A 144,179-nucleotide genomic window follows, 5' to 3' on the forward strand; every position below is an offset into this window, starting at 1 on the left:
CCTGCCCCTGCTTCCAGTGGGGGACGTGTTTCTAAAATGCTGTCATTGAGGGCGCCTGGGTGGCTCAGTTGGTTAAGCAACTGCCTTCAGCTCAGGTCATGGTCCTGGAGTCCTGGGATCGAGTCCCACATCGGGCTCCAGGCTCAGTGGGGAGCCTGCTTCTCCCTCTGACCCTCTCTCCTCTCATGCTGTTTCTCTCTCTCTCTCTCTCTCAAATAAATAAATAAATAAAATCTTTTAAAAATAAATAAATAAGTAAGTAAATAAAATGCTGTCAGTGCTCCTTTGAGGGACAGATACTTCGACCGTCAGAAGCCTTGCCTGATTCTTTGTAGCCCAGACTGCCAAAAGGTATCTGGCCCCTAGAAGGTATTTAATACACAGCTACAGAGCAGAGATGAAAGTTTGATTTGGTTTATAAAATGGAGAATAGGTAATGGCTTTTTCAGAGCATTATATTTGATTAGAATGAAATGATACTATGTAAAAACACTGATACAAAGATAAGGCAATATTCTTAATACAAACAGGACAAAGAAGTCTTGAAAATTTCCCTGAAGTTCAGTTTATTTGCCATGATCTAATTTCTTGGTGAGTGGGAGGTAATTTCCCTTGAAGACACAGAAAGCTCTGATTTACCTTTTTCTTCTTTGTCATCTTGGAAAGCATGGGGGATGGGGCTTTTTGCCTATCAGGATACTATTCTGGAGGATATGGGTTTATTTGGAATAAAAATACAGTAGAAAAAAATAGTTATTTGCTTCTCTTAACAGCTTTTCTGGCTCCAAAACCTCTCCGGTTTTAGATGGATTTGCTATGCAGGAGGAAATCTAAGGTAAGGCATTACGAGTCTCACAGTTCTTCCCTGATAGGTCACATCCTGCTAACCTAGTCATATTTGACAATAATTTTAATTATCCAAGAAATTTTATTATCCAAGTTTTATATATCTGCTTCCTATAGATGAGTATCATTTTAACCTATGATACACTGAGAACAGATAAGAATTGTATCTTGCATTTATGATTTAAGACACTATATTAAAATATTAAAATTAAGACTTGTGTTTATGTGACTATAAGGAAAATTAGATGGATATTTATAAAAACTGTTATTTTAGGAAAAGATTTAGAGTTAGAAGCCCTTTCCAACTCCTTTGTAAACTGGGGAACATATAATTACTTTAGGAAGAATTCAGTTTTTTCCCAATTGCTCTCCAGATGATGTCAAAGGCAAAACATCCAGAGATCTTGACTTTTACCACCTCAGATTTTAGATGGGTTGCTTTTCAGAATTTTCCTAATCAACATCATATGAAATCCTCTAGCTGATAAAAGGCCAAACATTTACATTCTTCTCAAGAGTTGAATGCATTTTTATGTATTAACACAGATGGTATTCCAGTATTTATCATACCGAACAGGAAGGAATTCATTTTCATCATCCATGTACCATACAAACGTGAAGTTAAAATAGAATTTTCATCGATGGTCAACACAGTAGATTCCATGTTATGATTAATTCCAAGGATACAAATTTCTACATCTTCAATGGAAAGCATACTCTTCAGTCATAACAACACTCTCAGAGAGCTCTCAGTTTGTCTTTCTCTTGCTCCTTTTGACTGCAAAGGGTAAAGGATTCCTGAACAAACTGCCTGCACATGGGGCACTGCTGGAAATACCGAACACAGCCGTCACACAAGCATGCGTGTCGACAGGGCAGGAGCACCCAGTTCACAGTTCCGTTCTGGCAAACCACACAGTCCTTGCTGTTCTCCTCCGGAGGCTCCGCTTCACTCTCGGACAGCCCGGCCTTTTCCAGCAGACTGCGCTCTCTGCTTTGTTCTTCTGGAGAGGAATTGTTGGAGGGAGTGGAATTATTATTTGCAGACATGAAAAGTTGCTGAAAATCAAAAAGAAAAAGTTAAGGATAATCAAAAATGACAATTACTCTTTTTTTTTTTTTAAGATTTTATTTATTTATTTGAGAGAGAGGGAGAGGGAGAGAGGGGGGGAGGGAAGCAGACTCTGTGCTGAGTGTGGAGACTGATGCGGGCCCGATCCCAAGACCCAAGATCATGACCTGAGCCGAAATCAAGAGTCAGACGCCCAAGTGACTAAGCCACCCAGGCGCCCCGACAATTACTCTTTAAATCTGGGAGTCATAAAAGCTGCTAAAAATTTGTGAGCGAACAAACCCAATAGCAAATAATAGCTACCTTCTGCGATAACTAACTGAAAAATATTATCTCTTTATAGATGGTCATTCTTTGAAACTCTGCAAATAAAAGGATCAGAAATAAGACAACAGGGTACTTACCTTAAGATCATGAAATTGACCTTGAGCCAGGAGTAAATATTGATACAATATTCTACAGGAAAGTTTATAAGTCTTATCAGGAATATGAATTACTGACACCATGGAAATCTAAAATAAAAATTGAATACCAGTCAGTAATTAACCTCCTTACATTATTTCACAGGTATGTGAAATAAAAGAAAAATAAAAGGTTGATAAATCAGAAAACTTACAATAATTGATTTAAATCATCGTCACTAAAGAGGAACCAGTTACGGAACATATTTTTGCCAGAGTTACTTTTAATTATATGCAAAGTTACAAATTTAATGTGATCACAACAAAAATACCAATGAGTTTTTTCATAGAGTTATATGAGTTGACTCTAAAATTCTCATGTGGAAAAATAACACGTAAGAATAGCTAGGAAAATACTGGAAAAAAGCTGTGGGGAGGATCAAGCCCAGTCAGATATTCAGACATAGTACAAAGTCTCTAAAATTAAAGTAGTACAGGCACATGAACAGACAGGTGGCTAGAACAGAACAAACAGTCCAGAAACAGACCCAACTGTCTATACAAATATGACAAAGGTGCCATCTGAAATCACTGGGCAGACTTTTTAATAAAAAGTATTGGGACAACTGGATAGCTATTTGGAAAAATATAAAATTAGATGCCTTCCTCAAACCATACATAAGAATAAACTCCAAAAGCATAAGAAACTTAATTATAAAAAATAAAACCATGCAAGCACTAGAAGAAAACATGTGAATTCCTTTTTATTCTCGGCATAGGGAAAGACTTTCTTTCTTTTTTTTTTTTTTTAAAGATTTTATTTATTTGAGAGAGAGAATGAGATAGAGAGAGAGCATGAGAGGGGGAGGGTCAGAGGGAGAAGCAGACTCCCTGCTGAGCAGGGAGCCCGATGCGGGACTCGATCCCGGGACTCCAGGATCATGACCTGAGCTGAAGGCAGTCACTTAACCAACTGAGCCACCCAGGCGCCCTGGGAAAGACTTTCTAACTATGACTCAAACCCGGAGGCAGATGCATTTGACTGTATAAAAATTTAAAGCTTGTATGACAAAAAGCCCCATTTGAAAGTCAAAAGACATGTGATGAACTGGAATAAAATATTCACAATATCCCTAATTTATGAAAAACTTTTCAATATTGAAAAAAAGTAACCAAAAATCCTATTAAAAAATGGGCAAAAGATATGAACAGACAATTCACACAAAATTATAAACATGGTCCTTAGCCATGTTAATAGATGTTCAATTTCACTCACAAGATAATAAATACAAATTAAAACTTCATTGAGATATCACTTCGCACTATTGGACTAATAGCTTTCAAACGTTTATCAGTATAGTCTATGGAGAAATGGTCACTTTCATATATTGCTGGTGGAAATGTATAAAAAAGAAAAAAGGGTACAACTCCAAGGCTATAACCCCAATGGAGGGGAATTTGATAATAGGTATCAAAATGACATACCTTTACCCTGCAACCATACAACCTCACCAATATGAAAATACATATGCATAGGTTATTCAGTGCAAAATTATTTGTTACTGCAGAATACTGGAAATTACCTGAATGTCCAGCCACAGGAGACTGACTAAATAACTATGGTACCTATACATCCTACATACCATCGAATGCTACACAGTCATTGAAAAACAATGTGAGGAAGAGCTCTATGAACTGATCTGGAGTGATTTCCAGAGATATTATGAAGTGAAAAAAACAGGAACATGTATAGTATATAAAGTATGATACCTTTTGAGTAAGAAAGAAGAGAAAATAAGAAATATATACATCTCTATCTTCTCATCATTACAATAAGACGTTGGAAGGATAAACCAGAAAACAATAAACTTGGTTATCTACAAGAATTGGGGTGTATAAGAATGGGGGGCACCTGGCCAGGGTGGAGCATGCAACTCTTGATCTCAGGGTTGTGAGTCTGACCCTCATGTTGGGTGTGGAGATTACTTAAAACTGTTAAAAAAAAAAAAAGGCGTTGTGGGAGGAGATGAGAGCAACATCTGAATATACTTCCTCTTTATGCGTTTTTCTGACTTTTAGGAGAACTAATCCAAGTAATTTATGAACACAAAATTTGACTATAAACTCTGGGGCAGAAAATAAGGAGAGGGCAGTTGGGCACCAAAATAATTAAATTCAGTAATGAATTATAAATCACTGGGGGGAAAATGGAATTCGTGAGGCCATATGGATAATAAACAAAGAAATAAATGGGAGGTCTATTGCTTATAGTAGAATACTGAAGACTGGCTGAAGGGCTGGAATTGGAAAATAATCATTTTGCAACCAACATGGTAAAAATAAAATCTGTTAAGAATTACCAATGGCTATTAAATCCAGGGGGGCAAATTTTCATAAAGACTGGGATTTTGCGTGGTCTTAAAAGTGTCCCCCCCACAGGGCGCCTGGCTGGCTCAGTCGGTTAAGCGTCTGCCTTCGGCTCAGGTCATGATCCCCGGGTCCTGGGATCGAGCCCCACATTGGGCTCCCTGCTCAGCCGGGGAGCCTGCCTCTCCCTCTCCTCCCAGTTCGTTTCTCTCTCTAGCTATCTCTGTCTCTCTCTCTCTCTCAAGTAAATAAATAAAAAAACATTAAAAAAAAAAAGTATCCCCCCCCGCCAACTGCTTATTATTTGCAAGGGAGGGGGAAAAACAGAACAGAGGAAAATGAGATACCACCTTGCTGAGAGATCAAACTTAACATCACCACTAAGGGGAAAGAACCTCATGTGCCTCCAAAGGTGAAAAGTCCTGAAAAGCACGTGTCATCACCTGTGCGGTAGACTGGCTGAAAATGCACAAGTCCAACCTGATCATGAAGAAACATCGGGCAAACAAAATGGGAAGGGTCCTATTTTACGAAAAGGGTGTATGTGACTGTATTCTTAAAAAATGCTAATATCGTAAAAGACAAACCCAGGCTGTGAAAATGTTCTAGATTAAAGGATGCTAAAGATACATGACAAACAGACTATCTGACTCTAGACTAGAACCTGTACTGGAGGGGGAAACATGCTGTAAAGGCTGCTAAATCCACTGACATATTGGAATATAGGTCATAGATTGGATAAAATATTTTATCGATGTTAGATTTATAAAGTTGATGACTATATTGTGTTTATATCAGAGAACATTCCTATTATTAGAAATATTATAAAAAATATATTTTTAATATAAAAATATATTTATATATAAATATATTTTAAAAATATAATAAAAAAGAAATACACACTATGGTATTTAGGGGTAAAGAATCATGCATACAACTTATTCTTTTTTTTTTTTTTTTAAAGATTTTATTTATTTATTCATGAGAGATAGAGAGAGAGAGAGGCAGAGGCAGAGGGAGAAGCAGGCTCCCCGCGGAGCAGGGAGCCTGATGCGGAACTCGATCCCAGGACCCAGGATCATGACCTGAGCTGAAGGCAGACGCTTAACCGACTGAGCCACCCAGGCGTCCCCATACAACTTATTCTTGATTCATTAAAAAAAATACATACGCAAACATATATGGGCATAAAATAGTGCCAATGGTGCAAATGTCAGCAAATAACAATAGGAGTCTGAGGAAAAGGTAGAGGGGTGTTCTTTTGGTTTTCTATTTTTGCAAGTTTCTAAAATTATGTCCAAATGAAAAGTTTAAAGAAAGAATCCTACTATGGTTGTAAACATATAATATTCTTTACAGCTTTATAAAGATTTAATAATTTGGCAATGGCTTCGGAACTTGTAATACTGAACCAAAATGACAGGACTGGTATAAGACAGTAATATTATCACCTCACGTGAAAATCCTGCCATTCGATTTAATATTAAAAGCTTTGGAAGCTACTATCATGCTAGTTTTAAATATACATGTAGCTGTACATATATATTTGATATGGAAAAGATCCTCAAAATATACTAAATGAAAACAGGTCAAAAATAGTACATATAATTTAATCCTGTTTTTGTTTAAAAATTACATATATAAAGGTCTGCAAAGATACAAATATTCACAGTGGTTACTTTGGAAGACAGAATATAGATGATTATGCTTTTTTCCTTTTGGCTTATCTAGATTTTCTAATTCTATTTCCTGCCACAAACATGTATTATTTAAGTAACAGAGAAAATATAATTGAGTAAAAATGAAAACAAACGTCGAAGTCAAAATACTGCAATTAACAATCTCTGCTTCTACCTAAAATGACAAACTGACTACACTATCAAAGTGTAATTTTTACTGTTACAACAGGAATGGTAGAGTTTAATTTTTTTTCTTTAGATTTAGACTCTGACCCCCAGATAAAATATTGAAAAACCAAATGCTTGGTTTGCTTTTAAAATTAAGAACAGGGAACATTAATACAAACTATGCTAACAAGTATGCTTTAGTTCCAATATTAGCCCCAATCTGAGTGATAAGAGATGGAGAAGCAAGATTAACAGGAAAAAAGAGAGGGAGCCTGCTGATGAGAAGAAAAGACCCAGAGCAGGAGACGTTAAAAGGAAAAGAGAAAATGCCTATTAAACCCCTGAGGGCTGGCCATCCCAGGTCCCCTGTGGGAATGCATCTCCCACAAGTACAGCTGGGCCCTATCATCTTTGTTCCAGTTGGATCTGGGAGCTGAGAGCAAATCTTTCCCTGTTTATAATGCCATTGACTTATACACTGGAAAGTGGTTAAAATGGTAAATTTTATGTTATATATATTTTAACACACACACACACACACACACACACCTCAGTTCAGACTGAGGAAGAAAGTTAGAAAACAAAGAAGACTCTGAGTTCCTTAAATAGATAGAGATCACCATCAGTGAGGGGGAAAGAAGCCAAAAGGGGAGGCTGGGAGGAAGGTGACAGATCTGAGCCTTTCTGTTTTGAATGAGAGGAAGGAAGGAAGGGAGCTTGGAAGACACGGGTGACACGGTGGTGACAGAAGGGTTACCTTGCTGGGGTAGGCAGGGTAAAGAACAGAGGCTGGAAATATGAAACACCAACCTAACAGTTCTTACTTATCTTCAACTGAACAGGGTGAGGGGGAAGAGGGGAGGAGGGGGAAGAAACCAGAAGATCTCTCATATGCGCTTCTCATGCACAAGTAACTGACTTGCTGTCAAGCTCTATGAGGCTCAGGAACATTGCTTGGTATGACTGGGTTGTTGTTTTTTTGTTTCGTTTTGTTTTTCACTTATCATGTTTATTGAGCACCTATAGTGTTCTAAGCACTGTGTTAGGTGCTGGAAGCATACTGTTTTTAGTATGACTTATTTGGAAAAAACAAATTGACTTCAGTTCAATGGAACTTCAATTTGGTAAGATTAAAACCTCAAACTGTGTATGAGCAGGGTCTAGATTTCTCAATAAGGGTCTGAACTTTCCAAATGCATGAAAATGTACACTTGTTTCGAGGAGATATTCCTTTAAAAAAATTTTTTTTAAGGTACTGGCACAGACTACAGAGGCTTACTGGTTCCATCTCTTCCTGAATGACTGGGAGTTTTCTTTAGACTCCCATTTCAGGCTTTATAAAAAGAGTATTTGCCCTAACACACAAGGTTGTTGGAAGGAATAAACAAGTTAATGTTAGCCAATGTACTGTATATATTACAAAGTATCATAAAAATGTTGCCATATCATTAATAATAAACATATCAATATCATGCACTTCAGAAAAGCAGTAAATTGGGCATAAGGGCATTCTTACCATGAAACAGTTTCACCGAAAGTTTATTTCATGTATATGCTTCTATCATACTCAGAGCTTTGTCAGGGCTCAGGTCCTCTTAGATCCCCAAGATGCTTTTATCTTACTAATAGGGACAAACTACCAGACTAAAGAAATAATGAGCACATAATGAGAAAAAGAGACCACTACAATTACTGAAAATACAGGGATCAAATACATAGAAGATGTAGGTGCAGCAGGGGCTATGATGGAAACAAGGTGACTTGCAAGCATGTAAAGAAAAGAGGGAATATGGTCCTAAAATGGAGCACTTCAGATGATTACAATGCTTATTCATTCAGTGTTAAAAATGCTAAGAATAAACAAGCTTCCCAAGACTCTTTCTATCTAGCAAATATGACAGAATATAGAATGATAAAATTAACTTAATTCAACTATAATATACCTTTTGTTTTCTAAATAATATCATATTCTTGTAACTCATATGGAAAAAAAGTCATCCTCTGAAGGAGCTGTTACATGTATGATCATCATACAGGTGTACTTCCCAGGTATTCCTTCTCCAAGAAAAATGTGTCTGGGCCAAATGTAGATCCTCAGAAATTAAAATAAAACTTCTCCTATTCACCAAATAATTATGACCCATCATCCAAATCACTTAAAGGAATGCTTCCAGAATTTTAAAGTTACTTACAATATCATAAATGTCTCGGTCATCCTCATCAGCTAGGGTCAACAGTGCTACCAATGGATAGCGAGATCTGGGCACTGTACCAAAGTCTTCAATTTTAGTATCTCTTGGTAACTGGCAATATATTTCTTCTTTGCTGTCCTTTTTAATACTTTTTGAATATGTAAAGGTAAATTGCCACTATAACCCAAAATACAGTAATACCAAAGGTGATCAATAATAATGGAGCAAGTACTTTATTTTATCCATAAAAAAGTCTAAAGTCTAAAATTTTCATTGGTTAAGGGGTATATCAGATAAAAGGATACAAATACTGTTCTTGATAGAGGTATTCACTGTACAGAGCATCTTCCAGGGCTTGGGGAGTGCTTATTCGGAAGCAATGAAAGTGCTTCTGCAGAGCTTCATATAATTTTTGAACACTGCACCCCCAGTAGCATGTCAGGAGGCTATCTTCAAGGCAGTCTGTTGTCAAAGTTATGCCAGCTGTAGAAAACAAAGGAGAAAAGAAGACAAAGAGAAGAAAATTACCTAATGTAATTTCTCATACAATTATACACAGTGAATAACAAAAGCTTCCTTTTGGAGGCTGGCCCGGCTGATGCCAGTTAAAGGAACTCATTAAAGGGCACGTGCCTGTAAATGAAGGAACTGGTCCCTAAACAAGTGATAGAAAACCCTCAACATCTACACAATTTCGAAGCACTATCAGTAAACTCTTATTATTTATACATTTACACTTGGAAATTATCAAGTTAGTTTTTTGTGTGTGATTTCGAGACTTCTCCCACATAGAGTTTAAAAACTGAAATATAGTTCACTATTGATAACCTACTGCTCTAATAGCTTATATAATCCTAACTACAAGAAATAGTAGAGCTGTCTCCAAAAGTGGATATACGCAACCTTGTAACTGTAAGAAACAGAGCAGGACTGTCTCTGAAAGTGGATACATATAACTAATGGGGTCCACAAGATGATCACTGGAGTAGAAAAAATATGAAAAAGAAATCAAGCCTTACTAATATTAATATACACATTGACAGCATTAATATATACTCCTGTCACACAGTTAATGTCCCACATAATGTGCAAAACATCCTAAGGAAAGAGCAGGGATTCCAAAACGTGAAGGGCTTAAAAGCAATGCCCTCATTCATTTATTTGCTTTCAGCATAATAAAACATATTATAATTTGAGTAAACCTGATTAAGTGGAAAAATAAATTGTAAGTGGACATACAAATTATATTGTTTTACCTATTTATTAAACACTCACTTTGGACATACTACTAGCATCCATACGATTTTTCCCCTTGCTCATAGCAGTTGTAGCAATATTAAGTTCAAGGGCAGCAATATCTAGGGTCTTAGACTGTTGGCAGTGGAAACTGTAGCCTCTGTGCTCAGTGGCAGTGGTGGACTTGCAAGACCAAAAGTACATGGTCTGGGTCATTGTTCCTGGCGAACAGCCTTGGTCTCTGATTCTGGGTCTCCAAACCTTTATTGGCAATTCTGTAAGTTACCCAGTATCCTTTGACTGGAGTCATTTCTGTTAACTTGCTAATAGGAATTCTGATGGATACATTATGTAGTTTTAAAAAGGTGATCAATGGGGTGGTTGGGTGGCTCAATCAGTTGGGTGTCTGACTCTTGATTTCAGCTCAGGTCATGCTCTCAGGGTTGTGGGATGGAGCCCTGAATCGGGCTCTGCACTCAGTGGGCAGTCTGCTTGAGATTCTCTCCCTCTCCCTCTGCCACTGCCCACCGCACTCACTCTCTCTGTAAAATAAATAAATAAATCTTTTAAAAAATATATAAATCATCCCTTTACAAAAATAAAATAAAAAGGTGATCAAGAGTATGTGTTGGAAGGATATACACAAACACAAGCAGATGCTCTACAGGATACCAAAAATTCAGTTTCTTACTTTTCTTCCCCGTAATTAGTAGTATGTGCATAGAGTTTCAGATTTGGAGTCTGCGTAATAGCAGCGACATAGGATAATTTCCAATCATAGTTAAGCAAAACTTTTAATCGGCAGGAACATTGCATAGGTAATTGGAACAGAATTTGATTTCAAAGTTTTATATGATTCCAATCATCAGGTATTATTCAAGAATGGGAAATTTAATAAGCTATTATTTTTCAGTTAGCTATTAAATAGCCAAAGAAAACCACTCCGTCAATACAAATTTAAATATATATTTATATACATTTAATATACAATTGTTATATTAATTTATACATTATATATTAAAACATGTATCAATGTCATGTTCATATATACTATTTATATTATGTTACATAACAATGTTTATATATTTAAAGTTAATATCTATATTAAAAATCATACATCCTTTTCTCTATGAACCATACAACATGAGGTAAGGAAAAAAGCTGACATAGATACGAAAGGGAGAAATATAAAAGAAAGTGGAAAAAGAAAAAAAGGAACCCAGAAAACGATTTCTTAATATTCTTGGCAGAAATGTGTAAATGTGAAAAGATGTTATGTATGGAGCTCTAGTTATATCAAAATGCTGGAATCCATCCAAATGTCCAACGATAGGGGATTAAATGAATAAAATATGGAATATTCCATAATGAAGTATTATGGAGCTCTTAAAAAAGAACTGAGGCATGGCAAAATACCTGCGCATACTACTTTGAAATGATCTTCAGAATATATACAAATGAAAAACGCAAGATGGAGGCAAGTATACAGCATACTCCTGTTTATCTCACAGGAGAGGATATCCATATCTATGTGCTTGTTTACACTAAAAAAGAACCATGGAAGGATAAGCCCTAAAACATGTAAAACTACCCAGTTTATTTGCTTTGTAAAACACATCAGAGTTCCAGAGATTCAGAGCTGCATGAAAGGTTTGTTTACAGACTGCATATACGTGACTGAAGTGGGGAGCATGTCAAAGACTACTGACAACTGGATACTAATCAGACTTCAACAGAGTATGTCTCTGAAATTAATATTATAAGTTAATGAGAAGGGAGAATACAATCAATAAATTCTACTCTCCACAATCTCTCCTACACTTGTCCATGCCACAGACTGAGAAGAGAATGTGTTGATTTACACTGATGACAGTACAAATCCCCCAGGCAAAACTGTTCTCCCTTTGGATCTTCCTACTTCTTCTGCAGACAGTTCTCATTCTTACATTTTCTCAGTCTTCTAAAATTCAGTGCAAACACAATGCCATCTCAGATTGAGAGCAATAGCAGACTTGGAACACAGCCTTAAACCAGAAAAGTCAGAATAGAAGCTAACTGAAGCAGCATGGGGGTGATTTCCCTCAACCTGCCCTTACGTGCTTTGCTGTAACAGCCAAATGCCCCCCATAAGAGACAGCCTTGAAAAAAATTGCAAAAAATAAGGATTACAGTCAATGAGTTGAGCCATTAAAAGAAGGAGACACAATGGGGCTGACAAGCCACAAACTTTTTTTTTTTTAAGATTTTATTTATTTATTTGAGAGAGAGAATGAGATAGAGAGAGAGAGCATGAGAGGGGGGAGGGTCAGAGGGAGAAGCAGACTCCCTGCTGAGCAGGGAGCCCGATGTGGGACTCGATCCCAGGACTCCAGGATCATGATCTGAGCCGAAGGCAGTCGCTTAACCAACTGAGCCACCCAGGCGCCCCAGCCACAAACTTTCTTGAGGAGAATCCCTGAGAAAGAAGAACTAATGTACAAGGTGATCATGCATGAGGATAATAAATCTAGAATATTGGAAGATGAAAATTTTACGTTGTAGAGAATAGAGGTTCACAAATTCCCCTGAAAATGCTATGTGTGTCATTTTGTCTAACCCTTTTACCTTTGTTAGGTCTCACCAGGATGAATAAGCCAAAATATAAGGAAGCTGTTACAAAGGGACTGGAGAATTTCTGAATCAGCTGAATTAAACTCAACTAGCACATCCTGAGTACCTCCTTTCAATTCATTAGAGCCTTTTACACTGGGGACATGGAAACATCATAAATCCAAATCTGGTATCACCACATAACAACAAAAGAAATCCCAACAAGCCACCCATAGTAAAGAGAACTAAATGACTAAGATTAAAACTGATTCTCTTGCTCATTTTCAAGTAAATCAGGTCTTTAGATATTTCCCTTCCCTCCCTACATGCCAGGCACCTTGGGTACAGTGGTGAAAAAAGACCTGGATTTTTAAACTATCTACACATCAAATGAGATAACCTTTCAAAATGTCACAATTAGTGCTTAGAATATTATTTAAATGTCCTGGTTAGACATCTTTAATGATATCCACTGTTCCACAGTTTAAACAAATGAATTTTATTCTGCCAAATATAATTCCTACCAAAATCCTTCTCCTTATTTACCCAAAGAAGATAATGAATGATAGGCACTGGTATTTATTTTATTTTTTTAAAGATTTTATTTATTTGAGAGAGAGAGAGAGAGAGAAAGTATGGGGGGGAGGGCAGAGGAAGAGGGAAAAGCAGACTCCCCACTGAGCAGGGAGCCCAACTTGGGGCTTGATTCCAGGACCCCGAGATCATGACCTGAGCCGAAGGTAGATGCCTAACCGACTGAGCTACCCAGACGCCCAGCACTTGTATTTTAAAAATTAAAATACTTCAATAAGCATGCTATAAATCCACACATTTAAAAAAATTTTTTGTGTACTTTGGTAATGCTGCATGAAAGTTGCTTGGCAGCTGAGAGGTCTTCTATTTACTGGATATATTTTCATTTGCTTAGAACATTTACAGGGATGCAAGGGGGGCAATTTTTGATACTATTTCTGCCTGAAAGGAAGACTGGTGGATTTCCTCACACTTTCTAGCTCACAAGTATCCTGTGTTTGCTCACAATTTTTCAGTTTTTCAGCATTTCCCGGCTTGTGGAACTATGTAGCAGGAAGGACACTTTTGTATTGGCGGCTTTTTGTATTGGCAGTCCTACTCAAGACCCCAATGTGACATGGCAGAAGGTCCAAGACCTGACCACAGAGGTCAGAGGTCACTAAACTACCATTGTTCTGTACATTTTAATTAGGCATGTTTTCTAAACAGGTTAATTTTCTCTGTCATATCTTGAAATTTGGTCTTCCCAAGTGAAAAATGTCAGAATGAACCCCTTATCTACCATTAGAGGGGAAAAAAAGCGGTCCTTAGTTCTCTTCAATTCATAGGGTGATAGTATAGCATTTACAGCTAAGGAAGAATAAGAAACTTTGTACTTCTTCATTATGAATTAGTATTTACTTAAGGTTGATAATCCCTATTGACTAAGTACACTGATTTTTTTTAAAAGATTTTATTTATTTACTTATTTACTTGTTTATTTATAGAGCGCACGTCAACAGGAGGAGGGGCAGAGGGGAAGAGAGAAAGAAAGAACCTCTAGCAGACTCCATGCTGAGCACAGAACCCAACTCAAGGGCTCGATCTCAAAACTCTGAGATGATGACCTGAGCCAAAATCAAGAGTCGAACATTTAACCAACTGAGCCACCCAGGTACCCCAGTACACTGATTTTTGACATGTGATTCTGGAAGTTAGAGACAGGAAGATGACTATACAAGAAGGGTCACAGAAGCCTAGGGAGCAGGGTATCAAGAAGGAAGGATTGGTCAACTCTGTTAAACTCTGCAGAGATAATGTTAACTCAGGCCTACAAAGTGTGCACTGGATTTTATGACTGCTGGGGGTCAGGGTTGGGGCAGAAGTGATGATCAGTGACCTGAGGGAAAACCATTTCAGTAGAGGGATATAGGCAAAAATCAGACTGCACTGATCTGAGGAGTGAAAGTAGAGCAGGCTAAGGGAAGAAGGCAAATGCAACCTGCTTTTGAGAAGCATGGCTGTGAAGGGAAGAGAAAGAGGGCAGTAGTTACAATAAGATAAAAAGTTGAGAACGTTTGGGATTGTTTTTAAGATCCCAGGAATCTGAGCACATGTAAAAGGTGATAGGGTCTCAGCCCAGAAATCTTTGTAAAGCCATGGAGCTGTACCTAGAACTGCCCACTCCAAAGTCCAGAAGTTCAAAACTGAAGTCATTACCTTTCTTCCAAAACCTGCTGCTCCTCCCGTATTCTTTATCCTGGTAAGAGGATCTGTCTGTGGAGAGCCCCTGCAAAGAACCTTCTCCCACTCTTCTCTCTTACCTGTGTTTTATCCACAACAAATCACTATTGTTTCTCTACTGCATTATTCTGTTTCTATATCAGTGCTTTGTTCATGCTTCTCCCTCTACCTAGAATATCTCCCAAGCCCATGAGATAAACACCTATTTATCTTTCAAGACTCTACTCAAAAATAAATAAATAAATAGGATAGACTCAGCACATTCTTCAATGAAGCTTTTCCTGAATATGCCTCCCCACCTCAGCAAACTTAAACCATTTCTTTCTTTCTCTCTTTCTTTCTTCCCGTCCTTCTTTCCTCCCTCCCTCTTTCTTTCACTCCAGTGGTTCCTAGATAGTCTTGCAGACAATTTATTTTTCCAAGTAAGTGCAGAAACAAACAACTATTATCTATTATTACCATCTGCCAAAATAACATCTTATACCAAAATAACTTATACCCAAAATACCATAATTTCAGATTAAAAACACTTGTTCTTGAGAAGGTTAGCAACCTTCCAGTAACTGTTTATGCTATACAATCCATACATTTCTCACTGCACTTAAGACCCATGAAAATGGCAGTGTCCTAACAAACTTCTTATTTTTTTATTTTATTTTTTTTTTTAAGATTTTTTATTTATTTGACAGAGAGAGCACAAGCAGAGGGAGAGAGAGGGAGAAGTAGGTTCCCTGCTGAGCAAGGAGCCCAATGTGGGACTCGATCCCAGGACCCTGGGATCATGACCTGGGCCGAAGGCAGCTGCTTAACCGACTGAGCCACCCAGGCGTCCCGCAAACTTCTCTTATTAACAGTTAAGATACTTTATTCTTCTCACACGAATGCCTCTGTTTGTTAGTTGATAAATTCCTGAGGAGCAAGTTTGGTGAATTATTAGTCTTTATATCTGTAGTACAAAGTACTACATAGTACAGCTCCCAGAATAAAATAGGTGCTCAATAAATACTTGTTAATTCTAATGAAGAGAAAGCATATAGAAAGAAAAATGCTAAGAAAAGGGCACAGAAAGAAAATGATCTTTGGAAAATAGCCACCAACTTGTAATTGAAGCTGAAGATGGATTAGTGATCTCTAAGCCAAAAGGATTCTTGACTTGTCTCATTTGCTTTTTGAAAACTCTTGTGTTGAACTGGGTTTCTTCTGAATTTCTCAAAATTACTGGAACATCCCAACCAAACCTGAAGAAAAATAAAAATAAAATAATACATAATTCTATCAAATACTGAAACTTTATGTGAAGTATGTTGTGCTTCATTAGTTATTCCTTTTAACATATGCACCACAACAAGAGATCAATTTATTCAGTTTACATTATATTACGGAATTAATCTAGAGTTGAGAGATTAGAGGCCCTATACAATTGCAATATATCGTTCAGCTGGCTGAATTGACATACTCCTGAAAATAAAGAGTTCTATTGTTAATATTATTGCTGATAACAAAGAAGTGCAGTCATTACAGAAATTGTACTTAATATAACAGAAAAATATGAGAATTATTCAATTTTTAAATTGATATAAAAAACAAATTCATATTTAATATGTAGACTATTTGATATTATTTATGGAACAGGAGAACTTTTTTAAAAATTAATTTTATTTTATTATGTTAGTCACCGTACATTACATCATTAGTTTTTGATGTAGTGTTCCATGATACACCCAGGGCTGGAACAGGATAACTTTTAAACACCAAATACAGAACTTCATTTTTTTTTTTTTTAATTTTTTTATTTATTTGAGAGAGAGAGAATGAGAGAGAGAGAGAGCATGAGGGGGGAGGGTCAGAGGGAGAAGCAGACTCCTCGCTGAGCAAGGAGCCCGATGCGGGACTCGATCCCGGGACTCCAGGATCATGACCTGAGCCGAAGGCAGTCGCTTAACCGACTGAGCCACCCAGGCGCCCCTACAGCACTTCATTTATATAACATATTTTCTACTTTTAAATTTCATGTAAAACTGTGAAAATGCACATTGAACAGATTAGAAGGAAAATGAAAGGGACCAAACTCAATTCCTTATCAAATTAGAAAGCAGCTAAGTTCACTCAATTAAGAAAAGTAACTTAAAATGAATACACATTAGTTAAATGAGGGGACTTTAGGTTAAGATGGCATTCATACTCTGATGCACTCTCTTCTCTCCAGACACTTAGTAGTGATGGATAAAAAATAAACAGAGAAATCAAAAAAGACCACACTGAAATGAACAAACAAACTGTGGTGTGTTGAAACAAAGGAATAGTAGTATTCAGCAATGAAAAGGAATAAATTATTGCTACAGCCACATGGATAAATCTCAAAAACAACATGCTGAGCAAAAGAAGTCTTACACAAAGGAGTACAACGCTATATGATTCTGTAATATAAAATTCGAAAGCAGGCAAAACTAATCCATAGTAGAAATAAAAAACAGGGCAATGGTTGCTTCTGTGGGGTGGAGGGGTATGGACTGACCAGGAAAGAGCATGAGAAAACTTTCTCTGGTGATGGTAATATTGTACATCTTGAGAAGAGGTTTGAGTATAGATGATGTGTTTGATAACACTGAAGACTTGTATATTTCATTGTGTGTAAATATTACTTCAAAATAAAAAAAAGGAACTATAAACAAAAACAAATGTTGACGGACACCTAGGTGGCTCAGTCGGTTAAGCATCCAACTCTTGGTTTCGGCTCAAGTTATGATCTCAGGGTCGTGAGATTGAGCTCCACATCAGGCTCTCTCTCCCTCTCCCTCTGCCCCGCCCCCCTTTTCCTCTCCCTCCCCTCCAAAAAATAAAACAAAACAAAAAAACCCAAATGTTGAGCTCCAGTTAATAATATGTAATGCTTTAGTGTCTATGGGAAGAGTAACAACTTACTTTGAAGTGATCAAGAAATAAGACGGACAAATACGTAATAAAGACTCTATAGCAAAATACTGATTGTAGAACCTAAGTGATGGGCATAATATGTTCATTGTATAATTTTTTCAAGTTTTCTGTATGTTTGAAAATTTTAATAATAAAACGTTGTAAAAAAAAAAAAGAGACATAGTGGGTTCAAAGACAAATCGTTATGGTTCTGAAAAGGGAAAGAAATATAAAGTAATGAGTAAGGCTGATGCCATGGTTTGATGGGTCCTGAGTCTGTCAGCAGGCAGTGGCAAGGAAGCCTTCCCATAGTAAAAGGACCTTATAGGTTGTCCACTCAAAACAAGAGCCAGAGCGAGTTTCATAATTTGAATCCAGGAACTGGGTTAGGCCAATATCAATATGGAACAGAACTGTCATTGTAAGACCTGGTCCTTGACTGGGGAGCATCTAGGAATTGGGTTGGAGACAATTGTAAAATGGTTAAACAGCAAGGGTGATGACAAAGGGTAGGGAAGAAAACTTTTACTAAAATTTAAGTTGCAAACCCAAATTTCAAAACACATGAATAAATCTAATACAAAGAGAAGGCCAATAAAAGTAACACATGGAATAAAGTTACACTCTAGATGAATTTAATTTTATGGAACAGTTAGATAAGGCTGTTCTGGTTCTGCTTAAGAAAGCCAAAAAGCAAGCCTCTAACAGATCAAACTGTTTCCAAGTAAGTTAACTGTATCCCAAAACAAAGCTCAAGAAAATATATATATGAATACAAAAATATCCAGCACCCTAAAGTAAAATTCACAGTGTTTAGCATCCAATAAAAAATTAACAGCCATGCAAAGAAGAAAATATGACTCATTATGAGGAGAGAAACTAATCAAAAGAAATGGACCCTAGAAATGACATGGATCCTAGAACTAGTAGACAAGAACATCGAAATAATTGTTATAACTACTCCATATTTTCAAAAAGGTAAGTAAAGATTGAGCATACTATATGGAGACATGGAAGATATTTAAAAAGACCCAAATCCATTTCTGAAGATGAAAAAATACATTTGAGATGAAAAATACACTGGATGAGATTAATAGCTGACTTAACATTACAGAACAAAAGATTAGTATATTTGAAGACTTATCAACAGAAAGGATCCAATATGAAACACAGAAAGGGAAAAAAAGGCTGGACAAAAATACCTCAAAACATCAGTGAGCTGAAGGACAACTTCATGCAGTTTGCAGAGAAGGGGCAGAGACGTACAAGAAAACTACAGATGCCTATCACTCAGGAACATAGATGCAAAACTTAACAAAATTAACAGATGAAATCCAACAATATATTAAAAGGCTAATACATCATGACCTAGTGATGGCTTAGCATAACATTAAAAATTTAATGTAATTCACCATATTAACAGACTGAAAAAGAAAAACCGTATGATCATCTCAATACATGCAGAAAAACTACTTGCGAAAATCCAATGTCTAGTCCTGATAAAAACTGTCAGCCAACTAGGAATGTAAAGGAACTTAACCTGGTAAAGGACAGCAATAAATATGTAGAGCCAACATCATACTTTAGGAAAAACTGCTTTCCTCCTAAAATCAGGAACAAGACACTTAATAGCTACGTGTCCTCAAGCAATTGCTCAACCTCTGTGTAACAGGTTTCCGGGTGGGAACAGGGCTTGGCACTACATAGGTGCTAGCAATGATAATGCTGATCATGGAGTAGACATAGGGGGTGGCAGAAGAGCTAGAGAGAAAGAACAAATCCAGTAATTTCTCCGTTTTGAGCCTCAGAATCAGTTACCCCGCAGCTTCTGTATCCACTGCCCAACATTGCCCCAGTGCCTTTTAGCGGTTAGGTCAGGAATGTGAAATGGTGGGACACATGATACAATCTTCCCACGAGAGCCATAAGATAACACCTTCTTCTTCTTTCCTTCATCCCGTGGAGTGAAAAAAACAAAGCGAGAAAACACCATTCTGTGCTATACATACTCATTCTATTTCCTGGCCCCTTCATCATTTTAATTCTCCCTACCATCCCCTACCCCTTTTTCTTTCTTTACCCCCACCGCCTGGCTCCTTACACCCACATTACCAGCAGTAAACACTGGAATCAGAGCTCATTGTGTTCAGTTCTACTGTAGGTTCAAGCATTATATTTCAGATACTTTATCATGTTGTACCTAAAAATTTCAATTAAAGAATCTTTAAAGGTGTAGGAGCCAGAAACCCAAAAAGCAGGGCTTTGAAGAAATATCTGGAAGCAGCCTGTTGTGAGCACGGAATTCCTTTACAATATGCTTTATTTATTGTGTGTCAACTATACTTCAATAAATAAATTTTCAAGAAATATTTTTTCTTTATTTATTCCATGATATATCTGGTTTTAATATAAAAAGTATTATTTCTCCAAATCCTTATATAAAATCAGTGTTGTAGGAAGATATGCCATATCTGTTCTGTGGTTTTGAATACACCTCAGAATGGAACAAATAATTTGAGATATAAAGTTTTGCTTCTTTTTAAACATGCTTATCCAAGGCTGCTTGGCCCAGCATCATATCAAGAGCTGCCAAAACACACCTATTATTAAAAGAAACTCATCTCCCTAGATTTTTTTATTTCTCTGCCTCATGCTTACTCTTGGGTCTGCATTTTCAAATAGCCTCACGTCCTTGATTTGAGTCAAATACATCTTTTAAAATTGGTATTATGGATCATTCTAAACCCTTGGCCTTTTTATGCTATATAACCTTTTTACCATGAAGGATAACATACAGAAAAGTACACAAAACATAGTTCAATGAATTAGAAAGTAATTGGTATTCGGGTTAAGAACCCAAACAATATTCTCAGAAAGTCTCTTGTGTCGCCTTCCCTGTCCACTATCTTGACTTCAATTACTGTAATTTAGTGTACTTGTTTCTGAATTGTTATATAAGTGGAAGGATGCTGTGTATACTTTTATTTCCTGTTTTACAGCTTTATGCTTGCAGATTCATCCATGCAGCTATACTTAGCACATTTTTGTGGCTGTATAGCATTTTATTGTACAATAAATGTGCTGTAACTTGCTTACACGTTCTACTCTTAACGGACATTTAACTTGTCCTCACATTTTGGCCATAATGAATAATGCCTATACAAACATTTTCATATAAAGCACTTGGTGCACATGCATATACCTCTGCATTTTTGTTAGGTCCACACATGCTGAGCATGGTATTTCTCGGCCATAAGGTCTGTGCTTCTTCAACTTCAGTGGGTAATGCTAACAAATGTTCTACGGGGTAGTATCAATTTATACTCCCATGTTCCCCTTGCGCCAAATCCTTGCCAAAACCTTATTAGCCACCTGGTAGGTATGTGGTGCACTGCGTTATGGTTTTAATTTCTATTTCTCAGATGACTGATTATTCTTATTTATAGAAATTCTTTACATGTCCTGAATATGAGCCCTTTGTTGGATATATCTTCACCCGTCCTACGTCTTGCCTTTCACATTCATAATGGTATCTTTTCATGAACAGAGTTCTTAATTTTAACACAGGTATTAACCTTTTCCTTTAAGGTTAATGCTCTTGCTCTTTGGCTTTTCATTACTGGCTTATCTGAATTATGTCCTGACAGTGCCACGTTTCTGAATTATGATCTCGGGCATTTTTGCATTCCTGTCCTCTTAAAGGACTTAGCCAGGCATGACTAGAGCAGCCAATGCTGAATCAAGGCTCTGCGTCCATATCTGACTTCACCAGCCCTGTTACCCCGATATCCTTATGCTTTGGGAGAAACAAGGGTTGGGGGAGGGAAGGTATAATTCACTGTGTAATAGAGTGATGTTGCAGTCTGAACACACCTCTTGTCTGAAGCATTATGTTTAATGTAGTCTGAGATCACGTAAGCCGGTTTTGGGGCAGCTGACACACAGATGACTCACGTTGAACTTTCAGCCTAGTATAATCCTAAACCTTTTCACATACCTGACCCAGCATGAACTTGCTCATTTTTGCACAAAAATCCACAACTGCCACAGTTTTAACCTGTTTGATGTGGACCAATATTTCTATCTTTAACATATTACTCAAAAGCCTATATGCAGAGATAACCTGGAATAAGGTTAAAAATTGGAGACTGGTCAAACAGTAATCCGTAATTGGTGCTGACAAATGGTTCTGTAAAATCCTGGTAAACAGACCCAGTGACGTGCCTCTGGCCACCATCCTAACATCTGGTCTTTTCCACATTTTTAATCAAAAACTAGAATAAAGACATTGATGCCCTGTGTATGAGACCATGGCTGATATGACATTACAAGGAATAATAAAATAAAACAGTAAAAGAGAAAACTGACAAATTTTCTTTTCAATCAAATTTCATCTTTATCTTTATCATCTAATCAAAGTCATGTCGGCAACTGTTAGTAATAGAATACCAACTAAATAAATGTTTCTAAACATTCATTACTTTCTTTTATATAAACTTAGTTCCCCTTTTTTCCATAAAGAGAATTTTCTATTCTCTTTCCTTTCCTGATACAATTTTATACTTATTCCTCCTGGATTTTTCTGTAATTCTGGTTTTTCCCATTTCTAAATTGTTTATTATACTTGTTCATAATGTTTAAACTTCTAGCACAGCAATAATCTGTGGACCTCCAATTCTGACCGCATTTTTCTTATTGCCTATATAATGTCTTACTCTGCACACACTTCCGAAGCTTCTAATCAGAGGCTGAATTGGTAGACTGGACCTCCTTTCCTTGTGTCTGGAGTCTCATGGAGCTCCTCATAAATAAAGGCTACTTTGAAGCTAAAATTTCAGGCTCAGCAGTACAAGTTTTATTACCCCTTCAGCCTTGAGTTCTCAAGCCAATCAGAAAGCAGACAGGCAGTTGTTAATTTGGGGGGGCCTTCTCTCCAGGGTGATCTCCCAAAGGTGGTCTCACCCAGCTAGCTGGATACTGACACTGGATCAGGATATAAAAACCATTCATGGGGAAACCCTTGGTAGGGGAGGATAGTCTCTGAGGGAACTGCTGTGCTAATGCTATGACTTTGGGAAAATGACTCAGTCTCTAAAATTCTGTGCCTTTACTTGTAAAATGAGGGCTAAAATAAGTGACCTTAAGGCCCTATGAAGGTCTGAGATGTCATTTCTAACAGTTTTATGTTTTCTTCTAGATTCTTCTAAAAAATTCTTGCCAATGCAAGTGTCAAGTATTGTGTGCTCTAAGCAAATACAAACTAAAGTCATCTTTTCCTAAGGAGGAATCTGTACCTCATCACCAGCGTCATCACAAACACAACCTACTGCCTTCAACAAGTGAGATGAGGGGGCACCTGGGTGGCTCAGTCAGTTAAACGGCTGCCTTCGGCTCAGGTCATGATCTCAGGGTCCTGGGATCGAGCCCCACGTCGGGCTCCCTGCTCAGCGGAGAGTTGCTTCTCCCTCTACCTCTGCCTGCCTCTCTGCCTACTTGTGCTCTCTCTCTCTATCTCTGTCAAATAAATAAATAAAATCTTTAAAAAAAAAAAAAAACAAGTGAGATGAGAAATAGTCAAGGTCAGTGTATCAGGCAGGGTCGGCAGTAGACAGAAGCCACATCTGTTATTTAAACATAAAGAATTTAATACTAATATAAAGAACTGTTAATCAAGTACCAAAGACTGAAAATGCAAGAAGGGGACACTGAGGTATCCTAGCAGGAAGCAGTTACTCACTCCTAGGGTGGGGAAACAAAGAGAAGAGTGGGGATTATTACAATTTAGAAGCTTGGATAAGGGATCCCCCAGAGCTGGCATGCAGACTTTTGTGGTAGGAGAGCTGGCCAGCTGGTGCTGATATCTCTGAAGGAGTGCGATAAGGCTCGTTCTAGGTCTGAGGAAAAGTTGTCAGCTAAAATAAACTGCTGCTACTCAGGCCAACTGCCAGGGCAAAGGCCAGTGCTGCAGGAATGCAGACCAGGAAAAGGAAGCAAACTGTTAAGAGGAAGTCCCTTCTTCCTCCTCCAGCCTTCCAGTCTCTTTCTAGCATCCTCTACTGGCAGATTCTAATAGGGAGCAAAGGACAAGAGAAAAATGGTTTGCAAAGTCCCATCCCCAGTATTACCAAGCAGAGCACAGAAGAGCATGTTTGCTTCTGAGACACAACAGCCTTTGAGAAAGATCTGGAGGATGACTGATAGTATGTCCTTGTGGCAGCACTGAAGGATACAGGGTCCTTCGTCTAGGGGACCTCACCTCCCCTTTAATCAGACGCTCCAAGTCTATGGATTGGCTTATATCTGTAAACTGTGTGAAAGGTAGTAACTCTCCATTGTGATGACTCAAGTCAGGTTTCTGGCTCCAGACATGGAGTTTTTCCTTCTATGTAGTTCATGTAGCATTTAGTAGGCTGCCCATCTATTTTATTCCTAGAGACACTATAATGCATTAGCCACTGCCAAAAATCCTTGTAAGCCAAAACATTCTCTGCTTTATCCTCCACTGCCCATTACGGAGCATATGTCCACCTCAACTCCTGTGGGGTGCCACTGGACCTCAAGTCAGGAGCTCCCACCATCATAAACAGCCTACAGAGAACAGAGATTTTCAAGGATACAAGTCTCCTCCCAGCAATTTATTTCTCAGTGCCTTCATGAAAAGTGTATCTTCTGCACAGTCTTAAAGGACGCAGTGGGCGGGGGGGGGGGGGGGTGTGTGCAGCTTGCACATAATAAATCCAGTCCAATATTCCTATCTTTCTAAGCCTTCAGATTCCTTCCTCATTATGCCAGGAAAGTTCTAGCACCTCAACCTTATTACATATAGGCCACCACTGAGTCCAAGTTTCAGTCAACCAAATCTGAGTTAATACCTTAGATTCAAAATTTCTTGAGAACACACCCAGATCAATAAATTTTATCTGGGGCACCTGGGTGGCTCAGTTGGTTAAGCATCAGACTCTTGATCTCAGCTCTGGTCTTGATCTCAAGGTCATGAGTTCAAGCCCTGCCTTGGGCTCCACACTGAAGGTGGAGCCTACTAAAAAATAAATAAAGAAAAGAAAGAAAAGAAATAAATACATTTTATCTGATTTAGTGTTACATTCTATCCTTCCTGGCCTGACCTATTTACAACCCATTCTCACAGATACTGCTCCTTCCCAATGATACAAATTAGTAAAATTTTGCAAATCTTTTAGAGGCTAGGCTCTTTCCAACCAGGTTGGATTTTGTCCCTGTCCTTTGGAGCATGAAGAGATCTGGGCCTCATAACAAAAGGTTATAGAGATAGGTCTTGAGTATAAACATCCTCTGCAAAGCAATTACTCTAGGAAAGGTTATTACAGGACCCTCAAGCCAAGGAGGGACAGTTTTTTGGACATGGAAAGCTAAGCAGGCTGCTTCCATGAACAAAGGAGAGTCAGAATGACTGGGGTTTCAAGACTCTCAGTTTTATCCAAGTCAACTTGGATGTTCGCATTCCAAGTCTCAGGGCTCTGGTTCTTTCCACTCGGTGCCCTAAATGAGACATTGACAAGGTTGTGTAATTCTATTACCAGTGCAATTAAAACTGTGTTCAATGTTTAGTTCTGTGGCTACATGAAAGAAAGTGCTTTAGAACCCAGACCCTCTCTAATTCTCTAAGAGTTGACCTGGGTGTTTTAAGATCGTAGCTTATCATTTTATTTTCGTAAGGGCTCCAGTGATCTCAGAAGGAACCATCCCACCCATCCCTCAGTCCTTACAGTCAAAAAGTCCTTTAGCCACTAGGTCCCCCAAACACTTCAGAAATTATTTTATCACAATCAATCAAAGGTAGTAATGTGATGAATCGTGATGCCAATACATGCCATGGATTACTAGAACCTTATATCCTGTTGGCAAGGAGCTGAAGATGTGACCAAGGTAATCCCTGAAGCCCATCTTTGAGAGTTTCTCCCCCGAGATCCCAATTATAGTAACAATTTCTTTATTAATACCTTTTATAAGTCCAATCAGGAGACAAAAAACACACCAGTTATTTTAACAGAGGGCATTTAATATGAGTAATTGTTAACCACATGCTAAAGAACTGAAAAAGCTAAAAGGGGACGGTGAGTATCGAAGTAGTACCAGTAGGAAGCAGCTATCACTCCAAAACAGGAATAAAGAGAATTACTACAGCTGAGAAATTTGGAGGAAGGACTGCCATGGAGCTGGGACTCAGATCTGAGGAAAGGGTATTGATATCTTTGAAGGGGTGTGATAGGCTGGTTCTAAGAGAGTGGAAAACTACAAACTGGAGAAACTGGGGCCAACTGTTCATGCCAGAGTGAGGCACTATCACTGTGGTCAGACAGACAAGAAAAAGAAGCACACAGGAAGCAGCAAGCCCTTTTGTCCTCTACCCTTCCACTCTCCCTCCCCTGCTGGCAAAGCCTGCTAGGCAGCCAGCTAGCAAAGAAGAAATGTGGTTTAGAGGTTCTGCCCCAGATTCACAAAACAGAATCTAAAGGGGTGCTATGAAGCTGAGGGACAATAGCTTAATAACCTGTAGTCAAGAGGAAGCAGGGAGCAGCTGCAGAGTCAGGGTACCTGATTATCTGAAACTGTTAAAGGACATGTGGCATTTTGGTCTCCTTTCTGCACAGTGCCTGGCAAATAGCAACAGCTTAATAAATGTGAGCTATTAGAGCTCACGAAACCACCAAGGAGTTAAATAGAAATACCATACTTCAGTGGCATGATTCTTTGCTATTGCTATTGGGATTCCAATATTCAGATGTTCTTGTTCTTTCTCCACCCCCACACAGTGCAAGCAGACAAGGAGAACAGTAGAAAGAAGCAGTAGGGGAAAAAATTAGAGCAGTGCTGAGGTAATGGCGAAGACACGAAACCAATAGGGATTATATTTTGGGAGGTTAAAAAAAAAAAAGACAGGTGAAAAGCATAGTGGATTCATGGGTTTACCTCCTGTCTGGGTACTATTAGAAAGTTGCTTTTATGAGATCTAGATGGTTTTCTTTGTTTCTACTCAATGTATCTGTTGCCTTGGCTTAGGTTAGCAAATAAACACTAGTAAAAAGTTTATCTATATGGACAAAGTTAACCCAGCTAAAGGGAATGGTTAGATTAGGTTCAAGATAACTGGTTAGGCCCAAATCAGAATGAAAGTGATTGGCACTTACATGGTCTTGGGTCCTCAGCAATGCTTAGCCCAGACTTCCAAAAATTCTACAGGTATCTGGCCTTCCACCCCTCCAAAGTCATACCCAAATGGAGGGGTTATGTGATCATTAAGTTTTCAAAACAAGTCTTAAACTTGGCAGAGCCAGAATTTGAATCTAGGTCTGTCTGACTCCAAAGTGTCTCTTAACCACTACAAACATGAGGTTCCTGACTACCCTTACCCACAGATGTCACCATCATTGTCCATCTGATCCTCACTCATTTTCCTCTTCCCAATATTATAGATAGATATCTAAGGTATCTAATTAGCTGTCCTACAGAAAATTAAAATTTAAGGATATAATGCAATGATCAACGAGTTACCTATTTTCCTGAATGGAGGAAAATTACATTTCTTTAAGAGAATAACCTTAACATTATAGTCATTAAGAAATCTTGTGTTCGGGCACCTGGGTGGCTCAGTTGGTTAAGCGACTGCCTTCTGCTCAGGTCATGATCCTGGAGTCCCGGGATCGAGTCCCGCATCGGGCTCCCTGCTCGGCGGGGAGTCTGCTTCTCCCTCTGACCCTCCCCCACTCTCATGCTCTCTCTCTCATTCTCTCTCTCTCAAATAAATAAATATCTTTTTAAAAAATTTAAAAAAAAAAGAAATCTTGTGTTAAGACTGCTTTACTCACTTAGGCAACCAAGTTGCAAATTCCAATTACAAACTTTCTTGAAATGAACAATAAACAACAATAAAATCTGAGGTGTCAATAACAAATTGCGTAAGACTGGTCTTAATCTTCTCCCACCCACAAACAAGGAATTTTGTGCTCTACAGCAGGCAGGGTGAGGGGCAGTATGGACATACTAAGACTGGGCTTAGTTTTTAAAGATGGCATATAGTTTGAGAAATTAACAAGGGCTTGTTTCCTTTCTGTAAAGTAATCCTATATATGTGATCAAAGCTTATTTTAAGATTTGTTTTACACAGGCTGGTCTATTCACTAACACGCTTCCTCTGTCCCTCTGCTCATGTTGTATCCCTGAAATGCCTTCTATTCTCTATCATACACACTTAACTTCATTTGTTTCTCAAAACACCGATTCTTCAAAATCCAGCTCATGTCTCTCTCCGCAATGGATGAATTAGTAAGATGGTTTCAACTAGCCGTATTTATAAGGCTTCTCTAAACATGATACAATGGCTTCTCCTCAAGAGAGAAATTTTAGAATCTCTGAACTAGAAAAATTGCTCAGGGATTATCTAACAGTCTATTCTCCTTGTCTCCAATGGGTAAACTGCCCCTACCCGTTAATGTAACTTATCTCAAAGGTCTTTTCCAGCTCTAAACTTATGGCTTCATAGTTCTATCGACTAAATATTACTTCAAAAGGCGTGGAGTATATCTAGAAACCATTAAATTCCCAAACGGTAACGGAGTTCAGTTAGAAGTTACGCTACAGATCTGAGGTCAAGTGCTCGGTTCTGGTCAGAACAACAATCAACTGTGTTTACTGTCCACGTCTGTGCACTGTACCGCCGGTGACTGATTCACTCCGGGCACACAGTAGGCCCCAATCCGGGACAGAAGCCTGCTGGTCAAGCACTCGATCCCAACACCGAGACGAGGCCCTCACTGACCGCCTTATCTCTTAGAAACAAAGCTGGGTAAAATACCTCAATCCGGCACCACCCCCCGATACCCGCTGCGACGGGGACGGCACAGTGATGCAGAGCAGTGATGCAGGTGCACAACGCACCTTGTTTTGCTCCGGGAGCCAGTCGGAGTTCGCGGCACCAGCTCCCCCACAGCCCCAGGAGCGCCAGCTTAGCATCTCCCCCGGCTCCGACGCCCCCCCTCCTCCGCTGCTCTCCGCGACCCCACTGCCCCAGCGGTCCGCCCCTTGTTTCTAACCATGGGGCACTTACCATCCCAATACCAGGCCGGTGGTCACGATGAAGCAGGTAAAGACCACCGCGATGTAGAAAAGCGGCGAATACTCATACAGCGTTACCAGAAATACCGCAGCCATCAGGATGTCCTAAACTGAGCCGAGCTTCAGCCGCCCAGCGCAGCCCACCCGGCCGGTGTCAAAGCCACTACGGTGCCTCAGAGCTGACAAACTTCGTAGCTACGCACTCGCCCGGGGTTCTAAGGCTAGACGTCAGGGCAACCTCGCCGGCCGCGGGAGCCAGAGTGCCAATCACGACGACGCCTGCAGGGCTCGCCCCGCCCCTACCGCTCCAGTCCCCAGCTATTGGCTTCGCAGAGGGGCGGTGCCCAGACTGGACTCACGGGATTGGTACCCGGAGAGCGTCTGTGTGTCCTAGCGGTCAAGGCTTTTCTGCGGCAAATTCTAAATACGCATAGCGGCCAAATCTGTCCAAGGATCAGGTAAGGTTTTCTGATGACACAGAGAGGAGGCACAGTCCGAAATCCACGTCACAGAGTCTAAATCCCGCATCTTGGATCCGCGGCAAATTTGAGAGGAGGAGAAGAGCCGTCATCTTGGGTTCTACAAAGTGAAGTAACCTCACACCTGCTGTTGTTTTATCTAGAAAAGTTACAGTTAGACACTACGGAAGACCAAAAGGAGTCTGACAAGCAGTTTATACGAAACTTGTCGGCCTTTTCAAGTTGGATATAATGATAAAGGAAAATTAGCATTGCGTATCAAGATTCTCATAGAAGTAAATCAACTGTCCTCCCACATTCCTTTCTTTTTCTCCTCCCCCTACCTCCTTCAAATTAGAATTAGATATTTGAACTTTTTTGTATTAATTTTTACTTTAATAAGAATTTTTAATATATATGTGTGTGTATATATATATGTATATGTATATATATATATACACATATATATATACATATATAAGCCTTTAAGAAAGGAGCGAAATGCTCATCCCCCTCTCCTCATCCCCATTCAGCCAGCCCCATAAAGGTAGCCTCCCTGGAAGTCCCTCACACCTCCACTGACAGCTCATCGGTTTGGGTTTAGCCCTTGGCCACACGCAGTTACCACAGAGACAGGTAATTTAGTCTTTTATTCTGAGCAGCAAATCACTAGTAAAATTAATGTTGGAGAAAGATGAGCTAAATTTGTTCTATGGCTTCACATATCTCTTGGCCAATGACCATGTGTTGTGTACTCTCTGGAGTAGTGCTGTGTAAGCAGCTTGGTTCAACAACATAATTTTTGATAACTACCTATATGATTTGTGAAAGTATATAGTTTATTGTTGGACAGTTTTTAAAATTATAAACAACACCGCAATGAACATTCTTAAAGCTAAATCATTTCCTTAGGTGAATTCCTAGAGGCGGGACTTTTAGTTCAAAAAGTATGCACATTGTAAGCCTTTAGGGAAACAATGCTTCTCCAGAAATATTATACCGATTTATGCTCCCACCCTTTCATCCGCAGTTTTGTGATCATTTGATATTGTCACTTAAAAAGCTTGGCCAATGGGAAAGGCAGTTTTATTGCAATAAGCAATAAAGAGTTTTCATAATGAAAACAGGGAATTCCAAGTTAAAGTGGCATATTATACATATGCCTATAATTTTGCTCTCTCCCCAAACTCCACTAAAACTACAGTAAAGGGATGTAAAAAATAAATCAAAAACAAGAAGAGGAAATAACATAACAGAAGCACATATTGGAAGATGGAAAGCAGCTGAACAAGGATAATTCACTAACCAGCCCATGAAAGTCAAATCCCAAACCAGCAGTGGAGCAAACTGACTCAACTTGATTTACACTGAAGCATTCTCAAAAAGAACATGAACTATCACAAATTTAACTCAAGCCTTTATTTCCCATTTGGATATCTGATACAACAATTCCAACATGTCACTTTACTTCCAACATTGATTCTTTCTAACACATAATACACGATACACAGTGCAGGCAAAAATTATTTTTTCACATGTATCCTTTATTTTTAAACATGTTCCATTTCATTCCACCACCCCAAATCCTTGATTGCCATGCTATGTATCCTTGAGGATGAAGTCTTAAGTTCCTTGTTTGACATAGCCATCTCTACATGATCTGACTCCCACTTACTTACTCAGTTACAAAATATTTGTTTTGTGTCAGATATGTGCCAGACACTGTAGAAGGCATTAGGGATACAATAATAAGCCAAAAATGACATATCTCTGTTCTCATGGAATTTATCATCTAATGGAAAAGATAAACATTAATCAAAGAATCTTCAATAAAATATAAAGGCAAAATTATAGTAAGTGCTATTAAAAAGAGGTACATGGAGCTAGAGGGCATATAATGGGAGACTAGTGAAACATAAGGAAGATCAGGAAAATCTTCCCTGAAAAACAGATGATTGAGCTGAGAGCTGATGGAGAGAGATTTACCAGGCAAAGGGACAGGAGGGGAGAAAGCATTTAGGACAGAAGCTCTAGCATGTGCAAAGGCCCTGAGGTGGGAGAAATCATAGCACACCTGAGAAAATGAAAAGCCAATATGACTAAAGCATGGAGAGTGAGAAAGAGCATGCTAGGGGATGAAAAGGAGAGATAGGTAGGGCCCAGACCATACATGAGTCTTGCTATTTTAACTACTCAACTGTACCCTTAGAGCAATGAGAAGCCACTGATATGATTGAAGAAGGGGCATTTTATGGACTGAATTGTGTCCCCCCAAAATTAATATGCTGAAATTCTAGTTTCCAATGTGATTGTATTTGGAGATGTAGCCTTTAAAGAAGTAATTAAGGTTAAGTGAAGTCATAATGGTAGGATGCTAATTCAATAGGAGTAGTGCCCTTATAACAAAAGAGAGACACCAGAGATCACTTTCTCTATGCAGGTGTATACAGAGAAAAGTCTGTGGGAACAGTGAGAAGGCAACCGTCTGCAAATCAAGGAGAGAGTTCTTTCCAGAAAGCCTGCTGGCACCTTGATCTTGGACTTCTCACCTCAAGGACTGTGAGAAAATTAATTTCCTTTGTTTTAACCACTTGGTCTGTGGTACTCTATTATGATAGCCAGGCAGACTAATACAGGGAGTGACATTCTGTTTGCATTTTCAATCACTTAGGCTATTGTGTAGAAAACTTATTGGAAGGAGGCTGGGATGGATATAAATGAATATGGGGATATCAATTGACAGATTCTTTAAGAAGTCCAGGTAAGAAGTATTGGTAACTCTGATTAGGATAGTGACGAGGACTTGCAATGAAGTGGATTATTAGTCAGAAATTATTGCATTTGTAAGTGACAAAACTCGAAACAAAACAGTAAATCACTTGAGATAGAGATGTATTTCCCTTTCAGGCAAAAGTCTGGAGGTAGGTCAATGCAGGACTGATACGGTGCACAGTGCAAGGGAACCAGGCTTCTATTTTGCTCCACGATGTGTAGCCCCCATTCCTAAGGTCGCCTCATGGTTCAAGATGCTTGTTGCAGCTCCAGCCATCATTTCCACATTCTTGCTAGCAGGAAAGAGGACAGAGAGAGAGAATGAGATGATACTTCAGTTTAAGGAAACTCTAAGGAGGCACCACTCATTCCATTGGCCACAACTCAGCCTCATGTCCACCTTTAACTGGAAGGAAGGTTGGAAAATACAGTCTTTGTTCAGGGCAGCCACCTCTGCTGTTGAATACTATCGCTCCTGTTCAAGGTGGTACAGAACCAAATGCAAATCCTCTCTCTCATTATTATTTTTTTTTTTTAAGGGAGAGAGAGGGAGGGAGGAGGGTAGAAGGGACAGAGGGAGAGGGAGAGAGAGAATCTTAAGCGGGCTCCACACCCCAGCGAGGAGCTGGACAATGATGTGTGGCTCTATCTAACCCAACCCTGAGATCAGGACCAGAGGCTAAATCAAGAGTCTGCTGCTTAACTGACTGGGCCCCCAGGCGCCCCTCCTTGCCTTCTTTGTTAAAGAGAAAGTGGACTACCAATTTCAGTCTTTTCAGCTTCTCCAATATCATACCTATTTAGATGCTTTACTCCAACCCCTTCCAGCACCCACCCCCTTCCCATTCTGAGACTGCAGTCTGAAGGGGAAGCCAGAACCTCAGTACAGTATGGCCTGCTGCACTTAGTCAAGCCCCACCTAATTGCCACGCACCAGCACACTGGAAGGGAAAGACTTCCCCTCCTTCCCACTCGGCAGATACAGGCCTTCTGTCCTGGCCCCGGTTTCCTCTCCCACATGGCATAGGCTAAATGCCATTTTTAATTTTGCCCCGGTCTGGATTTTGAAATGTTGGTAGAGCTTTAAAATTTTATAAAACCTTTCTCGGTAGTGTCTGGCTTTTTCTAGATTTACTGTGTTTCTGGGGATTCAAAAATCCTATTTTGGTAGCCAAAAGCTGCTTGCTTTCTTCTGCATTCCTAACATCACAGTTCTATTTATCCTTTGAGGCTTATTCATGCTTCTGACTGACCAAGGAGAAGGTCTCATAAGAGAAATGCAAGCAAATATTAACGTGTTTTTAAAAATTATTATCTGCATCGCACAATTTTCTTGGCGCTGTTAACCCTTTCATTTTATATGGTCTTTCTATAGCCTACATTATTTCTTGGAAGGGCAAATTTGTCTATTGTGAAGACACCAGTAGAAACATAATAAGCATCATAACTCTGAGTTTCAAACTTTGAGACAACTATTGCCCAACAGAACTGAATGAGTGTGCAATTGGGTATAATCCCATAGATGACAGGAATTGTGAAAAATCTTGTATGTAGTACCTTGGCAGAACCTGACTCCTAGTAGCCCACTGAACTTCCAAGTCCCTCTAGTAAAAACCTCTCATGGTCTTAGCTGTTGGGCTTCTGTCATCTATATATACTATGTGACAGGAGGCTACCTGAAGCTCACTCCAACTGAGCTAACACTGATGACTTATGTGGTACATGGTCTGTGGCCCAAAGCTTAGGACATTCATCTAGGACAGTGGTTCTCGACTGGGGTTGCTTTCCCACCTCTGTGCCCTGGCAACATTTGACAATGTCTGGACACATTTTGGTTCCCAATGGGGGAGGAGCTACTGGCCTCTAGAGCAATCCCCCCCCCCACACACACACACCCGAAGCCCTGCATGACATTTGGTATTCTGCTAAACACCCTACAATGCACAGCACAGTGCACCCACAACAAAGAATTATTTAAATCCAAATGTCAGTATTGCTAAGTTGAGAAACTCTGATACAGAAAATTCTTTTGGTTCTGGACACTTCTCACCAAATCACTGTTTCCATATTGGCCCAGGCCATGTCTTCCATGGATCCCCAAAATAGCCTCCTAAATGGTTTTCTTGCTTCTCTATCTCCCAAAGTCTATTCTTTTTTAATTTGTTTTACTTTTTTAATATTTAATTTTTCATTTACATACAGTAAAAATCATTACGTCTCATGTACAGTTCTATGAGTTCTAACAAATGTACCGAGGTCATAGAACATTAGCAACATCAAGTTTCAGAATCGCAGCTCAATTTTCAAAGTCTTTATTATGTTCTTTGGGTCTGTCCCTCACAGGAGCCACTCTGGGGTTAATCTGAGTCTTGGCAATGGTTTATATTGTAGGTAAGTTCTTGTAGTCTTTGCTGTGCTTCTGTGGGTGTGTTCTACACACATGGACCTGGGGGATGTGCCCCAGTTCAGTTTCAAACTCTGCTCTTCAGGACTTCCCTTCTACCCCTGGACTCCCTTTCCCTGTTCTTCTGGTCTGAAAGATGGGACCCTCCATTCTACGCTGTTGTGCAGTTCTATGTGACTGCGCCTGTCCTTCAGATGAAATGGCAAGAGAAAAGGAAGAAAAAAAAAGTAACTGGCATACCACCTTCATTCTATGCACAACAGCGCCCCTTTCCAAATTCCTCACAGAAAGATGGATTTTCTCTCAGGTTTTAGGTGCCTATGCTCCTGCCCTGCTGAGACAGAGCTAATGATTTTGGTGGTTGGTGTTGCCCTCGGGGCAGGACGAGGAGAGAAAAAAGGGGAAGGGGGGGCAATTCCTTCCACATTCTCCTGTTCCACACTCTTCCCTGATCCAGACTGCTCTCCTGTCATGCAATAGAGGAGGAAAAAAGAACAAGAAAATTCACTGACACCCTACTGGTCATTCTTCAGGTTCTACCTTCTTGTGGTAGAAGGCCTAAAATTAAGGTCTCATATTATGTGCTGCCATGACATTTGGTGACATTGGGCATGACCTAAATCCAAGCTCTCCTCCCTACTCTGCTCACATAGATAAAGTCCTCTACCCAGACAACCCTCATCATGGGGACCAGGCACAGGGCCTGCTTCTCCTTCAGTGGCAGGCTTCAGGTCCCCGCCAACCTGGGCACCACACCCTCTTTAAGCCTGCCTCACACAGCCTCTAGTTGTTCACTGTGTTCGCAAGGGCAGCTGCCTGACCCTGCATGGCATTTGGTGTCCCCCTTCCCTGGACTCTGAGTATATATGACTACAAAACTGCCATCAGTCTCATATGTCTAGTGTTCAGTGTTATGTGTTTGGCTATCCCCATAACCCCAGGGCAGGAATCCCTCCTTCACAAACAGGATGAAGAGGAGACCATCAAAACTTTTCCATGGTACTGGCACAAAAAACAGACACATATATCAATGGAACAGAATAGAGAGCCCAGAAATGGACCCTCCACTCTATGGTCAACTAATCTTTGACAAAGCAGGAAAGAATGTCCAATGCAAAAAGACAGTCTCTTCAACAAATGGTGTTGGGAAAATTGGACAGCCACATGCAGAAGAATGAAACTGGACCATTTCCTTATACCACACACAAAAATAGACTCAAAATGGTTGAAAGACCCAAATGTGAGACAAGAGTCCATCAAAATCCTAAAGGAGAACACAGGCAGCAACCTCTTCGACCTCAGCCGCAGCAACTTCTTCCTAGAAACATTGCCAAAGGCAAGGGAAGCAAGGGCAAAAATGAACTCTTGGGACCTCATCAAGATAAAAAGCTTTTGCACAGCAAAAGAAACAGTCAAAAAACCAAAAGACAACCGACAGAATGGGAGAAGATATTTGCAAATGACATATCAGATAAAGGGCTAGTATCCAAAATCTATAAAGAACTTCTTAAACTCAACACCCAAAGAACAAATGATCCAATCAAGAAATGGGCAGGAGACATGAACAGACATTTTTCCGAAAAAGACACCCAAATGGCCAACAGACACATGAAAAAGTGCTCAACATCGCTTGGCATCAGGGAAATCCAAATCAAAACTTCAATGAGATACCACCTCACACCAGTCAGAATGGCTAAAATTAACAAGTCAGGAAACGACAGATGTTGGCGGAGAAAGGGGAACCCTCCTACACTGTTGGTGGGAATGCATGCTGGTGCAGCCACTCTGGAAAACAGTATGGAGGTTCTTCAAAAAGTTGAAAATAGAGCTACCCTACGACCCAGCAATTGCACTACTGGGTATTTACTCCAAATATACAAATGTAGGAATCCAAAGGGGTACGTGCACCCCGATGTTTATAGCAGCAATGTCCACAATAGCCAAACTGTGGAAAGAGCCAAGGTGTCCATCGACAGATGAATGGATAAAGAAGATGTGGTATATATACACAATGGAATATTATGCAGCCATCAAAAGGAATGAAATCTTGCCATTTGCAACGATGTGGATGGAACTGGAGAATGTTATGCTGAGTGAAATAAGTCAATCAGAGAAAGACATGTATCATATGACCTCACTGATATGAGGATTCTTAATCTCAGGAAACAAACTGAGGGTTGCTGGAGTGGTGGGGGGTGGGAGGGATGGGGCGGCTGGGTGATAGACATTGGGGAGGGTATGTGCTATGGTGAGCGCGATGAATTGTGCAAGACTGATGAATCACAGACCTGTACCTCTGAAACAAATAATACATTATATGTTTTAAAAAAAAGATAGTAGTAAGGGAAAAATGAAGGGGGGCAATCGCAGGGGAAGATGAACCATGAGAGACGATGGACTCTGAGAAACAAACTGAGGGTTCTAGAGGGGAGGGGGGTGGGAGGATGGGTTAGCCTGGTGATGGGTATTAAAGAGGGCACGTTCTGCATGGAGCACTGGGTGTTACATGCAAATAATGAATCATGGAACACTACATCGAAAACTACTGATGTAATGTATGGTGACTAACATAACATAATAATGATTAAAAAAACCCTTTCCTTCTTCAATTCACTGGCTATTTTGTTATTATTTACTCTTTAGAGTCCTTAGGTAGTTGTGTTTATATTCTGCCCAGAGCTTTTAGTTGTAATCAGTGAGAAAGAGAGACTGCAGCTTGATTACTCCATCTTGGCTGGCTCTGGAAGTCCCTCTATGCCTACAGTCTGACACAATAGCAGAAGGATCTTCTTAAAAGGACACTGAAGTCAGAATGATTCTGCTAAAATGTGTGACAGACCACATCATTCCCCTGCTCCATCTCTCCAATAACACTATATCTTGACTCTGTAAAAGCCAGAGTCCTTATGATCATTTACAAGGCTGTAAGATCCAGCCCTCCAATCCCTCTATGACTTCATCTACAAATCACCCCAGCTCATCCACTCCAGTCATTTGATTGCTTTTTTGTCCCCTGTAATAGCATGTATGCTTCTGCCTCTGGGCCTTTGCAGTGTTGTTTCCTCTGTGTGGAATGTTCCTCCAGATATCCACGTGGCTAATCTCCACAGCTTCAAATCTTTGTTCAGATATGACCTTGCTAATGAGGACTAGGACTACTACCCTATTTAAAATCACAAATCCCTCATCCCCTGCACTCCCAATCTCTTTTCCTATCCTCCACCCCCACACTAATCACCTTCTAACATTAACAATTGTTTACTTATTATTCTTATTGTCTATTACTTCCTCCTCCTCATTAGAATGTTAGTTCCAGGATGGTAGGGATTTTAAGTCTGTTTTGGAGCTTGGTGCCTATTCTATAATGGGCCCTCAGTAAATATTTATTGATGGAGTGAAGTGGTGGGAATATATAAATAATACAAATATACTTTAGCAAGTGTGCTGTTACAGAGAAAAAAGGACTTAGAAAAAATTCAGGCCAGAAAAGATTATTCTAGTTCTGATCTTCCGTCAATTTTTACTTAGAATTCTCCTTTACCATTGACCCTGATCTTGTTTTCATGTCAAATGCTTCCCTGGGGAAGATAAGCTCATGGACCACTAACATCACTTTATCTTCCATCATTTGTTACATGGTACTATGTGTCAAACTTACCAGTCCCCTTCTCATGATAAAAAGTATTATGGGGGCAGATCACTATGAGAATGTAGTTGAGCTGTGGAATTTCTTATAGCTAATACTTTTATTTTTCTAATTTATGAGCAAATATAAGTATTGTATCAAATTAGTTTATGTATTTTGAACCCTGACTTAATGTTATTTATTAACATGCTAACAATTCTTTAAATTTAAACATTAATACAAACTTTAAAAATTCTAATAATTCTAATGAGGAAGGATGGCAGTGGGAGCATGTTCTGGAATTTTCTTTTTCTGTGGTTCTTTCACTCACTCAGCAAATATTAACTGAGCACCCATTATGGACCAGGCGCCATGCTAACACTGCCCTGTGAACACCATGATACCCTGCCCCAGGAAGTGTCTTTATTGAAGGCAACTGTATGAATTCTAGAGTTCAAACTTTACTTCTTCCAAACTACTTTCCTCACTACATTCAAAAATTAGCTTGCTCCAGTAAGTCTGCATCTCCTACAGAAACTTCTTTAAGTGTCATGAGGCAGTGGTTCATAACACCTATATAGACAGCAATCATCATTCAATCATACTTCAATAAATAAACGCCATTGAGAAAAGGAATGTATTCATCAAGTCCTGGAAAGTGGTGGGGATCCGGGGTGGGGGTGGTCAGAGAGGGTGGGAGGAAAGGCAGGCGTGCCTAAGTTTGAGGGACCTTTCAGGGACCTGGGGGCTTTGGTTTCAGTTTCCGAATGGGTTGAACTCCACGCTCAAAAATAAAGTGGACAGTTAAATTTGGAAGGTAGGCTGTGCTCAACGCACATATTTGCCATTGAAATGACTGACTTAATCATGCCACCATGAAATTGCTCTCAGAGTTTGAGTAAAGTTAAAAAGGAGCAAGAACGGGCTTGAATGTTAAGAGTGCATCTCGGCAGGGTGGCCCCACTCTCAGACAGACAGACAGACAGAACCTCCTTTCCTAAAAAGAGCAGGAGCAAGCGGGCGCTCGCGTTTCGCCTAATTTTGAGCCGCGCCTCCTGCCGTCCGCCGTCACGTGCCGGCCCGCCCCGGCCGCGTTGATGGGGGGGGGGGGCACTCTGCCTGGCGCCGGGGCAGGAAGGGAGGCGGCCGCAGTGCCATTCTTAAAGGGGCCCGGAGGGAAGGCGAGGAGCCGCTGACGGCCGGAAGGAAAATGGTGAGTTGCCGCCGGGAGGGCGGGGGCCGGAGGGCTGGGCCAGCCAGCCGGGCTCTCCCGTTTGCCGGAGCCGAGTTCGGCGGGCAGCGCCCGAGGTGGGTCGGCGGCCGCTTCCGCGCCGGCTGCTGGCGCGTGTCCACAGCCAGAGACTTAGCCTCCCGCCGCTGCCACCCCGCGTAAGGGCAGCATCCTCCAGCCGGGCCTGGGGTCGACCCGCCCAGTGGCTCCTGGGACTGGGGTGCGGCCAGTGCGGCTGGATCATCCTCCCCTAGTCTCTCTGGATGGAGGCTTCCAGCTCCTGAACTGCAGGGCCGGAGGGGCCGGGGGTCCGGCCCAGCGAAGGGCTGCCCCAAACGCCGGTTTCTTTGCCAGGACCCGGGCCAGGCCTGAGGGGCCGACAGGCGCTGAGCACCTTCCCTGGCGGCCTTTGCAGGGAGGGCTCGAAATTTCAGATTCCATTCTCATGGCCTCGCCTTAGCTTCTGTTGTCTCCTTCCCCGGCCTGCCTCTAGGGATTTTTCCGTATTCTTGCTTTCTTCCAGTTAGGGCAGTTGGAAATCTTTTGACCTAAGGTTTTGGTCCTTAGCCTTAAAGTGACCGTCAAAAGCTTTAGTTTGTTCTGGGGCTTTGGCTTCCGTTCTCGAATGGGTTGAACCCCTCGCTCAAAAATAAAGTGGAGAATTAAATAAATTGCCCAACAAGAATTTTCTGAATCTTTTCCATCGGGTGTTTAAATATGCTCATTTCTTTAATTAGAAACAAAACACAATCCCCCACTGTCCTATCTCTGACCTCCCACTCATTTCTCAACCCACCTCCCTCGAATAGATCTTGTCGTGGTCAACAAATCCAAGGGACTGTCTTTGCTTCTCATCTTTCCTGACTTTTCATCTGCATTCCAGGCAGTTGACTACTCTCTCCTTTTTGAAGCATTTTCTTCCGGCATGCTTTCCCCTTGGCTTCTGTTTTTTCTCCTGCTTTTCCTGTTGGTCCATTTGTGTCTCATGCAGACTGTGTGCCTTACCTGGATATCACATGTAGGAGTTCTAGGCTACAGTCTAATGCTTTGTTTTCCATTCTGTATTCTTTCTCCATCCTTTCTTACACTCATAGCTTCAGTTACCTCCTACCTGTAAGCAGATGACTTGTGAATTTTTATCACACTTGCTTCTGAGATCCAGTCCAGACCTATATATCCCACTGCCTAGTTCTTATCACAGGTGCAAACAAGTATGTTTTCTTACCTGATCCTTTTGATGTAGGTCTGTTCCCTGTAGACTATATTAGAAGCTCCCCGAGGGCAGGCCCATATTTATTTATTTATTTTATATGATTGTATCCCTAGCACTTAGCACAGTGCTTACACTCACTAAATGTTCCTTAGGTGGATAAACCAATAGGTGAACACTTGTTCAACACTCCACTTTACTGTGTGTTAATATTTACCCATACAGAGTTGTTTGCAGGGTGTTACACTCATTCCTAAATGCTTCTACTAATTAAGCAATTGGAATTGACTGAGCCTGGGTCCCTTTTCTTGTAGGAAGGAATTTTTGGCCTTATTACTGTATTGGAGGGATGAAAATACCCCCCAAAAGAGCTGTATAAATTAAATCACAGCATGTTTTTCACTTGGTTCCTGGTCCTTAGAATGTCAGGATTGCACAAGCAGCTCTGAGTATCAGAGCTGGAAGATAAGACTTTTGTGATAAATTGGTCTTTGCCTAAAGAGGAATCTAAAATATTTATTAGTTTCACTAATGGGTTCTACCTTTGGTTGAAGAGAGAATGAAAATTCTAGTTTTTTGACTCTCTATCTTTCTTGAAGATAGAAAAAATAGACTAGGATTGAATACTACCTTCAGGAAGCTCCATATGACTTAGCATCTCTTTCTCTAAGGAGAATAGGACGCATGTACTTGACTCCTACAGGAGCCTTATTCATTGGATAATACTTATTGGTGGGATGTCCTTTCTAATTGTAAATAGCATATCGTATGGTATATCATACCTTACATATTACCAGTGTTCTGAATTTAAAGGACAATTTAAAATGGACAGCTATTTCCTGCTTTAACTTATGCTCTCATTTACCCAACATGGGGTCAAAAACCAGGCTTTTATTAAATTTGTGTTTTAACTTAAAATTGAAAACGTTAATCTTTTTGGGTTATAATGAGACATGTGTATTTAGCATTGGTCTCAGAACTGTTCTAATTCTCTTGAAGGAGGGGGGATCTTATGTATGAAAAGATCAAGGAATGTGGACCTTGTTTGGTACCTGACTCAATCGAACCAACTGTTGGGGGAAAAAACAAAACAAAACATTGAGGGGAATTTGAATTCTGTTTGATTATTTGAGATTGGAATTATTGTTAGTTTTTTAAGGTGAAATAATGTTATTGTCCTTATATTCTTAATGGCACATACTGTCATTTTAATGATACATACTAAAATATTTACAGTTGAAATGACTTCAGGTCTTTGCTGTGTGACAGTCCATCGGGCAGTATTGAGAGTGTTGATGCAGTAAGATTGGCTGTATGTTGATAATGTTTGAAGCTGAATTATAGGTGCATAGGATTCCACTATACTATTCTTTCCTTTTGTATGTGTTTGAAGTTTTACACATTAAAAAAAAGGAAGAAAAAAAAAAAGCTTTCCATGCTTGTGTTTGCAATCAATAATACATTTGCATTACTAAGAGAAGAGTCCTTTGGTCATTTCCTTGCCACATTTCTGGAGAAGAATCTCTTACATTTTTTCATAATTTGTAAAAGGTTCTTTTGGTTTTTATATTTGTTTCATCTGGTTTTGCTTCCGTAGTTCTTTTTTTTTTTTTTTAAGTAATCTCTACACCCAATGTGGGGCTTGAACTCATGACCCCAAGATCAAGAGTTGCATGCTCTACATACTGAGCCAGGCAGGCATCTTGCTTTCATAATTCTTAATAACTTCTTTTTTTAAATTCCCATAGTCATTTTATTAAGATATAAAATGTTATTGGTCTTTACTCTTGTGGTTTATTTTTCATACTTTATATGTATTTTTTCATAGTTGTGAGATGCAAAAATGAACCAGGGTCTTACTAATTCTAAGTATAATAAAGATTACTTTCCCGCATAGTGCAAAAATATTATACTTCCTAACAGCAGACAGTGATCCTGTAATTTCCTATATTCTTCTCTTCCTCTCCGGTTCTGATGAAATTGCACATTATTGTATCTAGTTCTTTAAGACATTTATTAGCCAAAGAGAAAGTTAAAGTGTAGCCTAGATATAAGATGAACAATTAATGTAGATACAAAGGTTGGTAGATTTAAAAGCTCTTTAAGTATTCATGTGTTTCATGTTAACTCACATAACTGTGACATTTGTAGATGTCAGTGTATGTTTTTAAAGGTATTAAGTTTTATAAGTTAAACACATACATGGCATTGAAGTCATGAATTTTTTTCTTTTCTAGAGTGAGTCTTTGGTGGTTTGTGATGTCGCTGAAGATTTAGTGGAAAAGCTGAGAAAGTTTCGTTTTCGCAAAGAAACGAACAATGCTGCCATTATAAGTAAGCTAAACGTGATTGCCTCAGTTACATGGTCTTCGTTGAATTTTATCTTATAGCCACATTGAATAAACTGAGCCATTAGGAAATAATTTGCCTCCTTCTGTTTTAATCTTTCCCCTTGCTTTTATTTATTTATTTATTTTTAAAGATTTTATTTATTTGTCAGAGAGAGAGAGAGAGCATGTGCCAGGGCACAAGCGGGGGGAGCGGCAGGCAGAGGGAGACGGAGAAGCAGGCTCCCCGCTGAGCAAGGCTGGGGGTGGGGGCACCTCCATCCCAGGACCCTGGGATCCTGACCTGAGCCAAAGGCAGACGCTTAACTGACTGAGCCACCCAGGCGTCTCTTCCCCCTTGTTTTTAGATCATTTTAAAAAATAAGTAACAGCTGTTATCCTAGAACAGAGGTGGAGTGTCCTACCTCTCTCCTCAGCTGCCTTTACAGGTCTGAAGAAGATGATCTTCTTAGTTACCTGGTCATTGTAGTGACCCATCCAGCTCCATCCTTTAACTTCTCAGGAGACTAAAAATTGCCTGGTCATTCAATCTCAGCCAGAGACTTTTGCCTGCACCTAAAATGGTAGTGTTCAGCATTGTCTTCACAGTGATTTGGGGCCTTATTTCAATTCTAAAACTAGAACCCCAGTTTCGTGGAGAGTACTTTTAAGTGTCATTGACTTCTGACAATAGAAAGAGTACTTTTAAGTGTCATTGACTTCTGACAATAGAAAGAATGATTTGCATATTGCCTCTCCCACTGTGAACTGTATCTGATGTTATGTAGATTTCTTTTATATTCTTAAGTAATATTTAATATGTGGGTGGTGATTTAGAAAGATGAAGGAAGGGCAAGGGGGTAACAGTATAGATCTCTATAGACTGCTTAACAGAGAGGCATCTGGCAGATGTGAATTAATGAGATAGTTACAACTTGTAATCAGTTTTGGTTCTATTACAAATAAATACTACAACATAGGCATACAGTTCTTAAAAGTGAAAGTTCATGTCCGTGCCTTTTGCTGAGAAAGGTAAAGCTCTGAGATCTTACCATATCTTACAGAATTTACTATGAAATTAGTGTAAAACCAAAAATGGCCACCTTTCCTGAGTAATGGAAAAGAATAAAGGCATAGATTAAACATATTTCAGTTTGGCTTTGGATTATGTTACATATGTTTGAGTATAGATATCACTGCTATTTGGTAATCCACTATCTCATAATAATCCTACTGCATTATGAAATCTTGACTCTGGAGAAGCTGGAATTGGTGGTTGTTCTGTCTTAACCCCTGGTCTGCTTTTCCTCTTGCAGCTCTAACCATGTTACATAGACCAATCTCATTTACAGTCACCCTTTCAGACCTTATGTAGGAAGTTGCATTTGAGTTACAAAATTCTTCAGACACAGAAAATGTAAGGAGTTGACATAAAATTCTAAATAAGCAAATTAGGTGATGGGAATTATGGGTAAAAGCCTTTAAAGGCTGACTGAAAAGCACAGCTAGCTAATAGACCATAACTAAACTGCAAATGAGTTTCTCAATGTTTTAATTTTAGATGCCAGAAAAAGGGCTGAAACTCTGTGGGTTGGGTAAATCAAGGTCACATTGGAATCACAGTTTACAAAAAAAAATCACAGTTTACTTATACTATATTTTTATTTTAGTGAAAATTGATAAGGACAAACGCCTGGTGGTACTGGATGAAGAGCTTGAGGTTTGTTTGATCATCTAAGTACATTTTTATAGTTAAGCAATTATTATTGCCTAACAGATGCTATGTTAGTTACATGTACTTTTAAAATAAGTCTAAATAGATGCTCATTATGCATGAAAAGCATGTGCTAATTATTATGTAGCACATTGTCTTGCCGATTGAATCACCTTCTTTAAAACATTACTGAAATCCAGTGTAATAAGTGGTAGAAGTTAAGGCTACATGTCCAGTATAACTTCTAAATTGCTTGGCCAGTAATTAAAAACTAAAATGCTATAACCTAAGGATTTAGTTTGTCAAATTAAGTAACAAATTTAGACTGAAAAGAAATTCACTTTTTTCCCCCTAAGTGAGACATTGATGTTTCCTTTGGGGGGTGGCTTTTTATCTTATTCAGTATTCCCTGACAACTGGAACATGAGCATGACTATTTAGTTAATAAATGGAACTAAACTGAGTGGGCTGGAGTGGGCTTTCAGTGGATTAAGGGTTTAGTAATCTCAGGTTATATGCAATTTAGTAACATAAGATTTTTATGTTGTGGTATGTGGTTATAAATTTATATCTACTAGTAGAATGGGTGCTTGGTATATCTCTTAAGGATTTATGGGTCAGAAAATGCTTAAAAGTTGTTTCTCTTTATGGTTCCAGGGCATTTCACCGGATGAACTTAAAGATGAACTGCCTGAACGACAACCTCGATATCCTTTTCTTAGTGCTTTAAAAAGATTTGTTTTCTTTTGTGGTCAGAATTTTATTTATGAAGTTGGTTTGTTCAATTTTTAAAAGCCATGTATTTTACAAAAATTTCTCCTACACCATGATCACAATCAAAATATGTATGCACATATTGGACTAAGAAAAATGGGAAGTTGACACACTAGTGGGATGAATTACTTCCTTTTTGAAAAACTCCTTTTATTATTATGTGTTTACAGTAAAAATTTAGAAAGAGAAAAAAAAGCCATACTACATACTTTTAATACATTTATTTTTGAGAGATTATATGTTTTTATACCTTATCTTTGGAGCTCGTGTATACTTTTATGGAAAGATAATGATAATAAAGGTATGGCTCAAATGGAGAGAACAGAAATTTACCACTCACTAGCTCCCCAGGTGTGTATTTTCTTTCAGAACTTTGTTGGTAAGTACTTGTGTCAAATAAAACAGTAATTTTAGTTTCTTTAACTTGAGAAAAACCTTCATTGTATATAGTTATAAATACCAACATGATGATGGAAGAGTTTCATATCCTCTGTGCTTTATTTTCTCCAGTCCTGTTGGTGAGTGAATTTCTTTAAATAGTGCATATTTGGTTCTGATCTAATTAAACCATTTTTATAGGAGACAAATTTTATGCTTGTTTGAAAGATGTAAAGTGTTGAATAACCTAAATAGAGGTATGTGTGCATGTGCACACGAATTCATCCCTAGAAAGAAGTTGCTATAAAGCCTTCCCTCTTAGAACTTGCTTGTTTTCTTAGGATAAATGTCTAGAAGTGTAATTGTTTGGTCAAATCTTACATACATTTTAAGGAATTTAAAATGTAGTGACATTTTAAAACACCAACATACATTTTCTTTTTAGGTTTCGTGTATAAGTGCATGAACTTCGTGTATAATCATGATATATATTTGCGTTTATCTTTAAAATAGTACTTAATGATGATATTCCTGTAACCTTAAGAATAGTCCCAGAGTAGCTTACATTGGATATTGAAATGGCTTATTGTTATTTAAGATATATCCGTTATCACCAGAACTCCCAGTACCACTACCATTTAAGCCCACAGTAAACTCTGAACTCTTCTCTAAACTTTACTATTTGTATCATTTACTTAGCACTTAAAATAACTGCAGTACCTTTTTAACTTAGTATGTAAGCAGCCTGTAACTTTTTTTTAGGGCAGATCTCCCCACACTGATTCATCACCATCCCCAAACCTATATATGTTAGGCGTCCATAAAATCGATCTTGATATTTAATGTCAAAATTAAGATTGTGCTGAAAAGTTCTTAAGTATTTACAAAGTCCTAAAAGATGTGCAGGGATCTAGCCACATTTATTTTTGTCAAGCCCCGGGACTTGTTTGTCAGTTAGCCATGGCTCCGTGCAGGCAGTGAAGTGCACCTACACAGTTAGACTGAAGCTTTCTGTAAACCTGATAGCATAAGAAAATCCTACATGTGTCATTTTAGAAGTAAAAAATGAAAACCCATCATTTTTTCAAAATCTAAGTCTCATTTCTATACTGATCTCTTTTCCAGGGTGTAAGCCTGAACAACAGATGATGTATGCTGGGAGTAAGAATAAGCTAGTCCAAACAGCTGAACTAACCAAGGTGATATTTGTGTTTTACTTGCTTGTTGAGACAATATTTTTCCCTCACTATTAGACCATTAGCTAAAGTAATCTGAAGAGTTAAGTATTTTTTACACAGGTGAAAATTAATTAGAACAGAGCAGTAAATTTAGGGAGTTTTACTGTTTGGAAATAGAATGATAGAAGTCTTTAATCAAAGTGTGTTTTTGAATGGAAATTATAAGTTGATTAGAAGAAATCGCATTTAAAATATAGGCAGCTTTAGAAAAGCCACTGCCACCATTCAATCTATTGAGAGTTTTTCATCTTCCATAATGTAGTTTCTAGTAGATAAAAGTAAGCATTGAAGCTTCTCAGAGCTCTTTACCATAGGCTAAATGAACCAGATTCTGTGCAGGAATTCCATATTATGCAGTTAACTGTATATTGTTCCCAAGTCTGAAATTGTTAAGAATACTTATTAGCTTTATTAAGCTAGACCATTCTGTTTATATGAGACACTTTCCTTAAGATTTAACATGCCCCCATTGTTTTATGGCATTGTTGAAGTTTAACGGTAAGATGGGTACTTGTTTTCAAACTTTATTTAACTTCACGTATTAGTTTGAGTTGAAAAAAGTATATACTTCTAAGGTTTTGAAATAGAATATTACATCACTAAAACAGTATTAAATAACATTTCCTTTCAGGTTTTATTTTAAGGACAGTGTCAGTGTTTTACCCTTAGGTGTTTAACCAGCAGCCCAGGAGATGTCTTTAAGTGCCCTCTGCCTTTTCCCGTTAGCTCATGTGATTGTCATTGACACCACCAATTTATAGACGCTACTTTCTCTCATTTGTACCATAGGAACATAAGGGGGTCGGGTGATTAGGAGGGAGCTCTGTTAACAGCCTCATTTCCATTCTGATCCCACAGCCCACCATCAAGTGCTGGAATTAAGGCATTACAATTTATAAGTTACTGTTACAAATAATCACATCGAATCCTCATCACAATCTTGTGAGGTTGATGATGATATTCCTATTCTGTAGATGGGAGAACTGAGGTTCAGAAGATAAAAGACTTGCACAGGGTTGCATAATAGTAAATGACAGAGCTAGGATTCAAACCCACATTGGCCTCAATCCCATACTTTCTGCTCTATTATGTTGTTTCTGTATAGAAAGACTTCCTGGGCCTGCGTGTGTACAGATTCTTGCAGAGATCCGTGGCTGAGGACCTGTAGTCCATCCTTTTCAAAACAATCCACAGCTTGTATTTCCTCCAACTATGGAAGACCAGCATATGTTCTTCCACTTCCTAACTAACTAGACTGACTTTAGTTGTGTGTACTTGGGGTATCTCTTCTAGTGGGTAAGATGTACAGAACTGTTCTTTTAGAATATTCATAGATTTGATTCGTAGATTTGTAGATTCTTTTAGAATATTCGTAGCTTTTAAGAGAGTTTTGGTTTTATGCCATCTTGATTGCTAAACTTTGGTAACTCAGTACTTAGCACTTAAAAAAAGTAAAGGTATATCTAATTTACAAAGATAAGTTATGACCAACATGAATGAAAGGAAGGAGAACTTGGTATGTAATACTCACATATACAATGTGTTTGATTTTTTTTTTTTTGAGAGTGTCAAAGTATGACCTAACGTTTTTTTCTAAAGGTATTTGAAATAAGAAATACCGAAGACCTAACTGAAGAATGGTTACGTGAGAAACTTGGATTTTTCCACTAATGTGAACTTCTGTGTTTCTGAAGTTTTTATGTATTAACCTGACCATACTGGAACCAGACATAAATACTTACGCCTAAAAATGCACTGTTACTTACAGTTTGTTTCCTGCAGTAAAGAAATATTCTTCATTTGTTCAAAGTTTGAACAAAGGGGAAATCATCTTCATAGTAATGAAAATTTGTAAAGTGTTTCCTTATATTTGTAATTGTTAGGTGGACTACTTCTCTCCAGGGACTTTTTGCACTCTTGTGACTAATTTCTATAACTTACGGTTCAGAATTTGTTACTATTTACAGACACCATTGGAAAGTGGGTATTAGATTGTGATAGACAACAGTTGCCTCCTTTTGACAAATACTGGATATTAGCAGTTTATATATGAAAATAGCATATTATCACTTGTCAAATCTTTAAAATTTCTTTGGGGTAAAAGACTTGAATGACCCAATTTAGAGCCATGAAAAATAATTTACTGTAGTGTAAAGCTGCATTACAAGTACACTTGTCATCAATTCCATACCTTCTTTGGTTTCCTATATCTTTTTAATCAAGTACAGAAACTTTGTTCATCAGTCATTCATTCTTACAGTCTGGGAATTAGATTTTATAGTAGTTATGACTGTTACGTTTTCTTACAGGAAATAGCATCTTAGTCTTGGAAATTGATAGGTTGGAACTAATCAAGGGCTTCATTCCTGGTTGTGTCATAGCTAGATAGTTTTGGATCTAGGTTAATAACACTTTATTAATAATAACACCTCTTAATGTTGTCCTGTGAACACAAGTTATTTTAAATGTGTTAATACTGTGCCTTTGATTTGTTAGCTTTAAAGTTAGTTTAAGACTTTTACACTGCCAGTATTCCAGATTTGGTGAAATTAATACTTTTGTAAAGGGTCCAAGTAAAACTATTTTCTAATGTGTATATCTGAAATTTGTAATAAAATCAACTTCATATTTTTAAAAATTCCAACTATCTACTTGTATTGGTGAATATATGGCAGTTGAGAGTTATAATTTGGGGTGTATTTATGATTACCTTTGTGCCATAAGAAAAATTACTTATCTTAAAACCTTGGCCAGAGTTAATAACATTAACACAGTAATAGAAATTGCATCTTATATCCTAAACGTCAGAAGATATTCCCAACTGGACATCCATCTTGTTGGCATCCTTGGCAGAAAGCAAGGATTCTAATATATAGTGTACTTTAAGAACAACATATAAGTGACTGTTTCACATTAATTTGACAAAAGGTCTTGAGACTGTAAAGACTAACCAAATTTGGTGAGTGAATTCTTATATTAAGATTATCTTAGTCATTTCAAAACTAGAAAGGCATTATTTTATGTTGACGTGTTTTTCATTTATATATTCTTTGCATTTTTTTTGAGGTTTCTGTGCCAACACTAATAAAGAGGTAAAGATAGTTGGAATTTTCACAATATTGAGTCTTCTGTGGCCAACACTGTTTGGCTTCACTAATCTAAAAAACAGGAAGCAATAGGAAGTTAGTTGGAGATGAGGAAGTGCTAGAGTGGACATTTGTTTTGGTTAATGAATGGGAAGGACTCTTTATTCCAATTTCCAGAGAGAGAGAGAACTTCAAACCCAGGAAGTTTACAAATTCTTTAAACAGCTATTTTGATATTGGAGAATAATGCTTATAATTCTGTGGAAATGCAGATATAACCCAAGTGAATGGAGAGTGTTTTTAATGTTTTTAAATGAAGGAAATCAGATTTCATTTCACCATGTTTGCAGCAATAAGAGAAACTAGTGCTGCAAGAATGTGTTTTTTAATGAGGTTCCTTATTTTGTCTTGCATGTTTTAGTTGTTTTGTTTTTAAATTTGAAAGTCCTCCATATTGTCAGATGATACTGACTTCCATAAACAGAACTTAGTTCCCCTGTTCTCTAACAGGGACAAAGAGCTGTGATAAATCATGCTTATTTGACTCCTTATCAATAACATGTATTTTGTAAGACAATAGATTATGATTGGGGAATCAGTAGAACATGTTTTGACTCCCTCTGTCCTATAGGGAGACTTACAAATCCTATGCTCTAGAGTGTTCTCAGACTTTTATATAAATTTCCCTTCCATGTAATCAAATTTTGCATTGCTCTTTTCAAGATATGTTCAGTTTGCTCTCTTTTTCTGCCTTCTCTCAAATAGTAACTCCAGATTGGATAATTCCAGTTTATACATTCCATAGCTTTCTGGTGCAGCCATTCCCGTTCATATCTTAATCTCTCCCTTTTGGCATCAGCTTTTTTCCTGGGAACCCCCTTCATGGTCTTCTAAGTCAGCATTAGTTTTGAAATTGTTGGCCTTGCATGAGTTCTGCATAGCATCTAATGTTGTCACAATAGAGCCAACTAGTAATCCTAGCATGTTTTTAGTACAGTTTTTGTGGCAACATAAATGACATATGAAGAAAAACTGTTCTCAGGTTACTATGCTGAAATTCCAAAATGTCAGAGTTTTGAATAGTCTTGCTTTGTTCTGGTATTGAAGCAATCATGTTAGGAGAAGGGTTGTTAGACCGTTTTTGTTTAATTGACTTCTAAAATAAGTGTTCAAATTGTCTATTTCTAAAAAGTTTACCAAATACCTAGTGCAGTTAAACATACTCTTGTTTAAGAGGGTGTTGCAAAATTTTTTATTACCGTTACTAAATAACCTTGGTAGCAAAATGTCTGTCTGCACTTTTCTCTCCCCTTTTATCTCCTATTTTCAGGAGTCAAATGTAGCCATAAACTGTACCCTGGTCTGACACTTTAACTAAAAATTTCCAGTTAGAGGAATTTATTGCCAAATTAAATTTGGCTGTCTTTATTCCCCACCTATATAGGTAGTTAGGAAGGTATACTTAAAAAAATGTTTGGACTACTTTAAAACCTGAGCAATGTCATTAATCCATAACGTGGACTAGTGATGGATAGATATTTTCATAAGAGTTTAAATGCTGATATTTGGTGGAAGTAGAGAGTAACTTGTATTCTATCAATTCAAATATTCTTAGTACGGTTGCTTTCCCTATTTGTTCAATAGACTGATAATACTGGAATCTGTAGAATTTGAGCCTTTACAACTTATGTGAAGAAGTGTCTCAAACATTTCTGGACAAATCTTATTTTGTATTTCTGGAAGAATGTAAATCTTCTTAGGCCACTTAACACCAATGGCCCCAAGTTGAATATTCTTGCGAAATTTGTTTCTTGTTATGCCATTTGACATTTCAAATCAGTGACCATGTTCCTGTAATATTCAGACAACTGTTAGGGTTGTGATAGAAACTGTGTTTTCTTGCTTTTTGGAATATAGTTCATACACATATATTACTTGAATATTGTTTGAGATCACTAACTTGCCAGGGCAGTTCCCACTGATCTAGATGGTCCAATATAATCTCATTCAGGAGGCTTGAAACATTAATGGTTTAGTCTTGTGAATTTTAACAGTTCCCTGTCATCATTTAACAAACTCAACAACTGCACAACTTCTTAAGCTGTGATTTCAGTCTCTGCTAGTTCATATTGCATGTTTATTTTGGACAGTCTTCTGTTAAGCATGGTGCTTGTACTGGTTTAAATAAAATGTTAACATGAAAGGACTTCTCGCTTCTCATTTTTTTCTCACCTCCTCTCCCTTTTGGAGTTACTCTCACCTGCCTGGCTCAGTTGTGGCCTTTGCGTGAGCCACAGTGATTCAGCAATTTACTTTCTCTGGAAGAACTGAGAGGCAAAATAAACAGGAACCACTTGGCAAAGATAGGATTGGGTGAGGGAGAATGTAACAAGATTATAAACATTTCTCAAACTTGTTCTGAGGCTAGAATGATTTGTTTGTAGTGGCAGAGGGCATTATCTCAAATGATGAACCCTTGCTCTTAAAGGGAAAACTGTAAGTTAAAGGGGCTGTGTACTTCCCAAGAAATCAAATTGAAGGATCTTTTATTGAATATAGTATGTCACTTTTAAACATCCACTGAAGATCCATCTTGCCTTTGTTTTAGACTATTCTGAATGGTTTGTGTTTCATATCGAATGAATACAAATCACCACTACTTACCTAATTTTTAGAGTCTAATGTACACTTCTTGTGATTGAATAGGTGATAGAAGTCACGATTTGTTCATGGTTTGTGAAAGGAGTAGTTTATTGTCTTCCTGTCTTCAAGAATCTCACAAGGAGAATTGGCCAGAGCTTGGAAACATGTCTTATTTCTCAAATTTGTCCATTTACATATTCGAAACAGCCAGCTCCTAAATTTTTTCACCTTCATTTTTATTTGGGGGGGGGGGGGGTGTCCTTTTACTTTCCAGCAGCAAAAAGCATTTCTAACCACTTAATGTCCCAGGGTGGGCCCACTCTCATTTGTATGAGGGCACACCCTGAGTGGATATTGGACCCTTTACAGTAATATTTTTGGCTATGTTGGAGACCCAAGTAGATTAAAGATCTTACTGCTGAGCGTCACACCGGCTCTTGTTCTTTACTTGAGATCTGTCCCCAGGTAACTGGAAAGCACCCTGCTGAGGTATCCCCCTTCTCCAATTACAGGAAAGAAAAAGCAGAATGCCGAGGTTGCATCCAAAAGCCATGCTGTAGTCCCCAGAGAAAATGTGTGTACGTGTGTGTGAGAGTGTGCGTGAGTGTGACGCTCCTTTTCACTACCACCTACAGGATTAAACACAGATTCTCTTCCTAGAATGTAAGGCCCTCAACATTTTGGCCCACTGCTCACCTGTGGTGGACAGCCAAGCCCAAATGGGCTGCAGCCCTTCATTAGATAGAAATGCCCCAGGCACTGCTCCTTGCCGAAGCCCTTTCGATAGCCATGATTTGTCCCACATGGATGTACTTGCCTGTCAGCCTCTCCCCAGCCTCAATACACACAGGACCTCTCACTTCCAGCACCCCGTGGTTGAACTCAAGAGCCTCACCTCTAAGACGCTTGCCTGACTGGTACCAGACAATGAGCTGAGCCCATCTCTCCCGGTGCCAGGTACCAAGAGGTACTTTACAATTCAATTCCTGACATTGGAAAGAGGAGCCCGTTCTCTTGAAGTGGCAACTGAGCTTGGAAGAATGCCTTTAGATGGAGAAGAGGGAGAGACAATGTCGGTTGGGGCCGCGTAGAAGGAAGCAGGCTTGCAGAGCAGCTGAAGCACGCTGAGGAGCCACACTCCCGCCTTTTAGGTTCCCAGGGCCTCCTCTGACCCAGGGCCACTCCTCAGAGTTCCCTTTTTCTGAGGCCTGGTGGGTTGCTTCGCTCTTTCTGGGTTCCTCTCATGGCTACCCTTACCAGAAATTAAGTTAATGTGGACATGTCTGTTTTACTTGCATGCCAGAGAAGCTAGTTCTAGTAGGACCTCTGGTTTCACCTGCCACCATCCCCTACATTCCTACATTTACACCCCAGCCTAACCGAACACCCTTCTTTCATGCAAGCATGCTCTGGGCCTCATCCCTACCAACAGAAACACCTCCCCAGGCTGCTGTGGCCTGTCAAAATCAACAATCTTCAATAATTACCTCAAAAGCCATTTCTACCATGAAGTCGATTGTTTGTTGAACTAAATATAGTTACTAATTTAGGAAAAAACCCACAACACTTCTCTTAAACCAGTATCATTAGAGAAAAATCAGAAAATACAGACAAGCAAAAGGAAGAAAATGTCTATTCCCCAAGAAATCCATCGTGACATTTTTGGTTATCTGTTTCCCTGTCTCTGGAGGAATTCTCCGGCCCCATAGCTTTTTTAGGCACCCTAAAGAATGATAGAATTACACTCATTTTTTCAGGTAATAAAAATTCCAACCTAGTCGAATGTCAAAACTTCAATATCTTACTTCCTTTAAGGCTCCCTCCCTCATCTCTCTTTCCTCCCACTCCACTTACATCAAATCCACGTCAGGCTGGGAACCCACCATGGGGGTGGGGATGGGGTGTGGTCTGTCCCTCATTATCGCCCTCCTGCCTTGCTCCCCCATTCACTAGTTGTCTCTAGGCCCTCTGAGATTGGTGGAGGAGGGCAATGACTCATTAACCTGGTACAAATGTAATCTGGAGTGGGTGCCCTCTGGGCTGTGGCTAATGTCAAGTATCAATTCTTTTTCCTCATGGTATGCTTCTGTGAGTTCCTTGCCAATTTCCACTGGGGATTTTGGCTGGAAGTCCCTTGACATGGGTCATGTCTTCTGTGGCTAGTGGCTTTACAAATGCCCCTCCCAGCTCTTGGCTTCTGGTAGTGAGCTCTGTCCCTGGCACCTCGCTTCTGCAGATTGCATCTTGAGCTGTATCCCCTGTTCGGCTCGCTTCCTCAGGGTTCATATTGGCCCCCAGGAAGCATGCATCTTTGCCTTGCTGCCATCAGGGAGGGTACAGTTTGCTTCCTCCGCCATCAGGGGCAGCTCTCAGATCTAGCCCCTGCATACTTCTCTGACCCCATTTTGGCCCATTCTCCTAGCGCACTACACCTGAGCCATGCTGGGCTTATTTTTGTTCTTTAAACATGCCAAGCTCGAACGTTCTCACTAGCTGTAGCTTCTTCCTGGGAAGATTGCCCACTCTCCCTTTTCCATACCCACCTCCCAATAGTCGTTTGGCTGTCTCCTTTATTCTGAACTGAGCTTAAATGTTGCCACTCACAGAGGTTTTCCCTGATCATTCATCCTAAGGGTAGCGGCACCTTCACCATCATAACCCATCTGTTCCAATTCTCTGCCTAGCACTGACCACCATCTGATAGTTTTCTAATTTATGTAACTGGTCTGAAGGACTCTCAAAAGTAATCATGTAAAAACAATTTTGGGGTTGTTTTTCAAAACTTGCTACCTCTGTTCCCCATCAAACCTCTCTTTTTTTATTTTTTATTTTTTATTTTTATTTGATAGAGAGAGAAATAGCGAGAGCAGGAACACAAGCAGGGGGAATGGGAGAGGGAGAAGCAGGCTTCTTGCCGAGCAGGGAGCCCGATGCGGGACTCGATCCCAGGACCCTGGGATCATGACCTGAGCCGAAGGCAGACGCTTAACGACTGAGCCACCTAGGCGCCCCAAACCTCTCTTTTTTTCCTCTGGCTAAAAGGCTTGCTTGGTGATCTATCTCCATTAGAGTTCAGTCGCTTAGGTGTTACAAATGCCTTTTTCTGTCACTAAGATTCAGTTCTGTTCATTTTATTATTTTATTTTATTTTATTATTTTTTAAAAAGATTTTATTTATTTATTTGACAGAGAGAGAGACACAGTGAGAGAGGGAACACAAGCAGGGGGAGTGGGAGAGGGAGAAGCAGGCTTCCTGCAGAGGAGGGAGCCCGATGTGGGGCTCGGTCACAGGACTCTGGGACCATGACCTGAGCCGAAGGCAGACGCTTAACGACTGAGCCACTCAGGCGCCCAGTTCCGTTCATTTAAAAAATTCAGTCTCGTATTTGATTCAAACCTCTTCTCTCCTTCAGCACACCCTACACTTATGGTTCTGGGAGGAGCATGAGGGAGCATTTGTCCTCAAGTTCTGCTTTCTTGCAACTGGTGCTTCCCCCCCTGGTGTTGGGGATGCGAGGGCGGAGACAGAAAAGACATTAGCTTAGGACTCTAAGCTGCTGGATCGATTTCCTTTTTTGCGCGTGCACAACTTGCTGGTAAGTAGGTTGCTGTGCTTTTGGATGTCATTGCTTGTCTATTGAACACTTACTGGCCATGAGTTCCCAGAGTAGGGCAAGCCTTCAAATGCTGATTTTTCCCTACAAGTCGTCTTCTGCTTTGTAGGGTTTCTTCATGATTACCCTTTCTATAACTTTTGTTTTACTTGAATTAATAATGATCTTTTGTCCCCATTTTCTTAGTTTTCAATGTAATTATTTTTTCCCTAAATACCTTCAATGGATTGCTTAAATGCCTAGCAATTCTTCCAAATGCTTCAACAAATAAGAAAATCTGCCCGTTCCAAAAGATTTCAAATAAGAAAGGAGAGTTGAAATTACATATATTTAAGTCATTTGCAGTTAAATAATAATTCCCAGTGAAAGTAAAAAAGAAAACCTATAAGGTTTTCTTTTTTTTTCCCCCTTCTTGGAGACCTCCTTCCCCACCTTCCGTCCTCCCTCTAAAATCTGTACTGGATGCTCTTTAGTCATGAGTGTGTCATCCAGAAGCTTTCCTCGCTTGCTTCTTAGTTGGAGCCCCTTGGTTGGATCCCATGTATTCCCTATTTTGTTACCCCATTTTGCTGAAGCCCATGGTACACGGGAGGAGAGCTTTCTTATTTCTGAAAATATTTTTGCTCCATCCTCACAATTGATCAGTGGTTTGGCGGCTGTACTGGATGTTTTCTGTTTGCCTCTCCAGAATCATTCTCCACCCTTCTCCACCCTGGCTCTGCCCCCCAGGAGGCTGAGCTTGAGGAACGACATCAACTGGCTCCCTTGCCTTCCGGTTTCTGCTTGAGATCAGCCAATCTCTGGGGAGGATGGAGAGGGAAGACAGGTACTTATTCCCTCAATCAGTCCTTTAGGGTCTCGGCAGGTTATGGCCCTCCATTGAAAGTCATTCATCCACTCGATGGGGCACCTGGGTGGCTTAGTTGGTTAAGCAACTGCCTTCGGCTTGGGTCATGATCCCGGAGTCCTGGGATCGAGCCCCACATCGGGCTCCCGGCTCATCGGGGAGCCTGCTTCTCCCTCTGACCCTCTCCCCTCTCATGCTGTTTCTCTCTCTCTCTCAAATAAATAAATAAAATCTTTAAAATAAAAAGAAAGTCATTCATCTACTCGAGACAGTCTTTCTGAATCCTGGTAACCCCCACCTCCCCTCCTTCCTTAGGCTTAGTGATGGAAACAGCAGAGTTTTGAGGACGGAGGTATCTCTTCCTAGCCTGTAATAATAGCCCTTTATCAAAGGGCTCAAATTATCTTAATTTAGAGTTCCATCTCTTTCCTGGGTTTAAATTCTAGGATGGAAATGATTTTCCAACAGAATTTTAAGGGCATTGCTCCTCCATCTTCTAGCTGCAGTATGCTGTTAAGAAGTCTGATGCTAGTCTGACTGCAATTTTGTCTTAAGTTTTTCCTTTGGGATCTTCTCCTTATTTTTGATATTGTGAAATGTCTCTGTGATGTGATTTTGTGTGGATCTGGTTTCATTCATTGTGCTAGATATTTGATGGACTATTTGAATCTGGAAATTCATATTTTTCAGTTCAAGGAAAAATGTTTTCCTATTATTTGGTAACCTTCATATTTTTCCTCTCTCTTTCTAGAACTCTTACTGGTTTGGATGGTGGACTACTTGCTCTGATTCTCTAATTTTCTTATCTTTTCTATTGTTCATCTCTCTTTTTTTTTTGTTCTTTTTCTGGGAGAGTTACCTCAACTTTCTCTTCCACCCCACTTGGTGATTTTAAAATTTCAGTTACATATTTAAAAGCCATACAAGGTTTTTTAGAAGATTTTATTTATTTATTTGAGAGAGAGCAAGCATAAGCAGGGGGCAGAAGGGCAGAGGGAGAGGGAGAAGCAGGCTCCTGGCTGAGCAGGGAGCCCGATGCGGGCTCGATCCCAGGACCTTGGGATCATGACCTGAGCCGAAGGCAGATGCTTAACTGTTGAGCCACACAGGTGCCCCTAAAAGCCATAAAAGTTTTACTAGTAAGATTGAACAGTAAAGCGAGGAAGACAAAATTTCTTCATAGTCTACAAAATATTTTATAAACACTTTAGATCTCAACAAAGGACTTTTATCTGGGAATAGGCAGCTAACAGCATTTCTACAAATAAATATTTTCTGAATACACTTAAAAAGAAACTACAGGGGCGGCTGGGTGGCTCAAGTGGTTAAGCCTCGGACTCTTGATTTTGGCTCAGGTCATGATCTCAGGGTTGTGAGATCAAGCCCTGCAGAGGGCTTTGCCCTGGGAGTGGAGCCTGCTTGAGATTCTCTTTCTCCCTCTTCCGCTGCCCCTCCCCCACTCTCTCAAAAAAAGTAAAAAAAAAAATTAAAAAATAATAGAAAATTTAAAAAGTGAGACAACTGTGCATGGTTTAAAAAAAAAAAAGTGCTACAGCTGACCCAACAACATAGGTATGAAATGTGTGGGTCCATTTATACGTGGATTTTTTTTGATACAGTATAGTACTATAAATGTATTTTCTCTTCCTTATGATTTTCTTAATATTTTCTTTTTATCTAGTTTATTGTAAGAATATGGTATATGATACATATATATCATATATGTTAATTAACTGTTTATGTTACTGGTAAGACTTCTGGTTAACAGTAGGCTATTATTTAAGTTTTTGGGGGAGCCAAAAGTTATTCGTGGATTTTCTGCTGTGCAGGGGGTCTAACCTCCACGTTGTTCAAGGGTCAACTCTATATTTGTGTATCAAATCATCATGTTGTACACCTTAATCTTACATGTTTTATATCAATAATATGTCAATAAAACGGGAAAAAAACATTTTAATATATATTAGTTTCATTTCAATCTATTTCCACATATAGAAGACAATTGTATATGGTATGTATCCAATTTCATGAGTAACATAATATGTACATTCTTTATTTAAAAAAAACTATTCATAAATGTAGCTTCATAATATTTTTCTGAGTGCTTATATCATGGTTTACTCAATAATTCTCTTGTTGTTGGGTATTTTGGTTGTTTCCAAAATTACTGCTAAAGATATTTTTGTGCAAAAGAATTTTTCCATGCTTTGGATTATTTTTAAGAGGGTTATTATACTGAACTGGACTGCCAGCAGGTACGGACAAGGGAACCATGCCAACAATGAATACTTTTATTTATTTAAAATACTGCCTAATTTGATTTAAAAGTGGTTATCTTTATTTTTTTTTTTAAAGATTTTATTTATTTATTTGAGAGGGAGAATGAGAGAGAGAGAGCACATGAGAGGGGGGAGGGTCAGAGGGAGAAGCAGGCTCCCTGCCGAGCAGGGAACCCGATGCGGGACTCCATCCAGGGACTCCAGGATCATGACCTGAGCCGAAGGCAGTCGCTTAACCAACTGAGCCACCCAGGCGCCCCGGTTATCTTTATTTTTAAATTTGCTTTTCCTTGATTACTAGAGAGACCTTAATATTTTCTCATATATTTTTTATTTTTTATTTTTTTTTATTTTTAAAGATTTTATTTATTTATTTGACAGAGAGAGTCACAGCGAGAGAGGGAACACAAGCAGGGGGAGTGGCAGAGGGAGAAGCAGGCTTCCTGCAGAGGAGGGAGCCCGATGTGGGGCTCGATCCCAGGACCCTGGGATCATGACCTGAGCCGAATGCAGACACTTAATGACTGAGCCACCCAGGCGCCCCTTTTCTCATGTATTTTGTTAATCACATACAACTGTATATTTTGTGATCCTATCTTTTGTCCATTTATCAGCTGGTTTTTTGGAATTGATTTTAGTGAGTTTTCAATATACTTATTAATCCTTTGTCTTTTTTTTTTTTGCTGGGAATATTTGTTTCCTCATTTATTTATTGTCTTAAAATTTGTATTTATTTATTTGTAATGTTGAATCGTTGATTGGGTGGGGTTGTGTGTGTGTGTGTGTGTGTGTGTGTGATGTAACTCACTGCTTTTTAGTTTAAAAAGTTTCATTTAAAAAGATACCCATGGGGGCGCCTGGGTGGCTCAGTCGTTAAGCGTCTGCCTTCGGCTCAGGTCATGATCCCAGTGTTCTGGGATCGAGCCCCGTATCGAGCCCCGCATCGGGCTCCCTGCTTGGCGGGAAGCTTGCTTCTCCTTCTCCCACTCCCCCTGCTTGTGTTCCCTCTCTCGCTCTCTCTCTCTCTGTCAAATAAATAAATAAAATCTTAAAAAAAAAGACACCCATGCCCAGAGATTTGACAACCCTATGTGTTCTTTTATCATTTTATGGTTAACCTTGGATTGACCTAATTGTATAATATAAAGAGAGAATTTAAATTATTAAACATACTTCAACAAAGCTTTTAACATATCTAAAATATTTTTTCCCAATAATTTGGGATGTTTCCTTTAGAAAGTGTTCAATTCTTATATAGAATTTGGTCTTTTTCTGAAATAATTGTTCTACTACATTGTTAATGCTTGTTGATTTTTGTGCCTCAATCATATTTAGAATTATTGCAGGTTTATAAGATGTTTTCAAATCTCAATAAGGCTAATTTCTTTTCATCGTTCTTTATTTTCACATATTTACTTGGCATTTTCATGTATTTATTGTTTAAGGTGAACTTTAAAATAATTTAGTTCCAAATCACATTGGGATGTTGATTACAATCATGCTAATATAAATTAATTTGGGGGAAAATGACATTTTTAAAACTTCTATCAAGGAAAATCTTTTAGTTACATCTCCTATATTTCTCAGTAAGGTGGTTCAATTTTTTCCATATTGGTACCACACATTTCTTGTTGAAATTTCTGTGGATTCATTTTCATCCGTCTCTAGTCGTGGGATTGGCTCGTGATAGAGATGATAGATGATGAGAGTACTCAGGATAATGAAGAACCTGGCCCAGGGAAGGCCGAACAGCTGAGCCTCACTGAACTTGGACTATGGCCTGGGAACTAGAAGCACCTTGCTTCAGCGACACAGACTGAATTTTCTGGTTTTCATCTCAGATGCAGAAGTTTGTTGATCCTCCACACCAAGGGTAATAAAGCACCTCCCTGCCTCATTCCACTGCTCCTGTGGTTGAACCACCTGGCCATGTACTCTGCTAATGTCATCTCAATTTCACTGCTTTGACTTGCTCAAAACCATGGCCCATGTTAGCCCCTCCTGCCTCATAAGCACTCTCACATTATCAATGCAGATTCAGTTCCCTTTACCTCCCTGAGGGCCTGGGGGGCTATCGTAGCTCGTGGCTACCCCAGCGTCCTGCACCGTCCCCGTCAGCTTCCCGCAACCCTGCCCACACGGGGCCAACAGGCCAGGACGCTGTACCTGCCTCAGGCCTGGCCCGGCTACGATGTAGCCCAGCTTCCGAAGGTGAGAATCCATGTAATGTTGGAGGTGAGAGGTGGAACCTCATGACTGTTCTACTAGGCTGCGGCCCTCTCTGAGAAAGAGAAATGGAGTGCATCCAAAAGAACTGGAGGGAAATAGGTTCTTTAAAAATTAGGAACTTTTTACTTCAAAAAATTATAAAATGTTTCTAATACAAAAATGTGTAAAGGTTTTTAAAGTGTACAATTTTTTTTATTTTTATTTTTTTTAAAGATTTTATTTATTTATTTGACAGAGAGAGACACAGCAAGAGAGGGAACACAAGCAGGGGGAGTGGGAGAGGGAGAAGCAGGCTTCCCACTGAGCAGGGAGCCCGATGTGGGACTCGATCCCAGGACCCTGGGATCATGACCTGAGCCGAAGGCAGACGCTTAACGACTGAGCCACCCAGGCGCCCTAAAGTGTACAATTTTAAGATTAACCACAAAAGAGTATAAAATTCAAAGATTAACAAATGAAAAAAACATACCCGCACACTCATTACCTGGCCTAATTCCCACACGTAGAAGAAGCCTTGAGACTGGTGCGCGGTGCTTGCTGAATAGCACCTCCATAACATGAGGATTTGCTATGTAATGTCTGCAAAAGTTGGCTCTTTTTTTCATGTTTTCTGAGCCGTGGCATGCTAGACTCCCAGTGTCAGGTTCTGTATTATCTTACAGAGGATTGATGAGGTGGCTTAGGAAGACATGAAGAGTAGATGCGGTAGCAAGCAAGCAGTGCCCATCTGGACTGTTGATACTGCGGTTTGAATACTTTCCCGTTCTTGTTTAGGAAAAGAAGCAGTGCCTGTGGTGGGGGCGGGGGGAGCGGTTCCTTGACTTTTGCTTAGGCACGGTTTTGATCTACTCCTAACTTGTGTTATTTATGGTTTTGCCTCACTCTGAGATTCCACGTACTCCTGGGTTCTGCTTACTGCCTTCTCTTTAGTGGCTCCCCACTTGAGGCCTTGCCCACTGTTGCCGAGGGTCTGTATGTATCTCCTGTTCAGAGACAAAGAATCTGGGGCGCCTGGGTGGCTCAGTTGGTTAAGCGACTGCCTTCGGCTCAGGTCATGATCCTGGAGTCCCGGGATCGAGTCCCGCATCGGGCTCCCTGCTCGGCGGGGAGTCTGCTTCTCCCTCTGACCCTCCCCCCTCTCATGCTCTCTGTCTCTCATTCTCTCTCTCGCAAATAAATAAATAAAATCTTAAAAAAAAAAAAAAAGAATCTGTGGGGTCTGCTTGAGGATGTTGTCCTGCTGAGCTACAGCGTTGCCCTGGGGGCTGTCTCCTCCGTAGCTAGCTCCTCTCCTTTCCAGTCTGTTCTGCCGACAAACTTCCATAAACCCATGCAACTTGAGCACAGCTCTGTTTCTTGTCACCCCAGTGAGACTGAATAACCCACTCACGGATCAAATGGGCAGAATCTCCAATAAAGGAAATTTGAGAAGAGTATGTTCCATAGAGAGAATGAAGTACAGAGGACGTTCAGATTACAACTTCAAGTAATCCAACGTGCAAAGCTCTCAAAGAGAAGGTTAAACACCCACGCTGGTGCTTAAAAGGTGGCTAAATAATGTCTTGAAATAATTGTTGGTGTTTTTCTTTTGTATTCCCTTCTTCCTCCACACTGTGAAAGTGGCGAGGCCCTTTAGGCTTCCTTGCTTGAGGATTTTTGCTGGCAGGACGGGGAGAAGAAACCATTTGAGGTCAACAGTTCTCCTTGCCTTTTGTGAAAGTCCTAACTGCACTGAAGAGACTCTGCTGTGTGTCCCAGAGAGGGAGGGTGGTGAGTGAGGGCTGTGGGGTTGGGGAGAAAAAGAGGAGTTAGTGCTTAGTCTCCCAAATTGGAAAGGGATCAGAGGTCTCTGGGTCTTGCAGGCAGTGGCCCCCGGTGCCCTGCTCTGTGGGCCCTGGGGAGGTGGTGACATGGTAGAGAGGATGACCCCAGGGTGCCTGGAGGGACCAGAGCTTCTAGCCTTGGCAACACTTCTAAGAGCTGTCCGTTCTGCTGCCGTGAGGACATACAATTCCAGAACTCTAGGGTGACACTGGATAATACCTGATACATAATCTTTCACGAATTCAGTGGAAGGGGAATTAGAGTCAGAATTAAGTGACTTAAAAACAGTAAAGGGGGCGGCTGGGTGGCTCAGTCAGTTAAGCATCTGCCTTCGGCTCAGGTCATGATCCTGGAGTCCTGGGATCGAGCCCCGAAGCAGGCTCCCTGTTCAGTGGGGGAGTCTGCTTCTCCTTCTCCACCCCCCCCCCACTGCTTGTGCTCTCTCTCTCAAATAAATAACATCTTAAAAATAAATAAAAAACAATAAAGAACAACAACAAAAGAACATAGCACCTTCTCTATGACCCAGCAATTTCACTCCTAAATATTTACCTAAAAGAAATGAAAATATGTGTTCACAAACAAGCCTTGTACAAGAATGTATGCAGCAGATTTATCCATAATAACCCCAAACTGGAAATAACCTAGATGTCCATCAATAGGAGGATGAAACACAGGTTATGATATATTCATGTGATGGAATGTTACAGAGCAATAAAAAGGAGTTAACTTCTAATACAACAACAACAACACGGGCAAATCTCAGAGACATGCTGAAAGAATCCAGATATGAGAATGCATACTGTATGATTTCAATGCTATGGTACTCTGGAAAAGACACATTTAATCTGTAATGACAGACTCAGTGATGGCTTTGGGCTGGGGATTAGGAAGGGGGACAGTGCAACTTTTTGGGGGTACTGTAAATGTTGAACACACTGATTACGGGTGGTTACCTGAGTGTATAATTTTGTCTAAGATCATAGTGCACTTAAAATGAGTACATTTTATTTTTTGTAAATCATACTTTAATAAAGTTGTTTTTAAAAATGAATGAATTATTGATGTATGCAGCAATGTGGAAGAATCTCAAAGAGAAAAGCGCCAAAACATGCTGAACCAAACAAGCAAACACAAAGAATGCATATGCTTCTATTTAGTGAAACTCAAGAACAGGTGAAACTAATCTATGGTATTGGAAAGCAGAATGGGTTGTTGCCTATGGCAGTGAGTCATGAGGGAATTACGTGGGGTGGTGGCAATGTTCTCTGTCTTGCATGGGGGTGGTTATTACATGGACTTACGTGTGTATCGAAGTCCTCATACTCTTAAAATCTGTGTTTTTCACCATCTTTAAATTTTACCTTTATGTGATTTTATGAAAAAAAAAAAAGACACATAAGAACAATAACAATAAAGACATTTTGCATACATGAAATTGTCGAGTGAGTCGTTTCTGTACATTGATTCTTCTTGTAAATGGTTCTGTAACAGGTATTTCCAGGGCAAAGGGCAAGGTGGATGACACAGCCACCCGATACGGAGAAGCCACATCCTAATGGACAGTCCAATGCCCTCTACAGCATGCAGCTGTAACCCGATGTGTTAGAACTGTGTATAGTGAGGGGCGCCTGGGTGGCTCAGACGGTTAAGCGTCTGCCTTCGGCTCAGGTCATGATCCCAGGGTCCTGGGATCCAGCCCCACATCGGGCTTCCTGCTCCGCGGGGAGCCTGCTTCTCTCTCTCCCTCTGCCTGCCGCTCCCCCTGCTTGTGCTCTCTCTCTCACTATCTCTCTCTGTGTGTCAAATGAATAAATAAAATCTTAAAAAAAAAAGAAATGTGTATAGTGAACAAAAAAAAACACCAATAGCCATCAGCTCTGCTCTATACGGAAAGCAATTGGGAGTCAGACCTCACTCTGGAGGGATAGGAGCTGCCTTTTCCCAAAACCTTGGGCTGAGAAGGGCTCCTCCTCTAAGCACATGGCATGGGGACCATGAACCCCGGACAAACCTCGAGTTCCGCCAACAAGAAAGAAGTTGGGTGGCTTTGGGGGCAACCAATACTACCTGCTACACCTCCCATTCTTCCCAGCTCCATAGCTATTCTTTCCAAGGCCCATGTCAATGTCCAGATCCAAGTGCCACACACAACCCCCAGGTGAAATGGCTTTTCCTTCAAATGTGCAAACCTCTTCTGGAAGATGGGGAACTGCTGGCCCACAATTTTCTGTGCTCAGGGTTCTATCCTCTTGGAAGTGCTTCATTACTCAAGGCCAGGGCTCAGATCCTCCCAAAGCGTCATGGGCACCATATGATCTATGTAACTAGGATTACAGATCACCTATTATTCCACATCTGTGGGAGAGCTCAACTTGGTTAAGTGCAAATTCATGATCGTCTAGGAGCTTTCCCTTTTATGTTACCACCATGTCTTTAAGTTTCCTACTTACCGCTCCCCATGGGGGTGTGTGTGCGGTTTATAAGTTTCCTTGGCCATAGAAAGAGGACTGTCTCCCTGGCATGGGCTGGATGGGGTGCTGAGCAGAGTGGCAAACATGACTACCCTTGGATGATGGATGTGTGAAGATGGCCTGCTGCTTTCTGGCAGTTCTCAACAGACACAGTGAAAAAGAAAGCTAAGCTCAGGGGGGAGGCCAGGCTATTCCCTGGAGATTGGCATGGCTGAGCTTGTTAGTGTGGGGGCTTGGAGATATCTTGAGCTCACATTCTCTTAACCACTCAGCACCTCCCCTCCCCCCTTCCCACTACTGGCTTTCTTTATCTAGTCTAGGGGGCTGGAAATTTCTTTCAGGTGTGTATCTGAACTCTTTGGGTCCCATTCTAAGACTGCATGCTTTGTATTTCTAGGTTTTGTTTTCTAATTCTCCAGTGGCTGACCTGTGCCTAGCCTTTTGGGTTGGGGGCATGGGCAGTGTGGGTGGAGTGGGAGCAAACTGATGGAAAAGACAAGCTGAACAAAGGAAATCTGAGTGGGAGAAGGGGGGTGCAGGAGAGAGAGAGAGAAAGAGAACATAAGATTAATATTTCTTTGCAATATCATCCAGCCCCAGCCATATATACAAGTAGAAGTAGGAACTTAATTCAGTATGTACTACAAAATTACTCCCACGAGGTGAAAGGGTTGATGGAACTTCCAAAGAATACTGAGAATTGATTGAATGAGGATGGTATAGATTACTCGCTGCTTGTAAGGGTTCTCCAAAATGTCAAGTAAACCCATTATCTTCCTCACCAACTGCCTTGCCTATAGTTGGTTGATCTAATTAGCCCTTTGCCCTCATTAAAATGGGTGTATTCTTTAACTGATTACAGCGGTGTAATACTGTCTAAAGCAGTGCGAACAGTACTTTCCGCAATGATGGAAATGTTCTATATCTACATTGTTCACCACAGAAGCCACCAGCCACATGAGGCTATTGAGCGTTTGAAATATGGCTAGTATAGCTGAGGAACTGAATTTTTAGTTTTATTTAATTTTATCAATTTAAATTTATTTATTTATTTTAAAGATTTTATTTATTTATTTGACAGTGAGAGACACAGCGAGACAGGGAACACAAGCAAGGGGAGTGGGAGAGGGAGAAGCAGGCTCCCCGCGGAGCAAGGAGCCCGATGCAGGGCTCAATCCCAGGACCCTGGGATCATGACCTGAGCTGAAGGCAGACACTTAACGACTGAGCCATCCAGGTGCCCCTAATTTTATCAATTTAAATTTAAATAGCCATGTGGCTACAGGTCTCCTCTACTAGACAATGCAGGTCTACAATTTACCTATGTGTTCTGGTAAAATACGAAAGGGCTTCATACTGCCCCAGCTTCTGAGCAAATCAGTATTCCACACGATATAGAATGGGTGCTCAATAAACCCTCATTGAAATACCTAAAATGCTACCCTTGAATGAAGTGGAGGGGCTTGGGTTTTATAATATAACAGCAGTTAAGGGTTAAGGGGGGTTGGAGCAGAAAAAATTTCTCTTGCCAAGTCTCTCCAACTCCTCAGGTGAAGTGCGGGATGTCCCTTCCAGAACCAAGGATGTGTTCTTGGGAGGCAATTCCATTTTGCATAGTAAGGTGCTAGACATAGTTACCAGGTAAGGGAAAGCTACATTTCAAGTGAATCAGGAGAGTAGCTTGTTGCTAAAAGGTAGGAGGACCTGGAGGTTCTTGGTGATGAACCATCACTTCCCAAAGTGTAGATGGAATTTATTTATAAGAACCAGGCTGCATCTCATGGTCTGGCTTAGACAATTCCCCGAAAACTTTTCCCTGACACCAGGAAACTGCATCTACCCCTCATTAGATGATGAACTCTCTTGGACAAATATTGCCCCAAATTGTATTTTGCTAAGCTTCTGTGGCCTGTAGGCCTTCCTTTCTCTAACCACTGCATCCAATCAATCAAGTCCTGCTGAGCTTATCTCTCAAATACTATCAAATCTGTTCATTCCTTTCTCTCCTGGTTTTTGTTGCTTTGGTCAGAGCCCAGCTTCTGCTGGGACGATTGCTGAGGGCTCCTTCCTGCTGCTCTTGCACTCCTCTATTCAGGATCATAGTGCACAGTTGGGCAGTTTGCACACTGCACACACAGCCTGCATTCCTATGCCCTAGTGTGGACTTCGTTTATCTGGAGAGAATACCTTTGTGATTTGCACACGGGTGCCATATAACCTTGGTGGTATAGACCTGCACTAAGACAGTAGCCACTAGCTACACGTGGCTACTTACATTTTAATTAATGAAAATAAGCAAAATTTAACGTTCAATTCCATAATCATACTAGCCACATTGAGAGTGCTCAATAGCCACATGTGGCTAGTGGCTACTGTTTTGAACAGTGCAGAAAAAGAAAATTTCCACTATTGCTACAAGTTTTGTTGGACAGCACTGGATAGACTCCACTTCTAAACCCCTCTCTATACAATTTGCTAGGGTGAATGATCTTTAATGCAAATCTAAATATGTCCCTCTCTTGCTTAAGTCCTTCAATGATTTCCACTTCCATCAGCAGCGATCAGTTAGCAGGTGGTGAATCAATTTTGTGGGTCACAACCAACATAAGAACAAAACCGAGCTTGTAAGATACTCTGTGATCTGAACCCCTGCTAACCCCGAACTCTCAAAACTGTTTTGTGCTAGGTTCCGTTAATTTAGAACTGCTGGTGATTTCACCTGAGACACTGAGCTTTTTTCTTCCTTCCTTCCTTCCCTCCTTCCTCCCTCCTTCCCTCCTTCCTTCCTTCCTTCCATCTCTGTGTCTTTGCTCAAGCTGAACCCTCTCTTAGGAGCTCTGGTTCTACCTTCTCTTTGCCTGGACTTCTACTCATCACATAACGCCTCAGTTTAAGAAACAGATACTCCAGGAATCCTGCTCTGAACGCTGCAGAACGGGATGGATGCCCTTCTCTGACCTTTCATCACGAGCCGCAGACTTCCGTTAACAGGGTTATAATACCGTAATGATTTATTTAAGTGTTCGTTTCCGGCACTATACTAAGTTTTTTCAGCGCAAGTACTATGTTTCTCATCTTCGTATCTCAAAGGGGAAGCACAGCGCCTGAAATATACTAGGCACTCATTCAATAACTATTTGTTCAAAAAACGAACGAGGGAAGGAAAGAAAACTAAATCAATCTGCGGCGCGGACACTATAGGCGCGTCGTAGGCTTCAGCCTTCAGAGGGCGCCGGCGCATCTCGGCTGGTGCGCAGGCGCGCAGAGAGGGCGGGCGCCGCGGCGGCGGCGGCTGCAGCGGCGGCGGCGGTCGTGGCTGAGGCCGGGGGAAGTGAATGGTTTTACCCAGAGGGCCCTGCGCCGCCTTTCTCCGCTGGCACCGGCGCCGCTGCCTGCTCCTCCTTCCCGGCCATGGCGTTCACGTTCGCGGCCTTCTGCTACATGCTGGCGCTGCTGCTCACCGCCGCGCTCATCTTCTTCGCCATCTGGCACGTGAGTAGCCGGGGCCGGGGGAAGAAGGGCGAGGAGGCGGCGCAGCTTCTTCTCGCCCCGCGTCTGCGGCCCGGGCGGCGACGGCCCCCGGAGGTGCGCGCGCCGGGGGATGGGGCCGAAGCGGGGCAGGCCGCGCGGCGAGCGCTCTGAGAGCCCTCCGTCTGCGGGCCGGGGGCTGCAGGTCCAGGCTGCGGTGGCCCGATGGATGCGCCCGCTGTGTCCCCTCGCAGGCCGCGCGCGCCGCTACTCCTCCCTGGATGGGTGGGGCGGCCGCGGTCCTGTGGGGCCCTGCGGGACAGCGCTTCGCTGGCGTGGATCTTGGCCGGCCCGGGGCTCGGCATCCCCGCATCCCTGCATCCCCGGGGAGGATGTCAAGGGCGCACGGAGGCATGCTGCGTGCTTAGCGGCAGTGAAGTTTACCGAATTACTATTATTTAATCACATTGTCTTTCTTTTCGGGTTTCCGCGGGAGTATGGCCCAAATGAGATCGTATAGCCTACTTTAGATGAATTTCCAGCTCTATTTTCAGCACTTGTTGGGCGCTCTTCGAGTAGAATGCCCCCCCCTTTTTTTCAGATTGTTTCCTTGTGAACTTTGATGCAGATTGGAGTGATCACTTTGTTGACTGCATCTCTGAACTTTTCCCCTAAATCATACTTTGACCGCCAGAGTTTCTCAAGAGACACTCTTCCTAGCCACCTCTGTATTCAGGGTAGCTGGATTTAATGGAGGTAGTTTTAATTTGACTTCGAAAATGCTCACAAATCTTAAACTTCCCTAGGGCAGTTTTTCTTTCTTTTTTTCTTTTACTCACATCTTGCTGCAGGATAGAAGCACATCCTTACTGGCTACTGTAAGGAACAAGTAAGTTCCTCATGACAGTTCTGCAACAGATTTTTAAGGATTCTTGTTTCTCTAGCACAAAATAAGCAGCCTTCTGAAGTCAGCATTCATTAAAAATGTATCTTATATTTGCTTCTGCCCTCCTCATATTCTTCTAGTGCCTTCTGGAATATCAGTCCTCTTTTGAATGATTGGACATGTTCATTCATGTAAATTTTAAGTCAGGTTTCATCATGCCATTAACAAGGATTTCTTATGGAGCATAGCCTGGCAGAGTGATTTAAATGGCAGCAGTGTCTTGTGTAAAAAAAAAAAAAAAAAAAAAAAATCTCATAAGTAGAATACCACAAATTATTCTCTTTTGATAAAGAGTGTGATAATGTTCATAATTATTTTAGAACCTAACTGCTCTATAGTGGGGAATGCTTAGGTAGGCTGTTCAGTAACTGCTCTCTCAAAATACTTGTCAGTAAGAACCAATAAATTAAGAGCACTTTAGGCTCTTTGGTGGAAGAACAATAAATAAAGATAATCTGGAATGCAAACTAGCTCCACATTTCACTGGTGGAAGTGAAATGTGTGGCTCCCTTCCATTTGTAGAAAACAGATTTAAGTCACTTCCTGCTTGATGGGTAGTTTTTGTTTTTTGAAATGATGAGGATTCTAAGAAAGAAAGCTGTGGAGGGCCTTGTTTACATTTTGAACCAGGTTGTTTGGCTTAAGGAAAATCTGAACTGCATTAAAAATAAAAATGGGTAATTTGGGGCGCCTGGGTGGCTCCGTTGGTGAAGCGTATGCCTTCTGCTCAGGTCATGATCCCAGGGTTCTGGGATCCAGTCCGGAATGGGGCTCCCTGCCCAGGGGGGAGTCTCCTTCTCCCTCTGCCCCTTACTCTGCTTATTCTCTCTCTCTCTCCCTCCCTCTCAAATAAATAAATAAAATCTTAAAAAAAATAAATTAAAAAAATGGGTAACTTAGTTTTAGCGTTGAAATGAGAATGTATCGGGTGAAGTAGGTAATTTTAAGTCCTATTATAGAATTTTTAAAAATTCATTTGTACTCCACAGATTAGTGGCGAGCTTTTATCCTTGGGGATTTCTTCGTAGTTCAGAGGATTATGCATCCTTTGGGAACAAATTGAAAATTCTAAAGTATATAATTTTAATTTTTCTATTAACTACATAACCTTCAGTTTATTTTCTTAGGTAGTTTAAGTATCAGAAGATTCACTTGGAAATTTGAAGTAGAAATTCAAAGAATCCTGTTTACATTAATCGTTTTATGGAGGATATTTTTTGTGCTGTTGGTTACATCTGTCAGTTTAGTACTAATTCATGTGATTGATACTCTGTGGAGAGTAGAGATGGGAGCATAGGTTTGTTTGAACAGAAGTCATTCCCTAAAGCCATGCGTCAAATTTGAATGTATCCTGAATTGCATAGTTTGATACCTTTAGGGATATATCTGTTTTGTTTTTGCACTCTGTTGGAAATTTTGTGAACGTCTTTGTCCAGACGCACAGTCACAAAAGATACAAAAGCCAGTAGGTTAATCTTTTCAGAAGAGTTTGAAAACTCCAGCTTATAACATTTCAAACAGAAGCTCATGCAGTAACATACTCATTAAAAGATCCCTTGAAATCACCTGAAGAAAATGTCCAGTCAAAAGAGTTAGTTTTAAAACATAAGTTTTATACTCGCTATTAAATTGGATCTTGTTATAGGCAAGTAATTTAATTTGCAACGACAGTCCTTATTTTGAACTTTATTACTAAGATGCATTGGGGATATATCACACAGCAAATGCCAGGTATTTGATTAATAATATCCATTAAGTAATCAGAAATTAGTATCTTCTAGTTGTATGTTTATATTTTTAACTTTTTTTTTTTTAAAGATTTTATTTACTTATTTGACAGAGAGAAATACACCGAGAGAGGGAACACAAGCAGGGGGAGTGGGAGAGGGAGAAGCAGGCTTCCCGCTGAGCAGGGAGCCCGATGCGGGCTCGTTCCCAGGATCCTGGGATCATGACCTGAGCCGAAGGCAGATGCTTAACCAACTGAGCCACCCAGGCGCCCTATTTTTAACATTTATATGTGTTAGGTTTCATTAGCAAAGGCAATGCCTATTGGTGAGTTCTGTATTCTTTTTAAGCTAGGCTTTCATTCACTAAATATTGATTGAACATTTAAGTATGAGCCAGGGACATAGCAGTGAGCACAGCAAAAATCTTTGCTGTCATGGAGTTTACATCTTAATGTCGAATGATTTTCTTCTATTCCTGTTTTAGTTAGAATTTTTATTTGGTCTGGTTGGTTGATTTTGTAAAATTCTAGAAATTAAAAAAAAAGAACAACCCATCTTTTTATGAAGTGAGGAACTTTAACAGGGAAATAAACCAGCATAGTAAAAGCTAGAAAGATAGAACTCCACTGATTACCGGTAATATTTTTTTTTTTTAAGATTTTATTTATTTATTTGATAGAGTGAGAGAGCACAAGCAGGGGGAACAGTAGAGGGAGAGGGAGAAGCAGGTTCCCCGCCAAGCAGAGAGCCCGATGCGGGGCTCGATCCCAGGACCCTGGGATCATGACCTGAGCTGAAGGCAGACGCTTAACCATCTGAGCCACCCAGGTGCCCCGATTACCGGTAATACTGAGTAACACGGTCTCACATACAAAGATACTACTCCTAACCCACCAGAGGAAAGGCACATTGAGTTCTCTTATCTCCTGGATGACCAGTGACAGCAACTAAAATAACTCTCCTATAAACTTGGTGCCTTTGGCTTCTTATTTTGACATCTGACTTAATACCACAGAGTGGGGTGTTGCCCTTGTTTTGATTTTTAGTACATTTTGACTTTGAAGTTCTGTGTTAAGTGACCCTAAGTGTTACAGCCACATTTCTCCAGAGTGTAGACAGAAACATTCTTGTCATATATTTCCTAAGTGGATGAGATCTTTCTCCCCTTATCACATTTATAACTGTTTGACTCCTCATACCGTGAGAAGCTGGTCTTACCTGGGTTACTCTTCTTCAGTTTTGTTTGGTGACCTCATGAAACCACCCACAAGTGTAGGGCTATGCATAGGACACAAAAGGAGGTTAGACTGATCACTTTTATCGGGGCCTTGAACAGGGCTGCTCTTGCTTACCTGATGCCTTTAGGTGCATTAGATGAAGATGCCTCGGGCGCCTGGGTGGCTCAGTTGGTTAAGCGACTGGCTCAGGTCATGATCCTGGAGTCCCGGGATCGAGTCCTACATCGGGCTCCCTGCTCAGCAGGGAGTCTGCTTCTCCCTCTGACCCTCCTCCCTCTCATGCTCTCTGTCTCTCATTCTCTCTCTCGCAAAAAAAAAAAAAAAAGAACAAGATGCCTCTTGGGGCAGAAGAATCAGAAAAATCCTCCCTCCTACACAGATGTGGCCCCTCAGTGCAGAGCCTGGTGTAGAGTCCATGGCAGGGTGCTTGGCAGCAGGAGCACAGCCTGGCTTTGAGCTTCCACCTTGGCCTTTTGTCCCACGCAGGAAGGGTGCTACTCTATGTGGAGGTCCTGGCCGTGAAGTTTAATAGTCATTTGGTGTTCCTCTATGCTGAGGCCATTTCTTGTATTTCCCTATTGAAGCAGGACTTTGAAATGTATGTGTTTGGGCACAATGGGAACAAACTGAAGTGCATGAGTCCATCTCTATTGTCCCACTGAATCGTGTGCCAGGGGCAGGGCATGCACAGATGATTAAAAATACCTCACCGTGAGGGGCACACAAGCCTGTACACAGATACCCCAGTGTGAGAAATGCCCTGTTGGTAGCACTGTAAAGCCCTGTGCTCTGTGGCTACTAGACAGGTAGGCAATCATTTCTGCCCCAGGCAGTCAGGGAAACCTACAGAGAGGAGTTGACGTAGGAAGAGGGTTTTTAGGGTGAAAAGTTTTGATAGATAGAAAAGATCATTTCAAGAAGAGAAAATGACTTGAACAGAGGCACTGAAAAATTGAAAACTGAAGATATTTATCACAGTGATACCAGCTCATTTAAATGACATTAGTATAAACATGTTCTCAGTTCTTTAAATCTGATTCTGGTGATTTATTAGTACATAGTGAATTTACTATAAATGGGTACATGCAGTATTGGTATACTTTTGCTTTTGTTTTATTAGCTTTATTCAATTGTCATTTGATGATGGGGCAGGTTTGTTGCTGCTTTTTATTAAAGGTCCTAACTGATTTTAATTTTATTTTAGATTATAGCATTTGATGAACTGAAGACTGATTACAAGAATCCTATAGACCAGTGTAATACCCTGAATCCTGTAAGTTATAATATAGGATTTTTCTTTAGATTTTTAAACTGTTTTTGCTTTTAACTTATTTTGAAAATGGCCAATATTCTCAGTAGCATGATATATTTGTACTTTTTGAAGTAGGCAGAATTTACAAAAATATTCTTTTTCCTGCTTGACTATTCTGACTATTATTAATCTGCCAGTGATCTTGTCAGCTGTCATACTAACATTCTTCCAATCTGCTTTTTACATTGTCGGCCAAAGACAGTTGAAAAGGTCAAAAAGATTAAAAGAGTCAAAATTGCATTAAAGGTGTGTACTGCTTTTTAGTTTAATGTTTTAATGCTACATTCATTTCATGGGGAGGGTTAGGGCATTTGTATTTGTAAAATGTTCTGTTCGGTGTCCTCGTTCATGTGCCTGTTGAGGTTTATGATTTCATGAAATTTCGCATTTTATGCAAATGTTTGCTTGCTGGCCCAGTCAAGTAGGGAAAGCTGTTAAATGCTTATGCATTTTTAAAAATGTTAGAGCCATAGGCGCTTCTATATTAAATTATTTGGAGCAGTGTTTGAAAGTTAGTTAACATAAAATGACTTTAATAGATGGTAAGAAGATTCTTCTGTTGTGACTTATTGGGAGGTAGTCTGGAAGTGGAGTCTTCAGTACCATGTCTGCTTTTATCTTTGGTTATGTCTATTCTGGAATTAATTATTCACTCTTTCAGCTGATGTTTATTCAGAACCTTCTCGATGATAGCTCTTTCCTTAGGTTCTGGAATCTTGCACTGGTGCAGACCTTTGGACTCACGCTGCCAGAATTTTGTGGATAACAATTTGTATACAAATGTCTACATAGTTATTTCTAATATATATCCACTCTAAATTTCTAAGACAGACTTGTCTTACACTAAGTTCTGAGCTCGGATGGATTTAGTTATAATGTGGCTCCATTGTGCTTAGGGGATTTCACCCTTAAACAATGATTGGAGTGGACTGGTTTTTATAAGAGATGCATTATAGAAGTTTCTGGACTTTTTTGAGGAGAAGGGAGTGTGGCATGTGTTTCATATTAGAACCGGAAGGGTTGCAGATAAATGAAGTCAAAAATATATATATATTTTTGACTTCATTTAGTTTACTCATTTAGGAAGATTCTCCTTTCGTCTGTAGGTTTGATTTTGCCTAATTGGTCAGAAGCTGAAAGGTTTGTAAGAAAGCAGTGGGTATGTCTCCAAACAATACAATACAATAATTCATCTTTAAAAATTACTTAAGATGAGAACTTGTGTAGGCTTTAGTTGTGTAAAACTGTAAGGCACTAGCACGCCAGAGGGATTTTATTTGGAAAAGGGTCTATAAAGCGCGTTTGCTACTTTATCATTGTTTCCTCGATAAAAATGAGCGATGGGATAGATTTCTAGTTTGTCTTCAAAGAACTGCTACAGTGAGACTTGATGTAGGTACAATTAAAAGTATTAACTTACTAGCTGTTTCTCTGCTCTTACGAAACAAAATAGGTGACGAATCTGCTTTCTTGTTGGAAAGTAATACTGTTGATTGTAAAATATCTTAACCTACCGTTGAAACTAATTGTTACCAAGAGATTAAGAAACCGAAATTTCTTTTTTTGACAGTTGTTCATTAATAGTATTCTATCTTCTTTGGCTTTTCATTACTTCAAATAACCAAATGAGGATGAGGATGATAAGAGCTGAAATCAGATGAGGGCTTTTCTGGGCACCAGGCTCTGTGCTAAGCATCTTTACTTGGGCTTTTTCATTCAGTGCTCATGACCTGCCTAAAGGGTAGGTATATTGATATTCTCATGAATAGGAGAATAGGCTGAGGCTTAGCAAGGTTGAAGCACTTTACCAACAAGGTCACATAGCTAAGGTAGAACCAGCATTTGAACCCAGACAGCTGGATTTTTACACTCAAGCTTTGGTATTTCCCTAATTTACCGTAAATTTAAGAGGGACTAATTTCATTTTTACATTTAATGTGTGATTTCTGACTCTTCTTCATGGAAGGAAATTCTCACTTAAAAAAGACATGTGCTTGGGACCTCCTAATGCTGCATAGATTGGAAGGAAGTTTTATATCAGCACGTGTTGCGTTTGGATAGGGTGCCGATAATTGGCTTACTAGCAGTGCATCTGACAGTTTTCCCTATTTAAAATTTGTTTTGACAATTCTGCCAAAGTATGGGGGAAGACAAATATTATTTTTTAAAATGTGAACCTTAACTAGAGAATATTATGATTTGCATGTTAAGTACTATCATTTCAGCCATATTTGCATGAGGAATTTTTTTGGCTACTAGCTTTTGTGTAAACATTGGTTCCTAAATGGAATTAATTTTTGTGCCACTTACGGGGAAATTTCACCATTAAACAATGATTGGAGTGGACTGGTTTTTATAAGAGATGCATTATAAAAGTTTCTGGACTTTTTTGAGGAGAAGGGAGTGTGGCATGTGTTTCATATTAGAACCGGAAGGGTTGCAGATTATCTGTAGTCTCACTCTTACTAAAGCATATTGTTTAAGAACAGTAGGTATTGTGCTTTCAAAGTCATTTTCTCCCCATATCTCAGTCTGGAAGTGTAGGATGAAAACGTGGATGATGATTTATATTGTTAGATATCACTTTGCTTTAGAGAGCTGAAATAGACTTACACTGTAAGGAAAAATCCTGTAATTTAAACTAGCATTATAAACAGCTCTAGTGGAACTCCTAATACAATATCTATTTTTCTTGGTTTGTCCTGGTTGCAGTCCTTGTGTTTCAAGGACTTCCTGTGGACATTTTCTTGTTTTCTTGCAGATGTTTGATTTTGATCTTAATTAAATGGTGTGGCTTAATGGTTTGTGCTATTTACAAGTTTATATACATATGCAGAGTTTATCTTTTGTTATTTATTATATTGCTTAAGTTTGTAGAAGATACTGGTTAGTCATGTAGATTAGTTGGTTTTACTGGGATTTCATTTAAAATATTCATTAAAAAAACTTTGCTTTACAGCTTTGAAATGGAAAAAGTGATTTGGGAGTATTAGAAAGTGGGCTTGAATATGTAGTACAATTGTTATTTCTACAGCAATGGTTTTCTCTCAGGAGTGATCTGATGATACTGAGGATTCATATAATTTTACTTTGATCTGATGCAGACATTTGAGAAGCTGGCTTTGCATCTGTGACTTGTAGGAAGTTATTTAGCTGAAACTTGCAATGAAAAGTTTGGGACTTTCATTTAACAGTCATTAGGCTGAAGTCTTTAGGATGAAAAAGATAATTAAAGCATGAACTCTTGGTCATCTTATAAAAAGCATTTTGCTTCAAATAATTTTTCTCATTTAGTACCACCTACAGTCAAAAAAATCATTTTGTTTTTGAGTTCTGAGCTTCTCCTGGTCTGCTGTGTCTGTGTAGTTCATTGGAAAGCAGGCTTAAAGAAACAGGAAGGCCATGTAAGAATCAGAGCTCAGGAACCGGGAAAATTCCAATTTTATGGTTCAGAACTGTCTTTTCCCTCCTACATTGCAGAATGCACATCGTTTGCATCTGTGTTCTTTCCCCCCTGACTGTGCTGAGATTATTGGCTTTTGGCTTTCCATTGAAAAATTACTTTTGTGGTAATGTGATGTGTGTTTGCTAAATATTGTTTATATAGCATTCCCAGTTTCTGTTAAAAGCTTTAAAACACTAATGTGTGAAGTTTCTAAACGGGAGTTTTGTTTTTGTGGATTTTTTTTATATCATGTTGCATGTGATCAGATACCTTATTTTTGTATTTTTATCATTACTGAATGGTGGAAAGAAAAAGTATTCCAAGCGATCAGCAAATAACTGAACCGTCTGGGTGGTAACTTTATATATTTTAACCTGTTACTGTAAGAATTTGAGTTTTAAATTTTAAGTTCTATTTATTCTTTTAGAGCAAGCTATATCATCTGGTCAGTTTGCTTGTAATTCTGCTTTTGGTAAAAAGTTAAATACGGAAACAGACCTCAGTAGCATCGTTTGTGCCCAATTCTAAGAAAACAGTAACTTTTTTTCATTATGGAAACTTGGTTGCCACCTGCTTTCCAAATTAGCATTTGACTTACTGCCAAGGCATTTTGCTAACTGGCTTGTATCTTTCTTCCAGCTTGTACTTCCAGAGTACCTCATCCATGCTTTCTTCTGTGTCATGTTTCTTTGTGCAGCCGAGTGGCTTACACTGGGTCTCAATATGCCCCTCTTGGCATATCATATTTGGAGGTAATATTTAGATATATTTCTAATACTTTTCCTAATTATATTTTAATTATACTATGGTTGATACAGTTATCTTGCATGCTAGTCACCTAAATGAAAACTGAAAATTGGTTGGCATGTATTTTAAAAATCAAGTAGATGAACAAATCACTGCTTCCGTACCTTTTAGGGCGCTTACTTTGTTACTCTTTAAAAGTGTTTTTCAAAAAGTGAGGTTTAATTTACATACAATAATGTGCATAAGTCTGAAGCCCCATCCCTGTCAGTTACCCCTGCACCTCCCTGGGACAGCAGTGACCTCTTCTGTCAACTTGGATTAGTTTTGCCCATGTTTGAACTTCACATAAATCAAAATGTACAGTGTATCTAACTTCTTTCTCCATGTTTATTTTATGATTTTAAATTTGGTTGTTTATAAAATATATTCATATTTCATAACTTTTAAAAGTTATGTCTGATCTATATAATAGAGTTAGAGGTGGTTTTTTTTTTTAAATAGGAATGTTAAAATCCTCATTGCTCTTTTTTTTTTTTTTTTTAAAGATTTTATTTATTTATTTGACAGAGAGAGACAGCTAGAGAGGGAACACAAGCAGGGGGAGTGGGAGAGGGAGAAGCAGGCTTCCCGCGGAGCAGGGAGCCTATGAGGAGCTCAGTCCCAGGACCATGGGATCCTGACCTGAGCTGAAGGCAGACTCTTAACGACTGAGCCACCCAGGCGCCCCTCCTCACTGCTCTTGATTTTAGGAAATATACTTAAGTGTTTAGGTGTCAAGTGGTATGACATCTGTAACTGAGTCTGAATTGTTTTGTAAAAAATGCGTGTTTGGAGCTAAAACAAAAAAGAGAAGGGTAAAGCTGTGTGGTTAATGTGAGCATTTGGAATATTTTGGTGAAGTGTTCTTGCACCCTTCCGTAAGCCTAAAATTATGTTAAAAAGTTAAAAGAAAATCGTACTTCCTTTTTACAGTTATTTTTCTTTTTCTTGTATTTATGAAGTTGTTGGGGAGACCAGATAGGACTTGTTTAACTGTCCTGGTCTCATATAGGAGCTCTTGTTTTGAAATTAAGATGATAAGAGGAAAGAACTCCACCCTAGAACTAAAATCACGCTTCCCTGTGTGGACCACCTCTCATTGCAACAAATGTTACTTGGGAAGAAAACCCCTCCTTCCTGTCTCAAAGGTTGTCTTCCTTTTTGGAGTGGCTAATCGACTGTGTTTATTACAGGTATATGAGTAGACCAGTGATGAGCGGACCAGGACTCTATGACCCTACGACCATCATGAATGCAGACATTTTAGCGTATTGTCAGAAAGAAGGCTGGTGCAAATTAGCTTTTTATCTTCTAGCATTTTTTTACTACCTATACGGGTAAGTTTAAAAAATAAAATGAATATGTGGTTTCATTTTCCTTCTGAAGAAGTTTGTAGGCATTATGGTCTTAACACCTTAAAGTCCACTTGAAGAATAACTCAGTGTCTCGAATGGTGGTGACCGGTGACGGCGCTGTGCACGCGGCAAACGCTCGCACACTGAACAGGAATAAACTGGCACTTGTCAGAGGCAGCCGGCTGCTGTGCAGTCGGCGGCAGAAGGTTTGGGCAGGGGTGCTGCTTCCTAAGCTTTCGGACACAGTGCGTCAGTGAAGGATAATCCTCATTCTCCATGGCAAAGTGATGGCCTTGAGAGGATTGCAAAAAAGTGTGAGTTTGCAAAAAACCGTTTGCTTGGCTTCACTGTCTGTCTTGAGATGGTGTTTAATTTTTTGTCATTTTTGACAAACTGTATGCTCTACCCTTTATTCTCTGGCTTGCTTGACCTGAATGGAATGAATGAAAGAAACAGATCTGTCCTATATGATGGTGCAGTTATCGATTCTTCTGCCTTTGTACCCTGATGGACTCCTATCATTCCTCCAGGTCAGGGTTTCTCAACCTCAGCACTGTTGACATTTTGGGCTGGATAAATCTTTGTTGTGGGGGCTCGCCTGTGCATTGTGGGATGTGGAGCAGTGTCCCTGGCCTCCACCCAGTAGACACCAGCAGCACCTCCTCTCCCCCAGTCACCAAAACTAAAAATGTCTTTGGATGGTGCTGAATGCCCCCTGTGGAGCAAAAACCAGCCCTGGTTGAGAACCACCACCCTAGGTGTCCTGTAGATTCTCATTAAAATGAGAAAAGGACCCTCGCAAGTGTGGAATTATATTTCTTTAAGCTACATAAATACACTTTCTCATCTTTTGTTGACATATATTCAACCAGAGAAGACATCCCACCTGATTTTCAAACAATGAAGAAGATTGGCTGTATAAGATGGAATTGTGATCATTCAGCTTCTTTCTATTCCCCTCTCCTTTTTGTTACTTGAAAACTTGCTAAGTATTAGATGGTAGGTTTATATTCTTATTTCTCTTTGTATCATATAAGTTTCTATTATGGAAGACGATGAAGTGCTAGACCGAAATTTATGAAAAAGGTATGTTTATGCTTTTAGAGGTTATAATTGTGAAAATGAGTATCCTTTAGTGCATTTACAGGTGCTCATTTATGAAACAGAAATAATGAATAAGTCCTGAAAAGTGAAATGCCAGGTGTCATTTTCATTTCCTGCTAACTTTCATTTTTTCAGTTTCTTTAACAAATGTCTGGAACAGTGCTGGCATATAGCAGGCACTTCAGATGTATTTGTGGAGGGGCGCCTGGGGGGCTCAGTCGGTTACGTGGCTGACTCTTGATCTCAGCTCAGGTCTCGATCTCAGGGTCATGAGTTCAAGCCCCACATTGGGCTCCATGCTAGTGTGGAGCCTACTTAATTAAAAAAAAAAAAAAAGACATACTTGTTGAAAGAAAGACATGAATCATTGAATAAATGATAAAATTGGAGATGTAAAGTTGTGGGAAAATGTTCACCAGGAGATGGTGGCACTAGGTCATTTCATTTCTGCTTTGAATTGTTTATTGAGTTTGCACAACCCTTTGTTTTGTATTTCCATTTAGAGATCTGTGCTTTTGAACCATGCCTTTCCCACATCACTCTGGTAGAATTGCCCTGAATTAAATGGTTATTGTTTTTATTTTGCTCATTTGTGCCCTTTTTCAACCCGTTGCAGTTGTCTAGAGCCTTTTTCTATTGGGGAAGTTTCTTAATTGACCATTCCCATCTGTAAAATGGGGATAATAATGGTACCCACCTCCTAGGACTGCTTGGAGGATTCAGCGAGGTCATATACATAGAAGATCTAGTGGAGGGCCTGGCATGAAGTGAGCCCTCCGGAGATGCTCGCTGCTATTATTAGACAACTCCAGGACAGTGCACTGTTTGGATTGCTTCTCTAAGCTCTGATCCCTTATTAAGCTTTCAGCTGTGCTGTTCTACTTGTTAAAATTGGAAAAGAAATAGGGAATAACCACAGCACATGCACTGAGCCAAGCAAGTCCTACCTTAGGTAGAAGTCCATAAATGCAAATTGAGATCGTACCGTGAACTGGTCATTGGTCTTTTCATTCTCTGTGGTGGCATGATACCATAAACCAGTTTGCTATGTAAAGCAGTCTCAACTTTTTGGTGCATTTAGTTTTTATAGTTAGGAATGTTTGAATTAATAGGCTTTTTCTTCTTTTCAGCATGATCTATGTTTTGGTGAGCTCTTAGAACAACACACAGAAGAATTGGTCCAAAGTGCATGCAAAAAGCCACCAAATGGAGGGATTCTATCCAGCAAGATCCTGTTTCCAAGAGTAGCCTATGGAATCTGATCAGTTACTTTAAAAAATGACTCCTTATTTTTTAAATGTTTCCACATTTTTTGCTTGTGGAAAGACTGTTTTCATATGTTATACTTGGATAAAGAATTTAAATGGAATTACGTATAAATTAATATAAAATGATTACCTCTGGTGTTGACAGGTTTGAACTTGCACTCCTTAAGGAACAGCCATAATCCCTTGAATGATTGCATTAATTATTGACTATCCTTAGTCCATTGGAAGCTTTTGTTATATATAGGAACTTGTAGGGCTCATTTTGGTTTTATTGAAATGCCATCTAATTATAAATTAGCTGTAGATATCAGGTGCTTCTGATGAACTGAAAATATATATCTGACTTGTGGGAAACTTCATGGGTTTCCTCATTTATCATGTGTGTGATTATATATGGACAAAATAAGAAGAGTGGGATTTTTTTCCCTCCAACTTGAATATTATCCCTGTATATTGCATGAATGAGAGACTTCCCATATTTCCATCAGAGTAATATACTTGCTTTAATTCTTAAGCATAAGTGAACATGATATAAAAATATATGCTGATTTACTTGTGAAGAATGCATTTAAAGCTATTTTAAATGTGTTTTAATTTGTAAGATATCACTTATAAAGAAACTGGTTATTATACTTAACTGTTCTAATCTGGTGGTAAAGGTATTCTTAAGAATTTGCAAGTACTTTAGATTTTCAAAACTGAATGAGAGAGAACATTGTATAACCGTCCTGCTGTTCCTTTAGTGCAATACAATAAAACTCTGAAATTAACTTATTTTCAGTGCATTGTTTTAAAGACTACAAATAGCTATTTCTTACACTTGCTTAATACATAATGAAGACATATTACTGTCAATTTCAAAAAAAAAATAGTAGAGTATGACATTGTATGTGCGTGTTTGTAGTTGTTTTTTTTTTTTTTTTTTAAATACCATGTCTGCATCTAAAAAGGAATATTTTTAAATGGCTAAGCACATTACCCTCTGTTGTCACTTGACAGGATTCATAAACATCGATGGCACAGCATCATCATTTCTCTTAACCAATTTAAAAAATTATTGTGGCATTTAAAATGTTAAAAAAAATTGTTTTTCCTTTTTGAAACAGCAGGTTTCAAGGAAAAATGACTTGTTAAATTTGAGTTTTTGCTGCTGCTTGTAAGGTAGGTAAATTATGGCTTGCATGTTTTGGGAAGAATTCTTGTGCTTTATTTGGAATGAAGTAGTTAAGGCAATTGAAAATAGTGTAAGTGATTCAGAAGTTTCTTAAAAGATCAAAGAGAGAAAACCAATACCTAGGAATTCCACATAATGCTCAAGGGAGTTTATGGATGAGTTTGTGGAGCTCCTGCTCTAAGAGCTCCTTGAATTAGATGCTGTTGAATTCTCGGCTAGTGAGAAAATGCCTCCCCACCTTTGGGAGAGTAGCTGTTAACATCTTGGGATTGAGTAACAGGGTGAGTGTGCTGAAGAAGAGGATGTAGAACCAGAAGAGTGAGGAGAGCCAGACCATTTCATGAGAGAAGCTTTAAAGACCTTACATTTTATGGTCTGGAGGACACCTCGAGGGATCTGTCTGTTGGGTCAGTTCATGCAGAAAATTATTTATTGACCAGTTGCTAGGCACTGAAGATTCGTGCTCAGAGTTTGAGCAGCCATTCAGTTTCTAATCCACCTAATAATGTCAGCACCCACTCCTCATTTTTCTTTCTGGTTCACAAGTACTTTTGATCATCACAGACCTTGCCAAGTCCAGATAGGTTTCTTGGGCTGTTCCTTTAGCATTCCTGTCAAAGTATTTTCACAAGCCTTTGCTGTCTCTTAGCAAGCACTACTTTCTTTTATAAGTTTTAACACATCTTCTTTTAATAATGTATTCCAGAATATTCTCAAAATTCTGCAGGGTTTACCGGCTGCAATTTGTGGAAGCCACCTTCTTATGCTTCAGAAATTAAATATGTAGTCCTTAGCTGATTCCTCGAAGGTGACTGACTGACTGCCAGTGAGCTTTACCCATCTCAGTGGTAGGTTGTTGGTTCCCAGGCATGAAAGCGATTAAAAGATTGAGTACCTGGAAGCTCTCACAATATCTACCCATCTTTACCTTTTCTGGTATTTTAGGAACTTAAATCACTTGCTAGGAGAAAGCAGAAACAAGGTACTTGCATTAGGCAGTATCCTACTGGCTCTTTTCCTTGCTCAGAATCTAATTTGTGGCCCCCGTTTATCTGGTTTGGGCAGCCCTCACGTTCTGTTATTTCTGCAGCCCAGCTGCGGCATAGTTAGCCTGGGTTCCTAATCCATCCAGCTTTACCACCCTGCTCCCTGTGCAGTGACAGCTGTTTACTTAGGTATTTTTTTTTCCTTGTTACAATTACTTCTGCTATTATGTGCTTTGTTTTATCTTGAGTAGTTTTCCAGCTTCCAGAAACCATTAATATACCACACTGTGGTTTGTATCTATACTGACAACTCTTTGTTGCTATGGTACTACAGATTCTCCTGAATTAAAAATCTTATATAATAAATGTAGTCTATTTAGCAGTTATTCTATGGAGTAATAATAGTATATCATGGAATATGTCTCTTTAGTACTAAGGAGGTGTAGAGGTAGAAGCCTATTAATGACGTTTGATGATTTTCACAATGCTTAACTGGTATTGTCCAGTTGCCCCATGGTTGAGGAGAGTTGGGTGGGTCCCAGGCGATGGACAAAGTGCTAATTTGTTTGAAGTCTGAATTATTTTTCATGGGAAGGGGAAGTGATAGGAAATGACCAGACAATCACTTTTGACATGTGTCGAGTATTATGAAAGCGTATGAGAAGCCTCATGGATTATACCATGAACTGCCTGACCTAGCAGTCAAGATCAGATCCCCAGATAATGTTCTTTCACAGAGCAGTGAATTACGTGGCAGTTTGCAGTATGTGTCTCATTTAAAGCCTGTTCAGTATATTTAGGCCTGAGGACCACTCATGCTAATACCTCTCATAGAGCTCTTCTCTGCTCTCCAAATCAGCATATTTTGAAAATATGTCAGATGTGTGCATAGAAAGGAGATAGAAATGTAGATACATTCTTAACTAGAAAAATATTTTCCTTGCTACAACATTTCTCTTCCAATTATATGTTTATGAACAGTGTTCATGGAATATTATCGCCATGGTGCAAATAATGACTTCTGATCCCCTGCAGGGGTGTGAGCTTTCATTTTAGGTGTGGCTACGGCATAGCAGTGTGATGATTTATCCCACCCAATTAAATAATGGTCTGTATTTAAAAGTATTCATCTAGTTTACTTATTTATATATCATTCAACACTCACAAATGTGCATCTCTCAATAATCAGTTGTATGATACAATTGTAAAACAGAAATGTTGACAGCAAAAATATTTTAAAACAACTCTATTCGAAGGGGAAAGATAAAAATATTGATACCTGTCTAGCATTGTTCATAGGAGTACTCATATTCATCCTTTTGGGAAACTACTAATGTTAGTCTCAAATTATTTAAGCTCTTTTGCTGAAACCAAACTCATCTGTGGTCAGAGCAGCAGCCAGTGAGTCTCTGGTACCAGTATTATAGCTCAGAAGATGATTCTGAACGAATCTTTAGAGTGCTGCCAAGAGAAAAAATGTGGCTCTGTTTCTGGATATGTTGAATAGCTTTCTTAGGACAATTTCCCTTTGATTAAAATGAAGAGTCCTAAAGCTAAGTATCTAAAAGGAGTAAACAACTCTGCTGCTTGTTCTACTTAGTTTTGGGAAACAGTATTAACCATATAAAGTGACTGATCTAGGGGACTGGAGTGAAGGTTTTATCCTATGTTAATTTTACTAATGCACATTGTGGACGTGAAGATGTAGAGAACATCTTCACATGGATAAGTTAATTTTATTGTACGATACGTTTTCTAAACATTTAAATCTCTTTGCTTACCATGTTCACGTAGCCTGGAGAAGAAAAATTTCTTAAATAATAGGTTGATGACTAGGTAGACCCTAAAACTACTAACAGAAACATAGTAGAATGTAGTTAGCCATCTGTGCTCATGGTTTGTTAAAATCTGAGTTAATCTGATCGGTGCTGTACCACTGTCCAAAGAAGATGCCCTTAAGTAGTCCTACCTTCTTAGAGCTTCATTTATTTTGCTTTTGTATATCAAATAAAAACCGTCTCAAATGTTTCCTTGTATAGTTTATTGTTAATGACTGAGTCTGTGTGTTAATTCAATTTCAGCAGCTAACTCGGGCTTTTGTGTGACCAGGACTCTAGCTTGTCTTTCTGCCTCCTCTCCCCCATTGTTTTGAGGGAGGGCTATCCCATAGGTTAGGTAGAGAAAATACTTTTCCAAGAGTGTGAAATTACTTTTTTTTTTTTTTTGAGTAGTGCCATTCCATGTTTCTCTGTTAACAGAATAATTGTTTTCCCTTGATACTTAGTATTAAAGTAGTTAAGCATTTTAAACATGGAAGGCTTAACTAGCATTTGCAGTAAAAATGAGAGAAGCATGGACTTTGAAAGTTCAGTTGATTATTAAAGGATTTGGTTAATCCATGCCAATATTTTCCCTCTACTTTTTTAAGTGTTCATGAATAAGCTCTATATTCGTATTAAGAAAAAGCAATGTAAGATTTGGTGATGTCAATTTCAGTGATTTCTTAAAGTTTAATAGAGTACTGTGATTTTTAAATTGTATTTGGTTGTAATACTGAAACCATGAGGAAGGTCAGTCTGTTATTGCAGCCCTTATTTACTAAAAAAACTTTTTTTTCTGGCTGTAACTTTTGGCATTTATTATCTTACATAAGAAACTCCTAGTTTAAGTATTCAGATACTGGTGGGATTTGTGGTTATCCCATCTTCCTTAGTAGTCTTATAAAATCTTAAATTCCTGAAGTAATATGTATATAAAAGTGTTAAAATACTGATTGTATCTTATGGAACGTACTTGATCTCTGGTCTGAAGATCCCAAACAGCACTAGTAATTGTTTTAAAGTATTCCCCAGTGAAATTAAAGTAGCTCATCAGCAGCAAGAAGAGTGTGAAACAAAAGTGAACTTTTGGCAATTACAAAACGAAGTTTTGATGCGGTGAAATTTACTTTGTCTTGTGTGGTAGTACGTATGACCCATGGTTCACATTTGTGATTGCCAGCAGCCAAGGGACTACTTACTGTATATAGCACTGAGGCCACCGATGCCTGTGAAACATCCTTGTCCACAGTGCCAACTGCTCAACATCACAGTTAAAGACAGATAGACATATTCAGTAGCAAAGGGTGAGGTGAAGGAGCGAGAGAATTGGAGACTTAATCTGTGGATAAGTGCTTTCTCACATAAATGTGAAAGAGGGATTAAATTCATTCCATGTAGTCCCTAGGGTAAAAAAAACGAATGCTCTAAAAACAGAGCAGTTGTCTGACCCAGGGAATTCCTCTTATCTGAAAATGTTCCAGCAAATGCTGGCCAAACACCTGTTGGGGATGACCCAGTATTGGGTGGGAGGTGACCAGACGAATCGTAGGATCTCTCACACTTCTGTATGTCTATGAAGTAGAAAGAACCATGGGAGAAAATGTGGGAGGAATAGAGGATGAAAGTTACTTGATTTTAGCTTGGGTACTCAAACCAATTTTTATACTTATTAGTATGTCATATTCTACCTGGTAGTTACAAATAGTAAAATGAGGTAAACGTATGGTAAATAATAAAAATAGGCAAATATTTTTCCATATGTTTGTTTCAGCATTACTTCCAGGTAAAATATTCCAGAGAAGTCAGTGCCTTTCTAAAAAAGGAAAATTGTATGGCAATTTTTCGATCTTCTGTAAGAGATGAGAGACACAACAGATTTGTCAATAAAAGCTTTAGGAATATTCTGCACATACACATTTACATTCAGGTTGGTAACACTAGTAAGTTTCATTTCAATACAAATTATGTTAATAGCTCTTAAATTTCAGACATGGTCATATATATGTCATTTGAAATTCTTTTTTATCTAGATACAGATCTTGATAATGAATCTCTTGATGATAGATGTGCAGCTAGTTTGTCCCGAAACTCATGAAGATAATTATATTGCTGAAAAAAGTAAAGATATATTGAAATATATTGTAGAAAACTAGTTAGGAGAGTAGTCACAATACTAGTAGGAATCAAAAAATAATTGCTAAGAACAGTTCTACATCCTTTTGGGTAAGGAAGTGTTTGCATTGTGAGAAGTTTTACCTTTCAATAAAGCTGCATATAGTGTGAAAAAACTATTGCTTTAAAAATCAGAAGGTAACATGCAATACACCTGAATGTTTTATAAATCTGTAAAATCCTTTCTCCCTTTACTGGCATTTACTGGAGCAAATTAAAATTAAAAATAATACATGAAGGCATTCTTTTTTGCTAATGTATTTTCCTCTGGGGGTTAAGTAGGGAGGAGAGGGTACATGCTATAGCAATTAACAATGGTAGAGTGAAGAAAACCTATTCCTTAGTTTATGGAAGCCCTAGATTTCTGCTTCTTGTGATGACATAATCCATTTGGAACAATGTTCACAGTAGTCAATATTAAAAAAAAAATCACTAATCTTAACAGATAAGTGAAATAAAGCTTTAAATAATTTACTTGGAGTTTTAATAGTTTCCCAGAGGATTTTCTTATTCTGCCAATAATCTCATTTTTTATCATTATTGGGAAGTGGAAATTGCATACTACTGGCTATCAGCACAGGGATGGGAAAGCCTTTCCGTGACAGAGCGCTGAGGTGATCAACTGACAGTCCATATAACACGGGCTTAATGTTCTCCAGGGTTAAAGATGTAAAACACACACACTCGGATATGTTTGACCATTTGGTTTTGTTTCAGAGAGAGGCCTGAAAACATCTTGAATTTGAAGAATCATTTGGTTTTAAGAGATAAGAAGGGGAATTCTCTGTTTTCAGAACCTGTACAGTGAGGTGGATCCTGTATGGATTGTTTTGAATGACCTGATTTAAGTCCTGAGAATCAGACTGCTTGGTGAATTTGTCAGTTACTGTAATAATTCACAGTCATGGCCCTTGGGTAGACCCCTGACCCTGGGAAGATGGACTCAAGCCCAGGAAGCTGCTGAAGGCCAGGACTCTCGTGCCTGATGCTCTGATTTAGTCCTAATGCTGAGACCGGGTACTTGGGAAAGGAAGGCAAATTGGCTTTACAGATCTAGAAATAAAGTGAAATTTGCAGAATCTTTCAGGAACATTAATATATAATAATATCCTTGGGGCACTGCTACTGCAGAGATTTTTAAGTGTTAAGGGGAAAGTAAATGGTGAAGTTTTCACCTTAGTTATCCACGGCAAAGGATAATTAGCATTGCTTTGCGGGGTTTTTTGTGTTACAGTCATTCATCTGTCTTTGTTAACTGTTTTGGTGATATGATAGGATCATCATTAGATCTTTCTGGCCAAGAAACTACCAAATTTATAGGAATCCTCTCATTTGGAAAATTCGGAAAATTTTTCTAAATGAGAGGATTCATTCTGAGAACTGAATGGGCAAAAACTGAACAGTAGTAGATCCTGCAAGAGTAAACTGGAAAGTTCAGATGTTTCATTATTTTGTTTGAAACACTGTGAACTTTTTCAGACATCCAGGTTATATTTAAACATAAATTTTGAGCAGGTGATATATGAATAACAGAATGCTTTGGGTTTTCATTGCCCTCTTGATGATGGATTCCACGTGTCTGTAATTGCCCCTAACCCGTGAGCACACAGGAGCGGGCAGCCTCCTTACCTTGATCGTCTGTATGGCTCCAGACCCTCGCAGGTCTCTCAGGCTGTCGATGGCTTGCTGTGGTGAAACTGTGTCAGACAGGTATAGGAGGAGACAGGCGGCTACTAATGGAACACGTTAGGAAAATAGTATTTTATTAAATAATTAATGATAGGGTAGAGCATTGCATATTTAATTAGACTTCCGCTGGTGCAGAAGATGGAGTTTAGTGTCATTGTGCAAAATAAATTAAAAGACTTTCAGTATGTGTTTTTGACAGTTAAATTATGATTTTAAGTTACTGGTCGAATTGAAGTTTAAACTGGCTTTGTTCTTTATTGAGTTCAATATACCATATGATTCATTCATTTAAAGTGCACAATTCAGTGGATTTTAGTGTATTCACAGATAGGTGCAGCCATCACCGCGGTCCATTTTAGAACATTTTCATCCCCTCAAAAAAAAACCCTGTCCCCTCTTTTCATCATCCCCCTGCCCCCGTCACCCCTGCCCTAAGCAACCACTAATCTACTTTCTATGGATTTGCCTAATGTAGATATTTTATATAAATGCAATCATATGTGGGCTTTTGTGACTGGCTTCTTAGCATAATGTGTTGAAGATAAATCTGTTCAAAATTTATGTTTAAATATAACCTGGATGTCTGAAAAAGTTCACAGTGTTTCAAACAAAATAATGAAACATCTGAACTTCCCAGTTTACTCTTGCAGGGTCTACTATGGTGGCATGTCCCTGTTTCATTCCTTTTTATGGATGAATACTATTCCATTGTATGGATGTACATTTTGTTTATACATCCACTGTCAGTTGATGGGCATTTAGGTTGGTCCCATTTTTGGCTGTTGTGAATAATGCTGCTATAAATGTTCGTGTACAGGTTTTCATGTAGACATGTTTTCATTTGTTTTGGGCATACACCCAGCAGTGGAATTGCTGGGACCCATGGTGACTCTAGGCTTAACTGAGGAAGTAATGCCAGACTGTTGTCCAAAGCAGCTGCACCATTTCACGTTCTCTCCCGCCATGTATGAAAGTTCCAGTTTCTCCACATCCCAACACATTTTTTTCCCACCTTTTGGATAATAGGCATCCTAATGGATATTGAGTGGTATCTCATTGTGGTTTTGATTTGCATTTCTGTGATGACTAATGATGTTAGGCATCTTTTCACGTCCTTAATGGTCATCTGTATATTTTTGTTTGAAGAAATATCTATTCAGATCCTTTGCCCATTTTTTAATTGAGTTGTCTTTTTATTATTGAGTTGTAAGAGTTCTTTGTATATTTTAGGTCAGTCCCTTATCAGATATATACTTTGTAAATATTTTTTCCCATTCTGAGATGTCTTTCCATTTTGATAATGTCCTTAGAAGCATAAACGTTTTTAATTTTGATACCGTCCAACATTAAAAGGAATAATTATTACTCTAGTATGCCATTTTGTTAACTATCTTTTTTCCTAACACATTTTTTCAAAGGTGAACAGTAATTGCATGAAGTAATTAACTTTGGTTTTCATACTTATGATGGATATTATTTAGAATTTACTGTCAGTATCATAACACCTGCATAGGGAAAACATTAGAAAACAAAACAAAACACAAGAATGCAGGTGCTAAGACTTGTAGATTATGTTTTGCAGAATCCTTCAAAACAGTGTTGAAAATACCTTCCATTCACACTCTAGCTTTCTAGAGAATACCAAATTAAGGGCCCTAAATAATTCTTTAGGTCTTAGCAGATTTATATTGTGTTTTGTCTCATTTTAATACAAAGTGAGCATATGGCCCAGAAACAGGATACTTTTGCCTACTTTGAGGATAAAAAAAAAAGACAGAATAATGAAAACACATTTCTTACCAAGACAAGATCTCCCGAGTCCTCCATAACAGCTGAAAGGGAAGCACAGTTTTGAATATTGTACGTTTTCCTTCCACCCCACCAATTAGAACTAAAGACTTACTCTTTCTGCCTTCTCTTTCTAAATCTAATAGTGCCTACTAGCACAGTGCCTGGCACACAGAGGTTAATAAGTATTTTTAAATTAATTAAGAGCAAAGTGTGCTTATTTATTTGTTGGGAGGCATTCTGAACACCTCTAACGGTCAATGTAGGCAGGGCCTTTTTATCGACATTTTAAACACCAGGATCCACATCTGAGAAATGGAACATGTTACTAAATAGAAATCAGACTATTTTGACCAACTGCCGGTTTATTTTCCTCTCTCTGTCTAAACAAAACCTTGGTTATGGAACAAGTCCGTATGATGACTCTTCATTTATCTAAAAAGAGTACAGAGGTGGTGTGTTACAGAGGTTTAGAGCCTGGGTTCTAGAGCCCCACTGTCTGGGGCTGAATGGTAAGGCTGTCATTATGACACATGTGAACCTAAGCAAGCGATTTCACCTCGCTGGGCCTCAGCCCTTTCTTTCACCTAAAAAATGGTGACAGCCAGAGTACCTGCATCATAGTTAGGACTGAATGAGGTAACTAGCATTTGTAAAGAGCTTGCAACAGAGCTTGGCACAGAGTAAGAAGTAAATGAATGTTAGCTGCTAGAGTCTAGCCTTGTGAAGAAATCAGCAGTTCTGCATAACTGGGTTTTCCAGAAAAAAATCATGATTAAACCTCAAAGCAACAAAACCATTCATTCTAATTACTTTCAAGGATGCTTTAAAAAATGCATTACACAATTCCTAACTTTCTTAGAGAGTTTATTGAACCTGATGGGGTGCCGACGACTTCTCTGGAACATGAATGAGCGTGGGGTACTGTAGATGAAGCTGGGAGAGGATATGAGCCACAGGGTCTTATTGCGCTTGCGTGCTAGTGCTGTTAGCCTGGGCTCCTTGAGGGTGGGGAGCGGGCCTCGCAGTGCGTGTTCTGTATTTATAGTGTTTGGTACACAGTGGGTGTTAGGGGTTGAATTGTATCCTCATAAAGGTGTGTTGAAGTCCTAATCCTGGTACTATGAATGTGACCTTATCTAGAAATAGGATCTTTGCAGATGTAATCAAGTTAAGATGAGGTTACAGGGGTGGGCTCTAATCCAGTATGATGGTATCCTTTTTTTTTTTTTTTTAAGATTTTTTATTTGTTAATTTGAGAGAGATTGAGAGAGCACGAGCAGTGGAGAGAGGGAGAGGGAGAAGCAGGCTCCCTGTTGAGCAGGGAACCCAATGAGGGGCTCGATCCCAGGACCCCAGGATCATGACCTGAGCTAAAGGCAGACGCTTAACTGAGCCACCCAGGTGCCCTGACTGGTGTCCTTATAAGAGGAAATACCCCAAGAAGACACAGCAACACCGAGAGAATCATGTGACGATGGAGGCAGAGATTGGAGTGATGCAGCTGTGAGCCAAGGAACATCAAGGAGTGACGGCCACCACCAGAAGCTAGGAAGAGGCAAGGAAGGATTCTACCAGAGTCTCAGAGGGAATATGGTCCTGTTGACATATTGATTTTGGACTTCTAGCTTCAGGACTGGGGGAGAGCAAGTTTCTGTTGTTCTAAGCTACCCACTTTGTAGTACTTTGTTACAACAGCCCTAGGAAACAGCATAGTACAGTAGGCAAGCAGTGTCTGCTGATTTTATAAAGGAACAAAAATGCACAGGGAGAATCAATGGGACAGTGCTAGCAAACAACAAGATGGTGGAAAAAATTTTACCAGACCCAGTTTCTGAGGGATAAACTCTAGAGCCGTCTAGCAATGGGAGCACTCAAAGATGACAAAATGGATAGAAAATTAGTCACTGTAGGACACCTTTGAAAGCTCTAGGACGATGAAAATTTCCAGTCATCACATGCTTTATTTTATGGGAGCCAGAAGCATTCAACATATGCAAACATCTTTCCATCCTGTTTGTATTCTGTTCAAACACCAGACAGCATTTGGTGTGCTAGAACCTGCTCAAGTAGAATTCATTAAATTTCACTAATCTGAGCTAGTTTGATCTCTGGAAACTTTTCAGTAGAGGCTGTTTTTTCAAAGATGTATTTTAAAAAAAAATCTCAGAACTGATTTGAAAAATGGGTCCCAAAATTGGAAAATATTTTTCACGAGCCACATGAAATTACCTAATGCTATTTTACCTTAGACTTGTTAGAAAATTACTTAGTATAGGCAACTTATTCTAAAAGTTTGCTTTTATAATTAGTAAAGCAATTAGTAATTGCTTACAGTTACAGATTATGCTTTTCTCTAGAGAAAGGCTGGAAACTGTAGAATGTAGGATTGTTTCTAGTTCTCTGTACATTAGAGTTTAGTTCAGCCATGAAGAATGTGTATCCCCAAAGCCCCGTGCACTATTTGGTTTGCCTTCAGAATGGGAACAGTTGGCACGAGGCCCCCCAGCTCTAGGTCTAAGGAGAGAAGCTGGCTGGGCTTGCCCTTTCCCTAGGTGCGCTGAGCCTACCTGCTTATTTGGTATCGTCTGCATACTTTCTAGTTCAAATCAGTGACTTTAGGGCTTTTGAGGTATCAAGCTATTTGATACTCTATCTTGTTCCAGAAAGGATTAAGCAATTTATTAGGATGCAGAACGTACGAGAAGCACAGAGAAGGACTAGTTTGCTCCCTGTGGCTGGCTCTCCTCTGCAGTGTGTCTCCCTCTGGCAAAGCATCCTGTATTACCCCCAGCACCACTTCTCATCTTTGTATCGCTGCTGTCTACTGCTGATTGTCACTCCCTTTTTCCTTTCTCCAAGCTACTTTTCTCTCTCCTCCTTTTTTTTCCGCCTTAGCTCATTTTATTTCGTTTTAAATTTCCATACCAGCAGTTTGTGCGTAGCCATTGACAAACAATGAGAGTCCCTCTTTCATTCTGGTGGCAAATTCATATCATCAAATATAATTTTCCAGTCATACTTTTAAGATTGCTCATTGTTTATGAATGATTTCTTTGCTAATTTTTTAAAAAACTGACTTTTTAAAAAAGATTTTTTATTTATTCATTTGAGAGAGAGAGCACGAGTGGAGGGGAAGATCAGAGGGAGAGGGAGAAGTAGATTCCCCTCTGAGTAGGGAGCCTGACTTGGGGCTCGATCCCAGGGCCCCGGGATCATGACATGAGCTGAAGGCAGATGCTTAACTAACTGAGCCACCCAGGCGCCCCTCAAACTGACTTTTTTTTTGCTGTTGGAAGCAACTAAGCAACTGAAAGGCTGACCAATGAGTAAGGGTATCATAAGAATGATGCCCCACCTTTTTGGGAGGAAGAGGGTCCCAAAATTATAAGTAAAGTTCTAAGGCAAAAGGAAAGAATAACAAGCCTGTAAACCTGTTCTAAAAATTTCCAAATCTACTCATTTATTGTCCTTACTCTTCAAAAGTAATAATGGCAGATATCTGAGTGCTTGCCCTGTAGCAGACATTGTGCTAGTACTTTTCATGCCTCATCTCCTTTTAATCCTTGCACCAAACTAGAAGGTAGGTAATAAGTGAATAAGGATGCAATAATTAGAAAAATCATTCTGACTGGAGCATTTCTCATGTCATTTATGGAGAAAAGAAAAACGTACTGTATTAAGGTTTTTCGGTTATTTTTAAGGCAGATTGCAAGCTCCTCCATTATTTCGCAGCAGCTGGCTATGTCAGGAGTCCCTCCGTCTGGGATTGGATGATGATGAGTGATGATTGCATACTGATGGTAGAGGTCCAAAAGGTTTGGGACTCTGTATTTTGACAGTTCCCCTCTGGTGCAGAAAACAAATATGTCTTGTATACCATAGCTCTTTAGTTCTTCTGCCAATAAACCAAGATACAGATACACATGTACAAAATATTACAAATTTAAATTCAGTCAAGACAGAGGATGTGGTGTTATATTTCTTAAGCCAAACTAAGTAAATAACATGATAATCTATAAATTTGAAATACTGATAAGCTAAAACAATATTGATCTCTCTTCAAAGTAGGGTAAAAATCAAGTCACTAAGCACAAAATAGGAATTAGAAACACCTGAACCAAAAGGTGATTAAAATTAATCACCTTAATAATAAAATTATACTCTAATATAATAATCATAATTATATAATAACACTATAATATTATAATAGCATTAGAATAGAATGATTATAATATTACCATATTATAATTATATAATTATAATATGATTAATGACTTAATAATTCAAAATGCTTTTAACTGAAATTTAAGATGAGTCAACTATATTGCTGTTCTTGAAAAAAATCTTTTTTCAATAAGGCTTTAAAAATAAATTTTAAAACATCTAATAATTCAAAATAAACTCTTGTGAAGAAACGATAGCATATTTTTTTCTCATTTTCTTCTCACAAAATCCATGTTTGCTACTTTCCTCCCTCTGCTGTTTTGTTTTACCCTAAGCACTGTATATAAAATCTCCTGCATGCCCATGGTGCTCATGTTCTCCTTTATATTTGTACTGTGTCTTGCCATCATGCATTTAATTTTATGGACTAGGTCTCTAGGAAATAAAACGTTAACTGTGTTAGAATTAGGAGACTTAGCTAATTTCACTATAATGAATATGAACCAAAAAATAGTACTCTTGGCCATTCTATACACTGGAACATCCTTATGGCAATATTCACTATAGAGTCTTACATTCAAAATGAGTAATTCTGGCTGATCTCAGCCTCCTCTCTCTCCCTGCCTCCTAAATTGAGGGACATTTAACTAAGCACCTTTTATCACGAACCTCCAGATTTGTACTTGAAATGTGGCTAGTCCAAATTGAGATGTATTGTAAGTGTAAAATACATATCTGATCTCAAAGATTAAGTACAAAAACCCGCATCTCATTAATAATTTGTTTTATGCTTAAAACCATTGAAATGATACCAGTTAGGCTATGTTAGGTTAAATAAGATGTATCAAGTTAATTTCATCTTTTTTTACTTTTTTAGTATGGCAGCTAGAAAATGTAAAATTAAATACATAGCTTCTATTTGTGGCTCCCGTCATATTTCTGTTGGACAGTGTTGCTTTAGATAATACTATTATTTTTTTGTACTTCTAAAAGGATTAAAACCGAAGTCCACATACTTAACCATTTTTAAGAGTAGGTAATTTTCTCTCTGCCTCTTGCACACAATGGATAATTTCTATTATACAGTGGTTTTCAAACTTTCCTAGAAAGGACTCTGAGGAGGGAACCACAGGGGCTGATGCAGGGAGATTCTAGGTCTCTCCCATCAGATTGTCATCTTTTATACATTGGATTCCATTTAAGATCTCACTGGAAAACAAAAGGTTTGGTAAAATACTAGAAACCCCTTTTATAGAAGATACTAAATGAATAGGGCTTTACAAAATGTGTAAGATTGGTTCTTGAATCAGTGATTTTCATTATAGTTTGCTTATGACCTAAATGTTCTCCAGATGAAAACTTCCTACCATGGCATGTACCTCTAAATCAGAGAATCTTTACAAATAATGCAAGAGTCAACTAATTAGCCTCTGTAAGTTTTTTTTGGTAGGTAAAGAATAAATTAGAGAAAGCAAATTAATAAATTGATATTCCAAAACAACCAGGAAAAAATTTTAAGATTTCAAAAATTTATACTGGTCAGACTCAAGATGTGTGTGTGTATGTGTGTGTCTGTGTATATGAGGGTGTGTGTGTATTTATTTATGTTTATTTTGGTGTATTATAAGGACATTAGTAGGACTACCAGCCTTGAGATATTCCAGGCCAACCAGGATAAATTTTGAAAATCCAAGTTTTTTAGTACCATGCAATATGTAAATTCCAAAGTGGGGTGGGTTAGTAGGATATTTATGGGGTTATTAGACTTGAGGCTACAGTGTTATAAACATCCTTGAGCCTGTGAAGATCAGACCCTACTGCATCTTTCCCACTTAGATGCTCTCTAAATTTTCTATCCAGCATGGACAATTTCACTACTACCTCTGGGTTCTCAGCTCAGGCTTAATTTCTACTATCATAATCAAGTCTGTAAAGGACAGTATGTTCAAAGATCTGGGCAGTGAAATGGCAGTTTTCTACTTACATACTTTCTTCCCTCCAACTTACACAATTTAAACTCAAATGCAATATGTGTAACTACAACAATCAGTGAAAAGCAATTCTGTGTTTAGTAAATGAGGAGTTAGTTCTCTGTGCCCTTTGCAAATACCTCTTTGCGTATTAGAATAAGTCTACAGTTTGAAACTATGAAATAACACACATTTATTTGGTATATGAGCACAGACTAACGTTCGTTCTTTTTGACAAAGAGATTTTCAGTGTTATTAGGAAAAAACTATTAATATGGTTGTTTCATGTTATACCTACCTGTATCTTTTTGGATATTTCTTCTAACATTTTTAAATTTACAACCTATAAGCAGTAATAAGGCAAGTGAAAAAGTCAGTTTTTGGTCACATATAACAAATATATTTAAACACATACAAAGCTACTTTACAAGGTCATACTTATATGATCATTTTTATGTTTCAATTTCATTTTGAGTGTGGATTTCAATTTTGTATATTCTTAGGAATGTAACTGCAGGGACTCATAGACCCCAGCTGAAGGAACTCCCAATCCAAAGAGTCTTTATTCTTTGTCCTTTCTGTAACAAGTACCTGCCTGTTGCCCTCAGCCTCACCTTGTACCCCAGTGTTGAAGTCTTATTAAGATAGGTAAATCAGAAATGCAGAACTGTGAATGGGTCTGGAAGGGTTGAAGAGTGATCTCTGTTCTTTTAGCTAGAGCCCACATGAGGGCTTCCAAAAGTGAGCTCCCTAGGCTGATGATCTATGAAATTCTCTTCTTGCTCAGTACAGTGATGTATTAGCTGATAAACAGATTGTCTTAAGAATATCAATAGGAAGCCACCTGCAGTGTTACCTACCTGGAAGAGCACATAAACCAAGAAACTGAGAACAATTCACTCGTGACAGGGGTAGCCTGAAAAGAATAAAACTTTAAGTTTAGTTCAGTTTTTATAAAGTTATAAATGGAAATTCAATTTAAGAAATGTGTGCTTGGCACTGAACGAGGGTGTTTTAAAGTTTTACCATAGTCACAAAACAAAAATGCATATGCAAATATCAATATGTTATTCACAAAAAGGCCCAGAAAGACTGGAAGTTTTAAAACAAGGATTTATCATTTGCTTTGTCACAATTTAATTCTTTTTTTTTTTTTTTAAGATTTATTTATTTATTTGAGAGAGAGTAAGAGCACATGCAAGAGGGGGGAGGGAGAGGGACAAGCAGATTCCTGTTGAGTGCAGAGCCCAATGCAGGGCTCACAGGGCTCAGGCTCACAGGGCTCGGGCTCACAGGGCTTGATCTTAACAACCCTGAGATCATAACCTGAGCTGAAATCAAGAGTAGGATGCTTAACCCAAGAACCCCTGTCACAATTTAATTCTTAAAAATGGTGAGTTAATTTAAACTTAACTTAAAAATAATAATGCCTAGATTGCCTATGGCTAGTATAAAGCATACTTAAGTTACCCTGTGGTATGTTATCTGAGGTATTTTGTATTAGTAATCTTGGGGAATTAGCCAGAAAATGACCTTCTGATGATTTCATCCCCAGCATTCAGTCTATTGAATTACTATTTTAAGATTTCTTTATAGGACTTCCTTAAACAGATACAATTTCATATGATAAAAACATTCTTTGTTGTAATGGATTTTGGTTAAAATAAAATAATTTCAAGAAATCATATTCCCAGTTTGCAGTACTCAGGGACAAAAGCAGGTAAAGGCTAACCTGGTCTTTAGGACAGAAGATGAGTTTAGAGGAAAACAGAGGGCATTGTATAAATACCATGTGACTTGGAAAATTAGATGAGTTTTTGAGTTTTAAAGGGGATGTAAGGGGAAATGAAAGATAATTGCTATTTGATGGCAGAACAAAAGGTACTTTAGGGATAACACACTCTTTTTCTCTTCCTATAATTGGAAATGATGTTTTCTCAAATAGAGAGATTATTACTTTTACAGGGATGAGAGAAAGCACTGATTGTTGTAGAGATTCTAGTGTAACAATAAGTCACTGCCAAGATTTGGAAGTTGATTCTATATAGAAACATTTGTTTTTGCTCTTGTATCTATGGTAACATGACTTTTATCTTAAGCAGGGTCTGCTAATAGATGCATTATTGTGGCAAATAGTTCTAGGATTTGACTAAATGATAAACAAATATCTCATCCTATGTTTGGTATATTATTCTTTTGTCATAAAAGAATAAGTAGGTCTTGGTACTAAATAGGAGATTTTCTGATCCTATCTCAGCTCCTCACTTACTTGTTTCTACTATGGTTTTCCGAATGCATAAAGAATGACTTTCTCCTCTGCCCATCCCCCACCCAAAAGAAAAGCCTATTCTATCATAGATAGTAAATAAATCATGGAGTTAGAGGATCCCTTAAAGATTAGAATAACACAATCAGCAGAAGAGAATCACTAAATATTTTCAATATGTGGACTACATTATCTACATGGATTATGATGTACACATCAAGTAATTTAGCTCATCATTGATCAGAAGTGTTAACATACCATGATATCTGAATTGGAGTCTGTTCATCTTCAATAGGCTCTTCGTCTGATGAGTCAAACTCATTTGTTTGCAACGAACTAGGCTTCAAAAGAAATCAGTTATGTTAAATAACTGTAAAGAAGAATATGTACATATAAGCTGATCCTTGCTTAAACACACACTGAATACATATTTGCAATTTATTCAATCTGGAATATCAGAATGATCAGGGATATCAATAATAAATTATTGATTTTACCATCCTATTAATAATTGCAGTGCTCTGTAGTGGAAAGAGAATTGGATTGGGAACTAACCAGGATTCTGGTTTTGTTTCTGCCACTTACTGTATAATTTCGGAGAAGCAACTTCAGTTTATTCTGGGTTTCAGTTTTCTACAACTATAAAGTGAGGAGATCTCTTCATTAATTCACAAACATTTCTTAAACACATTCATTTGCCAAGCTCTGGAGATGCAAAGATCCATAAAATAAATAGCTTCGGTAGAGTTGGAGAGAGATGTGCATAGATTATAAAAGAAAGTTGTAAATGCTAAAACGGAAGCATAAACTATGTACTTTATTTATTTTTAAAGATTTTATTTTTTTATTTGACGGAGAGAGAGAGCGAGCACAAGCAGGGGGAATGGCAGGCAGAGGGAGAAGGAGAAGCAGATTCCCCGCTGGGCAAGGTCCCTGGGATTATGACCTAAGCCCAAGGCAGATGCTTAACCAACTGAGCCACCCAGGTGCCCCTAAACTATGCATTTTAGAGCAGAGAAGGGAGTGACTGCTTACAGAGCGGGAGAAAACTTCAGATGGGATATATTAGCTGGGTTTTGAAGGATGAGAGGAAGTTTTTGGCAGATGAGGAAGAAGTTAAGGCAATAAAGGCAAAAGGAGAAAGGGCTTGTTTTCAGGAACTGTGACATCAGAGCAGAGGCGATGAAGCCAATAAGTAGTTTTAACTACCCCATTTCTCAAAAAATAACCCCAATGCGGCCTAGTAGTTTGGTTGATGGGGGGTGGACAGGTAGAATAACATGCCCTCAACTTTGTGAATCACTGGACTAGAGAGATCAAAATGGACTTTGTGTAATGATCTAAGGAGTTGGAACTCAATCCTGTAGGCATAATTTCTACATGAGAACATTAGTTTTATAGGACCAATAAAAAACAGAACTTTCTTCTCATTTCCAAGTTGGAACCACCTGAGAGATAAAATAGTGGAGAGGCAAATGGAGATCAATATGTTAGTTTTATTACTGAGTGTCAAAGGGAGGATGTGGTTTTAAAGCTGTGGTCAAGTGGACCTGCCAATTCTTCACTCCAGAATTGGACTTACCCACCCAGTCATGGGAGCAATGGACAACCCAGTGCAGAGAGAAGGGAAGAAAGGGTTCAGCTATTTTGTTCAGCTCCTCCCAAACTGGGGGATCAGATCTCTCACTCTGTCCCTTCTGGGAACAAGTGGAAAAAGAGGCCAGGAGTGAAGGACAGCTGATGCTCCTACACATGGAAACATGGGGATTAGCAAGTGTAACCAGCTAATGTTCTTGCCAGTTCTGAAGCTATATTCTATAATGGTCTTGTTCCTTACTTACTACAAGATCACATTACACAGCCATTTAGGCTATGGATATGAGTTGCTTTGGATCTCTTTGTGTTGTTATTATCAACTCAAATGAAGGTCCTTTAATATTCGGTAGGTTGTCAACCCTGGTGGTAGGTGATTGAGTCAGGTGGGGCCTCAGCTCCTTGCGTCTGTTCTTCCTTTCTCTTTAAAGCAGTTTTGACGACTCAAGATTTTCAGAGTGATTGTGGCTCCTTCATTCAGGCTCTCCCAGCCAGGTTAACAAATCCTAACAGAGTTGGACGTTTCCGCTCCCCCAGGCCCAGGGATTCTGGACCGCAGAAAGGGATGCAGTGCCAGTTGGCCCCGGGGGATGGTGACGCGCCCACAAACGGGGGTTGGCAGAGGTCTTCCGTGAAGTTTTCCCCATCTGCGGTGAGGACCGCTCACCAGGGGTGCGCGGGGCATCCCCGGACATCCTGCGGGGCTGGGTATTAGGCAGACTGATACACGGAGACATCTTAGCTCTCCATGTCACAGTTTCTTGCGTAAAACCGGACTCAGCCCTCTCTTGCAGGGCTGTCGTGAGGCTTAGGAGCCTCGGCAGGCGGCAGTTCCCAGTCTGTGCACAACAGGTGCACAGCCAATGTCCGTCGTCCCCACGTCCGCCACCGACCCTGTTCCTTCTCAGTCATCGCTCTCCCCGGTCCAGGGAAGCGCCACCTCCCCGACCCAGGACGGTTACAGTGCAAGTCAGGTCGCGACCACGCCTAGGCCGTCCCCAGGCCCAAGAACTGGCCTCGGGGCCGCTTCCGTCCCCTGTGGCATCGCTCGTCCAAGCCTCGGCCCGACTCACCGGCTTCATCGCTGGCCGCCCCGCGTCGGGACCTGCTGCCGCCTCTCTCCAGCGGCACCGGCGTCTCAGCCAGCGCCCGCGCCGAGCCCGCCCCTTCGCTCAGCTCATTGGTACATCCTTCTGTGAGGTGGGGCGCGGCGTCTTCTAGGAACCAATCAGACCCTCTCCCTGTTTCTTCCTTCGCCCCCGAGGGCCCCGGCTCGGCCTTTAACCGCTCATTGGTTTCTAGGGGGCCTTTGAAAGACCCGCGGCTGGAGGGCCCTACTGAACGCCGATTGGCTGGGAGGGCGCCCTCCTCCCGCCAGTGGGGAGCGGGGACAGGGCGGGAAGCGGGAGCGGAGAAAGCGTCTGAGCGCAGCCCCGACACTTTGGGGACGCTGGAAAGCCTTGCTTTCTCGTGACAGGATTCCCGAGGGGTACCAGGGTAGGGAATTTTGCTTCTTAAATTTAAAAAATTTTAAGGACATAGGGGGAGCACTGTCCTGGAGCATCTTAGGAGAACACTCCATACCCCATAGACTTTATACTTATGGTCATATCTAGTCGTATAAATAGGATGGACACGACTAAAAATCCAAAATATAAACATAACTTGTATGTTTGGCATTTTAGGTTCTTTACCATTCTAGGATCTAGACAAGGTTAGGTTGTAGATTCACATTCCTGTTCACTAAATATGAATGCAGTGGTATTGTATGAAAGGAAGATAAGTCTCCAGATGATTTTAAGTGCTAGTGTTTTTACATAATTGGCTGTAGTCTTGAAAAGCTGTGTTTGATTATCCTCCGCCCCCATTGTCCCGTCCGCATTTAGCTGACCACGGAGAAGGAAGTCATCGGGAGCAATATTACCTGCACATCTGCAGAATATATGGAAATTTCAGCTCCCTGACTCATGTTGTGAAAACCAGTGGGCATAGAGCTAATAGGAGGAATTCTTTAGTAAAGAAGATAGCATACTTTGACTTGGAGTCTGTATGAACCAGGGTTCTCCAGAGAAACAGAACCAAGAGGATATAGACACAAAGACATTTATTTTAAGGAAGTGGCTCTCCCAATTGTGAAAGTTTGGCAAGTCCACAAAGTCTGACAGGGGAGTTGAAGGGCCTGGAGACTCAGGAAGGACTTGCAGTTGAAGTTCAAAGGCAGTCTGCTTTAGAACCAGGACTAGCAGATTTTGCAGATGAAGTCCAAAGGCAGATTGCTGTGGAATGCCCTCTTGCCTTTTGTTCTATTCAAACCTTCAACTGATTGAATGGGGCCCACCCACATTATAGAGGGCAGTCTGCTTCACTCAGAGTCCACCAATTTAAATATTAATCTCATCCCAAAGCACCTTCATAGAAACATCCAAAATAATGTTTGACCAAATATCTGGGTGCAATAGCCCAGCCAAGCTGATACATAAAACTAGCCATCATAGACATGTTGGACTTGATTGATTGATACATTCATTCAGAAAATATTTATTGAGCACCACTTGTGTCCTAGGTACTATTCAAGATGCTGGGAGTGAACTGGAATGAGTTAACCAATATCTCTGTCTTTATGGGGCTCACATGCTATAGGTGAAGAGAGTTAGGTAGTGATACGTGCTGTGAAGAAAAATTAAAATAAGTAGAGACTGATGAAGATGCTATTCTAGATAGAAAAGTCAAGGAAGGCATCTTTGAGGAGATGTCATTTGAGACATCCAAATGAAAAGAGAGTGAACCATTTGAGTATTTAGAGGAAGAGTTTTCAGTCTGTCTAAAAAGGCAAGAGGTGCAAAGGCCCTGAGGTAGGAATGTGTTAGGTATGTTCCAGAAACAGCAAGGAGGCCAGTTTGGGAGAAACTGAATGAGGCAGAGAGTGGTAGGAAATAAAGCAGGGACTTGTGGCTTAAGAGCTTCTTTTCTAAAGGATTCAAGAAAGGGTCCAAAGAAAGATTGGGGCCTGGGCTCTGGGTAGGTCCTCTCTGGTGGATATTCAATACTCTCTCATTCTCTAAGTCTCACCTTCTGTCCCCTTCTCCCTATGTTGTCTTCACAGATCTCTTTAATCTTCAGCATCAGGGGTCTCTTCCATTTCCTCAGAACATACCATCCTCCTCAGAATGGATGAAGTCCCAGCTCCATTGAGTGTTGTACAATTTCTGCCTCCTCTGGCCTCAGCTGGATGTGAACACAGAATTAACCTGTTCTGGCCTTTGCTGATTCTGCAGAGTGGGGAGGATGAGCTCTAGTCTCATGGTAGGAAGGGGGTGGGAGGCTGGGGGTCACCTGGGAGCATTTCAACTTTTGTTTGTTCTCTCCATCCTCAGGGCTGCATCTAGGCTTTGTCTTTGCCTAAAGACAAACACATCTCACTTCTATGATGTAGTTTTTTGTTTGTTTGTTTGTTTTTGTCTAGTCCCAGGGTTGGCAATCTGTGGCCAATGGACCCATTCCCACAGGCCTGTTTTTGTAAAGTTTTATTGGCATACAGCTACATTCAGTTGTGTAAGTATTGTCTGTGGTTGCCTTTGCACAATAGAGCTGAGTACCTACAACAGGGGCTGTATGGCCTGCCGAGCCTAAGATATTTATTGTCTGGCCCTTTACAGAAAATGTAAGATATTTACTGCCTGGCCCGTTACAGAAATGTTTGCCCAACTCCTGGTATATAGTCTTTGAGAGAAGTGTATGTTTCTTCTAACAACATGATTTTAAGCCCACTTCTCGCAAAATAAGAGTCCCTGCCTTATTATGCAAAAAGATGTTCTCTGCTTGGCATGGTCCCTTTGTTATGGAGGGTCCCACATAAACTGACAAGGTCTTTGGCTGAGCTGTCTGGTTAAATGGCATGATAGTAACCTGGTTTCTGTCGAATCCCCAAGATTCTCCCCTGAAAGGAGGAGTGGGGGCTTAGGTTCAGCCTGCCACACCTGTAGTTCTCAGTTAATTTTTTGATGCGTGTGACTTCATGGCTGTTAACAGAAATGTATGTGGTCAAAACAATGTGGAAGATTTATTCAAACTGTCAGAGGGAAAAGTGTTAACACATGTTCATAGACAGATGAGTATTTTGAGAGATGCTCAAAGAGAAATGAAATATGGTTGCTATCAGTAGTCGCCCTTGGATGTATGTTTTACAACTAGATCCGTATTTTAAAATATTTTAATGTTAATACTAATGGATTTGACATGTGTGTTAGGGGAGAGAACAATGGAACCTTAGAGTTGAATGCCACTTGAGAGAACATACTTCCTCATTCTTGATATGCCAAGTTTAAGAATTTCTCCTGTGATGATGACCGTCAGTACAGTATATGACATGGCAGTATGCATATGTTGTCTTCCCGTTGCTTTTCCCGTTGGAGAGTTGCCCCTTTTCCTTTTTTTTTTTTTTTTAAAGATTTATTTATTTATTTGAGACAGAGAGAATGAGAGAGAGAGAGCACATGAGAGGGGGGAGGGTCAGAGGGAGAAGCAGGTTCCCTGCCGAGCAGGGAGCCCGATGCGGGACTCGATCCAGGGACTCCAGGATCATGACCTGAGCCGAAGGCAGTCGCCCAACCAACCGAGCCACCCAGGCGCCCAGTTGCCCCTTTTTCATTTCATGTGTTCTTGTTGAGCAGGTGGTTGAGACTGACCCATAAATGTACCTTATTCTTTTGGTCACAGTTATTGCTCCAGGGAAGGCTCATGACGCGCCTGGAGCGTCCTTTCTTGTTTTGTGTGCTTTGGTTGTTGGTGTTCTTATTTTCTTCTTTACCTTCCTTAGGCTTCTGTTTTACCCCAGAATGATGCTGAGTTCTAATTTGCACTGGATAGTTGGAGTAGATTGTAAAATCTATTTAAAATATTATTTAAAATTTAAAATGCTCTTGTATTTTATAATTGGAATGGATATCACAGTTTCACTCATCTCACATGCTCTTCTGCAATGTGACTTTGCCATGCTCCAGCATAAGGTAGCACATAATACTCCTCCTCTTAAATATGGCTGAACTTAATGACTAGTTTGATGAATAGTGACAAATGATAAGCTCAAAAAAAAAAAAATGATAAGCTCAAAAAAGCTCCCAGATCAAGAGATGGAACATTACCAGCTCCTTTGGACTTGTGACAGTATTGATTAATTTCACTTGCTTGTGAATTGTATACAAATGGAATATTTTATGTCTGGCTTTTTTGGTTCAACTTGATGTTTGTAAGATTCATTCATGCTGTTGTGTGTGGTTGTACCTGTTCATTTTCACTGTATGAATACACTACAATTTATTTTTCCAATCCACTGTTGGCAGATATTGGTGAGTTGCCAGTGCTGGGCTATTATGAGAAATGCTGTCACGAACATTCTTGTCCATGTCTTTTGGTAACTCATATACGAGGAGTGTTGCTGTTGGGCATATAACGAGGAGCGGAAGTACATTTGTTCATTCTTAGTCTATAGTGCCAAACAGTTTTCCCACGAGGTTATACCTATTCACACTCCCACTGGTGCTGTGTCAGAATTCTAGCTCGACATCTTTGCCAACATCTGGTATTGCCTTTTTCATTTTAGCCATGGGGTGAGTGAGTCATTTTATTTCAAAGCAGTATCTAATTTCAAATCGTTGCATTTTTGGAAAATTTCTCTGTATTATGTGTTAATTACTTGGTATACATATTTTTCTGTATTACTTTAGAAATGTACATATCACTGCAACATATGTATTTTGAGGGCACGAGCCTATGTTAGACTAGGAAACTACCGACATGAACTGTGTGGCTCCACATGAAGAAGGTTCTCAAATTTAGACAACATCAATGAGCTCCTTACGTTGTGGTGGGAGAAATATTAATATTAATGCAGCCCCTCCGTATTCCTCACGATAGTTCAGTGAGTCCTCACCGACGACCTTCCATATGCTCTGAGATGTAAGAGTAAAGCACCCACCGTCTTTGGCTCTCCTGCTCTCGCTTGCTAGGGTAATGTGTCTGGTCACTGCCCAGGCCTGGAGCAACTGCCATGCTGGCACCCACCAAAGGGGCTGTGACTAATCACTACCGTCCCACCCGTCTATCACACCAACAGCACCTTCTCTGTCGCTGCCGCTGAAATTGCTGACGCAGGATTTCACTAACCCTTGCATCTTCATGTTTTATGGCAATTTTAATGAAACGGCTCTTTTTAATTTCACTGGCCTTTTTTTTTTTTTTTTTAAGATTTTATTTATTTATTTGACAGAGAGAGAGACACAGCGAGAGAGGGAACACAAGCAGGGGGAGCGGGAGAGGGAGAAACAAGCTTCCCGCTGAGCAGGGAGCCGCTGCGGGGCTCGATTCCAGGACCCTGAGATCATGACCCGAGCCAAAGGAAGGCAGGCGCTCAACAACGACTGAGCCACCCTGGCACCCCTTCACTGGCTTTTTTAAAAGCCACAGTCACAAGATGTTGGGTGTGGCCAACACTGGGCGGACCTGGGAATCATCCCTCCTCTCTGGCCCTGTCTTAATGTCATGGAGCCCAATTTGTGTCCTTGGCCTGTTCCTTTAGGATGAATTACTTCCCAGGAGTTCTCTGGCCTCTCCCTGTCACCAGTCCTGGTAAGATTATCTCACCCTCTGCCAGGTGTGCCCGGGCATGTCTGAGTCCTGAGTGCTTGGTCTCCAGCTGGGGTGGCCGCACGTCTGGGTCGGCCTGGGTTAGTCCTGGCTTAGGACTGTTGTTTGTACTGGCGTAGGTATTAACAGCTCTCTCTTTTATTTTCACAAGTTTCCCGGTTTGGGCGGTAAATTATATGGTCACCCTCTCTCCAGCCACCTTTAGGGAAGTCTTTCGGAGGTCAAGCAGAATCAACAGCACATTTTAGAGCAGTCAAGACAGAGACTATATAGAAGAGGATTCTGAAGCCCTGAAAGGCTAGTGTTGACAGTGCAGTGACCTGCCTCGCCCGCTGCCCCTGCTCTCCCTGTCAGCCTGGCGGCTGGTTGCCGCTTGGCTCCACCTACTGGCGGTCTCTGTTCTGGTCCCAGATGCTTTCTTCTTTGCACAGAGCTGGAGCAGAGTGCTCTGAAACTCAGTTGGAAGTTAATACTTGGGGCCGTGGGCCCACCCAGCGCACCCTCGTGTGCCCACATTTCCTAATTGGACTTCTGCTGTGTTCCTCAGTTTCTCTTTTGTTCATATTTTAGTTCTGAACAGGGCCCTGATGATCTCTTGCCATCTCCTCCATCCCATGGAATGCCCTGGAACTGGACTCTGGCTCCTGACCTTCAGTCACGTGGGTCCTGCTGTCCTCTGCCAGCTTTTCCCACGGTCCTACCCTGTGTTCGTCCTCTTCCCCCAAGCTGTGCGCTCTGCTCTTTGTAACCTCTTGTCACACTCGCATGCTAGCTTCCCCCCAGGAAGGCAGGTGCTCTAGCAGAAAGGGCAAGGCCATTGAAATCAAAAGACCTGGATTCAAGCCTTAGTTCTGCAATTACCTACGCAACCTTGGACCAATCACCCAGTCACCTAACCTGAGTTAGAATCTCCTCAGCTGTAGCCTATGAAATGAAATTGCTGCTTGAAAATTGACGTCTGGGCTCAGAGAATTTCCCATTGAGTTTGGTATATATCAGTTATCTGGTGTTTACCAGATAACTGGATCGGTCTTTGGGAAAATCAGCTTTCTGCACTTGAGGAATCAAGGCTCTACATAAAAGAAGCTGGGGAAGAGAACCTGGAACAGCCAACTTGATTTTCCATCTTCATGTTAGGAGAACGTCTGGTCAGCTCCTATTCACCTACCTCAAAATTGCTTCAAGCCCAGAAAGGCCTTGAGTCAGACAGCTTCTCACAGGCAAGGGCGACTAGAACTTTTCCCCATCTCATCTCATTGGTTTTGGGGAATCTACTCTGAGAAACTTGTCAGGAAGGGAGAAGAGCCTGATACTCTCAAATCTCTGTCTTTCAGTAATACTTAGGTTCCTTTTCAATATAGTCTAAAATAAGGAGAAAGCGTTATTTTCATCACTTTATACTGAAGTGAATTCAGAATGAGTTGGAAACATGTATGTTATAAGCATCCATATTAATGATCTAAAATATAAAACAGAAATTGGCAAGGCCGACCAGATAATAGTTCTGTTCTTCCTGGAAGGGAAGGTGGCAGTGGAGAGAAGTAGTTTCAGTAAACATCTCTCTTCTGTGCAGAAACCCCCAGGGTAGGACGCAGATCTGATTAAATGAGTCAGGCTTACATTTATTACGGTATATTACAAACATTTTTCCGCATTCAGAAGTGACTGGTGTCTCCGTGGATTTGGCCAGTTCCTGGCAATTATGCACTTGGCTGCTAGTATAAACCAGCATGCCAAATGCCTGGAATGACGATCCATGTCTGAGTGGCTTTCAGTCTGGGAAGCATGTTGTTCAAACACCGTGTTCCTTCCCAAGGTGGCCAAATCCTGGTTACAGTTCTGTCCTTTAAATCTGTTTATCCTGAAACTTGACCAGAAAGGATATGGCCACATCCCTTGCCCCTTTCAGTTTCCACAGTGCACACCTGGGGGACCTTGTGTGGGTTTTACAGGATCTGTCTGCTGTACGCCTAGTGCCTTAATCAGAAAATCACATTTGGAACATAATGTGTCAGATGGATTATTAGAAAACACTAATTCTTTTAGAGACTGTGAAATCTGGAGGCCTGGCCCAATTCCCAAACAAAGTAATAACATTCTTTTTTGAAATGTCCTTCCAGTTTTCTTTGAATGAGTATTAACCAACCTGTCCTCCATGGTACCTGATTCATAGTTGTTCTTTGTGCTTCAGCCTTTTATTAGGAGAGGACACTGTTGCTTGGCATGGTCTGTATAGCAGTGGAAGCTGGTGGAAAAAAACCCAAACACTTTTCAGGAATGTGAGCAAGGACTCTCTTGGCATATATAGAGAGGACTAGAATATGTATTCTATGAGGCAAGAATTTTTGTCTTTTTTGTTAATCATTGTTAATGGTATCTAGACCTACATCTGGCTCATAATAGCCACTTAGTAAATATTTGTTGAATGAATAATGATTGAATATATAATTGATTATAAGCCCAACCTCTTCTTAATTGCACAGTAAATATCATATTGTCCATTCCTTATTCTCTTTTATTCTACTTACTTTGTTTATATTCAGTTTAGACAGAAGGCAGTTACAGGCATTTCTCTACTAAATGGGGCAAATAGAAAGTCAGTATGGCACCTCGAATGGGGCCTTGTGTGCACATGCCACACTTTTCACTTATTCCTGCCTCCCTCCCTCCCCCAGCCTTTCCTACTCCGCTCAAGAAGAGGCCCCCTTCCCCTGGCTCAGTTTGTGGCCTGGCCTGTCTCAAAGGGAAATTTGTCTGTACCTATAACATGACGTGGCCATGACAATGCTCACCTCTGTTCCTCCAGTTCGAACGAGGCATCCCTTCCACACAAGACAGATCCCTTTCCTCTGTGGAATCTTACAGTATTACTGATTTCTTCTCTCTTTTGCCTGTTCCTCATCGCTGGCTGCTTCAGAGTCCACAGAAGAGCTCAGGTTTCTCCAATATCAAACACACACCACGCACCCACCACCACCAACACGATGACCCCCAACCCCTCAAAAATAGCCCCATATCAATTTTACTGTCACAGCCCAACTGTTGAATGGAAAGAGATTCTGCTTTCTCACTTCTTTTTTCTCCTCTTGTCCTTTGCAAGACTAAACAACAAAAATTTCTCTCAGATGGAAAATGTAAAATCAGAAAATATGTCTCTCTTTTAAGAATAGAATCAGATTTTATTCTTCCTTGCTAGCTAGATTTCTTAGGATAAGAGCATAAATCCCAAATCAAATTGCATTTTGTTATCATGGAACTTTCTGTTGGTGAAGTCTCTTGACAATAGAAGAGAAAAATACAAGAAGAATCTCTTATTGTAAACTTGTTCATTATCTAAGAAGAAATACTCATTTAGACCCCGTCTACTGGAGTTGAAGGTTGATGGACTGACCAGGTGAAAATAAATGATGGTTCTTCAAGTGAACCAGTTGATATAAATGAACCAGCAGGATGTTTGCTAATCTTTCTTAAGGTGCATTCTTGAAAAAGGTTTAGAAAGGCCTTGTGAACTCTTCCTGGTTAAAGGGAACAATTCTAATGCTTTCTTTCTTCTTTAAAGGTAGAGTCCTTTAAAAAGTAATTTCTGTTGTTTATTCCTGAATCTTAAACACAACACAGTGTCTTTTGCTTGACTCAGTATTATCTTCCACACCAACCACACTCAGGATTCTAGCCTGTATCTCTGGCATTCTTCTGATACTCTCTGTGGTCACCTCCTGATGACATCTACCTGTCACACACAGTGGACACTTCAGATGATCCCTCTGTGGTTTTTTATTCTGATGACCAATCCCTTCTTAAAATTCCTTCTTCCCTGAGTTCTCAAGGAGTAGGCTATCCTAGTGCTCCTTCTCTGATTCCTCCTCCTCTGACTGTCCTGGAAACATTCCTCAGGGTCCTTTCTTTGGCTGTCTTCTAACTCCCCATACTCTCCCTTGGCTGTCTTATTGTTCCTGTGGCCTCAACTGCCAATAAGCCCATGAATTCCTAATCTCCACCTCTGGCCCTTACCTCTCTTCTACGTTCCAGACCCATGTCCACAACTGCCTCGCACCTTGATGGCCCTCAGGCAGTAAATCTCAACACCTGTAAAGGCTGGAATTATCTCTTTCTCAAACTTGCTTTTCCTCTATATCATTGTAGCCCCACACCTGAGCGTCATCCTAGCTCTTTTCTCTTCCCCCCACTTGGTGACCAGGTGTTTGTGCCTTTTGTTTGGGCCTCCTTCTCTCCCACTGCCCCTGCCCCAGATCAGACCTTATCAGTTCTCACCTGGAATATTGAAAGAGTTTCCCACCTGCCTACTTGCTTCTGCTCATACACATCTTCCACGTGCATTTTCCACGTGAATGTTTTGATGATGCCAGCGGGATCATTTTGAGATGCTAATCTGATCATGTCACTTCCTATTGAATACCTTTTTACCTTTCCCCACTGTAGAGAGGATGAAGTTCAAACCTTGAGCATAGCATAAAATATTGTTTGTTAATTGCCCTCTCCCCAACACCTCCCGGCATAAAGTATGCATATTAGCTATCTTGTTGGGGGGGTTCAGACTCAAATGCCTACAGTGAAGGGGATGGTGGGGACCAGATGTGGGTGTTGTGAATTGGAGAGTTCATAACCCCATCTAAAGGGGACATTCTTTGGCTCCAGCCTGTTGTTGCTGGGTGGGAATTTGGGCCCAGTCCAGCCAAATTAAAGATTTTTTTTCATAAGAAGCTGGATTTTTATGTTAAACTTTCTGTTTATTAAATGTTGGAAACTAATTTAAAAAATTAAAAAACACTGTGTGGTACTTCATTATGAAAGTGAAAAAGAAAAACACATGATCTTTGGACTAAATTAAACACATCTGTGTAAGATTGTGCACGATTGATGCCTGTGTCTAGAACTCCCCCTGAATTCTGCATCTTAGCCACATGGAACTGCTTCTAGTGCCCTAAACATGTGGTATGCCTCCTCACCTTTGTTTTTGCTGGCTTGCTCAGTTTGGAATGCTCTCCTTCCTCCTCACGCTCCTCCCATCCCACCCACCCTTCTCCCAAATAAATGCTGAGGATATTGGAGTTTATCCTAATTTGTCAAGACTCCCCTCCTAAGTCCCTTCTCTCTGAGCATTTCTTGGCATTCCTTCACTCCACTTTACAGAGAACCAACTCACTTTCCTTTGCCCTCCAACAGGTTCTGTGGAACTTCTTTTGTTTTTGTTTTCTATTGGTCTCTAGACCTAAGCTGCAAGGGGACAGTTTCCATGACAGATTTATCCATGCATCCTCAACACCTAGCACAGTGATTGGTGCATAGTAGGCCCTTAATAGATATTTGTGAATGAATAAACTAGATGTGTACTTTCCAAAATTGACACTCACTTTAAGTTTTATCAAGAAATGCCAAAATGTTATTTTACCCTTGAAAACTTAATATCATTCCAAAATCCTCATAATGGATATTATGGTATCGGTGCCTCTTTTGGAAGCCAGTCCCCAAAGATGGCCACCAGTGAACATGCCTCCCAATATTCATGACCTTGTGTAATTCCCTCCCCTTGAATCTGGGCTGGCCCTGTGACTTGCTTTTTGACAAATAGAATAAGGTGGAAGGGACACTGTGTGACTTCCAGGGCTGGGTCAGAGGAGGTCTTATGGCTTCCATCTGAGTTTTTTGGAGTGCTTGCTCTTTTTCAGTCTCTCTGGCAACCCAGCTGCTCTGCTGTGTGGAGAGGCATGAAGAGGCCACATGTAGGCCACTTACCAGCTCCTGTTGAGCTTCATGCCAATGGCTAGCATCAACTGCCTGCATGGGAGTGGGGCATATTGGACACCCAGCCCAACTGAGCCTTCATACTGAAGTCATAGCCAACTTTGTACTGTAACTGCATGATGCCCCCCAAGTGAGATCTGCCCAGCTGAGCCCATTCAACCCACAAAACTGTGTGATAATAATAGAATTACATTTCAAGCCATTTAAGTGTTGGAGTGGTTTGTTAATACAGCAATGGATAGCCAGAATAAAATAAGCTTGGAATTACTATGTCAAGAATAGTTTGACCTGTCATGCTACAATTGACTTTGGAGTTCTGTGTAGTTTCCTTCACTGAATTATATACTACTGGTATGTTTATATATTTATCAAAAAATCTGAGTTAAGTTCTCTAACAAGCTCATCTCCTTCAAATTCTCTCACAGTGACTAATGTGATGATGAAAAACTGCCAGTATAAATGCCATCCAAAAAGGGCATTTTTCACTTCATTATCATGGAACTGTAGAAAATATTTCCTATGGTCCTTTTTTTTTTTTTTAAAGATTTTATTTATTTATTTGACAGAGAGAGACCAGCGAGAGAGGGAACACAAGCAGGGGGAGGGGGAGAGGGAGAAGCAGGCTCCTTGCGGAGCAGAGAGCCAGATGCGGGGCTCCATCCCAGGACCCTGGGATCATGACCTGAGCCGAAGGCAGACGCTTAATGACTGAGCCACCCAGGCGCCCCTCCTATGGTCCTTTCTATGGAGCATTCATTCTCTAGCAAAATAATCTATGGCAGATTTTAGTCACCAACATTTATTTAGTTTCTAGATGTTGGAGAGCTCTCTTTCCCCACTTTAAAATTAAGGTAATTTACATACAGTAAAACACACCCTTCTTAGTATACTGTTCTGCAAGTCTTGACAAATGTAGGCAGCTGTGTAACCACCATCATACTCAAGCTACGGAACAGTTTGATTTTCCCCTCAAATAACCCTGTGCCCCTTTGTAGTCAGATCTCCCCCTTGACCACTGATCTTTTTTTTTTAAACAATCATTTAATGAGGTGAAATACATATAATGTCATGTTAACTATTTTAAAACGAATAATTGAGTGGCATTTTGGTATATTCATAATATTGTGCAGCCACCAACTCTGTCTAGTTCCAAAACATTTCTGTTATTCCAAAGCAAAACTCCTTACAGTTTTCTCTCTCATTCTCTCCTACCCCCCAGCCCCTGGCACCCACTACTCTACATTTTGTTTCTGTGGATTTATCTATTCCACATATTTAATATAGATGGAATCATATATATGACCTTTTGTGTCTGGCTTCTTTCACTTAGCATAATGTTTTGGCTGTTCATGGTGTTTGTAGCACGCATCAATACTTTATTCCTCGTTGTGACTGAATAATATTCCATTGTATGGATATGATCTGTTTCTTTGTCTCTCTCGTTTTGCCTTTGCAAGGATGTCATATAAATGAAATCATATGATATGTAGCCTTTCTAGTTCAATGAGATATTCTGATCTTTTTAGAGGGTGTGGATGCCTTCAAAAGTCTCTATCACTTGTTAAACTTTTCTCCCAGTGGTTCTGTCGAGGCACGATGTTTTGGGGTCATAACTTGTGTGTATTCTCCTCCCCTATGCTTCATCAAACTTCCTCATTTTTACATGGAGGCCCTGCCCAGAGCGTGGGCACCCGACATTAGTCACTGTTGCTTTAGGGAAAGGTTGTTGGTGTGAAAGTAGAGAACACAAATGTCTGACCCTTCACTTTAAGTTGAAAAACCATTTTATGGGTATAAGTAAGATTTGTGAAGAATACTGAAGGAGTCAGGTTTTTTTTTTCCCCATGAGCCAGAGACGTGAAAAACTATGGGCTGGGGTGGGGGCGGGGGGAGATAGATGCAGAAGTAAAGGTATTAGATGCTGTTGTGTTCCTGGGGAAAGGAACATTGCTGCTCCCCACCCCCTCCTTGGAGAGCATGGTTGGGGGAGGGGAGCATCCCAGGACATTCAACTATGTAAGGGGATATGAGGACAGAGGGAACTTGTGATTATGTTCAGAGTGGGGTCTGGGAAAGCAAGGCGGACTCTGGAGCTTCCTTACTGCCCTGGTGAGATGTCCCCGAAGAAGTGTAGATAAGGCCGCGGAATGTGTCAACACAGAGGGGGCCTCAATGGCCCGCCTGGTTTCCTGGCTGAATGAGCCACAGTTTCACTTTGAGAAGGACTTGGAAGTTAGCCAAGAGGCAGAGCGAGAGCAGGTGGGCCTGAAGGGGCCTCTTGGTAGGGAGACCAGCCATCGTGAGAATATATGTATTGTGTGGCTGGAAACCAGATGGGAATTCAGCCCCCTCAGCAAATGCTGGCCTGGGGGGGTCATCCATCAGAGCCAAGGGCCAACCGGGTCTGAGCATCTCAGCAGAAGCCAGTGGAGGACAGATGATGGCAACAAGGGACGAGAATGCCTTCTGCAGGTGTTATGATGCTGCATGAGCCTGAGGAGCTTGGAAACCACTAAGGGGAAAGGAAGGGGAGGAGAGACTCCAGAACTGACTTTGAATTTGAAATGGCTTAATGTACTTGAAATTAGCCAGGAGTGTAATTTCTGCCAGCACATGGAATGAGAGCTTGAAAGAGAATGGGAGTGGTAGACTGACTAGTCTCTCTGTGCCTGTCTTTTCCTCTGGCAAAGAGAGGGGCAATCATAGCACCTCCTTCATGGTTAGTTTGAGGGTGCGTGCGGCATTTAGGATGGTGCCTGGCACACAGCAAACACTAAATGTTAGCTCTCGTTATCTGCAAAATACATACATACATCTATATCACAAGCAAACAGAGAAACAGAGAGTGATAGGAGAATATATTGTTTGCAAACCTTACCTATTGTGGTTCTGGGCCGTTGTACAAGCGAGCCAGGAAATCAGAGTTCCTGCCCTTTGGAGCACTCTTTCTTTTCTTAAAGATTCTATTTATTTATTTGAAAGAGAGAGTGAGAGAGAGCATGAGGGGTGGGGGAGGGGCAGAGAGAAAGGGAGAGCCAGGCTCCCCGATGAGCAGGGGCTCCATCCCAGGACCTCGGGATCATGACCTTAGCTTAAGGCAGACACCTAACCGACTGAGCCACTCAGGTGCCCCCGGAGCTTTTAATTTAAGGCATCATCAAACTTTCGGCAGTCCTTGCTGTTGCTGCTAAAGCTGAATTATCAGTCAGTATTGACTACATGCTACGTGAATTCAGATGACAGCAGCAACAAGCCTGGATGGTTGTTTCAAGCATGACTTTTAGGGTATTCGCATCTGGGAAGTCACTTGGATCTTGCTCTCAAGTTTGTGCCTTTACAAGCTTAACTTTATCAATTTACCCACAACATGTAGTCTTCCTATGACTCTTCCTCTCTGTTTTCCTCTACATATTACATATAGAGATATTTTCTGTTTAAAAGGCGTATTGGTCAATTTTATAACAGCATATTATTATTAGAGTTATTGCTAGTAATCAGTAGCCAAAATATGTGATGTAGTTTTCCTTGTGGCTCCCTTGCTCATTTTGACTTTGCCCATCCTACATTTTTAGGATTGTTAAGCATATTATTCCTTTCATCCTTCAAATTTCTTCTTCTTTTTTTTTAAGATTTTATTTATTTATTTGACAGAGAGAGACACAGTGAGAGAGGGAATACAAGCAGGAGAAGTGGGAGAGGGAGAAGCAGGCTTCCCCGCTAAGCAGGGAGCCCGATGCGGGGCTCGATCCCAGGACCCTGGGACCATGACCTGAGCTGAAGGCAGACACTTAACGACTGAGCCACCCAGGTGCCCCCATCCTTCACAGTTCTGTAGACATGGTTGGTGTCTATTGAAGTCTATTATGATCCTGCTATTGGCTTGCAGCCGGTCAGTTACAGTTGGATTGGTTTTCAGACCATTGGCCGCCTTCCCCATTACTGGTTGTAGCCCTTCCCCTGATCATCCTGCTTTTCTGTTCCTCACTATTTCCAGGTAGTCTGAGTCCTCTTATTTTGCGCTCCTTATGTTAAAGTTCAAAACTTAGTCCCGTGAAAAGAGCAGAGTGCCTGGGTCTGATTTTCCAGCACCAAAACTAAACAATTAACACCTAAAGTCCATTAAAAAAAATCTACATTACATTGGGGAAAAGCTTTTTCTTTGATATCAAGTCTTCTCCAGGAAATCACTAGGCCGGAGGGTCCCAAAGAGCTTGCATTAGAACCTTATTCAATAATTAAGATTGTATTTCATTGATTCGGGGTAGTAACTTCAAGAGTTCAGAGTTTGCTTCTTTCTGTTTGAGTAGGTGGCCCAAGATTGCCTTTTCTTCCAAATACTTATGTTTTTCTAACATATAAAAATTCATTTGTCACTCAGTTGTTATAGTGAAGTAATTGGAAGTCTTTTGATTCTGGAAAGTTCTGGATACAGGTATATCTTACAGTGTGCATTAATACCAGGCTCCGAGGGAGAAGGATGAGCTGGGTAATAAACCAAACAGTGGGACTCTGGCAGGCTCTTGCAGCTCAGACAGAAGCAAAAGCAAGGACACAAAAGGAGCCTTCCCAAGGCCACAGCAGGTTGCTCTCCGGAAAAGAGAATCAGTCGTTGATTTTTAAACACCCTCTACCAGAGAGTTGCCTTTCCTTTCCCCTCCCCAGCTTTATTGAGATATAATTGTACTTTTCCTTTTAAGCTGTTTCTGGACCCCTCACCACAGTCCAGCTTCATAAGAAAAGGTAAGTGAGAACCAGTGAGGAGAAATTAATGTGCTTTTTTAGTGCTTTTCCCCACGTTGCTTCCCAAATTGCCTTCCCTTAGGCAGGAGAGCCAATGTGAGCAAGGTCCCTCCCGTGGCTTGCTGGGCTGTGGAGTTCAAGGCCACTGGAATGCCTGCGCCAAAGGAACATGCGGCTCTGTGCAGCTGGGCTGATGGGAAGCCCCGAACAGCTTGCTGAGTTATTACTGCATTCTCGGCCCAAGCAGCGGGAGGCGAGATGATGAGTGAGTGAAAGAGCCCGTGGACTCCAATGTGGGCTGAGGGAACCAAAACAAACACTGAGAAGACAGGCCAATATTTAAATCTGTTTCAAGGATGGAGCACGCAGGAATGTTTGACTATATTTTGTCTAGTGAACAGATTTCATTTTTTAATGGCTGTGTTAGTCAGTGCAAAGCAGAATTGGGGAATGGAATCTGTTTTTCTACCCCCCTCCCTCGTGCCTCTTGGGGACACTGGCCTGTTCTGGGTGTACTTAACGTGGCCTGGGAGTCTTAGAGGGAGACCAGTTCTGAACTCACATGCTGTGCCCAGATGCCCAGTCCATCTCTCCTTCCCGTATAAACCTTGCCCGAGAATATTGGGATGAGGAGAAGACCATGCATGGGGAAACCTTTCTGCAAACCTTACCTATTGTGGTAAGCATTTCACAGATGGTGCTTTCCTGTTTTCCAGCCTGCTCAGCTCTGGTTGCAGAGCATCAATCTCCCGGACAAAGAGCCCTTCCCTATCCCCTCTCCCGCTATTGCGGGAGCGGGTACCTCTCTGATATTCTTCTTTTATCCCTCCCTAGGATATTCTTCTTCTTTTTTTTTAATCACCTCACACCAGATTTTCATGCTTACCTTCATCTTGCCACTTTGTCACCCTCCTGGATGTCCATTGCAGTTTCCAGCATGTCCATACCATTGTTCAGCTGCGTGATTCCAGTTCTTTCTCCTTGGCCTCCAGCCATTGTCGCCGGCCAGGGGAAAGCCAGTCCCTTCGCTCGTTGCTGTATTGTTTTATGTAAACATTTTTTACTGACTTGAAGCCAAGTATTTTGATGAACAGAAGATGATCATTTAAACACATCGTCTATCCTTGCAATTACATAATGAGGCAGAATATTAGAGTGGAGAATATATGTGTAGATGTGTACACACAGTCCTTCCTTTTGGTCTATGGAGGGAGAGCATATTATCCAAAAGAGCAGACAGAGGAATCCGTGTTTACATTAAAATTGCCCAAGAAAACTGCAGATTTCACTTCTTTTTTATGTTCTTCTCCAGTTTTCAGGAAAGTGTTGGAGGATCTAGCTTGCGGTGGGTGGCATGGGCTTGGGGATGGTAATTTTTCAGTCACACGATTAATAAAAATTCCTTTATCCAGGCTTAGTTTAGCGGTAAGGAGCAATCTAGGCTCATAGCTGTAGAGGGCGCACGTGTCTCAGTAATAGCACCGCCATCAGCCCTAGAAAAACGAGCCAGGTGGTGGGGAGAGAGTATTCTATTTTCTTCTTAGACATTTCATGGCAAAGGAGATAAGGTGCATTTGGGAATAGACACTAAATTGTGCTGTTTTCATATTACCTTTTGTAATATTTTTCTTGTGAATAAACTCATCTTCTAATTTGTATCCTTTGGTGATGGTTTCGTTAGAGGTGCGCAAGCCCCACCCAGTAAGAATGAACGTCTTGAAGGTTTTTTTTTTTTTTTTTAAAGATTTTATTTATTTATTTGAGACAGAGCGAATAAGAGACAGAGAGCATGAGAGGGAGGAGGGTCAGAGGGAGAAGCAGACTCCCTGCCGATCAGGGAGCCCGATGCGGGACTCGATCCCGGGACTCCAGGATCATGACCTGAGCCGAAGGCAGTCGCTTAACCAACTGAGCCACCCAGGCGCCCCGTCTTGAAGGTTTTATACCTTGCGTTGGTCCTGCCACTCTGTAACTGGCACTGTGTGTGCAGCAAGATTTAAGTGGTTTTTCAAAAATGGCAATTGGAACAGGGCATCCCTCAGCATGAAAGCCTTCGGTGGTTTTTGATCTCATTTAGACCGAACCCCACCTCTTACTCTGCCTCCCAAGGCTTCTAGTATATAGCCTCTCCGCACCTTCAACCTTGTCTCTCTCTCTCTCTCTCTCTCACTTCCCTCCCTGCATCCAGGCTAAACCTGAAACAGTTTATTCAAGGTGCTGAGCTGGTCCACACTCTGCCCTCTGCATTTGCTCCTGCATCTGCTCAGTGAGCCTGTCCACACACTTTCCGGGGACCAGCTCCTTCCCACTTCTCAGTCCCTTGCTTCATACAAATTCCTCAGAGAGGCTTTCTTCTTTGTCAGTGGGGTCTAAAATAGGCCTCTCCACATCTAGCTTTTTTTTTTTTTTTTAGAAAAATTTGAATTGTGTTCTGATTCACATGATGACGTTTTACATAGCATAGATGTCACCATTTTAAAGTGTACAATTCAGTTGGTTTTAGGATATTCAGAAGATTGTACAATCATCACCACAATGCCTCAGAACATTTCCATTACCCTAAAAAGAAACCCCATACCATTAGGAAGTCACTCCCCACCCCCATTCCTCCCAGCCCCTGGCATTCACTAATCTACCTTCCCTCTCTGTGGTTTGTCTATTCTGGACATTTCACACCCACCTCTTTTGAACCATTAAAGTCCCCTGTTTGTTTCCTTCCTGGAACATGTGCCTTTGTTTGTTTACTTGCTTATTGTTTATTCTCATAGTCCACGAATAACTTGTAGAGTTTCTTTCCAATTCAGTCTGCCTAACAATTTGACGTGAGCTCAGCCTCGTGGAGGGGGCGGTGTAGTGAATCCCTGGGGATTCTGGGGTTGCTGGGCAGGATGACCTCTAAGAGTTCTTCCAATTCAAAGTTTCCACATTTCTGTGCAACATCTTCCCATTCATTACATTTCCAGTAGCAGCTCTTTGGGCTCCAGGTCTTCCTCAAGGATTTTCTGTTCTTTACTTGCAATCCGCAGAGTCATAACTGATTTAATCCCGTTTAACCAAGTGCTATGTTGTGCTTCTAGAAAACTCTTTAAGCGCTGGGACCATGCCATGGGAATAATAATAGTAACATTCAGGGAACATGGGCCATGTGCCAAGCATGGGGATGTGTGTGCTATTTGTATTTTTTTTTTTTTTCACTTATTTCAATGGTCTTCTTACAACCTGGTGGGATAGGCACTGCTATTATCATCCCATTTTGAAGATGAGAACACTGTGGCTTAGGGGAAAGGACACATTTTACTCAGCTGGTTTGCGGCAGAGCAGGGACTTGAGTGGGGGCAGTCAGCCTCCAGGGCCACTTTCTTAACCACTTCATTCTCTATTCAGCTTCGTAGGTTTCAGCTACGCGTTTGCTCAAAGTGCTGGTGTAATGTTTGCCTGCAATATATGAATCAATATTATTGCACTGTTAAGATTCTTCACAACAATGACATCATAAATAAAGAAATATTTCTTGGGACACCTGGGTGGCTCAGTCAGTTAAGTGTCTGCCTTCAGCTCAGGTCATGATCCCAGGTTCCTGGGATCGCGCCCTGCATCGGGCTCCCTGCTCGGTGGGGAGTCTGCTTCTCCCTCTCCCTCTGCCCCACTCATGCTCTGTTTCTGTTTCTCTCAAATAAATAAATAAAATCTTTTTTTTAAAAAAGGAAATATTTCTTGCAGTTCTTAGCATAGCAGCAGAGGAGAAGTCTCTGTTATATGGGATTCTCTGCTGTCCTTTGGGCTAGGGAAGTGACCAACTAGTGTCCTTTGGCATATCTAGGGGCTATGTAAGCATTTGTGCATGGATGAAGGGAAGAATTCCTGTCGGTGACAGCAGCTCATGCATCCACAGCAGTTGGCTCGTGGAAGAAGGTGTTTTCTTTCCTTCAGGAAGGTTGACCCCCAGGAGAAATGCCTCTGAATGCCTTAGGTGGTGTATTAGCCAAGGTTCTCCAGAGAAACAGGACCAATAGGACACATACACACACACACACACACACACACACTATATAAATGAAAAGATTTATTCTTTTTTAAAATAAAATCTGCAAGTGGGCTGGAAGGTTAGAGATGCAGGCATGAACCAATGCTGCAGTTCAAGTTTGAAAGCTATCTGTTGAAAAATTCCCTCTTGCTCAGGGAGGGCAGTGTTTTGGTCTAGTCAGGCCTTTGGCTGATTGAATAAGGCCCACCCACATTAGGGAGGGAAATCAGCTTTACTCAAAGTCCACCAGTTTAAATGTTAATCTCATCCCAAAACACCCTCACAGAAAATCCAGAGTAATGTGAGCCTAGCCAAGTTGGGCTCATAAAATTAACTATCAAAGCCTGGTACTTGGTGCTTGGGTTCAACCTGCCCAGGGCCTGGACTGGAAAGCAAGGGGGTCAGTATTGGAGAATGTTCCAGTTCCTGTATAGTGAGGGGAGTACAACTACCACCTACTGTAAGGTACTACCAATTGGTTCTCCAAGGGTGGTCTTGGTGGGTAAGGATGTGTCTCAATCACTTTGAGAACAAGCACTTGCTTGAGACCCATCACTGGATTGGAGGGTCCATGAGCAGATGGTTCCTGCACTTTCTAGCTGGGTGGACTTCAAGGACCTACTGATCACTCACCCAAAGAAGGCCTACTTGGGGTTGACTTTGTCACCTCTGATTCACATTTTTTTTAAATTGAAGTATAATTAACATATAGTGTTATATTAATTTCAGGTGTATGATATAATGATTCAAAAATTCTATACATGACTTAGTGCTCATCATGGTAAGTGTACTCTTAATTCCCCTTATCTATTCCCCCTATCCTCCCACCCACCTTTCCTCTGGCAACCACCAGATTGTTCTGTATTTAAGAGTCTGTTTTTTTTGTTTGTCTCCTTTTTTCTTTGTTCATTTGTTTCATTTCTTAAGTTCCACATGAGTGAGATCATGTGGTATTTGTCTTTGTCTGACTTATTTCACTCAACATTTTATCTCCTAGGTCCATCCACTGTTGTTGCAAATGGCAAGATTTCATTCTTTTTTATGGCTCAATAATATTCCATTGTGTGTGTGTGTGCGCGCGTGCGCGCGTGTGTATACATCTCTCTGTGTCTCTCTCTCTATATCCCCCCTTTTTTATACTACATCTTTATTCGCCCATCTGTCAATAGACACCTGGGGTGCTTCCATATCTCGACTATTGTAAATAATGCTGCAAGAAACATAGGGGTGTGTCTATCTTTTCAAATTAGTGTTCTCATTTTCTCTGGGTAAATACCTAGTAGTGGAATTACTGGATCAAATGGTAATTCTAGTTTTAATTTTTTGAGGAAACTTCATACTGTTTTTCACAGTGGCTGCAGAAGTTTGCATTCTCACCACCAGTGCTTGAGCATTTCTTTTTCTCCACATCCTCACCAACACTTGTTATTTCTTGTCTTTTTGATTCCAGCCATCCTGACAGGTGTAAGGTGATATCTCATTGTGGCTTTGATGTGTGTTTCCCTGAGTAGTGATATTGAGTCTTTTCATGTGTCTGTTGGCCATCTATGTCTTCTTTGGAAGAATGTCTCTTCGGGTCCTCTGCCCATTTTTGAGTTAATTTTTTTTGTTTGTTTGTTTGTTTGGTGTTGAGTTGTGTAAGTTTGGATATTAACCAACCCTTGTTGGATATATCATTTGCAAATATCTTCTCCCACTTAGTAGGTTGTTTTCTCGTTTTACTGATGGTTTCCTTCACCATCAAAGCTTTTTATTTGGGTGTAGTCCCAGTAGTTTAATTGTGCTTCTGTTTCCCTTGCCCCAGGAGACATATCTAGAAAAAATGTTTCTATGGCTGATGTTAAGAGAATTACTGCCTAGGTTTTCTTCTAGGAGTTTTATGGTTTCATGTCTCACATTTAGGTCTTTAATCCATTTTGAATTTATTTTTGTGTATGGTGTGAGAAATTGGTCTGGTTTCATTCTTTTGCATGTAGCTGTCCAGTTTTCCCAGCACCATTGATCGAAGAGACTGTCTTTTCCCCATTGTATACTCTTGCCTCCTTTGTCATAGATTAATTGACCATATAAGCATGGGTTTATTTCTGGGCTCTCTCTTCTGTTCCATTGGTCTATGTGACCCGTGGATTGATTGATCGATTCATTCATTCATTCAACAAACATTTGTTGAATGTCTATTATGTGCCAGGCTCTTTCTAAGTACTGAGGATACAGTGGTGAATAAACATAGACACAAATCAAGAAATCTGCATCTGGGAAGTGACGAGAGACAGGTATTTAAAGAAAATAAGTAAAAAAAAAAATAGCAGATGGTGTTAAGTGCCATGGAGAAAAATAAAGGTGAGCAGGGAAATAGGGAATGCTATGGTGAGCAGGATGCTGGTGGTTTGCATTATTGAAGTAGAATGGGAAAGGAAGGCCTCACTGAAAGAAAAGGTGCTTTTTGAGTAAGGATATAGATTATATATATATAGATCATATCATATAGATAACAGGAGGAAGAGAATTCCAGGCAGAGGGGATAGCGAGGGCACACTGAGGAAGGAGTGTGCCTGAGATGAAGCGAGAGAGGGAGAGTGATGGGAAGTACACCTAGAGAAATAACAGTAGGCCAGAGGGATGGGGGCCTTGAAGACCACTGTGAGGGCATCAGGTTCTACTCTGAGAGAGCTGGAAGCCACCAGAGGGTTTTGTGTAGAGGAGTGACACGATCTGGCTCCTCTCTTGAGAACTATGGGGTGTGTGTGTGAATGGGGGTGGGAGGAATGTCTTAGTCCGCTGGGGCTACTAGAACAAATACCATAGACTGGGTGGCTGATAAACAACAGAAATTTCTCAGAGCTGTGGAGGCTGGGAAGTCCAAGATCAAGGCGCTGGCAGATTTGGTGTCTGCTGAGGAGTGCTTTCTGGTTCATAGAGGGCTGACTTCTCACTGTGTTTTCACAGGGTAGAAGCGGGGAGGAAGCTCTCTGGGGTCTCTTTTATAAAGGCACTAATCCTTTGGTGAGGGCTCTGCTTTCATGACCTAATTACCTTCCAAGGGCCCCACCTCCTAATACCATCACCTTGGGGGTTGGCATGCCAACATATGACTTTGGGGGGACACAAACATTCAGACCTTAGCAGGGAGTGTGAGGCAGATGTACGGAGGCCTGGCCAGAATTCAGGGGAGAGACGGTGGTGCTGTGGACCAGATGGCAGTCAGAAGATGTTGGGTTCTAGATGTGTTTTGAAGGCCAGGCCAACAGGATTTGCTGCACATGGTGAGGCCCCTGTGAAGTGTGTGTGGGCTGGAGAGTGAGGGGAGAGAAGTTTAACATTTACATTGCCATCTAGCCCTCTTTTGCACATTTACACTCGAGGTAGGGAGAAGATGGCCTTCAGCTTTTTAGGATTCTTGAACTCAGTGAGAGTGTCTGAGGACTGACTTTGGGGCTGTTTCAGGGTTTGTGACCAGTTTGGTCTTAATGGGTGAGAAACCCCTTCTGTGGCCAGTCTCCGTGACTGAAAGGGGATTGCCTGACTGCCCATCTTCCTGGTCCTTCTGCGCGGTGGACATCCGTGGTCCAGTGGCCATTCAAAGGAAGTGACCTCATAAGCCTGCCTTTCAAGCCACACAGGATGGGTCCTTGTGCGACATTCAGCCGTCTCTCTGGTTTACACCAAATTCAACAACTTGTGGCCTGCAGATACTCAGTATAAATAGCTGGAAAAGCCTGACCTTGACAACCTCATTTCTCATTCCTTTCTTGTTACAGGTAATAGAGCTGAAAATGTGGTTTTAATTATAGCACTAATGAAAACTGAAAATCCAGACAGACACTTGACGAACTCTGCTGTGCTTTATATTACATTTGTGCTAACTACAAAGTGCCCAGCTGGGTGTAACATTATCCCCCTTTCCTCGAGCATCCGCCTGACTGAAGCTGTATAATTGATGTGTACTTTGGCAGGAGGTCAGCTTAGAGGTTTTTTTTTTTTTTTAAGATTTTTTTTTTTTGAAAACATCTTTAACGGTATTTGGGGGAAGGAATACGTTTATTACCTGGGCTGGGAGAACATTTCTCTGTGTTGCCCGACACTCCCCACCCCCATTCCAAACTTATTCTAGAGTGTTCCACACATTATCTTCAGGAAATTCTGGGGCCAGAAGTGGCCTTAGAGACTTACTTTAACTTGGAAACCTGCACCTTTGTCTTTGGCCACTGATGTTGCCAGGGCAAAGCAATGCCTTACCACACAAACCTGTTCAGTGCTCTTGTCTTTTCTGTCAGAAGGGCATGCTCAGTGTCTATGAAAGGGAGAGTGATGGTGGCCATATCCCCATCTGCGTGGGCCCATCTGTCCTCACCTGCTAGCCCGTGGCTGCCACATGGCCTCTAAGGGAGTTCTTTAGAGGTAGGGTTTTGAAATAAAATATGGGACACCCAGTTAAATTTGAATTTCAGGTAAATAGCAAATAATTAAAAATTAGAAAGTATTAAAAAATCCTCTTAATTTTTTATTGTTGATTGTTTATCCAAAATTCAAATTTTAGCTGGGTGTTCTGATTGTTTTATTTGTTGAATTTGACAACCCTACTTCCAGGATTTCTGAGACTGGACAAGGTTTCTGCAAGGACTCCTAAAGAATCCTCACCTATGACTTAAAGCAAATCTAAATCTTCCTTTGGAGACAATGTAAAGTTAGCTCTGTTCTAGCTCACCAAAGACTTCTATTCACATTCCACCTGAATTGAGAAGTCACTCTCTCATCCTGCTCCTTAGGTCACAGAATGCCATGGGTCTAGAATGACTGGAATTCATGGCCTTGCCTACCTCAAAAACAATGAAGGTTCTGCAGAGACCCATTGATGGTAAAGGTGTCTTTACTGACCTGGTTGGTGACCCTGGTCAAGCTACATAATATTTTTCCTGTTTGATTTATATTCTTTCTGTTTTTATTTGAATTCTTGAATAGGTAATCTATTTATATTACATGTACGGATTTCAACAAAATATAAAAGGTATGTGGTAAGAAGTCTCCTTTCCTTTCCATTGTCCAGCCATCCAGTGCCCTTCCCCATAGGCAGAAGCTACTATTAATGTCTTATTTATTCTTCCAGACATATTTATACATATATATGCAAATAAGCACATATTTTCCATCCTTGTCATTTCTATATAATTGTTAGCATACTGTACCCACTGTACTTATTATACTAAAAGCATTTTTTTCCCCTTTACTAGCTCTTGGAGATCTAGTCATATCACGATATAAAGAACTTTCTTATTCATTTTTTATGGCTGTATAATAGTACATTATGTAGATATAATATTTAATCAGCCTCTTTTTGATGGATATTTACATGGGTTTCAAATGTTTGCTGTGACAAACAACAATGTGGGACATGCATCATCTTGCATGTATGTGATTATATCTTTGGCTAAATTTTTAGATGTGGAGGCACTGGGCCAAAGAGTACATGCATTTGTAATTTGCCAAATTGATCTATTCGTTTCCCATTGCTGCTATAACAAATTACCACAAATATGGTGGCTTAAAACAACACAAAATTATTATCTTATATTTCTGGAGGTCAAAAATCTTAAGACCAAGGTTCTGGAGGGCTGTGTCCCTTCTGGAGGCACCATGGCAGAATCCAGGTCCTTGTTTTTCTAGCTTCTAAAAGCTGCCTGCATTCCTTGGCTTGCAGCCCCCTCCTCCATCTTTAAGGCCAGAAGTGTAGCGTCTTCAAATCTCTTTTTCTCTGACCCTTGCTTCCATCATCACATCTTCTCTGACTCTGACCCTTCTGTCTCTTTTTTGTAAGGATTCTTGTGACTATATTGGGCCCACCTGGATAATTCAGGATAATCTCCCCATTTCAAGATCCATAATGTTAATCACATGGACAAAGTCCCTTTTGCCGTGTAAGGTGATGTAGTTGCAGGTTCTGGGTTAACATGTGGACATCTTTGTGGGGTCATTACTCAGACTACTATACTTACAGAATTTGTATCAGCTTAAACTCCCACCACAGCCTCACTCAATCCGCATTCCAATATTTTGAAACTTGATCAATCTGGTAGGTTAAATACCTGGTGTCTCCATGTTAAATTTTAAGTTGCTAGGGCGCCTGGGTGCCTCAGTTGGTTAAGCGACTGCCTTCGGCTCAGGTCATGATCCAGGAGTCCCGGGATTGAGTCCCGCATCGGGCTCCCTGCTCAGCAGGGAGTCTGCTTCTCCTTCTGACCCTCCCCACTCTCATGCTCTCTCTCTATCTCATTCTCTCTCTCAAATAAATAAATAAAATCTTTAAAAAAAGAAAAAAAATTTTAAGTGGCTTTTCTCTTATTATGAGTGCGTGGGTGGGGGGAAGCTATCTAAGAGCCCTATCTTCTTTTCTTTTTATTTAATTTATTTTTCTTTTTATTTTTTTTTTAAAGATTTTATTTATTTATTCATGAGAGACAGAGAGAGAGAGGCAGAGGGAGAAGCAGGCTCCCAAGGAGCAGAGGGCCCGATGCGGGACTCGATCCCAGGACCCTGGGATCATGACCTGAGCCGAAGGCAGACGCTTAACCATCTGAGCCACCCACGCGCCCCTTCTTTTCTTTTTAAACTGTCCAAATCATGATTTATTTTTCTATCATGTTGTCAGTTGGGAAATGATTATATATATTAGAGTAGAGGATGTTTCTGAGAAATGAATTGCAAATGTTTTCTTTACCAGTTTGTCGTTTGTATTTCAACATTGCTTATGAAAGCTTCTTGCCATGCAAAAGCTGTTATTTTTATGTAGTTAAATTTATCAAATTTATTTATGGCTTCTAGGTTTTGTGTCATGATTACAAAGGTCTTTTCCACTTCAAGGCAATGAAAGAAACATAATTTCTTTTTAAATTTAAATAAGTAAAAAAACAACACGGGAATCACGTGGTCTTTGTTGAAAAAGTAGAAAATAAAGACCAACAAGAAGAAAAACAAAAGCCACCTAAAGCATGCATTCTATTGCTTATTCTCCATAAGAGTGGTCAACAGGTTACAGTATGTTTGCAGGTAGGGGGTGGGCAGTGAGTGCTGGAGCTGGTTCGTGTGGGTTTGTGAGAGTGGTGGAGCCTTTTGTGAGCATCTCTATCCAATACCACATTTAGTAACGTCAAGTTGGTAGTTCTAAGCTGATCGTGTTGAGAGTATTTACACCATGGAAATTGACAACTGCAGTTGCCAGAAAGCAGATGTTGCTCCCGGGGGAACAAGTTGTTAAACTTTTAGCAGCACACTGTTAGAGAACTTGTCTAAAAAGCCTTTAAAAAAATCCGAGAAATGATTTTACTTTAATTTTTATATTTGGGAGTAGCTGATGTGAGGGAGAGCTCATAGAAAGTGTGTGGGGAAGTGTGTGATTGATGGTGCCTCTCTGTGTGTGTGTATATATATATATATATATATATATATATATGCATACACACACACACACACACACACTTACTAAAACACGTTGTATATTAAACTGGTGACCTGCTTTTTCATCTCCTTAGTGGTATATTATTGCCATCTTTCGATGTCAGTAAACATTTAACCAAATCATTTTTTTAATGGTTGCAGAGTATGCCACAGAATGATTTACTGCCTTTGACCAATCCCCGATTCTGAGACATTTAGGAAACTTCTGTTTGTCTTGGTTGTTCCCTCCAGTTGGTATGATATGAGGCTGCGCAGCTTTCAAGGATGTTGGTTTTATCAGTGAGAAAACTTCAGAGAAGTGCTTTCAGATATGCAAGGCCTTTAGAGTGTTGGCATCACTATTCTAATTACCCCCAGCCAGGCAGGCCTTTTGGGAAATGCCCTGGTTTCCTTTGGTGTAATTGCTCAGACTCCTTAGAAACATAAATTCTGGAGATGTTTACGTGGCAACAGCAGCTCAGGAAGAAAGAAAGCTGGTACTAGAGATGTGGATTCCAAGAGAGAGAGGCCCAGCCATGAGACAGACAGGGAAGGTGACAATTAAGCCATAGATAAAAATAAAGAGGATAAATCTCATCAACTCACATAGAGATTTCAGACAGGCCAGCGAGAACGGAGGATTCAGAATGAACGATAATTAGAGAAGGTATTTTTGGGCTAAGACAAAGTGAGAATGGTGTTTCCTAGTTAGCATTAGGCTTTTAGAAAGTGCAACACAATCCTTATTTCTCAAGGATGAGAATATTGTTAATACTATGTTGGACGTTTTGGAGAACTTAGGAGAAACGTAAGAAAGAAATGGGTGGACTGGTTTTAATCGGGGAAAAACTAGAATTTTCATAAGTTCATAAGCAGCTTTGAACAACCACTTTGCAAAACCTTGGTTTGATTTTGCTATGTCTGGAATCATTGGCTACCAAGTACGCTTTTGATGATGGGATACAGGATTGCTACACTCAAGTCCGTTCAGAGTTCTCCTGTGACGTTATTTGAACAACATAATTGCTTTGAGTGGGATTCCCATCCACAAAAAGGAGGTAGGTGCTTTGAATTTTTTCAACATGTACTAAGAAAGAGTATTACTAATAGTGGAATTTTAATTAGTGCCTACATCAAGGCTTTGAAAATAATCTTTTGGTGTTTCCTTGTGCCTAAGGGCACACAGGTACTACCTGGGCAAAATACTATACACACTCTGTGGTTTTTGAGTTTTAAAACCTATTGTTGCCACTGGAAGGCAGTGTTGCCTAGTCACTGTGTTCAGCCGAGCCAATGGGCGGATCTGAAGACTTGGGCTGAATTTGCAGGAAATCCAAATGAGCCCAAAGAAGTGCTTTTCTCTCTGCCTCTTTTCTGAATCTGGCCAAGATCCTGGGCTGCCCATAGACGTACCATCCGTGTTGGATGTTTCCTGGTATCGGGTGTGCTGGCATTGATTATGTGAAGTCAGCCTGTATGGATTAAAGGGATGAGACTTGATTTCCTTTGGTCTCCACTTTTCTCAAATGTACCATGGGACCACCAGCTCTTGCAATATCACAGCTTCATTAAAAGAAAAAAGCAGATGGTGGAATTTCCAATCAGATAAAAGCAACCTAATCAGTGATTTATACAGGTAACCTTTCAGAAATCTCGCTTTGACTATTAACTTTCGTTAGACCAAATTATTTCATGATTATCCTAGATAATTTTTTTTTTCTGTCACCTAATATACCTGGTAAAATTCTAGGTCAACCATGAGTTCTCAAAGGAAATCGGCTCAACAATTATATAGTGTTTCTGTATTTTTTTTTCTTCTTATCAACAAATATTCAAGTAAGGTTTTGATTTAGAAGCACTCTTCAGGATTTATGTTAGGGAATATTCTATTGACTTTTATTTTATTTTATTTTTATTTATTTATTTGACAGAGAGAGACATAGAGAAAGAGGGATCGCAAGCAGGGGGAGAGGGAGAAGCAGGCTTCCCGTTGAGCAGGGAGCCCGAAGAGGGGCTCGATCCCAGGGACCTGAGCCGAAGGCAGATGGTTAACGACTGAGCCACTCAGGAAACCCCCCCCCCCCTTTTTTTCTATTGACTTTTAATTGTAGACATCTCCTCTTTAGACTATTAATAATGAGCCCTTATCTTTGTATGGTGCTTTAAAAATGTAAAGCTTTTCTATATGTTTTCTCCCTGGATTCTCTGGACAGTCTGGTAAACTTGGTAAAGGGGGAATCATAATTTCCATTTTGATGCTCAGGAAATAAGTTCAGATTGAATCATGCTCCCAGAGCCACTTAAGCACCTTCTGGTTCTAAACTGTGCTTTTGTCTTCCCCATACATACTGCATATAAACAAAGGCCCCTTCATCTTACAGGCTGTGATAGTAAGGCTGGAATTGGAGCCTTTTATCCACGGGTTTTTTTTTTGTCCTATCTTTCCTCCCTTGGTTCATAGAGAAACATACCTCTTTTTGGTTATGTCAATAAATGGTCAGCACAGCATGATTTTTCATGGACTTAGGGTGAATAGGGGCCTCTATACATTAAAAACGTTTCTGCTTCTTAGGAGGCTTTATTCAAAGAGTATTTCTGTAGAAACGTTTTTTACTTGAAAGACTATGGATCACTTTTCAAAAGCGGAATTGTCTTATCTGAAATACATTCCTACCTGTGCTGAAAGACACAGGTATAATCAATGCCTTGATCATACAGACAATCTTTATCAAAAGTGCCTTAGATCCCGAAGAGCCTGAGGGGAGGAGAGAGAGAGACAGAGACAGAGACAGAGACAGAGACAGAGACAGAGAAGACTGCTTTACTAGTGTCTGAATGTGGCGAGGATCTTGGCTCCCTCGTGGACCAGGTGCAAAGGAACGTGTCAGCAAACTGCCTCGGAATCCCCTCTAATCCTTCCCATGGTTTCAGCATCAGATAATTAACATATTTCTAAATGCAGGCCACTTTAGCTCAACTGATGCCTTTATGTTCTGCACTATCTTAGGTTTAGTGTCATTTTGAAAATTGAAAGCTAGAATGTACTAGGCAGTAAATTAGTTAATGAGGATTCTTTTATTATAGTGGCTATCAAAATGGATTGAAAATTAAATTCGCCTTCCTCACTGCCCTCCAGCAAGATTCATCAATGAAGAATAGTCCCCCAGAAGCTGCTTAGAAAAACCCAGGTCAGATTTACCAGTGGTATTCAGACAGTCTGTAAGTACCATAAGGTAGGATCCTTGTATCCTTGAATAATCCAGCTCCGTGCAAGGTGTGTTTTTGAGGAGACTAGAGAGATCATAGTTGGTGCTCTTCGTTTTACATTCACGTTGTGCATGTTAGTGGAGTTTCTCACATTGTACCCATACCATTTGATAATATATCACAAACCTATAACTTATAATTTAAAATTTAAATTTTTAAAAAATTTGGAACACTTTTACTGAGGTGATTGTTGATTCACATGCAGTTGAAAAAAATAACAGAGAGATCCAGTATACACTTAGCCCAGTTTCCCCCAGGGGTAACATTTTGTAAAACCCTAGTATATATCTCAGCCAGGATATTGACATTGATGGAATCCACTGATCTTGTTCAGATTTCTAAGTTTTATTTGTACAAGTATGTGTGTGTGCGTGTACACAATTTAGTTCTGTACAGTTTGATCACTTATGTAGGCTCATCTATCCATCACCACAAGTGAGACACTGGATAATTCCATCACCACCAGGATCCTTCACCTTGCTCTTTTAGAGCCACCCTCTGCCCCCAATTCCCTCGCCCCTGGCAACCGCTAATCTGGTCTCCATTTCTAAAATTCTCTCATTTCAAAAATGTTATATACGTGGCATCATACAGTGTGTAAACTTTTATAACTGCCTTTTTCTTTTTCCACTCCATGTAATTCCCTGGAGATTCATCCAAGTTGTTTATATCAATGGTTCCTTCTTTTCTATTGGCAGTCCTATTCCATGGTATTGATGAACCACAATTTGTTTAACTGTTCACTTGTTAAAGGACATCTGTGCTGTTTCCAGTTTTGGATTATTATGAATAAAGCTTCTTTGAACATTTGTATATGGATTTTGTGTGAGCATTAGTTTTCATATCTCTGGAGTAAATGCTCGACATATATAACATTTTTAAGAGTAACAGGAGTAGTAGAATTTTCATGCTGCCTTCTAGGAGGCATATTCTTCTAAAAGATGATCCATTTCAGCTTGTATAGTGACTTCAGACTTGTGAACAGGTCTTATAGACGTGTATATTATTTCCATCTTGTCCTAAGTGGAGTAGAGTTTTTATGCATGGAAATAATTTGAATTTCAATTCATTATATGGCTATTTCATGGGAAGATGAGGTCTAAGTACTTAAAAAAAAAAGATGTATAGGCAGAGTCATCACTTCCTGCTTTGCCTTCCCACCTCTAAACTCTCCAGTCATTTAAGTATCTGTTGCCATGTAATCATGTGTTTGCACACCAGACTCCCCACTCTGGTGGTCTCTTGATTAATCATTTCAGTCTTCATCATTTCAGTAACAGATATTCTCAGGGTAGAAATTTAATAAATGTTTCTAAACGAATGCATTTCTTTTTTGCATAGGACAGTTTATAAATCATCATCATATGTTTAAGTGTCATACAGCTAATTTGTTAAAAAGAATGTACTTTAATATCTTCCAATTATGCTACTATAATCTTATACAGACAAGAAACTCCTGCTTATGACCATGCTTTGGAGAAAATTAGAGAGTAGTTTAATGTCTGTTAGGATAAAAGGAATTTATTAAGGACCAAAGTGATATAATCCAGTTTTTCACATGAAAGAAAATAGATTAAGAATTCAACTCTTCCCTGGGTAATGTCAAAAAATGACATAATCCAACATTAAGCCCAGACCTGAATTTTGTAGTGGGATTAGTGCATGTGTGACATTTAAAAATACTCTACATTTTGACAGTTAGAAGATATTTAATGTTATTTAAACTCAGGTTTCTAAGAGGTATGATTTCAGCAACACTCCTTGGAGACTATAGCCATCGTGGCAGAAAGAGTATCGGAAGTCTAGGATAATTTTATTTTACCACCCATGGTTTGAGTTTGGTATTTTCTTTTATACTTCATGATGAATATTGCATTTCTGGTATTAACACCGTAGCCTTTGTGTATTACATTGCTTTGTTCCTCATTCAAGATGGTAAGGCCCAATGGTCCTGGAGCCCAGAGTCTAGATTTATTTATACAAATAAAGTTAACATTGAAATATCTATAGCATAAGAAAAATATTAACACAGGCCAGTGAAACATACAAACAATTATTCAGTTATTTTAAAACAATAAATGTGAACTTCTCTCATTACCCTTACAGGGATTTCTAAAAACAACGATAGTAATTGTCCTATGACCTCTCCTTTTGCTGCCTCTACTAGGCATATGTATTTATACGTAAAGCTGCCAAATGATGAAACAATTAGAAAAATTAGGTTTCAAATTATATAAAAATTTAATTACCTGAAGTAGTCGATACACTCCTGCATGATCTGATATGAATGTTGTCCTTTTCTTTTAAATTTGGCATGTTTTATATCAAGGAGATTATAGGTATCCTTATGTGAAGATGAGAGAAAAATTTTAAACTCTTCCATTCTTGACGTCTTTCTTATTATTTTTTGGAGAGTTTACAGTAGCAGGCTAATAATATGTGATATTGTTTTAGAAGCGGCAGCAATTTATAGTTTGGTTGAAGCAAGTTCTTGTAATAATGACAGGCACGGTTCAACACTAATCCATGGGGATCTATGCAACATGGCAAACAATACACTTTCCAAAGCGTGTTTGAATTATGAATCCAGTGGTGGGCGGTCTCTAAGTTCTGTGCAGAATAGCTTTGGTGTGAGTTGATGGAGCATTTTGTACCTGGGATTCAGAACTTTTATGAAGGCCAATACCCTGAAACTCATTCAAGCAATAAATTCACTTGTCTTTGAGTTTACAAGGCAATAAACAGTGAAGGCCTTTGACCTTAACATTTACTGAATACATTTGCAGCAGTTGTGTTTATTGACAACTATTTATAGGGAAGCATTGGGTACTGAATTTGTTAAGGGGAGGGGAAGAGCAATTTTGCAGGTCTTTTTTAAAAAAAATAAAAATGATGAATTTAATTTTTGGCTATTAGACAGATTTTCAGTTTTGGAGTTGAGATTTGATTCTAACTGCATACAAATCATGCTTCAGGAATTTCTTTCCTTATAAAACGTCTTCCTTAAAGAAGACTCACAGGGGAGAGGACAAACACAGGAGTTAGTGTTTGACCATTCCATTCACTGGGTATTCCACACTTAGAAAGGAGAACAGAAGAAAATGGTAAAGATATTTTAAGGGTTTTTTTTCCCCCATAGATTCATTGTATGTCACGGAGTAAGTAACTTCTCCTCTGTATAAACTAACAGTTGTATGGAATAATTACACTGTGGCTCAACAGGGAAGTTGGGGGAATTTACTAATCCCAAGTCTATTATGCATTTTGAGTTTCATGAGTTATGAACATGAAAGTAAGAGAGGAATCCTTATTACTGAAATAATGACTATGTCACAGAAAGGACAGCCTGCATTTCTTTATTCCTGAAAGTTGGGAGCGGTTACCATTGCTCCACATTGCAGGTGGGGAACTTGGGTGCCAGGCAATCAAGAGTTTTGCTTCAGTTAGAGGGTGAGTCGGTGGCGATGGCTGAATCAGGAAAGATGCAGCAAGCACCTGAGGTTTGGGGCAAGAAGCAACCGTAACGGGAAGGTCACTTTTATGCAAGGAGATTTCCTCGTTAAGTTTTCGCTTAGACTCAGACCCCAGTTACTTCTCACAGTGAGGAAGCATGAGGCTATAATGGCCCTGGAACTCAGGGAGCCCCTTCTGATCATGCTATTTGAATACGTTCGAAACAGGGAAGAATCCCTTGCTGATTTTGGTGGGACTCATGCCTTGGAGAACAAGATGTGCTGATCATTATCTTAACATCTGGTGATGGTGGGAGTACTTGAGGGGGCAGTTAACAGAATCCATCCCTTCTAGATTCCACGGTAACACTGACACCACACTCGTAGAAGAATTCTGCAATAACAGCATTTGGCAGCCTTGCAGTTAGCTTAAAAAAAACCCCTCAGTTCAAAAATTCTTCGCAAGCTTTCTTCTCACTGAAGGAGCAAACTGCAAAGTAAACAAAAGAAGTATGTGTTCTCTGGGTCATGTTGTTACTTTTTATTAGACAGTGTATCTGTGGACCCACTCCATTGAGGCCGGGACTGTATTTTTGCCCACTGGCTTGAATGTGGGCTTGCTTATGTGTCTGTTTTAACAGGTTGTGAAAGAAAAGTATGTTTCATCTGCTTGTTGAGGGGAGTGGGGTAGGATCCTTTGGGTTGGTTTAGTTAGTAAATCTGTTGTTCTGGCGTCAGGGGTTAATGGTTCTAGTTAACTCTGCCTCGAGAAAAAGACATGTTTCGATTGCACAGGCTGCCGTCTTACAGATGTGGTCATTGTTCTGGGAAGGGAGGAACGGTGTGAGTGACTTGGGATAGTTCATTCGTTAAGACCGGAAAGGTGACTCCCAGAGCAGGTGCTACTGTTAGAATTCGGTTGGTGAGGTTAAGGACCAATAATGGAATCACTTGTTACTTCATAGAACACAGAGTTTTTCATTATCCTTTTCATAACGATCCCATATCTGGTAAGTGTTTAATTATACCAACTTTATAGTCATACTCTGAAAAACATTTCAATACGGGCGCGTCCCACTGAAATTAATTTCGTCTCAATTCAGTTGTTTTGGTGGCATGACTCTGGCCTGTAATTGAAGACAACGCTCCATGCTAAGTATTATTTGGACCATAATACTAGTTGGGCAAAGCAAGTATCTGCTTTCCAAGGTTATCGTGTGTAATTCCTTCTTCCAGTTCAAGAACATATCTTGTTTTAAACAACTTTTTGAAAGGCAGCCAAAGAAAAGGTTGGCTCCCATATGCCCTTACCAGCCCTGTTTATGGGATACAGTGTTCCACTTCTTGGAGGAAGACGATAAAGCGAAGCTGGCTGTGGGAGGTGTGTAGGAATATGTGTTCAAGTATTTAAATTCCATGTGTAAGAGTAAAGCCCAAAGGGAAAGAAGAAGAGGATTGTGGATTACTCTCTCATGTTCAGTTACAGGTACCGAGGTAAGAGTGAAGTTCTAATGGTTGTTAGTGAGAAGTGTACATTAGTAAGAGCCATCGAACACAAGACTAAGCGGCGTTACTTTTGTGGATCGAATTTACGGCGAGAGCACGAAAAATGGCATGAAGATTTGGAGGTCTTCTGTTTTCTTTCCTGTTCACTCTTATCAAATATACAGGCAAAGAGTAAGATTTTCTTTGAAAGCCAGTTTCTCAAGGGAGGCAGAATTGTTTTTATGATTCAGCTGATCCCCTATTAACTTCAGGGCACTCACCTCGAAAAAACGGGAAGCTGAACTCCCTGAAAAAACTAGGAACTCCCTGAAACAACTAGAAACTTCCCAGAAAGCGGTGCACTCAGCCTTGTGTTGGAAACAAACAGAAAACAAATCTGAAGCCTGCGAAAACCTGTTTGTTAAGCAGCGAGGGGAAATGCCCTTAGCCAGGCAGTCTAAACACAGGAATGCTGGGCGGGAGATCCGATCCACCGTCGGAAGGGGAGAAGAGGCTGATAAGGCTGCAAAGAAAGCAGCGTCAGTCACCAAAATTGGTTTCGGAGGTAAAGTGAGGAGGGCCAGGATGTTTGTGATACGATCACATTGTGCCACTAAATCCTGGCTCAAACCACGGGAGCTGTGACTAAGAGGCACCATTTCAGTTACCCAGCCTGTGCCACTCTGGAGCCTACCCAGTTGTGCTGAGGTGGGAAATGAGATACATCTCATTGACTGTGGAGGAGTCTTCCTCATTCTCAGCGGGGCGCCTGGGTTCTGTTGTCAGTGCCAACCTGTTCGATGTATAACTGGGGTTACGGATGATCCACGTCTTGAGCTCCAGACTCAAGACACGCAAGGCTCATTTCCGTGTGTTCACAGGGAGATCGTTTTTGTGAAATGGGGACTTTCTGTGGCATTACTTACCCTTTTCATCGAATGTAGGCATACTTCAGTTAGCCTCAAGACGAGGCATTGTCATGCATCTCTTTCTCCTTTTGGTTTCTCGGCAGTGTCCTCTTTCTGAGGTAGATGGCATCTCTGAACATGTCCTGTGCATTTGTGAGTTTCTAGGATTTCAGCTTATGGCCCCATAATGACGAGAGGTGAAAATTGCAGTGTCCCCAGATGTGCCTGAGGCAGTCGTGTGAGCAAGCCTTGTCACCCTGCACAGCTGAATGTTTGGGACTTGCTTCATCACTTCTGATTCTGCCCACTGAGGGCACAGAAGCGAAAAACCATCTGCTGGGGATTCAGCCGAAGCTAAAATGTATTTCAAGGTGTTCCGAAGCTTGTTTTTGGACACTCTAACCATAGTGTTGCTGACGGGGAGGTGTTCAGGTGTCCATATGTGGAAGCCGAACATTGCTGCTGAGTGGGAATTGTCAGTAAGTGGAAATCAGTGGCAGAATACCTTAGCCTTTCTTCTTGTTCAACATTAATCTCAGGACTACGTTTATAGGCTGATTCCAGATGTGGTTGACTCTAAGGCTGAGTTTTCAGAGGTGACAGGTGGTGTGTTTACTTCAGTATAAAGAAGGTCAAATGGTATTATAGATCTCAGGGCAAATGTCTGCCTATCCCACGGGAGGACCTGACGGATCATTTGGCCGCAATCTGGCCCAGAAGCTGGAGGCGAGAGTGCTCCCTCCTGGGAGGAGCAAAGAGATGTTGTTCTCAATGGCCTCGATAGAGGTCGCAGCTTGAAAGGAAAGTGCTAAGTAAGGGACATGAAATATGAGCTTTTCACTTGGTGTCCCCTGGGGTCATTCCTCTCCGTGCCCCACTCTAAGCTGCTGGCTGGCTCTTGGTGGTGTTATCCCGCAGCCATGGTATTTGGTGAGCTCTGTTTTTAGGAACACTTAATTGGTTTGACCTGCCCCACTGCTTCTTACACGAAGGAGAGCAGAAGGGGAGCATTCCAGGAATAGAGCTTGAGACTCCTGCCTCTCAAACTTGAGAAATGTACAGACCTCTTTTAAAGGGACAACACTGTCTTTATGCATTCCTGGTGTTGACTCACATCCTTTTTGTTACTGCACGCTACATACGCATCCAGTTGGACATATATTCCTGATGCTGACTGAACAAATACTGTTCAAAATAACAACATCAATCAAATAGAGTGGATGGTGTCGTTTTGCTCAGTCCAAATCCCCGATTCATGGTAGAAGCACAAACGTGAGATCCAGTCCTGTGTTTAGTTTGTACTTTTAACTTCAGGGATGCTAGTTCTGAGATTTTCAGTACATGCAAGTGAATCGTAGGAAAAAGATTAGTGACTTCAAGGCATTGTTTGTGAGTTTAGGAAAAAGTCAGACCTCATGTTAATCTAAGATTGGCTGAAAATAAATTTTTCAAATGCCAGTCTGAATGAGGCATTAGTTAATTGTGTGAAGGTATCTTCCGCAATGGAAAGTGAGATTAGCATTACAATGCATTGAAATCTGCTTCAAACGGGTGTCTGGTTCAAAGATTGTTGGAATTGGGACTAGAAATATTCTTTTTGGGTTGTTTGCTAATATATGCAGGTAACAAACTGGTGCGGACAATTATATACAAAGACAGGGGCCACCCAATGTCTTAGTGCACACTATAAATGGAATATAGACTGTTACAACAAAGGTTCTTTTGAGCACCGTATGCCTATATTACTATATGGCTTGTGATGACTCAAGTTCCCCTCAGTGGTGTCAAATGTGAAGTACTGGGAGACTGTCCCATGTGGATCATATACTGTGGAGAGGCAGAAGCGGGCTTGGTCATCCCGGAGGATTCACTTATGAGGCACCGGCAAGATGATTCCGAAGTTGCTTATGTTACCTATTTGAGATTATTATCATGTGAAAAAAATAACTTAAACATTCTAATAAAGTACAATAATCAAAAGATGGCAACAGCCTACATGTCCGAGAGATGAATGGATAGACAAAATGTGGTCTACACATACAACAGCATATTATTCAGCCTTTAAAAAGAAGGGAATTTAGGGACGCCTGGGTGGCTCAGTCGGTTAAGCATCTGCCTTCGGCTCAGGTCATGATCCCAGGGTCCTGGGATTGAGCCCCACATCAGACTCCCTGCTCAGTGGGGAGCCTGCTTCTCCCTCTGCCTGCCGCTCCCCCTGCTTGTGCTGTCTCTCTCTCTCTCTGACAAATGGATAAATAAAATCTTTTTTAAAAAAAATGAAGGAAATTCGGACACATGTTACAGCATGGATGATCCTTGAAGACCTCATACTCAGTGAAATTGGCTAGTGACAAAAAGAAAACTCTTCTATGATTCCACTATGAGAAGTACCTAGAGTAGTCAAATTCATAGAGACACAGAGCAGAATGATGATTGCCAGGGGCTGGGAGGAGCGGGGGATGGGGAGTTTATTATTTAGCGGGTTTGGAGTTTCAGCTTGGGAAGAGGAAAACCAGTTCCTAGAAGTTGGACGGTGGTGACGGTTGCACAACAGTGGGAATGTACTAAATGCCACTGAACTGTGCACTTAAAAGTGGTTCAAGGGATACATTTTATGTCACAGATATTTTACCACAATAAAAAATTCTAATGCAGCAAGTTCAGTCACCCAGGAATACCACAGTCTCTGAAATGTGGTTGCCCAACGTGAGTCGGGGCGCCAGAGCTGGTCCACTGTCTTCGGTGAAACGTGGAAAAAACGGGCTGCTGTATTAGGGTTTCATAAAGCCAATTTTATCAGTTTCAAAGGTTTTCATGTATTCTAGGCTTGGTTTATGGAGCTTTTTTTTTTTTTTCTTGAGGAAGGGGTGCCTAAAATCTTCCTTTTGTCAAATGAACAGAGTAGGAGTTGGTAATGATTGTTATTCTTTAATGCACCAACTTGGCAAAATAAGTAGTTGGGGTACGACGTTTCTGCCCCCAATTAAAAGTTTATCTTAAAAACCAATGAGTAAGATCTGAAAGTCTTAGAACTGCTGCTCTTTAGAACTGGCATGTGGTCCTGTTATTCCTTCCCATTTTGATGGCTATACTTACTCAAGGTGCATTGAACAAGAGAAAAATTATAGCTTAGCATTCTAGAGCCACATTCCACCATCTCCCTCAGTGGCCTTTGCAAAACATAAGGACCTATACAGATGTATGCTGTTGTTAACTCTCTTTCCATATTTATCGAACACCTATGGTAGGGCTGGGGAAACAAAGATGAATAAGGTTTGGTCCCTGCCGTGGAGGAGCCCGTGGCCCGGCAGGGGAGGCAGTCACATAACCAACTGTAACACAGCCTGATAAATTCTGTCACAAAGAGATGGACAGTGCACTACGGGAGCACAAAGGAGGGGGTAGTAAATGGTAACATTACCCCAATGTTTTACAACTTTTATAGTAAGGAAATATGTTGTTTAAGACTTGAAGTCAAACCCTTCTGGCTGAGACATGGGCCCATTTCCCCTCATGTTGACCCCGGATTAGAAAACAAATCATCCCACCAGGACGTGGGCAGCAGTGGCTTGTGAATTCAGGGTGAGGATCTGTGATGGAAGGCAAGTTTGGGGGACATGGCATTTATCCAAGCTTGAGCACTTCGGAGGGAAGAGTTAGGGGCTCATGGGTCGGGTGGATCAAACAGGAACCCGGGTGGCCCAGTCCCCAGAGACCAGAGTGAGACAAGCCCACACAAGGACCCCAAGTGGCAACGGGGCAGGAGGACAGCTGTGGTGCAGTGTTAAGAACAGAGTTGATCGCTGTAATGAAGGGAATGGCTCCAATGACAGTAGAGTTGACCCTTGAACAGCACAGGTTTGAAATACACAGGTCCACTTATATGACGATGTTTTACGACACAGCACTGTGAATGTGTTCTCTCTTCCTCATGACTTTCTTAATAACATTCCTTTTCTCTGGCTTGCTTTCTTGTGAGAATACAGTGTATAACACATATAACACACTATGTGTTAATCAACTGTATATGTTCTTGGTAAGGCTTCCGGTCAACAGTAGGCTATTAGTAGTTAAGTTCTTGGGGGACTTAAAAGTTATACATGGACTTTCAACTGTGTGGGGAGGTCAGTGCCCCAACCCCCATGTTGTTCAAGGGTCAACTGTATTTATTGAAGGCTTGCTGTGTTCTAGGCACTGTGTTAACGTGTATTCTTTCCTTTAGTCTTCACAAGGATGCTGGGGATGTGAATACTGTT

At 40.3% G+C, this 144,179-nt stretch overlaps 4 protein-coding genes across 6 annotated transcripts; 2 read left to right on the top strand and 2 right to left on the bottom strand.

Moving 5' to 3' along the window:
• Nucleotides 1-439: 439 nt before the first annotated feature.
• Nucleotides 440-28,989, bottom strand: CGRRF1 (cell growth regulator with ring finger domain 1). 2 transcript variants are annotated; one of them, XM_034992421.1, is made up of 6 exons: nt 28,803-28,989; nt 15,905-16,044; nt 9,031-9,208; nt 8,726-8,858; nt 2,323-2,430; nt 440-1,905 (listed from the first exon to the last, which is right to left on the bottom strand). In XM_034992421.1, the coding sequence occupies exons 1-6, from the start codon at nt 28,904-28,906 to the stop codon at nt 1,585-1,587; spliced, it is 984 nt and encodes a 327-aa protein (XP_034848312.1). In that variant the 5' UTR covers nt 28,907-28,989; the 3' UTR covers nt 440-1,584. The 2 variants fall into 2 exon arrangements, with proteins under 2 accessions (XP_034848312.1, XP_034848311.1); XM_034992420.1 differs by having other exon boundaries at nt 8,726-8,873; nt 28,803-28,988.
• Nucleotides 28,990-39,130: 10,141 nt separating this feature from the next.
• On the top strand, nt 39,131-52,233 carry GMFB (glia maturation factor beta). Its single transcript, XM_034992275.1, is given in 8 exon segments — nt 39,131-39,282; nt 42,748-42,844; nt 44,508-44,557; nt 45,209-45,258; nt 45,761-45,843; nt 46,829-46,902; nt 48,541-48,606; nt 48,608-52,233. Coding segments are annotated over 8 exon segments (465 nt in total). The 5' UTR covers nt 39,131-39,279; the 3' UTR covers nt 48,650-52,233.
• A 16,981-nt stretch (nt 52,234-69,214) lies between these two features.
• Nucleotides 69,215-83,363, top strand: CNIH1 (cornichon family AMPA receptor auxiliary protein 1). Its single transcript, XM_034993375.1, has 5 exons — nt 69,215-69,429; nt 74,524-74,592; nt 78,716-78,828; nt 80,056-80,199; nt 82,452-83,363. Exons 1-5 carry the CDS (start codon nt 69,349-69,351, stop codon nt 82,477-82,479), a joined length of 435 nt encoding a protein of 144 aa, XP_034849266.1. The 5' UTR covers nt 69,215-69,348; the 3' UTR covers nt 82,480-83,363.
• Nucleotides 83,364-88,529: 5,166 nt separating this feature from the next.
• CDKN3 (cyclin dependent kinase inhibitor 3) lies at nt 88,530-103,359 on the bottom strand. Of its 2 annotated transcripts, XM_034993373.1 has the most exons (8): nt 103,288-103,359; nt 100,880-100,962; nt 99,216-99,271; nt 98,654-98,698; nt 95,894-96,116; nt 92,231-92,262; nt 90,371-90,474; nt 88,530-88,678 (listed from the first exon to the last, which is right to left on the bottom strand). In XM_034993373.1, the coding sequence occupies exons 1-8, from the start codon at nt 103,294-103,296 to the stop codon at nt 88,592-88,594; spliced, it is 639 nt and encodes a 212-aa protein (XP_034849264.1). In that variant the 5' UTR covers nt 103,297-103,359; the 3' UTR covers nt 88,530-88,591. The 2 variants fall into 2 exon arrangements, with proteins under 2 accessions (XP_034849264.1, XP_034849265.1); XM_034993374.1 differs by lacking the exon at nt 98,654-98,698.
• Nucleotides 103,360-144,179: the final 40,820 nt, after the last annotated feature.

This window comes from Mirounga leonina, unplaced genomic scaffold (assembly GCF_011800145.1).
Source record: "Mirounga leonina isolate KUSES-001 unplaced genomic scaffold, KU_Mleo_1.0 Mir_82, whole genome shotgun sequence".
NCBI lineage: Eukaryota > Metazoa > Chordata > Mammalia > Carnivora > Phocidae > Mirounga > Mirounga leonina.

Bases quoted from the DNA above. Each gene is read 5' to 3' on its own strand.
- CGRRF1 (XM_034992420.1), bottom strand. From the start codon at position 28,906: ATGGCTGCGGTATTTCTGGTAACGCTGTATGAGTATTCGCCGCTTTTC. The intron at 9,209-15,904 runs GTTGGTGGCTAT...TGTTTTCTACAG, and splicing joins ATCTTCAGCTTCAATTACAA to CTGGCATAACTTTGACAACA. The intron at 2,431-8,725 runs GTAAGTAACTTT...TTTTTATTTTAG, and splicing joins ACCGAGACATTTATGATATT to ATTTCCATGGTGTCAGTAAT.
- CNIH1 (XM_034993375.1), top strand. From the start codon at position 69,349: ATGGCGTTCACGTTCGCGGCCTTCTGCTACATGCTGGCGCTGCTGCTC. The intron at 78,829-80,055 runs GTAATATTTAGA...TGTTTATTACAG, and splicing joins TTGGCATATCATATTTGGAG to GTATATGAGTAGACCAGTGA. The intron at 80,200-82,451 runs GTAAGTTTAAAA...TCTTCTTTTCAG, and splicing joins TTTTTTTACTACCTATACGG to CATGATCTATGTTTTGGTGA.
- CDKN3 (XM_034993373.1), bottom strand. The intron at 96,117-98,653 runs GTAGGTATAACA...GTTTATTGGCAG, and splicing joins AAATATCCAAAAAGATACAG to AAGAACTAAAGAGCTATGGT. The intron at 92,263-95,893 runs GTACGTTTTTCT...CTTCCCTTTCAG, and splicing joins AACCGAAAAACCTTAATACA to CTGTTATGGAGGACTCGGGA.